Source organism: Coregonus lavaretus (genome assembly GCF_964263955.1).
Source record: "Coregonus lavaretus genome assembly, chromosome: 32".
NCBI classification, from domain to species: Eukaryota; Metazoa; Chordata; class Actinopteri; order Salmoniformes; family Salmonidae; genus Coregonus; species Coregonus lavaretus.
Window position 1 is genome coordinate 3,648,639 of NC_140019.1, and position 121,896 is coordinate 3,770,534.

A 121,896-nucleotide genomic window follows, 5' to 3' on the forward strand; every position below is an offset into this window, starting at 1 on the left:
ATTCTGTGCTTCCAACTTGTGGCAACAGTTTGGGTAAGGCCCTTTCCTTTCCAGAAATGGTTTGTCGAGATCGGTGTGGAAGAACTTGACTGGCCTGCACAGAGCCCTGACCTCAACCCCATCAAACACCTTTTGGATGAATTGGAACGCCGACTGCGAGCCAGGCCTAATTGCCCAACACCAGTGCCCAACCTCAGTAATGCTCTTGTGGCTGAATGAAAACAAGTTCCCGCAGCAATGTTCCAATATCTAGTGGAAAGCCTTCCCAGAAGAGTGGAGGCTGATATACCAGCAAAGGGAGGACCAACTCCATATTAATGCCCATGATTTTGGAATGAGATATTCGACAAGCAGGTGTCCACATACTTTGGTCATGTACTGTATGTTGCCAATTGCCATTGATTTGGGTATGCATAACTCGCTGTCATATTCAGTCTGATAAAGCAGTACTTCAACTTCTATGGAGATGTTGGGTGGATAGAAAGAAAGACAGGACCCAATTGTAGTAAAACAATTGTATCAGCAATGGTTCATGATCAATCAATCAATCTATCCTAACAATATAATACATGCATGATCAGTTTCTAAACAGTCTCTCTACAATAACAATACTAAACAGTTCAGAAGCAACCAGCCAAGATGAATTAAAGGTGGGAGTGATGGAAGGTACACCAACATATGGTAAGGTGACCCTTGCTCATTTCAAGGAACTCCTTGGACCAACAATAGCCCCTTGAGAAATCTGCAGCAACTTGTGTTAGTCATACAAAATGTCTTAACATCGGTAAAAGATAATACAAAATTAAGAGCAAAAAATATCATCAAAATTCTCTTTTATTACAATGCAATGTTCATCGTTGAAAAATATGTATGCAATTAAGATAGTCAATCCAAAATACTCAATGACTATGTCAATCAGAGTTGTATAACTAAATAAATATCAAAAGTACAGTGATGAATTAACCCATCTTTATGCGGGTGTAAAAAAAACAAAAATGCATCGCCAATCTTCACAAACTAAGAAGAAGTCTTTTGTAAGTTACACCATTTGTCAAGGTCCTCTTCAGAAGGTGAGCAGACCTGGCATGTTCCCTTGTAAGACACAAATCCACTACTGTGTAGTAGAGTATACATTAGGTCTGTGTACAAGGTTGCCATACCATACTCCAAGCAATAACAGTGAGACTGTTCAAGCCTGATAAGTGGAAGGTCTAGGGGGAGTTTCTCTAACATTTTGAAAGACCTGAATCTGCACACAAATGATCAACGCTCTAGTATTTACAAGATTGAGTGTATCGTCCCAGATCTGCAATCACAGATTTCACAGGGGGGACAAACACAAGATTACCAATTTCAAGGTATTTCTATTTATTCCCCCCCCCCCCCACACACAGCTACACAGAATTTATGTAAATTGTGCACATCATGAAATGAGTGCCATCATGTAGCAAACACCAAGGTGATCAGCCTGTAATTCTGATTTAAGTAAGTCTGATTTAACTAAGGTAAAAAGGCAAAAGAGAAGCTCCTCTTATCATATTGGAGCAATACCGAGTTATAACGCGCCACACTGCCGGTTGGACTATAGGTTAATTAAAAGTAAAAACATCAACACTTTAAAAACAAAAGTCTGTTAATTAGTCCGGTTTCACAAATCTGCCCAAGATGATTTTGGGCCTATTCTCCATAGTGGGAGGCAGGGTTGGCAGGTCGGTGGGGGGGGGGGGGCTGGAGGCTCCACTGCACTCAGACTGGACAAGGTGGTCATAGTAGAGGAGGTGTATCTATCACATGAGATCCAGTATCTACCCCATCACATGATGTACACCTTCTCAGCCTGGGAGAAGTTGAAGACTTCTTTGGTTCTGGGGCAGATCACCTTGTCGTCTTGGCGAATGGATAGAAGAGACTAGAAAAGGAAGGACAAATTATTAACATCAATAATGAATGAAAACAATGAATATTATTACATTGCCATTGTAAAAAAGAAACGTGTGGGATGTAGAGACTCACATTGTAACCATACACATAGCCGTTGGGCAGCATCATGGGTGGGTTGTTCTCGTTCATCACCTCCCCAGAGATTTTGCACACCAGACGGGAGTTGGCACAGTGTGCCATTGGCAGGGGCTGGGCCAGTTTGTTCAGGGACTTGCTGCACACAGGGCAGTCTGGGTTTATAGAGGTGCTATCTTCCTTATAGCACTGACTAGGAGTAGAAAGGTTAAGGGTTCAAATTTGTTAATTTTACTTTACATTCCATTACCTCACAGCTGGGGGTCTGTGGCAGAACACATTGAGACACATTTTTAAGAGTTATGTACCCTGATGTGCGGTTTTGGATAAGTAATTCACGAGGTCTGCCATCACAACCAAAAGGAGACAGAAAGCGCATCAGCAAAAAAAGCAGACGACAGAGCACTGCATGATGTTACTGCCTGAAATAGCAAAACTACAGAGCTGTGACCAGAAAGGATACGGAGTTTTGATAGCAGACAAGCCAGCCTGGAGTGTGATGGTAAACACAGAGTTGTTGCCCAGCTGATGTAATCTGTAGTTGTCATATCTGAACTGTTGGATCAGCATTTTCCAGCGGGCTTGGTCCAGGAGATCCTGTGAGGGTTGATTGACAAAGAGATAATCAGACCATTGATCATAGGCCTACAGTATTTTGACATACACAAAGACGTAGGGATGTAACGATTCACGATAGACATCGGTCCCGATCCAAATGAAGCATGCATCGGTAAGAAAACCGATTAAAATGTTATGAATCTCAAGTTCACTAAAGTTTACTCTTTTTTTCTGTCTTATTCCGAAAATAACTTGAATCTTTTCTGACTGAATTGATGCACTCTCCTTCAGCCTATCAACATTTTATGCATGTAACGGCATATGACATTGACCTACAAGTCAGATAACAACAGTGCGCACAGTGCGGGAGACGCAGCTGCTCGCGCCAACGAGAGGTAGGCCTACCCTATCCCTGTTCTAATATTCCTAGGCTACATCTGCGCGGCACCTTCAGCATTCAGATGTTTGTAAAATGGTTTTCGCAATAATAAATCATAGGCTTTATTAATTGAAGGAAAACGAATGTAATTTTCTGGGTCATTGTTACCAAATATGCTGTAAAACAACTGTTTTAGGCTACCGGAGTGGCCACAACTCACATCTTGCTGATTGCACATCTAACTGCTGATTGGGGCTTTTCAATTGCCAGGTTCCCCATACAAAATATTTTTGATAGTTATGGTTTAAACAGTCTGTGTATTTGGTGACTTTTACATGAACAGGGTAAAGGTGTCCTAACGACAGCATTTTTGCGAGCCGCACTGGTCGGAACGGGAGAAGAGAGCAGCTCTCCTCTGTAAAGTTCCAAACGGTCAAAACCATTCGCTTTTGAGACATGGGTGAAATCCAAAGCTGTATTGTATTAATTGGCTATGTACAATGCCTTCATAAAGTATTCATACCCCTTGACTTATTCCACAATTTGTTGTGTTACAGCCTGAATTCAGAATTGATTAATGACCTAGTGAAATTTGTGAAAATATTTTGAAAATGAAATACAGAAATAGCTCATTTACATAACTATTCACACCCCTGAGTCAATACATGTTAGAATCAACTTTGGCAGCGATTACAGCGGTGAGTCTTTCTGGGTAAGTCTAAGAGCTTTGCACACCTGGATTGTACAATATTTGCACATTATTATTTCAAGCTCTGTCAAGTTGGCTGTTGATCATTGCTAGACAGCAATCTAAGTCTTGCAATATATTTTCGATTTACACTACCAGTCAAAAGTTTGGACAAACCTACTCATTCAAGGGTTTTTCTTTATTTGCACAATTTTTTACATTGTAGAATAATAGTGAAGACATCAAAACTATGAAATAACACATATGGAATCATGTAGTAACCAAAAAAGTGTTAAACAAATCAAAATATATTTTATATTTGAGATTCTTCAAAGTAGACACCCTTTGCCTTGATGACAGCTTTGTACACTCTTGGCATTCTCTCAAACAGCATCATGAGGTAGTCACTTGGAATGCATTTCAATTAACAGGTGTGCCAGTCGAGGTATACCAAACCTGTTTTGATATTCTCAGAGGACCGTTATTAGCATGTTTTAACCACTCCTATGTAAATGGTAGATTATCAGACACTCAAGAAGAAGGTCTGATTTAATTATTACTGAAACAGGATACAAGTGGAAAATATAAAGATCCAGTCCATTTAAAAAATTGGAGGCCCCTCACACTTCAGGGTTGTGATGCAAATATTCTAGCAAAATGTATAGCACATAGAATTAAAAAGGTATTGTCGGACATTATTCATTCTAATCAGACAGATTTTTTACATGTACGATACATTGGAGATAATACACTGCTCAAAAAAATAAAGGGAACACTTAAACAACACATCCTAGATCTGAATGAATGAAATAATCTTATTAAATACTTTTTTCTTTACATAGTTGAATGTGCTGACAACAAAATTATCAATGGAAATCAAATGTATCAACCCATGGAGGTCTGGATTTGGAGTCACCCTCAAAATTAGTAATGTCCAAATCCATGTAATGTCCTTAAAACAAGTCAAAATGAGGCTCAGTAGTGTGTGTGGCCTCCACGTGCCTGTATGACCTCCCTACAACGCCTGGGCATGCTCCTGATGAGGTGGCAGATGGTCTCCTGAGGGATCTCCTCCCAGACCTGGACTAAAGTATCCGCCAACTCCTGGAGAGTCTGTGGTGCAACGTGGCGTTGGTGGATGGAGCGAGACATGATGTCCCAGATGTGCTCAATTGGATTCAGGTCTGGGGAACGGGCGGGCCAGTCCATAGCGTCAATGCCTTCCTCTTGCAGGAACTGCTGACACACTCCAGCCACATGAGGTCTAGCATTGTCTTGCATTAGGAGGAACCCAGTGCCAACCGCACCAGCATATGGTCTCACAAGGGGTCTGAGGATCTCATCTCGGTACCTAATGGCAGTCAGGCTACGTCTGGCGAGCACATGGAGGGCTGTGCGGCCCCCCAAAGAAATGCCACCCCATACCATGACTGACCCACTGCCAAACCGGTCATGCTGGAGGATGTTGCAGGCAGCAGAACGTTCTCCACGGTGTCTCCAGACACTGTCACGTCTGTCACATGTGCTCAGTGTGAACCTGCTTTCATCTGTGAAGAGCACAGGGCGCCAGTGGCGAATTTGCCAATCTTGGTGTTCTCTGGCAAATGCCAAACGTCCTGCATGGTGTTGGGCTGTAAGCACAACCCCCACCTGTGGACGTCGGGCCCTCATACCACCCTCATGGAGTCTGTTTCTGACCGTTTGAGCAGACACATGCACATTTGTGGCCTGCTGGAGGTCATTTTGCAGGGCTCTGGCAGTGCTCCTCCTGCTCCTCCTTGCACAAAGGCGGAGGTAGCAGTCCTGCTGCTGGGTTGTTGCCCTCCTACAGCCTCCTCCACGTCTCCTGATGTACTGGCCTGTCTCCTGGTAGCGTCTCCATGCTCTGGACACTACGCTGACAGACACAGCAAACCTTCTTGCCACAGCTCCCATTGATGTGCCATCCTGGATGAGCTGCACTACCTGAGCCACTTGTGTGGGTTGTAGACTCCGTCTCATTCTACCACTAGAGTGAAAGCACCGCCAGCATTCAAAAGTGACCAAAACATCAGCCAGGAAGAATAGGAACTGAGAAGTGGTCTGTGGTCTCCACCTGCAGAACCACTTCTTTATTGGGGGTGTCTTGCTAATTGCCTATAATTTCCACCTGTTGTCTATTCCATTTGCACAACAGCATGTGAAATTTATTGTCAATCAGTGTTGCTTCCTAAGTGGACAGTTTGATTTCACAGAAGTGTGATTGACTTGGAGTTACATTGTGTTGTTTAAGTGTTCCCTTAATTTTTTTGAGCAGTGTATAAGGCAAGTACTGGAAACAATAGAACACTATGAAAATCTGGGAAACCAGGCCTGCTATTCATAGCAGACTTTGAAAAGGCATTTGATAAAGTACGACTGGGGTTTATACAGTGAGGGAAAAAAGTATTTGATCCCCTGCTGATTTTGTATGTTTGCCCACTGACAAAGAAATGATCAGTCTATAATTTTAATGGTAGGTTTATTTGAACAGTGAGAAACAGAATAACAACAAAAAAATCCAGAAAAACGCATGTCAAAAATGTTATAAATTGATTTGCATTTTAATGAGGGAAATAAGTATTTTACCCCCTCTCAATCAGAAAGATTTCTGGCTCCCAGGTGTCTTTTATACAGGTAACGAGCTGAGATTAGGAGCACACTCTTAAAGGGAGTGCTCCTAATCTCAGCTTGTTACCTGTATAAAAGACACCAGTCCACAGAAGCAATCAATCAATCAGATTCCAAACTCTCCACCATGGCCAAGACCAAAGAGCTCTCCAAGGATGTCAGGGACAAGATTGTAGACCTACACAAGGCTGGAATGGGCTACAAGACCATCGCCAAGCAGCTTGGTGAGAAGGCAACAACTATTAGAAAATGGAAGAAGTTCAAGATGACGGTCAATCACCCTCGGTCTGGGGCTCCATGCAAGATCTCACCTCGTGGGGCATCAATGATCATGAGGAAGGTGAGGGATCAGCCCAGAACTACACGGCAGGACCTGGTAAAATGACCTGAAGAGAGCTGGGACCACAGTCTCAAAGAAAACCATTAGTAACACACTACGCCGTCATGGATTAAAATCCTGCAGCGCACGCAAGGTCCCCCTGCTCAAGCCAGCGCATGTCCAGGCCCGTCTGAAGTTTGTCAATGACCATCTGGATGATCCAGAGGAGGAATGGGAGAAGGTCATGTGGTCTGATGAGACAAAAATTGAGCTTTTTTGTCTAAACTCCACTCGCCGTGTTTGGAGGAAGAAGAAGGATGAGTACAACCCCAAGAACACCATCCCAACCGTGAAGCATGGAGGTGGAAACATCATTCTTTGGGGATGCTTTTCTGCAAAGGGGACAGGACGACTGCACCGTATTGAGGGGAGGATGGATGGGGCCATGTATCGCGAGATCTTGGCCAACAACCTCCTTCCCTCAGTAAGAGCATTGAAGATGGGTCGTGGCTGGGTCTTCCAGCATGACAACGACCCGAAACACACAGCCAGGGCAACTAAGGAGTGGCTCCGTAAGAAGCATCTCAAGGTCCTGGAGTGGCCTAGCCAGTCTCCAGACCTGAACCCAATAGAAAATCTTTGGAGGGAGCTGAAAGTCCGTATTGCCCAGCAACATCCCCGAAACCTGAATGATCTGGAGAAGGTCTATATGGAGGAGTGGGCCAAAATCCCTGCTGCAGTGTATGCAAACCTGGTAAAGACCTACAGGAAATGTATGATCTCTGTAATTGCAAACAAAGGTTGCTGTACCAAATATTAAGTTCTGCTTTTCTGATGTATCAAATACTTATGTCATGCAATAAAATTCAAATTAATTACTTAAAAATCATACAATGTGATTTTCTGGATTTTTGTTTTAGATTCCATCTCTCACAGTTGAAGTGTAGCTATGATAAAAATGACAGACCTCTACATGCTTTTAAGTAGGAAAACCTGCAAAATCGGCAGTGTATCAAATACTTGTTCTCCCCACTGTATAGGTTATAGGTTGAGAGCTTTTGAGAAAGAGCACAGTTAGAAAGATATGGCATATAGAAGCAAACCAGATGGACATCATGAAAACGATCGGAGAGGTCAAGGGTAGAGGAAGTTCAATGGTAAATACAAACAAAATATAATTATTGTAAAATTGACTGTGTCCATAAAATGTATATAGCATGTATAAGCTGGAAGTAGAGAACTAAGCATTGTGGTTCACTGGTTTACTCCAATCAGGGAAGGGGTGGTGGGGTTGGAAAGTAAATAAAGGGAAATATATATATTTTTAAAGGGTATGTATATATACAGTTGAAGTCGGAAATTTACATACAGTGGGGGAAAAAAGTATTTAGTCAGCCACCAATTGTGCAAGTTCTCCCACTTAAAAAGATGAGAGAGGCCTGTAATTTTCATCATAGGTACACGTCAACTATGACAGACAAATTGAGGAAAAAAACCCAGAAAATCACATTGTAGGATTTTTTATGAATTTATTTGCAAATTATGGTGGAAAATAAGTATTTGGTCACCTACAAACAAGCAAGGTTTCTGGCTCTCACAGACCTGTAACTTCTTCTTTAAGAGGCTCCTCTGTCCTCCACTCGTTACCTGTATTAATGGCACCTGTTTGAACTTGTTATCAGTATAAAAGACACCTGTCCACAACCTCAAACAGTCACACACCAAACTCCACTATGGCCAAGACCAAAGAGCTGTCAAAGGACACCAGAAACAAACTTGTAGACCTGCACCAGGCTGGGAAGACTGAATCTGCAATAGGTAAGCAGCTTGGTTTGAAGAAATCAACTGTGGGAGCAATTATTAGGAAATGGAAGACATACAAGACCACTGATAATCTCCCTCGATCTGGGGCTCCACGCAAGATCTCAACCCGTGGGGTCAAAATGATCACAAGAACGGTGAGCAAAAATCCCAGAACCACACGGGGGGACCTAGTGAATGACCTGCAGAGAGCTGGGACCAAAGTAACAAAGCCTACCATCAGTAACACACTACGCCGCCAGGGACTCAAATCCTGCAGTGCAAGACGTGTCCCCCTGCTTAAGCCAGTACATGTCCAGGCCCATCTGAAGTTTGCTAGAGTGCATTTGGATGATCCAGAAGAGGATTGGGAGAATGTCATATGGTCAGATGAAACCAAAATATAACTTTTTGGTAAAAACTCAACTCGTCGTGTTTGGAGGACAAAGAATGCTGAGTTGCATCCAAAGAACACCATACCTACTGTGAAGCATGGGGGTGGAAACATCATGCTTTGGGGCTGTTTTTCTGCAAAGGGACCAGGACGACTGATCCGTGTAAAGGAAAGAATGAATGGGGCCATGTATCGTGAGATTTTGAGTGAAAACCTCCTACCATCAGCAAGGGCATTGAAGATGAAACGTGGCTGGGTCTTTCAGCATGACAATGATCCCAAACACACCGCCCGGGCAACGAAGGAGTGGCTTCGTAAGAAGCATTTCAAGGTCCTGGAGTGGCCTAGCCAGTCTCCAGATCTCAACCCCATAGAAAATCTTTGGAGGGAGTTGAAAGTCCGTGTTGCCCAGCGACAGCCCCAAAACATCACTGCTCTAGAGGAGATCTGCATGGAGGAATGGGCCAAAATACCAGCAACAGTGTGTGAAAACCTTGTGAAGACTTACAGAAAACGTTTGACCTGTGTCATTGCCAACAAAGGGTATATAACAAAGTATTGAGAAACTTTTGTTATTGACCAAATACTTATTTTCCACCATAATTTGCAAATAAATTCATAAAAAATCCTACAATGTGATTTTCTGGATTTTTCTTTCTCATTTTGTCTGTCATAGTTGACGTGTGCCTATGGTGAAAATTACAGGCCTCTCTCATCTTTTTAAGTGGGAGAACTTGCACAATTGGTGGCTGACTAAATACTTTTTTTCCCCACTGTACACCTTAGCTAAATACATTTAAACTCAGTTTTTCACAATTCCAGACATTTAATCCTAGTAAAGATGTATTTTTTCCTTTTTTTTTTTGTCATTTAGCAGACGCTCTTATCCAGACTTACAGGGGCAATTAGAGTTAAGTGCCTTGCTCAAGGGCACATCGACAGATATTTCACCTAGTCGGCTCGGGGATTAGAACCAGCGACCTTTCGGTTACTGGCACAACGCTCTTAACCACTAAGCTACCTGCCGTCTTAGGTCAGTTAGGACCACCACTTTATTTTAAGAATGTTAAATGTCAGAATAATAGTAGAGAGAGATTTATTTCAGCTTTTATTTCTTTCATCACATTCCCAGTGGGTCAGAAGTTTACATACACTCAATTAGAATTTGGTAGCATTGTCTTTAAATTGTTTAACTTGGGTCAAACGTTTCGGGTAGCCTTCCACAAGCTTCCCACAATAAGTTGGGTGAATTTTGGCCCATTCCTCCTGACAGAGCTGGTGTAACTGAGTCAGGTTTGTAGGCCTCCTTGATCGCACAGGCTTTTTCAGTTCTGCCCACAAATGTTCTATAGGATTGAGGTCAGGGCTTTGTGATAGCCACTCCAATACCTTGACTTTGTTGTCCTTAAGACATTTTGCCACAACTTTGGAAGTATGCTTGGGGTCATTGTCCATTTGGAAGACCCATTTGCGACCAAGCTTTAACTTCCTGACTGATATATTGAGATGTTGCTTCAATACACAGTGCCTTGCAAAAGTATTCATCCCCCTTGGCGTTTTTCCTATTTTGTTGCATTATAACCCGTCATTTAAATTGATTTTTATTTGGATTTCATGTAATGGACCTACACAAAATAGACCAAATTTGTGAAGTGAAATGAAAAAAATAACTTGCTTCATAAAATTCAAAAAAATAAATAACGGAAAAGTGGTGCGTGCATATGTATTCACCCCCTTTGCTATGAAGCCCCTAAATAAGATCTGGTGCAACCAATTACCTTCAGAAGTCACATAATTAGTTTAATAAAGTCCACCTGTGTGCAATCTAAGTGTCATGTGATCTGTCACATGATCTCAGTATATATACTCACCTGTTCTGATAGGCCCCACTAAGCAACACCACTAAGCAAGCGGCACCAACAAGCAAGCGACACCATGAAGACCAAGGAGCTCTCCAAACAGGTCAGCGACAAAGTTGTGGAGAAGCACAGATCAGTGTTGGGTTATAAGAAAATATCAGAAACGTTGAACATCCAACGGAGCACCATTAAAGCCATTATTAAAAAATTGAAAGAATATGGCACCACAACAAACCTGCCAAGAGAGGACCGCCCACCAAAACTCACGGCCCAGGCAAGGAGAGCATTAATCAGAGAGGCAACAAAGAGACCAAACATAACCCTGAAGGAGCTGCAAAGCTCCACAGCGGAGATTTGAGTATCTGTCCATAGGATCACTTTAAACCGTACACTCCACAGAGTTGGGATTTACGGAAGAGTGGCCAGAAAAAAGCCATTGCTTAAAGAAAAAAATAAGCAAACACGTTTGGTGTTCGCCAAAAGGCATGTGGGAGACTCCCCAAACATATGGAAGAAGGTACTCTGGTCAGATGAGACTAAAATTGAGCATTTTGGCCATCAAGGAAAACGCGCAAACCCAATACCTCTCATCACCCCGAGAACACCAAACTGGTCAGAATTGAAGGAATGATGAATGGCGCTAAATACAGGGAAATTCTTGAGGGAAACCTGTTTCAATCTTACAGAGATTTGAGACTGGGACGGAGGTTCACCTTCCAGCAGGACAATGACCCTAAGCATACTGCTAAAGCAACACTTGAGTGGTTTAAGGGGAAACATTTAAATGTATTGGAAGGGCCTAGTCAAAGGCCAGACTTCAATCCAATTGAGAATCGGTGGTATGACTTAAAGATTGCAGTACACCAGCAGAGCCCATCTAACTTGAAGAAGCTGGAGCAGTTTTGCCTTGAAGAATGGGCAAAAATCCCAGTGGCTAGATGTGCCAAGCTTATAGAGACATACCCCAAGAGACTTGCAGCAGTAATTGCTGCAAAAGGTGGCTCTACAAATTATTGACTTTGGGGGGGGGGGGGGGGGGTGAATAGTTATGCACGCTCAAGTTCAGTTTTTTTCTCTTATTTCTAGTATGTTTCGCAATACAAAATATTTTGCATCTTTAAGTGGTAGGCATGTTGTGTAAATCGAATGATACAAACCCTCAAAAAATCAATTTTAATTCCAGGTTGTAAGGCAACAAATTAGGAAAAATGCCAAGGGGGGTGAATACTTTCGCAAGCCACTGTATCCACATAATTTTCTTTCCTCATGATGCCATCTATTTTGTGAAGTGCACCAGTCCCTCCTGCAGCAAAGCACCCCCACAGCATGATGCTGCCACCCCCGTGCTTCAAGGTTGGGATGGTGTTCTTCGGCTTGCAAGCCGTCACCTTTTTCCTCCAAACATAACGATGGTCATTATGGCCAAACAGTTCTATTTTTGTTACATCAGACCAGACATTTCTCCAAAAAGTACGATCTTTGTCCCCATGTGCAGTTGCAAACCGTAGTCTTACTTTTTTATGGCGGTTTTGGAGCAGTGGCTTCTTCCTTGCTGAGCGGTCTTTCAGGTTATGTCGATATAGGACTTGTTGTACTGTGGATATAGATACTTTTCTACCTGTTTCCTCCAGCATCTTCACAAGGTCCTTTGCTGTTGTTCTGGGATTGATTTGCGCTTTTTGCACCAAAGTACATTCATCTCTAGGAGACAGAACGCGTCTTCTTCCTGAGCGGTATGACGGCTGCCTGGTCCCATTGTGTTTATACTTGCATACTATTGTTTGTACAGATGAACGTGGTACCTTCAGGCATTTGGCAATTGCTCCAAAGGATGAACCAGACTTCTGGAGGTTTACAATGTTTTTTTCTGAGGTCTTGGCTGATTTCTTTTGATTTTCCCATTTTTGAAATACATCCACAGGTACACCTCCAATTGACTCAAATGATGTCAATTAGCCTATCAGAAGCTTTTAAAGCTATGACATCATTTTCTGGAATTTTCCAAGCTGTTTAAAGGCACAGTCAACATAGTTTATGTAAACTTCTGACCCACTGGAATTGTGATACAGTGAATTATAAGTGAAATAATCTGTCTGTAAACAATTGTTGGAAAACTTACTTGTGTCATGCACAAAGTAGATGTCCTAACTGACTTGCCAAAACTATAGTTTGTTAACAAGACATTTGTGGAGTGGTTGAAAAACGAGTTTTAATGACTCCAACCTAAGTATATGTAAACTTCCGACTTCAACTGTATGTATGTATATGTATTTATATGTATGTGTATATATATATATATATATATATATATATATATATATATATATATATATATATATGCGAGAAAAGAAACATATGGGGGATTGGAAGTGATGCAGACAATTACATTAATGGAAGTTACAATCTATCTGCAATATTAAAGCTGATCAGCTGGGGGGGGGGTATACAGAAGATAGCCCTATGTAGTAAAAGACCAAGTCCATATTATGGCAAGAACAGCTCAAATAAGCAAAGACAAATGACAGTCCATCATTACCTTAAGACATTTAAGAACTTTGAAAGTTTCTTCAAGTGCAGTCGCAAAAACCATCAAGCGCTATGATGAAACTGGCTCTCATGAGGACCGCCACAGGAATGGAAGACCAAAAGTTACTTCTGCTGTAGAGGATAAGTTCATTAGAGTTACCAGCCTCAGACATTGCAGCCCAAATAAATTATTCATAGAGTTCAAGTAACAGACACATCTCAACATCAACTGTTCAGAGGGGACTGCGTGAATCAGGCCTTCATGGTCGAATTGCTGCAAAAAAAAACACTACTGAAGGACACAAATAAGAAGAAGAGACCTGCTTGGACCAAGAAACACGAGCAATGGACATTAGAACGGTGGAAATCTGTCTTTTAGTCTGGAGTCCCAATTGGAGATTTTTGGTACAAACCGCCTTGTCTTTGTGAGACGGTGTGGGTGAACGGATGATCTCCGCATGTGTAGTTCCCACCGTGAAGCATGGAGGAGGTGGTGTTATGGTGTGGGGGTGCTTTGCTGGTGACACTGTCAGGGATTTATTTAGAATTCAAGACACACTTAACCAGCATGGCTACCACAGCATTCTGCAGTGATACACCATCCCATCTGGTTTGGGCTTAGAGGGACTATCATTTGTTTTTCAACAGGACAATGACCTAACACACCTCCAGGCTGTGTAAGGGCTATTTGACCAATTAGGAGAGTGATGGAGTGCTGCATCAGATGACCTGGCCTCCACATTCCCCCGACCTCAACCCAATTGAGATGGTTTGAGATGAGTCGAACAGCAGAGTGAAGGAAAAGCAGCCAACAAGTGCTCAACATATGTGGGAACTCCTTCAAGACTGTTAGAAAAGCATTCCAGGTGAAGCTGGTTGAGAGAATGCTAAGAGTGTGCAAAGCTGTCATCAAGGCAAAGGGTGGCTATTTGAAGAATCTCAAATATATTTTGACTTGTTTAACACTTTTCTGATTACTACATAATTCCATGTGTTATTTCATAGTTTTGATGTCTACACTATTATTCTACATTGTAAAAAATAGTACAAATTAAGAAAAACCTGTGAAGGAGTAGGTGTGTCCAAACTTTTGACTGGTACTGTAAGTCAAAACTGTAACTAGGCCACTCAGGAACATTCAATGTCATCTTGGTTAGCAACTCCAGTGTATATTTGGCCTTTTTTTTTTAGGTTATTGTCCTGCTGAAAGGTGGATTTCTCTCCCAGTGCCTATTGGAAAGCAATCAACCAGGTTTTCCTCCTCTTTGCCTTTGCTTAGCTCGATTCTGTTTGTTTTTTTTATCCTAAAAAAAGTCCCTAGTCCTTGCCGATGACAAGCATACCCATAACACGATGCAGCCACCACCATGCTTGAAAATATGTAGAATGTTAAGGCAGCCGCATGCTTCCCAACCGAAACAGTTTGTGCATATATAATGACGACATTTTGGGGCGTTTTGGTTTTCAGCTAGGGTTTTTTCGGCTGTTTAGGCACAAAACATTTTCTCAAGGCCAGCCTAAGTTCGGGAGCCAAAGTCTACGCCTCTTCGTCCGTGATTGGTCAACTGTAGGGGTGATGCAAGTTTCTTCTTCTTGTCGATTCAGCCCGAAACTCAGTGTGGATTCAACATGGCGAACAACAACTCGATTGACTGAGGTGGTGGAGAAGTACCTTCACCAATACGATTCTAGCCATGAATGTATTATATAAAGACCAGCATGTAAATGCCAATTAATTTAGGGAGATTGCGGAGACGCTGGGCTCCGACCCAACTACTTGTTCGAAAAAGTGGAGTAGGGTTCGCAACAAGGATCGCAGTGGAGATGCTGGTGGAAAGGCTACTCCAGAAATGTTGCTGCCTGCTTGTTTGGCACGTGAAGACTGAAAGCAACATATAGTCTTCACAAAAGGATGAGCTATGTTGTTGTATTTTCTATTGTAGTCGATAAAAAGAGTAGCCATGTTTTGCTAACAACAGCTAGTGCTAGCTACTTGGCTGGCTAATGGCTAGCTAGCCTAGCAGCAGAGAAAGCAAGCCAACCAACTAAAGATCTTTGCAACTTTTGAACAAACATCATTTTGTCAGAGAAAGAAAATCATAAGCTTTAAGACTGGTAACACCGAAGTCAAAAGTTTTGTAGCAAGGTCCAACTAGTCAAAATGTTGCAAACGTTTGAGCAGATTTGAGTAGCTAGGCCAGGCCTACTCAACTCTGCTCAAACATATAGTCTATTGTAGTTTGATATGTTCATTGATCATTTGGATGTGTACTAAATAGCCATCTAATTTATTTTTCAAGGCACAAACACCAGTGAATGGAGACAGTACCTGGTTGTTCTCTGCACCCCAGCGCTGCCTGTTCACCGGCCCCAAGCACTACCTCTGCTCCCAGTACTGACTGGTTATTGGCCCCCAGCCCATCTCCCTCACTGAGCTGCCGTGCACAATTAGAAACAATCTCCATGCAGATCCTGGGAAGCTCTATCCTGACTATCACCTCCAATACCTACTCCACTGGCTTGCTCCTCACCAATGCCACAGAGCTGCAGCAGTAGTACGAAGGGTGTGAGAAGAAGGGAGAAAAGAGCTGCAGACTCAGCCCTTGACACATCACTCGCTAAGGCATTGAAGTCAGATCTCAAGATCAGGAGATGGTCATGCACCGAGCCACCAGCTTGTACCAGAGTTAAATACATAAAAATAACTTCAGACTCTCCTTTACCGATCCCCTTTCCTCTCTTACTTTTTCCCCCTCTCTTATTCTCTCCACAGGGCCCTGCACCTATAGCTGATTTCATGGATGAACTCCGCCCAAAACTCAGGAAGGAATTCGATCACCAGCTGCATGAGTTGGTCATGACTTCAAGAAGAGGACATGGACCGAACGACTGGGACCACAATGAAATTAACAACTTGTTCTGTTGTTGTTCAGACATCTCAGGAGTCAGACACTAATCACTTTCACTTTATTCCAGACACTTTTGTTGTTTACATGTCTGTTCATAGCAGACACTGTTTTACTATTGTTCCAAAATATTTATTACTTTTGTATTGTGGTTTACTTTCAACGCCCAGAAGCAAGAAAAGGTTTTGTGTGCTGAAAAAGTTACGTTGGCATTTCTTCATCTCAATACAAGTTGTTTCAATGCATTCTATTTGAACATCAAGTGCTGACAACGTACAGAAGAGCTGTGTGCCACAGACTTTACAGGCTTCCATCTACTTGTGGCATAGTTCAATCTAATCTTAATTACTCCACACAGACATCATAATCAGGTTTCATTTTATTAACAAGATTTAAAAAAAACTCTACATTTTAGTACAAAGTACTTTGGTTCACTGAGTCCATCAAGGGGTGTGTGTGTGTGAGCAGTCAAAACAAAGATATATTCTGCATCATTGATGGACTTGGGTTGAGTAGTCCTCTCCTAACCATGTCTTCCTGCCATGGAAGAGCTTCCCACTTGTTTAACCTGCAAGCCGTGTCACCCTGGCGCGAATGTCTCCCTGGTTCATGGGGATTGTTGTCCCCTGTCACAACCCTCTTCCACTCTCCAGGTTGGTAGTTGCCAGAAGGGAGGTGTGTGTCAACAACAGCGGGAGGCACGTATCTTGCGTTTGGCTCATGTGCTTCATCCGTGGAGGACAGGTAGTTGTGGAGGGCCACACATGACCTTAGCCTTTTCATTCCTTTTCATTCCATTCACTCCATTAGGCGACCAAGAATCCTCATCTTTGCAGCCATGACGCTGAATGCATTCTCTGACTCTCCGACAACTAGTGGCGGTAGTTCCAGGTACCCTCAGGTTCATTGAGACGGACACCTGTGAGTGAGAGGTAACAAGAGAAAGTCAGATATAATATACACATATGGTAAACAAAAAAAATACCATACTATTTTCCAGAAACCATATTCCAAGTGCCTTGATAAAATGGCATTCATCATAGAGGTGAATACATGTATGCATTAAAAAGGGAAATTAGAAACAGAAAAAGTGAAATTGTTTCGAACATTCTATTATCAACATACCTGAATAAGGGCGCATGAGGTTCTCATGTAGGGGGAAAGCTATCTCCCAGGAAAACATATGGACTTCGCATTGTGGTAACTGGCAGGATAGCTTGCGGTGGTAAATCAAGGGTCTCCTGCAGCAATTTGGACCCAAAAGAACTCTTGAAACACTCCACCATAGCTCTCTCGGCCATACAGTGGGGGAAAAAAGTATTTAGTCAGCCACCAATTGTGCAAGTTCTCCCACTTAAAAAGACGAGAGAGGCCTGTAATTTTCATCATAGGTACACGTCAACTATGACAGACAAATTGAGAAGAAAAAAAATCCAGAAAATCACATTGTAGGATTTTTAATGAATTTATTTGCAAATTATGGTGGAAAATAAGTATTTGGTCACCTACAAACAAGCAAGATTTCTGGCTCTCACAGACCTGTAACTTCTTCTTTAAGAGGCTCCTCTGTCCTCCACTCGTTACCTGTATTAATGGCACCTGTTTGAACTTGTTATCAGTATAAAAGACACCTGTCCACAACCTCAAACAGTCACACTCCAAACTCCACTATGGCCAAGACCAAAGAGCTGTCAAAGGACACCAGAAACAAAATTGTAGACCTGCACCAGACTGGGAAGACTGAATCTGCAATAGGTAAGCAGCTTGGTTTGAAGAAATCAACTGTGGGAGCAATTATTGGGAAATGGAAGACATACAAGACCACTGATAATCTCCCTCGATCTGGGGCTCCACGCAAGATCTCACCCCGTGGGGTCAAAATGATCACAAGAACGGTGAGCAAAAATCCCAGAACCACACGGGGGGACCTAGTGAATGACCTGCAGAGAGCTGGGACCAAAGTAACAAAGCCTACCATCAGTAACACACTACGCCGCCAGGGACTCAAATCCTGCAGTGCCAGACGTGTCCCCCTGCTTAAGCCAGTACATGTCCAGGCCCGCCTGAAGTTTGCTAGAGTGCATTTGGATGATCCAGAAGAGGATTGGGAGAATGTCATATGGTCAGATGAAACCAAAATAGAACTTTTTGGTAAAAACTCAACTCGTCGTGTTTGGAGGACAAAGAATGCTGAGTTGCATCCAAAGAACACCATACCTACTGTGAAGCATGGGGGTGGAAACATCATGCTTTGGGGCTGTTTTTCTGCAAAGGGACCAGGACGACTGATCCGTGTAAAGGAAAGAATGAATGGGGCCATGTATCGTGAGATTTTGAGTGAAAACCTCCTTCCATCAGCAAGGGCATTGAAGATGAAACGTGGCTAGGTCTTTCAGCATGACAATGATCCCAAACACACCACCCGGGCAACAAAGGAGTGGCATTTCAAGGTCCTGGAGTGGCCTAGCCAGTCTCCAGATCTCAACCCCATAGAAAATCTTTGGAGGGAGTTGAAAGTCTGTGTTGCCCAGCGACAGCCCCAAAACATCACTGCTCTAGAGGAGATCTGCATGGAGGAATGGGCCAAAATACCAGCAACAGTGTGTGAAAACCTTGTGAAGACTTACAGGAAACGTTTGACCTGTGTCATTGCCAACAAAGGGTTATATTATATTTTTATTATTATATTATTATATTATTATATTATTATATTATAAAGGGTATATAACAAAGTATTGAGAAACTTTTGTTATTGACCAAATACTTATTTTCCACCATAATTTGCAAATAAATTCATTACAAATCCTACAATGTGATTTTCTGGATTTTTTTTTCTCATTTTGTCTGTCATAGTTGACGTGTACCTACGATGAAAATTACAGGCCTCTCTCATCTTTTTAAGTGGGAGAACTTGCACAATTGGTGGCTGACTAAATACTTTTTTTCCCCACTATATGCCCCTACATCCACAATTGTGAACCTGTAGCGGCATCTTCTCGGTCTCCGTATGTCGCCTATTATATGTGTTGCTAGGTACATCAAATCTAGTAGATCCCGGGCAATTCACACAACTCCAGTCAAGTGTCTCTGTGTACACTTATTCTCCTGCATGTGTCTTCCTTGTTTGGCCGTAGATGTCTATTACCAGCTCATCACCCTCTACTGTACCGGGGTAATATTAACTTTTTTTTGTGTGCAAGCGAACATCTTTTTAGGGAGCATGCGAGCACCCACCCCCCTCTAATCTGATAGTGGTAGATGCTCAGTCTGCCATATGCCTCAGCTCACACACACACACTACAAAATTCTCACATACACAGCTCAGAGAAGTCAGCTCAGACAGATCCAGCTCAGCTCCTGAGCTCCATGAGGATAAGATATTAATTTAGAATGAAAAATTAATGTGTTCATGCAACAATTGTTAGTGCATCGAATCATGTCGAACTGCATCCAATAGTTTCAAATTAAAAGTATCGTTCCTATATCGGAGTCCATGTATCTAGATGCGTATCGAATCGTGCTTGTAAGGAAAGGGGGATACCTAGTCAGTTGTACAACTGAATGCATTCAAATGAAAATGGGTCTTCCGCATTTAACCCAACCCTACAAAGGCATATGCGTGCGCACACACACCCACACTACAGATCACTACTATGGTATTACCTTATAAGGGGAGATATGGGTGTCTGAGGGGAACGCCAGCATGCCCATCACCTGCCGCACCTCGTCCAGCTGACCCCCCTCTGCTTGGCTGAAGTGCTTCCGTGCATGTCTGTGAAAAACATGGATCATGATTGTTCACATTTCAACTATGAATATGTTGTTTCAACATTAACCTGAATATTTTAATACAGGATGTGCTATGTCAGTATAAACGGTTTCCTACCTGACAGCGTCCATGCGCTTGTTCTGTCGGATGAGCTCAATAAACTCCTGGATTCGCAGACTAAACTCCAAGCAGCTCTGGAAGGAGAAGCATCAATGAGTTTATACATAACATAATGTATGAGACACTGCCATCATCTTCTACTAACAGACATGGCATAATCCCCCAGCTCACCTTCATCTTGCGGAGGCGTGACTTGTTGTCATGGCACCAGGCCAAACAGGTGGCTGTTTCCTGTCGCTCCAGTGACTCCTCCACCTCTTTGGCTGTGAGGAACATCTCAATGTTGACCAGGTCCTGTAGGACAGGGAGAAAGCGGGGTTATGTCAAATAGAGACAGCACATGTAGTTCTCTAAACAATTTAAATACTAGGAGCACTACAAGCAATTGGACACCACAGAAGTCTCTTGCTGTAAGGAATAAGGAACTAGATTGTAGCATCCATGAATATAAGATGACATGTTGACAGATAGAAGTGGGATGCACCTCGATGCCACTTTGCCGTGCCAGTTTGACTGCTGTGTTGTAATAGCCACACCGCAGCAAGTGTTCTACCATCATGCGGTCCATTCGTTTCTTCTTCCAGACGTTGACACCTGCTGGCTGGTCGCTGCTATGTTCCTTCAGGTGTTCAATCCTCCGCTTACACAGCTTAGCACTCTCATCCTCAGCCTGGATGGACTCAGCAGCCTACACAACATCCACCATTTAGATTTTGTATACTTACTGCATGCAGTATCTCTGCTCTGCTGGGTCCTCTCTTTCTATTGTATTTTACTGCTATATTTTTCTACTAACTTTCATGTTGATTAATCATTATTCTGTCTTGGAAATCACTCAATAAACATATACAAGATGTGACATGTGCTTGGATTTGAAAACATGTAAAGTTGGCTTAACTTTCAGCAATTCTCCCTGAAATAGCAGTAGCTAAGCTATTTGGGTTGGAGGAGGAATGCCATAAAAAAAATACCTGCACAGCATTCCAATGCTAATTCTTCTGAGAGCAACTGGGTGAACCTACCTTTCTCTTCAGGGCATTGAGCTTCTCCACCACCCCATCCAGAAGGGACACCACAGAATCCACCACTGGGAAACTGCTGAGGGTCTTCTCCAGCTCCGCCACCACCATGGTTACGTGACTCGTCTCCCGGTCAATGTTCTTCTGTGCAGCTCTGAAGCGCTTGTTCAGAGTTTCATATGGTACCTGTACAAATGAACAATGCAAAACCTAAGTGAGGTGGTTTCGGTAGTACATTCTGACCATCTAATAATCATTCTTTGGCTGAAGTTTCCAATTATTTGACCCATAACTTGTTGAGAACATATCCTCCAATATATAACACTTTCCAACCAATCACTAAGGCATCAACACAGAATAGAAATCTTACATAACCGTCTAATTATGCTAACATAACCACCACTCAAATGGCATTCAACTACTCGTGCAACCCTTATTGAAGTAATTTCTATTCAGATAAAATGGCCACTTACAAAGCAAACATTGGCTGTCTAGCAGCTGCCACAGAACAATAGTGTCGCATTGTGATATGGCTGCAGACTAGATCTTCTCAGCAATATAGAGGTAGTACTTTGAGGACATTGCGCTAGCTAGATAGCATTTTTTCATCGAGCTATCTTGCTATAGCTACTAGTCACTGACCACGTACAGAACATATTTACACAGCTGCAAACGATCAACTAACTAGGATGCATCATGTCGCTTTGGATTTACTAGCTAGCTAGCTACTGTACATCAGAATATTTTTGGGGACGCTGTAATTTACCTCGCAGCTGGTGAGGACCCATTATGTCATGTTGATTTCACTAGCTGTGGTGAATTTGGAAACAAACGTGGATAGTTAACGTTACATGTCTCCTAGCTAGTTATCTAACTAGTTACATTTATTTAAGACAGTAACTTGTTAGCTATGAATAGTTGACTTCACACGTCACAGAAGAATATCGACGGAGAACCCGCTAGTTAGCTAAAGTTTGCTAGTTAGCCTAGCTAGCTGACAGGTATCATCCTATTAAACTGGCTGGCTAGATAGCTAAATAAATGACTACGAAATTCTATTTTTAGCTAACAAAGTTAGTAAATAACCTCCAATCGTCTCGATAATTTACAAACTACTAGGTTGAGATTGGTGTATCTGACCACACCATCAAATCTGTTCGTAATCTTCACCATCTGACATAAGCCGTTGTTTTGAACCAACTTGCCCCCTGCCCTGGCGTCGCTAGTTAACGTTAACTAGTCATTCAAATAATCGGAATTAGTGCCTAGTTTGACAAATCTGAAGCTCATGCCTGCATCATCATCGGTTCGTCTCGATTAAAATTTCAAATAAGCAATTTCAAACCTTCAAAGTGGGATATTCTTGAACCTTCAGAGCCATGGAGAGTTGGGCAGCTGTCTCTTGCACCGCCATCTTCCTTTGTGAATTTCTCCAGACACTTTTTTATGGAGCCAGACAGCTGCCAAAAGGTTGAACGTACGGATCGTAAGAAAATCCATACTTAAATTGTAAAGATTGTAAGAAAAGCCATGCATGAAACCTAAACGTCAAAATTTCATCGGAACATACAAACACCATGTTACAATTATGGACTAACATTTTAGGCTGGAATAAATATTGTGTTGCAATTCTGACCTACAATAATACCTTTCAGAGTTTTGGCAGGTTCATCTCACCAACAAAAAAAAAACGGCCTGTGAGGAGTGCTACCCGAACAAGCATAACACAGTATAAAAAAAGAAACCGGAAAGAGGTATCCTGCACGTTTTCAAGTTAAAAGTCTCAATTCTTTATTACTCGTCAATTGAGTTTACTTCACATTTAGGTAGCTAATGTAATGGATTTGTTTGCCAGCTTAAGTCTAGATAGCCCTAGCTGTATTATGCCTACAGCAGTGAAGTTTCAGTCCTCTAGGTGTATCTCTACAGCATGGGCATATCTCTGGGTGACGTGGACATCCCCATGCATGCACCTTATCAAAATATGACTAATTCAATATTGCACCATCCCATTCTCTGGGCTCTGTCTGCAATCATAACCAGTAGTATTTACTAGGAATAATTAAACAGAATAATAATAGATGTTTGGTGAATCTATGAATTATGTATGACCACTGTAGTCTTTGCCACTCAAAATATTTTAATATAGAATATGTTGAAATGTATTTCATCACTCAAAATCTTGCCAAAGCATATTCTGTAGGAGGGGTTAATTTAAAATAATTTGACATTATTTATATGAATCGGGTCATGAACATATGGACTTTGAAATGAGCAAGGGAGAGGTTCAACGTAGGCTAAGTCTGGCATAAGCGTATTCCCACACTTTACAATTACTCTGTTGCAGTGGTCTTAGGTAGTCTGCGTATAGGCTATTCCCTCCATCGCGACACTGCTGCCCAGTTAAAGAGCTTGTGATCTCCATGCAGCACCACAGCACAATGTGCCTTCGGAAAAGCACCCCTCAGCCCTCAGAAGATGCCCTTCTGGAGGCATGCAGCCATAGAGTCATTATACCTAATGTAGGTTTATTTGCCTACTAGTCAAATAAAGTGCAGAGCATGCATGATGCATGCAACTCATCATTCCAACATATTTGAACATTTAATGAATCCATCATTCAGTTCAGTCAGTCAGTATTTCATCCATTCTGTCATTTGTCTGAGTTGCAATAGGAACTTAATCAAAGAATAGAACAGTCTTATCCATTTGTTTATTGAAATCCATGTGTATATTCAAAATTATCTAAATTCTCGAAAGTTCTTTACCTATCACTTTAATAATTCAATGTTTAATTTAGGCCTATCCAAATAAAAAAAATAGGCCTTCAACTTGTAGGCATTGCAATTTAGGCTATCATTTTGGGTACTGGTGTCTTGCATAATAATTTTAGAACTCTATGTTTTATAACAGTTTTTATTATAGGCCTCCCCTTAAAAAGAGAGCCTAGCTCACAGGCCTCTAAATAAATGTTTCACAAAATAGTTGAAGAAGCACATGCAGTGGCTGATAGTCTTGACCATTTGGGACCTCTTGGTTATTGCATTCAGGAGAGGTTATAGCCAAGACTTAATCAATATTTTGTTTTGTCTCATATATTGACATGGATATAGCCTCTGCGTGATGGGGTTGTGCAACACAAATGGCTATAACAAGCCTACATTCAGAGTGGAATTCGCAAATACAACAGTCAAAATGCCTAAAATAAGGCCTACAGTCCGTGCTCCCAAATACTGGAAAAAGTGTGATTCATTAGGTTACATGATCACCACAGTAGTATTTTGCAGCTCAGGCGGTTATTCTAGACAAGGCTCTTCTGTGTCTTTAGTATCATTATATTTGTTAGTATCATTCTCACACAAGTCATTTGCTGAAGGCCCAAGTCTATACTACGCCATCTACTGCTATAACGTCGTTATCGAATGCCGTTCTAAAACAAGCTCTAGACTTTTATTTTGGAAATGAAACCGGAAGCTGCAAAGCAACTCTAACATCTGGGCTAGAGTTGCTTGATTGACTAGCTCTCTTCGACTCGCTACTTTTGGTTCATGTCCTTGCAGATGCCACATTCCTGACAAATATAAAAAAAGATCTGTAACTGAGTAAAGGGAGACATAAAGTAAGAATTGCAATGCAAATAGTCCGGGTAGCCATGATTAGCTGTTCAGGAGTCTTAAGCTGTTGAGGAGCCTTTTGGACCTAGACTTGGCGCTCCGGTAACGCTTGCCATGCGGTAGCAGAGAGAACAGTATATGACTAGGGTGGCTGGAGTCTTTGACAATTTTGAGGGCCTTCCTCTGACACCGCCTGGTATAGAGATCCTGGATGGCAGGAAGCTTGGCCCCTGTGATGTACTGGGCCGTATGCACTACCCTCTGTAGTGCCTTGCGGTCGGAGGCCGAGCAGTTGCCATACCAGGCGGTGATGCAACCAGTCAGGATGCTCTCGAATGGTGCAGCTGTATAACTTTTTGAGGATCTGTTGACGCATGCAAAATCTTTTCAGTCTCCTGAGGGGGAATAGGCTTTGTCGTGCCCTCTTCACGACTGTCTTGGTCTGTTTGGACCATGATAGTTCGTTGGTGATGTGGACACCAAGGAACTTGAAGCTCTCAACCTGTTACACTTCAGCCCCGTCGATGAGAATGGGGGCGTGCTCAGTCCTCTTTTTTTTCTCCTGTAGTCCACAATCATCTCCTTTGTCTTGATCACGTTGAGTGAGAGGTTGTTATCCTGGCACCACACGGCCAGGTCTCTGATCTCCTCCCTATAGGCGGTCTCATCTTTGTCGGTGATCAGGCCTACCACAGTTAGGCAGGTTATCTTAGTGTCCTTGGGCACAGGGACTATGGTGGTCTGCTTGAAACATGTTGGTATTACAGACTCAGTCAGGGACATGTTGAAAATGTCAGTGAAGACACTTGCCAGTTGGTCAGCACATGCTCGGAGTACACGTCCTGGTAATCCGTCTGGCCCTGCGGCCTTGTGAATGTTGACCTGCTTAAAAGTCTTACTCACATCGGCTACGGAGAGTGTGATCACATAGTCATCCGGAACAGCTGGATGCATGCTTCAGTGTTGCTTGCCTCGAAGCGAGCTTCACATGCTTCACATGCTTCATAAACAACAGGTGTAGACTAACAGTGAAATGCTTACTTAGGGGCCTTCCCAACAGTGTAGAGATAAAGAAAATAGAGAAATAATAGAAAAGTAATAAAAGTAACAGGGCTGCCAACTTTTGAAGAAAGCTTGGAGTGAGATTTGCTATGTACATTTCATGGCCCCCTGGCACAACCCCTAGAGGGGAAACCCATTTCATGAAGTTCTTCCTAAAACATTTCACACCTTCTTTAGCCCCCCAACCCATTCACTTTGTTGACTGATCTTTCCTCTCAAAAGTAGCTCCCAATGTCCCCTCATTGTCCTTAAACAATACGCTAGCCAGTCTCATTTGGTTAATATCTTTACCAACAAAGGCGTGTTGCCCTATGTCCCTTCCACAAAAAGTGTAAAATGCTAAGAGCACAACCATGTCTTTCCAGGAGACGTGCATTACTAGCAAATCTTCTGCAAGAGGACCAAACAGTTGATGGTTAAGAAGCCCTACACCACTTTCGGCAGAGTCTTATCCAGCTGACCATTCACCGCAGACAGGACAAGCCCATCGCCATAAGCACAAAGAGTCTCAGCTTCCCCAGCCCACCATTGCCAGTGTACCGAAGCCGGATAAAGGACTATTGCTGCATTTACACAGGCAGCCCAAAAAATATCAGAATTGGGGTGCCTGTGTAAACACAGCTAATTACTAGAATCAGGTATGCTAGATTAGGGTTGCAGTGAAAAGCTATAGGACGGTAGCTCTCTAGGAACAGGTTTGGCGAGCCTTGATGTAGAACCACCATAAAATAAATATTGATATTTTCTATCAATCTTCGAAATTTGTCTGCCCTTATGGATTCACAGAATAATTTATATAAGCTGTACATGTTTCATCAAACAGATGCTAGACATTCAGATATCCAAAGAATGTTTGTTTATTTGTCAATCTAAAATACAGGAGAGGGTACACTATTTAATGCTGACTCAATAACTTGGTATTCAACAACAATGTTATATCCTAAAAGTATCCACCCCAAAGTGCTCCATGTCATGATGACAGAGACCTGTCTCGATCAATGAGTGAAAATACTTGAAATAGACACTACGGCGGCGCACATATTGTTGGATTACTTTAAGATGAAAAAAAAAATACCCGGAAATTCTCTGTGCTACACCAAACAGTACCTATCTTGTAACTCCCAGTAATGGACACCAAAAGTATTTGGTTAAATCACATTATCTAGTGTAACAATCCGTTGCTAAGAGAACTGGTGATCAGCAGATGATGGGAGAGGTGGTCATGATGAAATGTCCATTCCAAAGAAACATACAGTAAATCCAGGGAGTACTTGTAAAGCTGTGGGAGGAGTGTTGTCATGATCAAACTGCCATTCAGCCCCTCATGAGTCATCTGCTTGAAATCCAGCATAATGTCTAATCCCTCAAGAGGGAGACAGTTCATGGGATACAGTTCTGCTACAATGACACACCCAGGCAAAGGAATTCTGTTTCTGTATCTAGATTCCACTCCAGGAAGAATCCCAGGCACTATATAATCTATAATTACACTCTATTGTACAGTTTGAACAGTTGAACCGTGCCAGCATAACATCAAGAGATTACATTTACAACAATATCTAGCCTAATAGAAAGAAATATGGCATAACCCTCAATCTTTGCACAGTGGCCAGACCGTAGAAATGAGCTAGGTAGGTAGGCAGACATTATCTACCTACAGCCATGTCTATTAGGCATGCTTAGGCAATTCTTTTTTAAATAGTAAAACCAGCTTCAGTTTTAGAGATTTACAACAGTAAATTGATGTATTATTGTTTCTCCTCACTGTTTGGTAGTAAACATAGCTAGCTAGCTTTCTGGATATGCAATACTTCTTATCTGTTTGGAATCCTATCTTGCGTCATGTCTATACTTTTGTGAGATTTAAATGCATCCAAGGTCATAATCATAACCAATGTCAACCCTCGTCAGTTGTGTTACATAGCTAGCTAGTACAATTATTTACAGTTACTGATGTTACACATGTTTGTTAACAAGTTACAAATGCGAGGCGTGGCGCATAGTAAGTAAGCAGGCGCCAAGCTAACTAGCTAGCAAACTCCAGTCATGTGCTAACATTTGCTGGTAAACCTAGCTTTAGGTGTCTGGTTGTAACACTGTAGCTTGCTGTTTAGCAGCTAACCATATCTACGACTAAAAAGAGAAAATGTTTTACAATTGACATACAAAACATCTCAGATTGTAAAATGTCTTCTATTTTTTGTCATAGATATGGCTACCGGTAGTTGTTTAGCTAGCTAGCTAACTTAGCTAGTTATCTAGCTACCTAGCTAGCTACATACAGTGAGGGGAACAATTATTTGATCCCCTGCTGATTTTGTACGTTTGCCCACTGACAAAGAAATGATCAGTCTATAATTTTAATGGTAGGTTTATTTGAACAGTGAGAGACAGAATAACAACAAAAATATCCAGAAAAACGCAAGTCAAAAATGTTATAAATAGATTTGCATTTTAATGAGGGAAATAAGTATTTGACCCCTCTGCAAAACATGACTTAGTACTTGGTGGCAAAAACCATTGTTGGCAAACACAGAGGTCAGACGTTTCTTGTAGTTGGCCACAAGGTTTGCACACATCTCAGGAGGGATTTTGTCCCACTCCTCTTTGCAGATCTTCTCCAAGTCATTAAGGTTTCGAGGCTGACGTTTGGCAACTCGAACCTTCAGCTCCCTCAACAGATTTTCTATGGCTTTAAGGTCTGGAGACTGGCTAGGCCACTCCAGGACCTTAATGTGCGTCTTCTTGAGCCACTCCTTTGTTGCCTTGGCCGTGTGTTTTGGGTCATTGTCATGCTGTAATACCCACCCACGACCCATTTTCAATGCCCTGGCTGAGGGAAGGAGGTTCTCACCCAAGATTTGACGGTACATGGCCCCGTCCATCAACCCTTTGATGCGGTGAAGTTGTCCTGTCCCCTTAGCAGAAAAACACCCCCAAAGCATAATGTTTCCACCTCCATGTTTGACGGTGGGGATGGTGTTCTTGGGGTCATAGGCAGCATTCACCCTCCTCCAAACACGGCGAGTTGAGTTGATGCCAAAGAGCTCGATTTTGGTCAAATCTGACCACAACACTTTCACTCAGTTCTCCTCTGAATCATTCAGATGTTCATTGGCAAACTTCAGACGGCCCTGTATATGTGCTTTCTTGAGCAGGGGGACCTTGCGGGCGCTGCAGGATTTCAGTCCTTCATGGTATACTGTGTTACCAATAGTTTTCTTGGTGGCTATGGTCCCAGCTGCGTTGAGATCATTGACAAGATCCTCCCATGTAGTTCTGGGCTGATTCCTCACCGTTCTCATGATCATTGCAACTCCATGAGGTGAGATCTTGCATGGAGCCCCAGGCCGAGGGAGATTGACAGTTCTTTTGTGTTTCTTCCATTTGCGAATAATCGCACCAACTGTTGTCACCTTCTCACCAAGCTGCTTGGCGATGGTCTTGTAGCCCATTCCAGCCTTGTGTAGGTCTACAATCTTGTCCCTGACATCCTTGGAGAGCTCTTTGGTCTTGGCCATGGTGGAGAGTTTGGAATCTGATTGATTGATTGCTTCTGTGGACAGGTGTCTTTTATACAGGTAACAAGCTGAGATTAGGAGCACTCCCTTTAAGAGTGTGCTCCTAATCTCAGCTTGTTACCTGTATAAAAGACACCTGGGAGCCAGAAATCTTTCTGATTGAGAGTGGGTGAAATACTTATTTCCCTCATTAAAATGCAAATCAATTTATAACAATTTTGACATGCGTTTTTCTGGATTTTATTGTTGTTATTCTGTCTCTCACTGTTCAAATAAACCTACCATTAAAATTATAGACTGATCATTTCTTTGTCAGTGTGCAAACGTACAAAATCAGCAGGGGATCAAATACTTTTTCCCTCAGTGTAGTTGAACATGCAAAAAAAAACTCAATGTATAATCCAATAGCTAGCTAGTTATTTAGCTATCATTTCACCGTGGCTAGCTAGCTAGCCAATTTAGCATGTTAATCGATTCGCATTCGCACCACAGCGGTTATTTTCGGTAGCTAGTTATTTAAACATGACAAACTGGCAAACATAAAAAAATAATATTAAAAAAATGTATGAACTCACTACTGTAAGTCGCTCTGGATAAGAGCATCTGCTAAATGACTAAAATTTAAATAGGTCCAGCTTTCTGTAACGGGTGACGAATGTGGAATAAGTGAAAGGGGTATGAATACTTTCTGAAGGCACTGTTTAGTGTAGATGATGTCTGTTGTTCACGGCGTGATCGAGGCTGGCCAGACGTTGTCTAAATACTATTCCGCCTGGGTCATTGTCCACAAAAACTGAGATATCCAGAGTGGACACTAAATGGCAGGCAGAGTGGAGCAAACATTGGTTTAACCATAGGGAAATGGATGGAAATCACAATCAATTGTTAATGCATTGCACTTTTCAAACCCAAATTCCATTTTTTCTCTATTCCTGTAGGTGTGCATATACACTACTAGTGAAAAGTTTTAGAACACCTACTCATTCAAGGGTTTTTCTTTATTTTTACTATTTTCTACATTGTAGAATAATAGTGAAGCCATCAAAACTATGAAATAACACATATGGAATCATGTAGTAACCAAAAAAGTGTTAAATCAAAATATATTACATTTACATTTTAGTCATTTAGCAGACGCTCTTATCCAGAGCGACTTACAGTTAGTGAATACATATTTTTTTATACTGGCCCCCCGTGGGAATTGAACCCACAACCCTGGCGTTGCAAATGCCATGCTCTATCAACTGAGCTACATCCCTGCCGGCCATTCCCTCCCCTAGACGACGCTGGTCCAATTGTGCGCCGCCCATGAGTCTCCCGGTCGCGGCCGGCTGCGACAGAGCCTGGATTCGAACCAGGATCTCTAGTGGCACAGTTAGCACTGCGATGCAGTGCCTTAGACCACTGCGCCACTCAGGAGGACTAATTAGAGATTTGAGATTCTTCAAATAGCCACCCTTTGCCTTGATGACAGCTTTGCACACTCTTGGCATTCGCTCAACCAGCTTCAACCTGGAATGCTTTTCCAACAGTCTTGAAGGAGTTCCCACATATACTGAGCACTTGTTGGCTACTTTTCCTTCACTTTGCTGTCCGACTCATCCCAAACCATCTCAATTGGGTTGAGGTTGGGGTATTGTGGAGGCCAGGTTATCTGATGCAGCACTCCATCACTCTCATTCTTGGTCAAATAGCCCTTACACAGCCTGGAGATGTGTTGGGTCATTGTCCTGTTGAAAAACAAATGATAGTCCCACTAAGCCCAAGCCAAATGGGATGGCGTATCACTGCAGAATGCTGTGGTAACCATGCTTGTTAAGTGTGCCTTGAATTCTAAATAAATCACAGACAGTGTCACCAGCAAAGCACCCCCACACCATAACACCTCCTCCTCCATGCTTTATGGTGGGAAACACACATGCGGAGATCATCCGTTCACCCACACCGCGTCTCACAAAGACACGGCGGTTGGAACCAAAAATCTCAAATTTGGACTCCAGACCAAAGGACACATTTCCACCAGTCTACTGTCCATTGCTCATGTTTCTTGGCCCAAGCAAGTCTCTTCTTATTATTGGTGTCCTTTAGTAGTGGTTTCTTTGCAGCAATTCGACCATGAAGGCCTGATTCACACAGTCTCGTCTGAACAGTTGATGTTGAGATGTATCTGTTACTTGAACTCTGTGAAGCATTTATTTGGGCTGTAATTTATGAGGCTGGTAACTCTAATGAACTTATCCTCTGCAGCAGAGGTAATTCTGGGTCTTCCATTCCTGTGGCTTTCCTCATGAGAGCCAGTTTCATCATAGTGCTTGATGGTTTTTGCGACTGCACTTGAAGAAACTTTAAAAGTTATTTTAAATATTCCGTATTGACTGACCTTCATGTCTTAAAGTAATGATGGACTGTCATTTCTCTTTGCTTATTTCAGCTTGCCATAATAGGGCTATCTTCTGTATACTTTTTTGGTAGTGTATATCCTGCAGTAGTAGAATGTCCTGCTGGATATCCCACAGGATTTCCGGGGCCACTTTCCTGTAGGCCAATTCCTGCAGGATCTTGTAGGAATCATGCAGGTAGTCGTTCAGGAAAACAATCCTGCAGGAATCCTGCAGATGGTCCTCAAATAAATCCTGCAGAATTGTTTCCTGAAGGACTACCTGCAGGTATTGTCCTACACCAAAATGCCCCCAAAATCCTGTGGGATATCCTGTAGGTAAGAGACCTGCAGGTAATTCCACAAGATTTCCAGGGCCGTTTTCCTGTAGGACAAACTGCTGGATTCCTTCCTCATCCTTCATAGAATTTCATGTAGGCCAATCTACATTCTTTCAAAATAACATACAGATTGGACAAGATATAAGATTGCATGGCAATTTTATTATCCAATGAAGCAACAGCTGATGTGTTTGATTGTCCATTTCACCAGCACTGGATAAAATACACTGCTCAAAAAATTAAGGGAACACTAAAATAACACATCCTAGATCTGAACGAATGAAATAATCTTATTAAATACTTTTTTCTTTACATAGTTGAATGTGCTGACAACAAAATCACACAAAAATTATCAATGGAAATCAAATTTATCAACCCATGGAGGTCTGGATTTGGAGTCACCCTCAAAATTAAAGTGGAAAACCACACTACAGGCTGATCCAACTTTGATGTAATGTCCTTAAAACAAGTCAAAATGAGGCTCAGTAGTGTGTGTGGCCTCCATGTGCCTGTATGACCTCCCTACAATGCCTGGGCATGCTCCTGATGAGATGGCAGATGGTCTCCTGAGGGATCTCCTCCCAGACCTGGACTAAAGCATCCGCCAACTCCTGGACAGTCTGTGGTGCAACGTGGCGTTGGTGGATGGAGCGAGAAATGATGTCCCAGATGTGCTCAATTGGATTCAGGTCTGGGGAACGGGCAGGCCAGTCCATAGCATCAATGCCTTCCTCTTGCAGGAACTGCTGACACACTCCAGCCACATGAGGTCTAGCATTGTCTTGCATTAGGAGGAACCCTGGGCCAACCGCACCAGTATATGGTCTCACAAGGGGTCTGAGGATCTCATCTTGGTACCTAATGGCAGTCAGGCTACCTCTGGCGAGCACATGGAGGGCTGTGCGGCCCCCCAAAGAAATGCCACCCCACACCATGACTGACCCACCGCCAAACCGGTCATGCTGGAGGATGTTGCAGGCAGCAGAACGTTCTCCACGGCGTCTCCAGACTCTGTCACGTCTGTCACATGTGCTCAGTGTGAACCTGCTTTCATCTGTGAAGAGCACAGGGCGCCAGTGGCGAATTTGCCAATCTTGGTGTTCTCTGGCAAATGCCAAACGTCCTGCACGGTGTTGGGCTGTAAGCACAACCCCCACCTGTGGACGTCGGGCCCTCATACCACCCTCATGGAGTCTGTTTCTGACCGTTTGAGCAGACACATGCACATTTGTGGCCTGCTGCAGGGCTCTGGCAGTGCTCCGCCTGCTCCTCCTTGCACAAAGGCGGAGGTAGTGTGACAGGTTAAAGGACATATTCATAGCCTGTTATACACTAAAAAGTATTAGTAAGTTCATGGTATGTAAGGATCTTAAAATATCTAAGGTTAAAAAGATCATGCATTCAGTACTAGTTCATAGAGATTGATAAAATTCATAATTGTGTTAAAATCCGTCTAGTGTACAAAGGGTAAATATTGTAAGAGGAATGTGTAAACGTTATATTGACTACTTTATTTTGTGGTGCCTAATTTAAGGGTAAAAGTGTTAATCTGTGATCTACTAAATGCTCTTAATCTATGAGCCTGAGATCGATTGCTCTGGTCTCCACCCAACTTTCTGGGGAAATCGCGGTCTTTTTCCTCATTATACTAAAGTTTTCAGTGAGGAAACATAACTGCATCACTCTCGTGATTATTTCTCCCCTTTTTCAGGTACGTTATTGATATAAAACGAGTTAATTTGAATGTAATAACTTGCTAACATGTCAAGAGAGTTTAAGGTATGTGTTAGTAACATCTTGAGTAAGTTAGAGTTAAGTTGAAGAGAGTAATAGGTGCGTGTGTGTCACACCCTGGCTCTGGGGACTCTTATATGTTGAGCCAGGGTGTGGATGTTCTATGTGTTATTTTCTATGTTTTGTTTCTAGTTCGTGTATTTCTATGTTTGCCAGGGTGGTTCCCAATCAGAGGCAGCTGTAGCTTGTTGTCTCTGATTGGGGACCATACTTAGGCAGCCTGTTGGCACATGTTTATTGTGGGATCTTGTTCCGTTAAGGTTTGTTTTGGTGTATAACCTAGGACTTCACGTATCGTTTGTTTTGTTGTTTTGGTTCGTGTGTACTGCAATAAAAGTATGTACGCCTATCACGCTGCGCCTTGGTCCGCTTCCTGTAACGATCGTGACAGAGTGTGAGTGAAACCTGCTCGGTTGCAGCGAAGAATAGCTTCGTCCTGAGAGTAGCTGCCATTTTATGTTAATTGTGAATGAACATGTGCGCTGTTAATAATATATTTTGGGGTTATTTGTATAATGTGTTTCGAATACTTTGTTGACATGGTTGATAAATGTAGTTATGGGTTACTGAGCTAAAGCTACTTTGTGTTTGACAGTTATATTGAAACATTTGTATATGTTTTAGTGAATTACAGTTTATGCTGTTGTGACTTGAATAAGCTTTGTACCCTACAAAACTATCTAGTTCCTGTAGATCTGTTGTTCTGTAAAATGTGGTATTTTTGTAAAAGGATTATACTAAAGTTTTCATTGAGGAAACATAACTGCATCACTCTCGTGATTATTTCTCCCCTTTTTCAGGGGCGTAACAGTAGCAGTCCTGCTGCTGGGTTGTTGCCCTCCTACGGCCTCCTCCACGTCTCCTGATGTACTGGCCTGTCTCCTGGTAGCGCCTCCATGCTCTGGACACTACGCTGACAGACACAGCAAACCTTCTTGCCACAGCTCGCATTGATGTGCCATCCTGGATGAGCTGCACTACCTGAGCCACTTTGGTGGGTTGTAGACTCCGTCTCATGCTACCACTAGAGTGAAAGCACCGCCAGCATTCAAAAGTGACCAAAACATCAGCCAGGAAGCATAGGAACTGAGAAGTGGTCTTGTCACACCCTGGCTCTGGGACTCTATATGTTGAGCCAGGGTGTGTATATTCTATGTGTTGTATTTCTGTGTTGGCCAGAGTGGTTCCCAATCAGAGGCAACGAGTGTCAGCTGTTGCTGGTTGTCTCTGATTGGGAGCCATACTTATAGAGGCTGTTTTCCCACATTAGTTGTGGGATCTTGTTCCTTTCGGTGTGTTCCTTTTGGTTTACATAGGACGTCACGGTATCGTTTATTGTTTTGTTGTTCGTGCATTCATTAAATAAAGAAGTATGTTTGTTCATCACGCTGCGCCTTGGTCCACTCACTCTGACGATCGTGACAGAAGATCCCACCACTCCAGGACCAAGCAGCGTGTCCAGGAGCAGGCGGCCTGGACATGGGAGGAAGCACCGGGAAAGGAGCTGGAGAGGTTGGCGATGGCCCAGGTGGGCAAATCGTGGTCCTGGGAGGACATGCTCGGGGGCAAAGGGCCATGGGCGAAGATTAAGGCCCTGGCGAGAGAGGAGCAACGGCGTCAACAGTGTCGTCGTCGGACGGACGAGAGGCAACCCCAGAAATTTTTTAGGGGGGGGCACACGGCATGGGCGACGGGGCAGCAGGAGGCTGCCACAGGGCGTTTTGGGAGATTAGGAGAGGAGGCCACCAGGTTTGGGGGGCCAGAAGGCAGGTTGGCGGAGCCTGGATGGAGAGCAAAGCCAACTCCCCGTACTCAGGCATGGCAGCATGAGGCTGGGCAGGTTCCGGGGTAGGCGGAGCTGCGCATGTGCCACGAGTGGTCCGGCATAGTCCGGTACGTCCTGTGCGAGCACCTCGCACGTGTCGTGCGAAGGTGGGCATGCAGCCAGGACGGAGTGTGCCGGCTCAGCGCTCGTGGCCTCCAGTGCCTCTCCTCGGTCCCGGATATCCTGCGCCAGTGTCACGTGCTGTTATGCCAGTACGGGTACACAGCCCTGCACGTCCTGTGCTGATGCCTCACACAGAGTGTGTGAAAGTAGACATTCAGCCAGGACGGGTTGTGGCAGCTCTTCACTCCAGGTCTCCTATCCGTCTCCACAGCCCGGCCCGGCCTGTTCCTGCTCCTCGCACCAAGCCTACGGTGCGCGTCGCCAGCCCGGCCCGGCCTGTGCCTGCTCCTCGCACCAAGCCTACGGTGTGCGTCGCCAGCCCGGCCCGGCCTGTTCCTGCTCCTCGCACCAAGCCTACGGTGCGCGTCGCCAGCCCGGCCCGGCCTGTGCCTGCTCCTCGCACCAAGCCTACGGTGTGCGTCGCCAGGCCGGTCCGGCCTGTTCCTGCTCCTCGCACCAAGCCTACGGTGTGCGTCGCCAGCCCGGCCCGGCCTGTTCCTGCTCCTCGCACCAAGCCTACAGTGTGCATCGCCAGGCCGGTCCGGCCTGTTCCTGCTCCTCGCACCAAGCCTACGGTGTGCGTCGCCAGCCCGGTCCGGCCTGTTCCTGCCACTCACACCAAGCCTACGGTGTGCGTCACCAGCCCGGTCCGGCCCGTTCCTGCTCCACGCACCAAGCCAGGGGTGCGCATCGTCAGCCCGGTCCGGCCCATTCCTGCTCCACGCACCAGGCCAGGGGTGCACATCGTCAGCCCGGTCCGGTCCGTTCTTGCTCCACGCACCAAGCCAGGGGTGCGCATCGTCAGCCCCGTCCGGCCCGTGGCTGCTCCACGCACCAAGCCAGGGGTGCGCATCGTCAGCCCGGTCCGGCCCGCTCCTGCTCCACGCACCAAGCCAGGGGTGCGCGTCGTCAGTCCGGCACAACCCGTGCCTGGGTCACCGGTGCCTGGTCAGGTACCGGTCAGCTGCTCCACACTGGAGCTTAAGCAATCCGCTCCTACGATGTCCAGTCCAGCTCCAGCCAGCGGGACCGGACCAGGGGCGCTACGGGGGGATTATTGGAGGGTGGTGGGCAAGCCCGGAGCCGGAACCGCCACCGAGGAGGAATGCCCACCCAGCCCTCCCCTGGTTTGTTTATGTTTAGGCGCGGTCGCAGTCCACGCCTTTAGGGGGGGGTACTGTCACACCCTGGCTCTGGGACTCTATATGTTGAGCCAGGGTGTGTATATTCTATGTGTTGTATTTCTGTGTTGGCCAGAGTGGTTCCCAATCAGAGGCAACGAGTGTCAGCTGTTGCTGGTTGTCTCTGATTGGGAGCCATACTTATAGAGGCTGTTTTCCCACATTAGTTGTGGGATCTTGTTCCTTTTGGTGTGTTCCTTTTGGTTTACATAGGACGTCACGGTATCGTTTATTGTTTTCTTGTTCGTGCATTCATTAAATAAAGAAGTATGTTCGTTCATCACGCTGCGCCTTGGTCCACTCACTCTGACGATCGTGACAGGTCTGTGGTCACCACCTGCAAAACCAGTCCTTTATTGGGGGTGTCTTGCTAATTGCCTATAATTTCCACCTGTTGTCTATTCCATTTGCACAACAGCATGTGAAATGTATTGTTAATCAGTGTTGCTTCGTAAGTGGACAGTTTGATTTCACAGAAGTGTGATTGACTTGGAGTTACATTGTGTTGTTTAAGTGTTCCCTTTATTTTTTTGAGCAGTGTATTATTCCTAGGAGAAAGAAATTATGAGATTATGACTAAATATGGTAAAATGATATTTTGTAACAAGAGTGAAAGTAATGGTGACATCAAATGAACAGCTTATGTGTTGATGTGAACGGAAACGGATATCTGCAATGGTAAGCTTGGTGATAGTTAGTTTTAATATGGCTGGTACACCAACAACATCTGTGAGTAGTCATGTGTGTTAGGCTACATTTTAAAGGGAGAAATGAGAGGCTGAAACTGTGTGTGCTGTTACCTTCGCCTGCATGGCTGTCCAGTGCTGCCTTCTGTGGTAGTCAGTCTCACTGTTGTTTACAGGCTCTGTCTTAACTTGGGAGGACAGGAGAGAGATGAGAGGGGCATAGTTCAGAATATAACTGCAGAACATCTGTGTGTTACATGAAAAACAGCGACAAAATAGTACAAATTATATATTGTAGTAGTAAAGCACAATCTACTCACCTTTACACGGGGGCCCCTCAGTGGTGAGTGCTCAGTCCCCTCCTGTACTCCCTGTTCACTCATGACTGCATGGCCAGGCACGACTCCAACACCATCATTACGTTTGCCGATGACACAACAGTGGTAGGCCTGATCACCGACAACAACCTATAGGGAGGAGGTCAGAGACCTGGCCGTGTGGTGCAAGGATAACAACCTCTCCCTCAACATGATCAAGACAAAGGAGATGATTGTGGACTACAGGAAAAAGAAGAGGACCGAGCACGCCCCCATTCTCATCGACGGGGCTGTAGTGGAGCAGGTTGAGAGCTTCAAGTTCCTTGGTGTCCACATCACCAACAAACTAATATGGTCCAAGGACACCAAGACAGTCGTGAAGAGGGCAGGACAAAACCTATTCCCCCTCAGGAGACTGAAAAGATTTGACATGGGGTCCTCAGATCCTCAAAAGGTTCTACAGCTGCACCATCGAGAGCATCCTGACTGGTTGCATCACTGCCTGGTATGGCAACTGCTCGGCCTCCGACTGCAAGGCTCTACAGAGGGTAGTGCGTACGGCCCAGTACATCACTGGGGCCAAGCCTCCTGCCATCCAGGACCTCTATACCAGGCGGTGTCAGAGGAAGGCCCTTAAAATTGTCAAAGAATCCAGCCACCCTAGTCTTAGACTGTTCTCTCTGCTACCGCACGGCAAGCGGTACCGGAGCGCCAAGTCTAGGTCCAAAAGGCTTCTAAACAGCTTCTACCCCCAAGCCATAAGACTCCTGAACATCTAATCAAAATGGCTACCCAGACTATTTGCACCCCTCTTTTACGCTGCTGCTACTCTCTGCTTATTATCTACAGTGAGGGAAAAAAGTATTTGATCCCCTGCTGATTTTGTACGTTTGCCCACTGACAAAGACCTGATCAGTCTATAATTGTAATGGTAGGTTTATTTGAACAGTGAGAGAAAGAATAACAACAACAAAATCCAGAAAAACGCATGTCAAAAATGTTATAAATTGATTTGCATTTTAATGAGGGAAATAAGTATTTGACCCCTCTGCAAAACATGACTTAGTCCTTGGTGGAAAAACCCTTGTTGGCAATCACAGAGGTCAGACGTTTCTTGTAGTTGGCCACCAGGTTTGCACACATTTCAGGAGGGATTTTGTTCTACTCCTCTTTGCAGATCTTCTCCAAGTCATTAAGGTTTTGAGGCTGATGTTTGGCAACTCGAACCTTCAGCTCCCTCCACAGATTTTCTATGGGGATTAAGGTCTGGAGACTGGCTAGGCCACTCCAGGACCTTAATGTGCCTCTTCTTGAGCCACTCCTTTGTTGCCTTGGCCGTGTGTTTTGGGTCATTGTCATGCTGGAATACCCATCCACGACCCATTTTCAATGCCCTGGCTGAGGGAAGGAGGTTCTCACCCAAGATTTGACGGTACTTGGCCCCGTCCATCGTCCCTTTGATGCGGTGAAGTTGTCCTGTCCCCTTAGCAGAAAAACACCCCCAAAGCATAATGTTTTCACCTCCATGTTTGACGGTGGGGATGGTGTTCTTGGGGTCATAGGCAGCATTCATCCTTCTCCAAACACGGCGAGTTGAGTTGATGCCAAAGAGCTCGATTTTGGTCTCATCTGACCACAACACTTTCACCCAGTTCTCCTCTGAATCATTCAGATGTTCATTGGCAAACTTCAGACGGCCCTGTATATGTGCTTTCTTGAGCAGGGGGACCTTGCGGGCGCTGCAGGATTTCAGTCCTCTACGGCGTACTGTGTTACCAATTGTTTTCTTGGTGACTATGGTCCCAGCTGCCTTGAGATCATTGACAAGATCCTCCCGTGTAGTTCTGGCCTGATTCCTCACCGTTCTAATGATCATTGCAACTCCACAAGGTGAGATCTTGCATGGAGCCCCAGGCCAAGGGAGATTAACAGGTCTTTTGTGTTTCTTCCATTTGCGAATAATCACACCAACTGTTGTCACCTTCTCACCAAGCTGCTTGGTGATGGTCTTGTAGCCCATCCCAGCCTTGTGTAGGTCTACAATCTTGTCCCTGACATCCTTGGAGAGCTCTTTGGTCTTGGCCATGGTGGAGAGTTTGGAATCTGATTGATTGATTGCTTCTGTGGACAGGTGTTTTTTATACAGGTAACAAACTGAGATTAGGAACACACTCTTAAAGGGAGTGCTCCTAATCTCAGCTCGTTCCTGTATAAAAGACACCTGGGAGCCAGAAATCTTTCTGATTGAGAGGGGGTCAAATACTTATTTCCCTCATTAAAATGCAAATCAATTTAAAAACATTTTTTACATGCGTTTTTTCTGGATTTTTTTGTTGTTATTCTGTCTCTCACTGTTCAAGTAAACCTACCATTAAAATTATAGACTGATCATTTCTTTGTCAGTGGGCAAACGTACAAAATCAGCAGGGGATCAAATACTTTTTTCCCTCACTGTATGCATAGTCACTTTAATAACTCTACCTACATGTACATATTACCCCAATTACCTCGACTAACCGGTGACCTCGCACATTGACTCGGTACCGGTACCCCCTGTATATAGCCTCGCTATTGTTATTTTTTACTTTTGCTCTTTAATTATTTGTTACTTTTATTTCGTATTATTTTGTATTGTATTTTTTTGTAATTTTTTTCTTAACTGCATTGTTGGTTAAGGGCTTGTAAATAAGCATTTCACTGTCAGGTCTACACCTGTTGTATTCGGCGAATGTGACAAATACAATTTGATTTGATTTGATTTTTAACTAGTAGACTACTGGACTAATGGAGCTCCAAATGAGACAAATAATCATAAACAGATGAATTAGCAAATATATATTGTTTTTTCATGAATTTACCAACTCTAATGTGGTGTGGTGGCCTTCTGCTAAACTGTTAGAAATACAAGGTAAAGAATTACAGTGAAATACTAGGTGTGTGTGTGTGTTTTCTGTGCTCCCTGTAGTCTTAGCTGTAAGGGAAAAGAAGAGAACTCACATGGTGGTGGTGGTGAAACTGTCCAAGCAAGCTAAAAGTAAAACAGAGAGAAAGTCATGTTAAAATTATACATTTCTATTTAAATCAAACTATTTGTATATTCAAATTGAGACATGTATATTTCAGTGTAAATAATGTGATATTTCATAGATAAATGTTGGATGTGTTCCAAATTGCATACTTGTGTTCTATGTAGAGAGGAGGTCCCCACGTAAAATTATTTGGGTCGGTGTCAGCTTAATTCACTAACAGGTACTGAGAAAATCGATTCTGTTACTTGTTTACTTTTTAATCGTGTTAAATATTTTCATTCTGCAACAGTTGTTCACTGAATTCCTAGCACTAGTTGCTCACACTGCTATATAGGCTACAATGTAAACAGACGTAGCTAGCTAGCATAAAAGCTAGCTTTGTTGACGCTGTTTGCGTGATGATGCAGTTTCCTATTTAGGTTAGACGTCACGTCAAAGTAGTTTTCAAATGTAGTGGTTTTAAGCGCTCTGCGATTTTCTATATTAGACGGTCTGCTCTCTCAGGTGTTCTTGCAAGATAACCTTTGAAAGAACGGGAGAACGCAAGTATTGTGACGAGTACTGAGGATACGAAGAGGCAGGACGCAGACGCAGGAATCAAGGTAAAGGTTTACTTAATAATGAGAAAGAGAATAACATGGAGCGAGTAAACGACATGACGCTAACAATTACACACAACAGTGACTGAACAGTCCAGGGCTATATAGTGGTAGTGATGAGATGAGGAGGTGCAGGTGCGCTGGAGGTGATTAGGGTGCGTTGGGTTTCCATTCCTGTGTTGCCGAGGTGGTGTACTCAGACCGGTGGCTCAGTAGATCGGCGAGTCAGAGCGCCGGAGGGGAGCAACGGGAGGAGACGTGACAGTAACCCCCCCCCCCCCGGATGCGCGGCTCCCACCGCAGGACATTGACGTACATGAGGACGACCCCGAAGATGAGGAGTGGGCTGGTCAGAGCGCCGTCGGTGGAAGTCCCGAATTTGGTTGGGTCCAGAACGTCCCCAGCTGGAACCCAGCTCCTTTCCTCAGGGCCATACCCCTCCCAGTCCACCAGGTAACGGAGCCATCCCCCACGGAACCTGGAGTCCAGCAGGTCCCTCACAGCATACACCGGACTCCCGTCAACATCTAGGGGTGGAGGGAGCGTACCCCGGGGGACGGCATCCGCCAGAGGACCAGGAACCACCGGCCTGAAGAGAGACACATGAAAAGTAGATGAGACACGGTAGTGAGGGGGAAGGAGCAGCCGGTACGAAACCTCATTAATCTGCCGGAGGACCTTAAACGGCCCCACAAGTCGGGGGCTCAATTTCTTGCAGGGCAGGCGGAGAGGGAGGTTTCGAGTGGACAGCCAGACACGATCACCAGGCTAGAATACGGGAGCCTCACTGCGGTGGTGGTCAGCTTGGTCCTTCTGCTGACGAATGACCCTCTGGAGACGGACATAGATGGCATCCCAGACCTGTCCGGCCCTGCAGAACCACTCGTCGACAGCGGGCGCATCGGTCTGGCTGGGTGCCCAAGGGGCCAGGGCCGGCTGGTACCCCAGGACGCATTGGAAGTGAGTGAGCCCCGTGTAGGAGTGAACAAGTGAGTTCTGGGCATATTCTGCCCAGGGAAGAAACCTCGCCCACTCACCCTGCTGGTCCTGACAGTGGCAATGAAGAAACTTCCCCAGCTCCTGGTTCATGCGCTCCACCTGCCCATTTGACTGAGGCCTATACCCAGAAGTGAGGCTGGCCATGACCCCGATCTTCTCCAGGAAAGCCTTCCACACTCAGGAGGTGAATTGGGGGCCACGGTCCGAGACGATGTCCTCCGGAAGTCCATAGTGCCGGAAGACCTGTTGGAACAGGACCTCAGCGACCTGGAGAGCAGAAGGAAGACCAGTTAATGGCAAAAAACGGCATGATTTTGAGAACCGATCTACGACCACCATGACTGTGGTGAAGCCGTCAGAAAAGTGGGAGGTCGGTGACAAAGTCTATGGACAGGTGTGACCAAGGTCGCTGAGGCACTGGTAGAGGAACTAGTTTGCCTGCCGGGGTGTTCCGAGGTGTCTTCGTTTGGGCACATACAGAACAGGAGTTGACATAGCGAGAGACATCAGTAGCCAAGGTGGGCCACCAGTATTTTTGTAATAGAGAATGCAGGTTGTGTGTAATACCGGAGTGCCCTGCCGTAAGGGTGGTGTGCGCCCAGATCAGCAGGCGGTCACGGACACTGGTGGGTACATACACGCGCCCCGGAGGGGCATTGGCAGGCGCTGGATCCTCCTGAGTCGCCAGACAGATGTCTTCTTCTACATTCCAAATGACAGGTGCAACGATGAGAGACGGGGGCAGGATAGGACCCCTCAGATCCTTCCTTTCTCCGGTATGGTGCATCCTGGAGAGTGCGTCGGAGGGACTTCAGACTGGTCCATCATTAACATAAAATAAAAGTGTCTGGTCACGGGTGACAAAGAAGGTAAGAATACCTGACTCTACTGATGGGTACGTTATTGAGGAAAAATGTACTTTCTATGCCTGTGATATGTGTTTGTCCCACCTAGCTATCTTAAGATGAATGCACTAACTGTAAGGCCCACTGGATAAGAGTGTCTTCTAAATGACTAAAAATGTAAAATGTAGATCACTGTTTCATATTTCAGGCTGATCCAAAACCCGTGGCAGGTTTGAACTTCAACAAGCCTTCTGTTGGGATGCCCCTGCCACCCACAAGAAGTGGCATATGACCTCCGCATGCCAATTCTAAAACCCAATGGTTCTCCATGAAAGCTTTTTAAAGCCCTGAAGGTAAGATTTAGGTCATAATTGTTGTAGATTTGGTATTACACCTGGTAGGTCTATACCACCTTGCGGCATGAATGAGAACTGCAATTATCACCAAGATATTACAGTAGAGCTCACCAGCTTGTAGTCCTAAAAACCTGAAATGATTTACCTGGTTCGTTCAGCCATTCCTATGGGCAAAATGAATGGGGAAAGAATGGGATTTTGGTATAAACGCCGAAAATAAGGTTTGAGGTTAACACAGGCTTATGAGATCTTGTAAGTTTTGTTTAATTATATAATATAAATCAGTTAACATGACCTTTAGGAATTATGAAACCTTTATGTGTGTTATGTTTTTTTATAAAGAATCCTCTGCGCCCATCTGAGTAGACCATGTACCTTCCGTTCTTCACTCTTCTGCCCTGTGTTATAACACTTAATCATACTCTTGTAATCAGAATCAAACATCATCGTAAAAAACACATTCAATCAGCAATGTAGTGTACCCAAAGGGGCCCAGAGGTTAGTACATGCAAGTACAGATGGGCATGTATTGTCTGGGGCTGCAGTCAGCCAAACGTGTTATTTTGGCCCAATCAGAGCACATTGAACTTGCAGTTCCATTTGACAATGTCTTTGTCAACATCCACATCAGGAGGCTCAGAAGCTTCTACTTCCAACACATGCTGCCAAAGTTGCTAGATTACTTTATGGATGAAAGGCTGCAGGTATGCAATGAATACCTGGACATTGTTCACAGGCATTGGAAAGAACTGCAACGAATAGAAGCTGAGATGATTCCTTATTGTAGATGTCAGAGATGTATGTGTGGTCTATGTTATGTTATATTTCCATGATCTGCAAGGTTTTCTCCAACACACACAGTACTCATAAAATCTTCTCTCAATTAACTTATCAAGATCTAGATCCATTCAAAGATTCAAACAATGTTTTTCAAATGTATTTCTAACTTCTAAAAACGTTCTTTACAGTAATTGAAGTTCTGACTGATACATATTTACAGTTATTGTAGTGTTTGACTCATTCACATTGTCATTTCTAATATATCTTTAACAATAAAACATGTATTATGTAAAGTAATTGAAGTTCTGACTGATTAATATTTACAGTTATTGTGGGGGAGGTATTGTCACACAAGACATTTCATTTTCTCACAGTTGTGGTCAGATTTATTTTGTAACTATATGTTTTCCCAAGTTGGTGAGGGCTGCACAGACAATTATTGTTCTGTTCACTGTGCAGAGATGTTCATCCTTGTTCCTCTTCACCATGCTCACAGGCAAGATGTCTGGAATCTGGAACACCTTCAGTCTCCCTATTGCCCTTTCCACGTGAATCCTGATGCTTGACATCCTCCTTGAACCTGACACCTCTGACCCACAGAGTTGACTTCTTCCCCTTGTGGATGATGGGACCAGGAGGCGCACACATTTGGCTGAAAAGTACTTTGTGAAGTTGAAGCCCCGATCAGCCATCACAGAGTCCCCTTGTTCCAGAAGGTCAATCAAGCCAGACGTCTTTGTTATGACCTTGTCACTAGCACGTCCACCCCAGACTCTAGACAGAAAGGTAATGGCTCATGTGGGGCTGATGACAAAAATAAACTTGATGGTGTTGCGTGACCTATTGTGGGAATATGATACAGCTCGTGTGTAGACTTGTGGGCCTCTCTATGAAAACTTCACTGCAGTCTATGATGCACCTGACATGTCTAAACGCAGATGTCTTGAAGAGGGGAGGTAGATTTCTTCTGAGCTCTTTCCTGGACGACCAGTGGATAAGACACCGAAGTTCTCTCACCATGACTTCCGACCATTCATGAAAGATGCGTGTCACTGTCACATCACTAGCATTGAAGTGAAATGCCCAGTCTTTGTGGGTAAGACCAATATGCAGCTTAATCACCACAAGAAGGAGTTGTTCAGAAGGAGTGAGTTTTGCGCATGAGGCAGCCCATGCTGTGTTAAGGCACAGTATGTCAGAATGGTAAAATACACTCTGGCAGAGGGAAGACAGGTGTAGAATTTGGTGGTGTCTTCATTGTTCAAAACACATTCAGGTGGACTGGTTGACATCTTTTCCTAAAGTTGACTTTGAAGGTTTTTAAATTTCTCTTCCAGAAAATACACTTTTATCCTCAAATCCTTGTTGTCTTCATGAAGCAGTTCCATGTCCAGCATGGACAGATCTGTGCCCACAGACACAGAGTGTGGCTCTTGGTCTGTAGCCACTGGTGGTGTTTCAACCTCAGGTGTTTCATCCACCAGATCCCTGTTTTGCTTCCTCATGTAGCTTTCCAGCTTTTAAGCACCATCAGTGGTCTGTCTGTTTGGAATTAAAGAGGGTGTGTAGTCTAGATGGACTGGGTCTGTCAATGGCTCAACTAAAACAGAATAATAAAATATATTGTATATATCCTTATTATCTAGCATGTGAAAACTGATAGTGTAAATTCCTAAATACATTTCATACAGAAGGCTTCATTGAATATACAGATAGCTACTGTCCATTTTTGTTAACAAATATATATTTTTTAATGTAAAAAAAACAAACAATGAACACAAAAACATTTCAAATCAAATTTGATTGGTCGCATACACGTTTAGCAGATGTTATTGCGGGTGTAGCGATATGCTTGTGTTCCAAGCTCCAACAGTGCAGTAATATCTAACAATTGACATTTACGTCATTTAGCAGACGCTCTTATCCAGAGCGACTTACAAATTGGTGCATTCACCTTATGATAGCCAGTGGGACAACCACTTTACAATTATATATTTTTTGTATAATTTTTTTTAATTTTTAGAGTATATTTTTAATTTTCATTTGTTTTATATATATATATATATATATATTTTTTTTTTTGTGGGGGTGGGGTAGGTGGGGGGGTAGAAGGATTAATTTTATACTATCCCAGGTATTCCTTAAAGAGGTAGGGTTTCAAGTGTCTCCGGAAGGTGGTCAGTGACTCCGCTGTCCTGGCGTCGTGAGGGAGCTTGTTCCACCATTGGGGTGCCAGAGCAGCGAACAGTTTTGACTGGGTTGAGCGGGAACTGTGCTTCCGCAGAGGTAGGGGGACCAGCAGGCCAGAGGTGGAAGAACGCAATGCCCTCGTTTGGGTGTAGGGATTGATCAGAGCCTGAAGGTAAGGAGGTGCCGTTCCCCTCACAGCTCCGTAGGCAAGCACCATGGTCTTGTAGCAGATGCGAGCATCAACTGGAAGCCAGTGGAGTGCGCGGAGGAGCGGGGTGACGTGAGAGAACTTGGGAAGGTTGAACACCAGACGGGATGCAGCATTCTGGATGAGTTGTAGGGGTTTAATGGCACAGGCAGGGAGCCCAGCCAAAAGCGAGTTTCAGTAATCCAGACGGGAGATGACAAGTGCCTGGATTAGGACCTTTGCCGCTTCCTGTGTAAGGTAGGGTCGTACTTTGCGAATGTTGTAGAGCATGAACCTACAGGATCCGGTCACCACTTTGATGTTAGCGGAGAAAGACAGGGTGTTGTCTAGGGTCACGCCAAGGTTCTTTGCACTCCTTCCCCGGGAGGAAGAGCAGCTCCATCTTGCCGAGGTTCAGCTTGAGGTGTTGATCCGACATCCACACTGATATGTCTGCCAGACAACAATACACACAAATCTAAATGTAAAATAATGGAATTAAGAAATATAAATATTAGGATGAGTAGAATACAGTATAGACATATGAAATTAGTAAAACAGTTTGTAAACATTATAAAAGTGACTAGTGTTCCATTATTAAAGTGACCAGTGATTCCATGTCTATGTAAATATGGCAGCAGCCTCTAAGGTGCAGGGTTGAGTAACCAGCTGGTAGCACGCTAGTGATGGCTATTTAACAGTCTGATGGCCTTGAGATAGAAGCTGTTTTTCAGTCTCTCGGTCCCAGCTTTGATGTACCTGTACTGACCTCGCCTTCTGGATGATAGCGGGGTGAACAGGCCATGGATCGGGTGGTTGATGTCTTTGACTATCTTTTTGGCCTTCCTGTGACATCGGATGTTATAGGTGTCCTAGAGGGCAGGCAGTGTGCCCCTGTGATGTGTTGGGCATACCACACTACCCTCTGGAGAGCCGTGCGATTGCGGGCGGTGCAGTTGCCGTACAAGGCGGTGATACAGCCCGACAGGATGCTCTCAATTGTGCATCTGTAAAAGTTTGTGAGGGTCTTAGGGGCCAAGACGAATTTCAGTTGCGCCTTCTTCACCACACTGAGGGGAGAGGTTATTTTCCTGGCACCCCTCCACCGGGGCCCTTACCTCCTCCCTGTAGGCTGTCTCGTCATTGTTGGTAATCAGGCCTACCACTGTTGTGTTGTCTGCAAACTTGATGATTGATTTGGATGCATGCGTGGCCACGCAGTCATGGGTGAACAGGGAGTACAGGAGAGGGCTGAGCACAAACCCTTGTGGGGCCCCTGTGTTGAGGATCAGCGTAGTGGAGGTGTTGTTGCCTACGTTCACCACCTGGGGTCAGCCCTTCAGGAAGTCCAGGACCCAGTTGCACAGGGCGGGGTTTAGACCCAGGGCTCCGAGCTTAATGATGAGCTTGGAGGGTACTATGGTGTTGAAGGCTGAGCTGTAGTTAATTAAAAGCATTTTTATTACATAGGTCTTCCTCTTGTCCAGATGGGATAGGGCAGTGTGCAGTGTGATGGCGATTGCATCATCCGTGGATCTATAGGGGCAGTATGCTAATTGCAGTTGGTCTAGGGTGTCGGGTAGGGTGGAGGTGATATGCTCCTTGACTAGCCTCTCAAAGCACTTCATGATAACAGAAGTGAGTGCTACGGGGCGATTGTCATTTAGTTCAGTTACCTTTGCTTTCTTGGGTACAGCAACAATGGTGACATCTCGAAGCAAGTGGGGACAGCAGACTGGGATAGGGAGAGATTGAATATGTCTGTAAACACTCCAGCCAGCTGGTCTGCACATGCTACAGGACGCGGCTAGGGATGCCGTCTGGGCCTTGTGAGGGTTAACATGCTTAAATGTCTTATTCACGTCGCCCACGGAGAATGAGAGCTCTCTGTTCTTTATTGAACTCATATTATTATCTGTCCTGATGCCTAGTCACTTTACCCTGCCTTCATGCACATATCTATATCTATCTCAAATACCTCTTACCCCTGGACTTTGATCTGGTACTGGTACTCCCCTAAATGTTTGTGTATTTTATTCCTCTTGTCTTACTATTTTTCTCTTTATTATATACTGAACATAAATATAAACGCAACATGCAACAATTTCAAAGATTTTACTGAGTTATGGTTCATACTGTATGAGGAAATCAGTCAATTGAAATAGATTAATTAGGCCCTAACCAATGGATTTCAGATACCTTAAAAAAAGTGGGCCTCACAATGGGCCTCAGGATCTCATCACGGTATCTCTGTACATTCAAATTGCCATTGATAAAATGCAATTTTGTTCGTTGTCCATAGCTTATACGTGTCCATAACATAACCCCAGCGCCACCATGGGGCACTCTGTTCACAACGTTGACATCAGCAAACCACTCGCCCACATGACGCCATTCACGTGGTCTGCGGTTGTGAGGCTGTTTGGACGTACTGCCAAATTCTTTAAAACAACATTGTCATTGTCATTAAGATGAAATTCTCTGGCAACCGCTCTGGTGGACATTCTTGCAGTCAGCATGCTAATTGCATGCTCCCTCAAAACTTGAGACATCTGTGGCATAGTGTTGTGTGACAAAATTTCACATTTTATAGTGGCCTTTTATTGTCCCCAGCACAAGGTGCACCTGTTTAATGATCATGCTGTTTATTCAGCTTCTTGATATGCTACACCTGACAGGTGGATTATCTGGGCAAAGGAGAAATGCTCACTCAGGGACGTAATCAAATGTGTGCACTAAATTTGAGATAAATTAAAGAGCTTTTTGTGTGGATGAAACATTTTGGGGATGTTTTATTTCAGCTCATGAAACATGGGACCAACGCTTTATATGTTGTGTTTATATAGTAATTTGCATCGTTGGGAAGTGTTACAGGAGGGGGTCGCAGTTCCGGAGTGACCCACTAGGTGTCATCCTCCGACAACCTTAGGCACCTCCTCACTCACAGTCTGGACTAATCATTATCTTATTGGTGTCACCTGTGTCTACCTGTTCACCTGTGTTTCTCTGCTAGTTCTCGATGCCAAACAGTACTAATCAGTGTCTGATCGCGAGACGTATGTACAGGTACTTGAGAAGTGTTCTCCCTGTTTCATTGTTGTTTTCATTCATAGTTAGTATTTCGCATGTTTGCTGTCATCCTGTTTTTGGAAACCAATTTGCTCCTCCTTAATTTGTTCGTGACAAGTCCGTTATTTTGTATCCTGGTTTTGGGACCAGCAGTAAAGATCCTTGTTTCACCATTTCTGCCTACTGCCTACTGTCTATCCTGCACCACACCTGGGTCACACCTCACAACTACCCTTACAGGGAAGGGCTCGTAAGCAAGAATTTCATTGTAAAGTCTACACCCATTGTATTCGGCGCATTGATGAATAAAATGTGATTTGACACACGCACACACAATTTAGAATGGAAAATGTATGTGTTTATGCAACAAATGTAATTGCATTGAATCGTATTGAACCAAATCACATTGATTTGTTCAATAATCAAACCGATATCGAACCGAATCGTTTCAAACTAAAACGTATCGTTCCTGTATCTAGATACACGTAGAATCGTCTTGAAAGGGAAAGATGCACATCCCTAGTTTCTATCCATCAAAGTGCATATCTGATTGTCAATACTGATAAGTTTTAGGCCTGCATAGGTGAGAGAATTAAAAAGATTGGACATTTCTAGAATAGTTATGTGCACTGTGGCACAATAAAACATATGTGAGGAATCAGGATGACAGGATCTGTGTCCCTTGATAGAATTGAGGGGAGAGACCTGTGCATTTGTCTAATGAAAACCAAAATTAAATACTGAAATATCACATTTACATAAGTATTCAGACCCTTTACAGCCTCGAGTCTTCTTGGGTATGACACTACAAGCTTGGCACACCTGTATTTGGGGAGTTTCTCCCATTCTTCTCTGCAGATTATCTCAAGCTCTGTCAGGTTGGATGGGGAGAGTCTCTGCACAGCTATTTTCAGGTCTCTCCAGAGATGTTTGATTTGGTTCAAGTCCGGCCTCTGGCTGGGCCACTCAAGGACATTCAGAGACTTGTCCCGAAGCCAGTCCTGTGTTGTCTTGGCCGCATGCTTAGGGTCGTTGTCCTGTTGGATAACATACAGCTGGCGGGATATACGCTACATCGGCAGGATAGACCGGTAATACAAGGGGTGGCGGTCTGTGTATATTTGTAAACAATAGCTGGTGCATAAAATCTAATACTAAGGAAGTCTCAAGGTTTTGCCCGCCTGAGGTAGAGTATCTCATGATAAGCTGAAGACCACACTATTTACCAAGATAGTTTTCATCTATATATTTCATAGCTGTCTATTTACCACCACAAACCGATGCTGGCACTAAGATTGCACTCAATGAGCTGTATAATGCCATAAGTAAACAGGAAAACGCTCAACCAGAGGCAGCGCTCCTAGTGGCCGGGGACTTTAATGCAGGGAAACTTAAATCCGTTCAATCTAATTTCTACCAGCATGTTAAATGTGCAACCAGAGGAAAATAAACTCTAGACCACCTTTACTCCACACACAGAGATGCAAAAACTAAAGCAGGAAGCACCAGTGACTCAGTTAATAAGGAAGTGGTCAGATGACGCAGATGCTAAGCTACAGGACTGTTTTGCTAGCACAGACTAGAATATGTTCCGGGATTTTTCCGTTAGCATTGAAGAGTACACCACAACAGTCACTGGCTTCAGCAATAAGTGCATCGATGATGTCGTCCCCACTGTGACCGTACGTACATACCCCAACCAGAAGCACTGTGCTAAAGGGTAGAGCTGCTGTTTTCAAAGAGCGGGACTCTAACCCGGACGCTTATAAGAAATCCCGCTATGCCCTCCGACGAACCATCAAACAGGCAGAGAGTCAATACAGGACTAAGATTGAATCGTACTACACCGGCTTAGATGCTCGTCGGATGTGGCAGGGCTTGAAAACTATTACAGACTACAAAGGGAAGCACAACCGCGAGCTGCCCAGTGACACAAGCCTACCAGTCGAGCTAAATCACTTCTATGCTCGCTTCGAGGCAAGCAATACTGAAACATGCATGAGAGCATCAGCTGTTCCAGATGACTAAGTGATCACGCTCTCCGTAGCCGATGTGAGTAAGACTTTTAAGAAGGTCAACATTCACAAGGCTGCAGGGCCAGACGGATTACCAGGACGTGTATTCCGAGCATGCGCTGACCAACAGGTCCCTGACTGAGTCTGTAATACCAACATGTTTCAAGCAGACCACCATAGTCCATGTGCCCAAGAACACTAACATAACCTGCCGACGACACAACAGTGGTAGGCCTGATCACCGACAACGATGAGACAGCCTATAGGGAGGAGGTCAGAGACCTGGCCGTGTGGTGCCAGGAAAACAACCTCTCCCTCAACGTGATCAAGACAAAAGGAGATTATTGTGGACTACAAGGAAAAAAGAGGATTGAGCACGCCCCCATTCTCATCGACGGGGCTGTAGTGAAACATGTTGAGAGCTTCAAGTTCCTTGGTGTCCACATCACCAACAAACTATCATGGTCCAAACACACCAAGACAGTCGTGAAGAGGGCATGACAAAGCCTATTCCCCCTCGGGAGACTGAAAAGATTTGGCATGGGTCCTCAGATCCTCAAAAAGTTCTACAGCTGCACCATCGAGAGCATCCTGACTGGTTGCATCACTGCCTGGTTTGGCAAATGCTCGGCCTCCGACCGCAAAGCACTACAGAGGGTAGTGCGTAAGGCCCAGTACATCACTGCGGCCAAGCTTCCTGCCATCCAGGACCTCTATACCAGGCAGTGACAGAGGAAGGCCCTAAAAATTGTCAAAGACTCCAGCCACCCTAGTCATAGACTGTTCTCTCTGCTACCGCACGGCAAGCAGTACCGGAGCGCCAAGTGTAGGTCCAAAAGGCTTCTTAACAGCTTCTACCCCCAAGCCATAAGACTCCTGAACAGCTAATCATGGCTACCCAGACTATTTGAATTACCCCCCCACCCCACACCACCCCAACCACCTCTTTTACGCTGCTGCTACTCTGTTTATTATTTATGCATAGTCACTTTAACTCCACCCACATGTACATATTACCTCAATTACCTCGGCTAACCGGTGCCCCCGCACATTGACTCTGTACCGGTACCCCCTGTATATAGCCTGCCTACTGTTATTTTATTTATTGCTGCTCTTTAATTATTTTCTATTTTCTATTTTTTACTTATCTATTATTTATTTCTTAAAAACTGCATTGTTGGTTAAGGGCTTGTAAGTAAGTATTTCATTGTAAAGTCTACACCTGTTGTATTCGGCACGTGGCAAATACAATTTTATATGATTTGATTTGACTTGACTTTCGCTCCAGTCTGAGGTCCTGAGCCCTCTGGAGCAGGTTTTCATCAAGGATCTCTCTGTACTTTGCTCCGTTCATCTTTCCCTTGATCCTGACTAGTCTCCCAGTCCCTGCCGCTGAAAAACATCCCCACAGCATGATGCTGGCACCACCATTCTTTGCCATAGGGATGGTGCCAGGTTTCCTCCAGATGTGACGCTTGGCATTCAGGCCAAAGAGTTCAATCTTGGTTTCATCAGACAAAATAATCTTGTTTCTCATGGTCTAAGAGACCTTTACGTGCCTTTTGGCAAACTCCAAGCGGGCTGTCATGTGCCTTTTACTGAGGATTGGCATTCGTCTGGCCACTCTACCATAAAGGCCTGATTGGTGGAGTGCTGCAGAGATGGTTGTCCTTCTGGAAGGTTCTCCCATCTCCACAGATAAACTTTGGAGCTCTGTCAGAATGACCATTGGGTTCTTGGTCACCTCCCTGACGAAGGCCCTTCTTAGTTTGGCCGGGTATAAGTGTATAGTCTCTGCCCCCTTGTCCTTGTGGGTGATTGTTAATTGTGAGAGAATGTAGCTCGGTGGAGCACTCATAACTTTGTGTTGCCAGGGTAGATTTCCCCCCTGTGCCTATGTATTATTGGATTCCGTTACAGTGTATAGCCAGGGATGTTTGTTTCCCCTGTGCCTGTTTCGTTGATCGCTATTGGAGCGCATGTGTGTGTCAACGAAGGAATAAACTCTGTATTCGGTAATTACCCTCCTGCGCCTGACTCCTTTCACCACAGAATCACCCACCAGGACAAGGGGGTAAAAAAATAGCTATTTTCATGTTGCTGATCGCTCCGTTTTAACACAGAAAAGGAATTAACCACACATACATGGGCCGTTATTGCATAACACTTTTCATTTTGTATTCTTCAGGTAACCTAACCTAGCATGCGTAAAAAACGTCTGAGTGGAGTCTCCTCATCTGTTTTTCAGGGGAAACGGAAGTTAGGTCGAAAGAACTGTATCCCTGAAAACCGAAGACATCCGCTTTTTACCGACCCTGTGGAGAGTGTCTTTCAGGAAAGAAAATATACATTTTGTTTGGCCATAGCTCCACCCCATTCCTCTTATTTTCTTTCAGCCACCTCACACTTGCGCCCTTCTCTCTCTCTCTCTCTCTCTCTCTCTCTCTCTCTCTCTCTCTCTCTCTCTCTCTCTCTCTCTCTCTCTCTCTCTCTCTCTCTCTCTCTCTCTCTCTCTCTCTCTCTCTCTCTCTCTCTCTCTCTCTCTCTCTCTCTCTCTCTCTCTCTCTCTCTCTCTCTCTCTCTCTCTCTCTCTCTCTCTCCACTCCCATAAATGCAGTGACACTTGCATTCTGTGTGTGCATGCTTGTGTGACAGAGAGAGATAGTCGAAATAGAAAGTGAGAGCGGGAGGGAGAGTGAAGGAGCAAAAGGGAATGCTTGTCACTGAGGGGCAGTGAAAAAGGAATAAGGAAATTGAAGTAGCCGCCATATGCTGTGGATTTTTATGAATGTCTTCCTGAAGTGAATATTCTTTTTTGGGAAAAAAGATGGGAAGCTCGCATTTTCTGAACAAAGGCTTGCCTTTAGGTAAACATTTACCTTTCCTTTGGTGCATTGGACCACATGTTAACTGTGATTGCGCTGTGTGGTGTGTACACAGATTTGTGTGTTCAGTGTACGGTACAGTATTCTTCCTTCCCTTCCCCCTCTTCCTTTTCTCTCTCTCTCTCTCTCTCTCTCTCTCTCTCTCTCTCTCTCTCTCTCTCTCTCTCTCTCTCTCTCTCTCTCTCTCGCTCTCTCTCTCTCTCTGTGTCTCTCTCTCCATGATCTTTCATCTCTACCATTCAGCAACTTTCAATGCTGTAATAGCATGCTTTTCACTCTGAATATGTTTCTGTTGATGCATGGAATGATTAGCCTATAGCCTCCTGTAAGTGTGAAGGACAGAAATACTTTTTCCCTCAAAAAATGTGAGGGCTGGCAAGGAGACACACACACAGCAGATATTTCCTAAACGGCCTTCCCGTTCATTGTGCAGTTGAGACTTGCTTCCTAATTTTCCTTTCAGGGAAGAAGGAAATATTGATTCTAGAACAGTCTATTATGGGAATACTTCAGATTCAGGAAGGACAGAAAACAGCTTTGTAGGTCCTTCTTACTCATGCTTATATTGTGAATACTTCCATGTCTTTATACTGGTGTCTGTTACTTGGATTTATATATATTGTATTCACAATAGCAGCATATTTTCTACAATGGAGGTCTTGTTTGTTGTTTGATATTTTTCTATGATTATTCATGTCTGGGCTTGTAGGGTTCTTCAGTTCTGTGATCAATGGATCGTGTCTTATCTTGTTATTAAAAGCAGGCTAATTGACACAGATACCAATTCACCCCTGGGGTGCTCAAATTGGCAGAATTACCCCCATACAAATATCACATATCAGTATTGCCATGGAATGCCATGGATATTGGTGATAAAACATTCATTGTTTGTTAATTTCTTTGTATTTTTATAATCTTTGAACACATGTAAATATGCATGTTGGCTTAGCTAATAGTCTTTGTATTTTCATTGATCTAAAACACAAATGGCTGATAAAACTCTCCACTAATCGAGCTAGGCATATACCTTCATCCTCATTTTCATGTTTGTAGTGAATAACACCCTGTGGCTGATCAGTCCAGTTGTGATCTAAACGCAGACAAACCAGACGTGGCTTAGTGATCTTTGTGATTCTGTTTGCCTGTGTGATTTTGTGTTTGTGTGTTTGTGTGTGTGCGTTTGTGTGTGTGTGACAGTGGGCGTGTGTGTGGGCGTAACTGAGTGTATGTATCGGTGTATGTGTCTCTCGGTGAGCATGCATGTGTCTGCCTGCATGTGTGTGTGCTGGTGGCGGGATGAGGTAGGGAGAGAATGAGGGAGGGAGCTGAAGGAGAAGAGAGGGGTGTGTCTATACTCCCCTGGCTCGTCTAGGAGGGAGATCTCCTGTGGGAACAGAACAGTGGGTAGAGACAGTCACGCCATGTTTGTTCATGCCAGATTGGCTATGATCATAAATCACATAGCCAGAAACGGTGCTCACAGGTGCACCGTTTCTTTTCCTTCCTTATGGTGGTTACAGTTACAATGCTACCTTTCATATTAATGCAAATATGGGTTTATTGTGCTGTATTGAAAAAGAATGTATATGAGGGCATCTTAAAAAACTGGGGAAATAAAGTAAATAGACCTATGTTTGAAGCATTCCATATTTGCATAGTAGAGGACAGATCTGATCAAATCAAATGTCAATGTCAATGTAAATAGTCCAGGTGGCCATTTTATTAATTGTTCAGCAGTCTTATGGTTTGGGGGTAGAAGCTGTTAAGGAGCCTTTTGGTCCTAGACTTGGCGCTCCGGTAACGCTTGCCGTGTGGTAGCAGAGAGAACAGTTCATGACTTGGGTGACTGGAGTCTTTGACAATTTTAAGGGCCTTCCTCTGACACCGCCTAGTATATAGGTCCTGGATGGCGGGAAGCTTGGCCCCAGTGATATACTAGGCCTACACACTACCCTCTGTAGTGCCTTACAGTCGGATGCCAAGCAGTTGCCATACCAGGTGGTGATGCAACATGTCAGGATGCTCTCGATGGTGCAGCTGTATAACTTTTTGAGGATCTTGGGATCCATGCCAAATCTTTTCAGTCTCCTGAGGGGGAGAAGGCGTTGTCATGCCCTCTTCACGACGGTCTTGGTGTGTTTGGACCATGATCGTTTGTTGGTGATGTGGACACCAAGGAACTTGAAACTCTCGACCGCTCCACTACAGCCCCGTCGATGTGAATGGGGTCGTGTTCGGCCCTCCTTTTCCTGTAGTCCACGATCAGCTCCTTTGTCTTGCTCACGTTGAGGCCTAGCACTGTTGTGTCGTCAGCAAACTCAATAATGGTGTTGGAGTAGTGCTTGGCCACGCAGTTGTGGGTGAACAGGGAGTACAGGAGGGGACTAAGCAAGCACCCTTGAGGGGCCCCCGTGTTCGGGATCAGCGTGGCAGATGTTTTGTTGCCTACCCTTACCACCTGGGGGCGGCCTGTCAGGAAGTCCAGGATCCAGTTGCAGAGGGAGGTGTTTAGTCCCAGGGTCCTTAGCTTAGTGATGAGCTTTATGGGCACTATGGTGTTGAACGCTGAGCTGTAGTCAATGAACAGCATTCTCACATAGGTGTTCCTTTTGTCCAGGTGGGAAAGGGCAGTTTGGAGTGCAATTGAGATTGCGTCATCTGTGAATCTGTTGGGGCGGTATGCAAAGTGTGTCTAGGGTTTCCGGGATGATGGTGTTGATGTGAGCCATGACCAGCCTTTCAAAGCACTTCATGGCTACCGACATGAGTGATACGGGGCGGTAGTCATTCACTTTCTTGGGCACAGGGACTATGGTAGTTTGCTTGAAACATGTAGGTATTACAGACTCAGTCAGGGACATTTTGAAAATGTCAGTGAAGACACTTGCCAGTTGGTCTGCGCATGCTCTGAGTACATGTCCTGGTAATCCATCTGGCCCCGCGGCCTTGTGAATGTTGAGCTGTTTAAAGGTCTTGCTCACATCGGCTATGGAGAGCGTGATAATACAGTCGTCCTTGTATCCTTGTAGAACACAATTCCGGCTTTCTGCGGTGCTGACCTCATTTTCAGGAAGTACTGTAGTTTTGACTGTATGAACGTAGATGAGGGTTCACAGGAGCAGGCTGAGGAGGGGCAACCATCAGGCCACAAGAGAGACACTTTTTAGAATACTGGACCTAAGGGTCATTTTTACTGGTTCTCACAAGGTCAGATCCTCCACTGGAATGACAGATATTTCCTTCCGGTAAGAACTGGGTCTTAATGTATCAGTAAAATGTGGTAGACGTGATAAGACAACTGATAGGGATCTTTTCCATTCTCACTAATTCTCCCATTTGATGTGCTCACAATAATTCCAGGCATAAGCAACAAAAGCGGTCACTTAGGGCCCCCCAAAAAAACATTCATTATAAAATATGTAGAATTGCGGTAAATTAGCTTGAGACTTATTTTTTATTTTTTTATTGTAACGCGTTGCATGCATCTACTGTATACTGAACAAAAATATAAATGCAACAGGGAAAGTGTTGGTCCCATGTTTCATGAGCTGAAAAATAATATCCCAGAAATGTTCCATATGCGCAAAAAACGTATTTCTCTTAAATGTTGTACATCCCTGTTAGTGAGCACTTCTCCTTTGCCAAGATAATCCATCCACCTGACAGGTGTGGCATACAGTGGGGAAAAAAATGTATTTAGTCAGCCACCAATTGTGCAAGCTCTCCCACTTAAAAAGATGAGAGAGGGTGTTTCTATGGTGACCAATGATCTAAGATAAGGCGGGGATTTGCCTAGAAGTTATTTATAAATGACCTGGAGCCAGTGGGTTTGTCGACGAATATGTAGTGAGGGCCAGCCAACGAGAGCATACAGGTCACAATGGTGGGTAGTACAGTGGGGGAAAAAAAGTATTTAGTCAGCCACCAATTGTGCAAGTTCTCCCACTTAAAAAGATGAGAGAGGCCTGTAATTTTCATCATAGGTACACGTCAACTATGACAGACAAATTGAGAAAAAAAATCCAGAAAATCACATTGTAGGATTTTTTAAGAATTTATTTGCAAATTATGGTGGAAAATAAATATTTGGTCACCTAGAAACAAGCAAGATTTCTGGCTCTCACAGACCTGTAACTTCTTCTTTAAGAGGCTCCTCTGTCCTCCACTCGTTACCTGTATTAATGGCACCTGTTTGAACTTGTTATCAGTATAAAAGACACCTGTCCACAACCTCAAACAGTCACACTCCAAACTCCACTATGGCCAAGACCAAAGAGCAGTCAAAGGACACCAGAAACAAAATTGTAGACCTGCACCAGGCTGGGAAGACTGAATCTGCAATAGGTAAGCAGCTTGGTTTGAAGAAATCAACTGTGGGAGCAATTATTAGGAAATGGAAGACATACAAGACCACTGATAATCTCCCTCGATCTGGAGCTCCACTCAAGATCTCACCCCGTGGGGTCAAAATGATCACAAGAACGGTGAGCAATAATCCCAGAAACACACGGGGGGACCTAGTGAATGACCTGCAGAGAGCTGTGACCAAATTAACAAAGCCTACCATCAGTAACACACTACGCCGCCAGGGACTCAAATCCTGCAGTGCAAGACGTGTCCCCCTGCTTAAGCCAGCACATGTCCAGGCCCGTCTGAAGTTTGCTAGAATGCATTTGTATGATCCAGAAGAGGATTGGGAGAATGTCATATGGTCAGATGAAACCAAAATATAACTTTTTGGTAAAAACTCAACTCGTCGTATTTGGAGGACAAAGAATGCTGAGTTGCATCCAAAGAACACCATACCTACTGTGAAGCATGGGGTGGAAACATCATGCTTTGGGGCTGTTTTTCTGCAAAGGGACCAGGACGACTGATCCGTGTAAAGGAAAGAATGAATGGGGGCATGTATCGTGAGATTTTGAGTGAAAACCTCCTTCCATCAGCAAGGGCATTGAAGATGAAACGTGGCTGGGTCTTTCAGCATGACAATGATCCCAAACACAAGCATTTCAAGGTCCTGGAGTGGCCTAGCCAGTCTCCAGATCTCAACCCCATAGAAAATCTTTGGAGGGAGTTGAAAGTCCGTGTTGCCCAGCGACAGCCCCAAAACATCACTGCTCTAGAGGAGATCTGCATGGAGGAATGGGCCAAAATACCAGCAACAGTTTGTGAAAACCTTGTGAAGACTTACAGAAAACGTTTGACCTGTGTCATTGCCAACAAAGGGTATATAACAAAGTATTGAGAAACTTTTGTTATTGACCAAATACTTATTTTCCACCATAATTTGCAAATAAATTCATAAAAAATCCTACAATGTGATTTTCTGGATTTTTCTTCCTCATTTTGTCTGTCATAGTTGACGTGTACCTATGATGAAAATTACAGGCCTCTCTCATCTTTTTAAGTGGGAGAACTTGCACAATTGGTGGCTGACTAAATACTTTTTTCCCCCACTGTATTTGATAAAGACTTCCATATGCCATTGAAACTCCCGTTCAATTGGTTTTCAACTTTCTTTCATTGTCTAGTAGCCAAAAGCACAATCCCAGTCATATTAGCAACCCATAGTTGTTGCATCTTTAGATTTCCCCTCTTTCTAAAATTCAAATGGATATTTTCATCTCTGTCACTTTGACAACAGTGTTTTCCGCTAATTGTATTATAAAACTAACATTTGCGCATAGCCTACGGCCTTGTGCGCATTGCTGTGCTTATAATGTGAAGAACTCATAGTTGATCAACATTTTAAGTTAAACATTCTGATCTATTGCATCAGACTCATTGCTTTTTACCTTTTTTTTATAAAGCCTAGGCCTAGCCTACTGGTTGTATGAATTTGGGATCTATTGTGCCACAACTGTCCCAGAGTTTCTTTGGAATAGGTTATTTCTTTCTCGACAAGCTGACCAATAGAATGGGTCAACTTTTTTATTATGGGGGATAGTAGATTGACATAGGCTAGTGATTTTGCTGTTCATTACTCGTCTTGTTGGCTGAGGAAAACCAAATGAGGACAGTTATTCTAATATCTTCAGTGCGCATCGGAATTTGGTAAGAAGCCTTTCGTTGCATCCTCGACTTGCATGTTCTGTTAAGATGAATTACCATAATATAAATGTGATTTCTGTCATTCTGAGCACCGTGGGTGGACGCCCTAATCAGGTTACGCTCCCAATGCATATGGATCCAGTAAATTTCTCAACAAGCCCTCGTAAAACTGACTATCCTACCGATCCTTGACTTCGGCGATGTCATTTACAAAATAGCTTCCAACACTCTACTCAGCAAATTGGATGTAGTCAATCACAGTGCCATCCGTTTTGTCACCAAAGCCCCATATACTACCCACCATTGTGACCTGTACGCTCTCGTTGGCTGGCCCTCACTACATATTCGTCTACAAACCCACTGGCTCCAGGTCATCTATAAATAACTTCTAGGCAAATCCCCGCCTTATCTTAGATCATTGGTCACCATAGCAACACCCACCCATAGTATGCGTTCCAGCAGTTATATATCACTGGTCATCCCCAAAGCCAACACCTCCTTTGGTCGCCATTCCTTCCAGTTCTCTCCTGCAATTGACTGGAACGAACTGCAAAAATCTCTGAAGCTGGAGACACTTATCTCCCACACTAACTTTAAGCATCAGTTGTCAGAGCAGCTTACCGATCACTGCACCTGTACACAGCCCATCTGTAATTAGCCCACCCATCCCCATATTGTTATTTACATTGTTATTTATTTTGCTCATTTGCACCCCAGTATCTCTATTTGCACATCGTCTTCTGCACATCTATCACTCCAGTGTTAATACTAAATTGTAATTATTTTGCACTATGGCCTATTTATTGCCTTACCTCCATAACTTACTACATTTGCACACACTGTATATAGATGTTATTTTGTGTTATTGACTGTACGTTTTGTTTATTCCATATGTTTTTTTTTATTTATTTTTTATTTCACCTTTATTTATTTATTTATTTATTTTATTTCACCTTTATTTAACCAGGTAAGCCAGTTGAGAACAGGTTCTCATTTACAACTGCGACCTGGCCAAGATAAAGCAAAGTAGTGCAATAAAAAACAACACAGAGTTACATATGGGGTAAAAAACATAAAGTCAAAAATACAACAGAAAATATATACATACAGTGTGTGCAAATGTAGCAAGATATGGAGGTAAGGCAATAAATAGGCTATAGTGCAAAATAATTACAATTAGTATTAACACTGGAATGATAGATGTGCAAGAGATGATGTGCAAATAGAGATACCGGGGTGCAAATGAGCAAAATAAATAAAAATATAGGGATGAGGTAGTTGGGCGGGCTAATTTCAGATGGGCTGTGTACAGGTGCAGTGATCGGTAAGGTTCTCTGACAACTGATGCTTAAAGTTAGTGAGGGAGATAAGTGTCTCCAGCTTCAGAGATTTTTGCAATTTGTTCCAGTCATTGGCAGCAGAGAACTGGAAGGAATGGCGGCCAAAGGAGGTGTTGGCTTTGGGGATGACCAGTGAGATATACCTGCTGGAGCGCATACTACGGGTGGGTGTTGCTATGGTGACCAATGAGCTAAGATAAGGCAGGGATTTGCCTAGCAGTGATTTATAGATGGCCTGGAGCCAGTGGGTTTGGCGACTAATATGTAGTGAGGACCAGCCAACAAGAGCGTACAGGTCACAGTGGTGGGTAGTATATGGGGCTTAGGAGACAAAACGGATGGCACTGTGATAGACTACATCCAATTTGCTGAGTAGAGTGTTGGAGGCTATTTTGTAAATGACATCGCCGAAGTCAAGGATCGGTAGGATAGTCAGTTTTACGAGGGCATGTTTGGCAGCATGAGTGAAGGTGGCTTAGTTGCGAAATAGGAAACCGATTCTAGATTTAACTTTGGATTGGAGATTCTTAATGTGAGTCTGGAAGGAGAGTTTACAGTCTAACCAGACACCTAGGTATTTGTAGTTGTCCACATACTCTAGGTCAGACCCGTCGAGAGTAGTGATTCTAGTCGGGTGGGCGGGTGCCAGCAGCGTTCGATTGAAGAGCATGCATTTAGTTTTACTAGTGTTTAAGAGCAGTTGGAGGCTACTGAATGAGTGTTGAATGACATTGAAGCTCGTTTGGAGGTTTGTTAACACAATGTCCAATGAAGGGCCAGATGTATACAAAATGGTGTCGTCTGCGTAGAGGTGGATCTGAGAGTCACCAGCAGCAAGAGCGACATCATTGATATACACGGAGAAAAGAGTCGGCCCAAGAATTGAACCCTGTGGCACCCCCATAGAGACTGCCATAGGTCCAGACAACAGGCCCTCTGATTTGACACATTGAACTCTATCTGAGAAGTAGTTGGTGAACCAGGCGAGGCAGTCATTTGAGAAACCAAGGCTATTTAGTCTGCCAATAAGAATGCGGTGGTTGACAGAGTCCAAAGCCTTGGCCAGGTCGATGAAGACGGCTGCACAGTACTGTCTATTATCGATCGCGGTTATCATATCGTTTAGGACCTTGAGCGTGGCTGAAGTGCACCCATGACCAGCTCAGAAACCGGATTGCATAGCGGAGAAGGTACGGTGGGATTCGAAATGGTCGGTGATCTGTTTGTTAACTTGGCTTTCAAAAATTTTCGAAAGGCAGGGCAGGATGGATATAGGTCTGTAACAGTTTGGATCTTGAGTGTCACCCCCTTTGAAGAGGGGGATGACCGCGGCAGCTTTCCAATCTCTGGGGATCTCAGACGTTACGAAAGAGAGGTTGAACAGGCTAGTAATAGGGGTTACGACAATTTCGGCGGCTAGTTTTAGAAAGAAAGGGTCCAGATTGTCTAGCCCAGATGATTTGTAGGGGTCCAGATTTTGCAGCTCTTTCAGAACATCAGCTGTCTGGATTTGTGTGAAGGAGATGCAGGGGGGGCATGGGCAAGTTCCAGCTGAGGGTGCAGAGCTGGTGGCCGGGGTAGTGGTAGCCAGGTGGAAAGCATGGCCAGCCGTAGCAAAATGCTTGTTGAAATTCTCGATTATTGTAGATTTATCGGTGGTGATAGTGTTTCCTAGCCTCAGTGCAGTGGGCAGCTGGGAGGAAGTGCTCTTATTCTCCATGGACTTTACAGTGTCCCAAAACTTTTTGGAGTTAGTGCTACAGGATGCAAATTTCTGTTTGAAAATGTTAGCCTTTGCTTTCCTAACTGCTTGTGTATATTGGTTCCTAACTTCCCTGAAAAGTTGCATATCGCGGGGGCTATTTGATGCTAATGCAGTACGCCACAGGATGTTTTTGTGCTGGTCAAGGCAGTCAAGTCTGAGGAGAACCAGGGGCTATATCTGTTCTTAGTTCTGTATTTTTTTAATGGGGCATGTTTATTTAAGATTGAGAGGAAATTACTTTTAAAGAACAACCAGGCATCCTCTACTGATGAAATGAGATCTATATCCATCCAGGATACCTGGGCCATGACAATTAGGAAGGCCTGCTCGCTGAAGTGTTTTAGGGAACGTTTGACAGTGATGAGGGGTGGTCGTTTGACCGCGGACCCGTTACGGACGCAGGCAATAAGGCAGTGATCGCTGAGATCCTGGTTGAAGACAGCGGAGGTGTATTTAGAGGGTAAGTTAGTCAGGATGATATCTATGAGGGTACCCATGTTAATGGATTTAGGGTTGTACCTGGTAGGTTTCTTGATAATTTGTGTGAGATTGAGGGCATCTAGTTCGGATTGTAGGATGGCCGGGGTGTTAAGCATATCCCAATTTAGGTCACCAAGCAGTACGAACTCTGAGGATAAATGGGGGGCAATCAATTCACATATGGTGTCCAGGGCACAGCTGGGGGCTGAGGGGGGTCTGTAGCAAGCGGCAACAGTGAGAGACTTATTTCTGGAAAGGTGGATTTTTAGAAGTAGAAGCTCAAACTGTTTGGGCACAGACCTGGATAGTATGATAGAGCTCTGCAGGCTATCTCTACAGTAGATTGCAACTCCACCCACTTTGGCAGTTCTATCTAGACGGAAAATGTTATTGTTGGGGATGGAAATTTCAGAATTTTTGGTGGCCTTCCTAAGCCAGGATTCAGACACTGCTAGAACATCAGGGTTGGCGGAGTGTGCTAACGCAGTGAATAACTCAAACTTAGAAAGGAGGCTTCTGATATTTACGTGCAGAAAACCAAGGCTTTTACGGTTACAGAAGTCAACAAATGATAGCTCCTGGGGAGTAGGAGTGATACTGGGGGCTGCAGGGCCTGGGTTAGCCTCTACATCACCAGAGGAACAGAGGAGGAGTAGAATAAGGATATGACTAAAGGCTATAAGAACTGGTCTTCTAGTGCGTTGGGTACAGAGAATAAAGGGGCAGATTTCCGGGTGTTGTAGAAAAGATTCAGGGCATTATGTACAGAAAAGGATATGGAAGGATATGAGTACAGTTGAGGTAAACCTAAGCGTTGGGTAACAATGAAAGAGATAGCATCACTGGAGGCACCGATTGAGCCGGTCTCGGCGTGTATGGGGGGTGGAACAAAGGAACTATTTGAGGCAGTTTGAGAGGTACTTGGTGTTCTACAGTGAAATTGTATAATAAGAACTAACCCAAACAGCAATAGGCAAGGTATATTGACATGGGAGAGAGGCATAAAGCAATCACAGGTGTTATTAGAGAGAGCTAAGACAACAACTGGTAATAGCGATAAAGTTTGGGCTGAGGCTAAACAGAACAAACAGGACAGGGTACCGTGTAAAGGAACAGTCCAGCAGGCATCAGCTGTGCAGCTGAGTGATCATAAGGTCCAGTGAACAGCAATATGTGAGTCCGAGAGCAGTTCAAATTGGTGCTTCAGCACAGCTAGCAGGAAGCACAGTTGTAGTTTGCGTGTGCTAGTGGGCCGGGGCTAGCAGATGGATCTTCGTGGTCGTCGCAACGGGAAGCCTGTTGAAACCACATCAGATGATTTTGGCGGCAAACCAGTCGTGTTGGATCGGCGGGGCTCAGTGTCAACACTAGGAGGTCCCGTCCGGTAGATAGCCGGGAGATGGGCCTGAGGCTAGCTCAAGGCTAACTGGTGCTTGCTATGAGGCAATGGTAATTAGCCAACAACAGGTTGCAGCTAGCTGGTTGCGATGATCCGGCACTAGGGTCCAGTGATTCCGGCAGAAAGTCCGATATGCTCTGGGTCAATAGCACGCTGTGCAGACTGGCCGACAAATTGTCCAGGCTAGAGCTAGAGCTGGCTGGTGGATAGTGTAGGCCACGGACAATGGTGAAGACGCTAACGGTGGCTAATAGCAAGTAGCCATTCAGTTACAGCTAGACTAGTTTCAGCTTAAGGTTCTTGATGAAAGTTATAAAGAAATAACAGAATCCTTTCCACGTTGGGTGAGGCGGGTTGCAGGAAAGTATATTTAGTTAAAGAATGAAAAGTAAAATTGAGAAATATATACAAAATAGACAAAAAAATAAGAAACTGGCTATTTACACTAGGACACAGAAAAAAAACACGACCGCACTGCTACACCATCTTGGATCTTATGTAACTCTGTGTTGCTGTTGTTTTTATCGCACTGCTATGCTTTATCTTGGCCAGGTCGCAGTTGTAAATGAGAACTTGTTCTCAACTGCCTTACCAGGTTAAATAAAATAAAATAAAAATGTCCGGCACCACATTTTCATAACGGAAACCCTGGTCCGGCACCATATGCAGTGCATTCGGAAAATATTCACACTCCTTGACTTTTTCCACACTTTGTTACATTACAGCCTTATTCTAAAATGGATTAAATAGTTTTTTTCTCCCCTTATCAATCTACACACAATACCCCATAATGACAAAGCAAAAAAAAATTCTTTTAAATTTTTGCAAATGTATAAAAAATGGAAAAATAACATATACATAAGTATTCAGACCCTTTACTCAGTACTTTGTAAAAGCACTTTTGGCAGTGATTACAGCCTTGAGTCTTCTTGGGTATGACACTACAAGCTTGGCACACCTGTATTTGCGGAGTTTCTCCCATTCTTCTCTGCAGATCCTCTCAAGCTCTGTCAGATTGGATGGGGAGCGTTGCTACACAGCTATTTTCAGGTCTCTCCAAAGATGTTCGATCGGGTTCAAGTCCACTCTCTGGCTGGGCCACTCAATGACATTCAGAGAATGTTCCGAAGCCACTCTTGCGTTGTCTTGGCTGTGTGCTTAGGGTTGTTGTCCTTTTGGAAGGTGAACCTTCACCTTGGTCTGAGGTCCTGAGCCTCTGAAGCATCAAGGATCACTTTGTACTTTGCTCTGTTCATCTTTCCCTTGATCCTGACTAGTCTCCCAGTCCCTGCCGCTGAAAAACATCCCCACAGCATGATGCTGCCACCACCATGCTTCACCGTAGGGATGGTCCCAGGTTTCCTCCAGACGTGACGCTTGGCATTCAGGCCAAAGAGTTCAATCTTGGTTTCATCAGACCCGAGAATCTTGTTTCTCATGGTCTGAGAGTCCTTTAGGTGACTTTTGGCAAACTCCAAGCGGGCTGTCATGTCCCTTTTACTGAGGAGTGGCTTCCATCTGGCCACCCTACCATAAAGGCCTGATTGGTGGAGTGCTGCAGAGATGGTTGTCCTTCTGGAAGGTTCTCCCATCTCCACAGAAGGACTCTGGCGCTCTGTCAAAGTGACCATTGGTTCTTTGCCACCTCCCTGACCAAGGCCCTTCTCCCCCGATCGCTCAGTTTGGCCGGGCGGCCAGCTCTAGGAAGAGTCTTGGTGGTTCCAAACTTCTTCCATTTAAGAATGATGGAGGCCACTGTGTTCTTGGGGACCTTCAATGCTGCAAAAATGTTTTGGTACCCTTCCCCAGATCTGTGCCTCGACACAATCCTGTCTCGGTGCTCTACGGACAATTCCTTCGGCCTCATGGCTTGGTTTCTGTTCTGACATGCACTGTCAACTGTAGGACCTTATATAGACAGGTGTGTGCCTTTCCAAATCATGTCTATTCAAATGAATTTACCAAAGGTGGACTCCAATCAAGTTGTAGAAACATCTCAAGGATGATCAATGGAAACAGGATGCACCTGAGCTCAATTTCGAGTCTCATAGCAAAGGGTCTGAATACTTATGTAAATAAGTTATTTCTGTTTTGAATTTTTTATAAATTTGCAAACATTTCTAAAAAACAGTTTGGGTTTAGGCATTATGGGGTATTGAGTGTAGGTTGATGAGGGAAAAATATACTTGTATCAATTTTAGAATAAGGCTGTAACGTAACAAAATGTAGAAAAAGTGAATGGGTCTGAATACTTTCCGAAGGCACTATATATAGCACCAGACCAGGGTTTATATATATATATATGGCACCGGACCAGGGTTTCCGTTATGAAAATGTGGCGCCAGACATTTAACCGGCAGCATTTTAATTTAATTCATATATACTGTATACAGTATATACAGTATACAGAGCCTGTGTTTCAGACATAAGGAAGTGGATGGCTGAAAACTTTTTACTTTTAAACTCGGACAAAACAGAGATGCTTGTTCTAGGTCCCAAGAAACAAAGAGATCTTCTGTTAAATCTGACAATTCATCTTGATGGTTGTAAAGTCGTCTCAAATAAAACTGTGAAGGACCTAGGCGTTACTCTTGACCCTGATCTCTCTTTTGACGAACATGTCAAGACTGTTTCAAGGACAGCTTTTTTCCATCTACGTAACATTGCAAAAATCAGAAATTTTCTGTCCAAAAATTATGCAGAAAAATTAATCCATGCATTTGTTACTTCTAGGTTAGACTACTGCAATGCTCTATTTTCCGGCTACCCGGATAAAGCACTAAATAAACTTCAGTTAGTGCTAAATACGGCTGCTAGAATCCTGACTAGAACCAAGAAATTTGATCATATTACTCCAGTGCTAGCTTCCCTACACTGGCTTCCTGTTAAGGCAAGGGCTGATTTCAAGGTTTTACTGTTAACCTATAAAGCGTTACATGGGCTTGCTCCTACCTATCTTTCCGAGTTGGTCCTGCCGTACATACCAATACGTACGCTACGGTCACAAGACGCAGGCCTCCTAATTGTCCCTAGAATTTCTAAGCAAACAGCGGGAGGCAGGGCTTTCTCCTATAGATCTCCATTTTTATGGAACAGTCTGCCTACCCATGTGAGAGACGCAGACTCGGTCTCAACCTTTAAGTCTTTACTGAAGACTTATCTCTTCAGTAGGTCATATGATTGAGTGTAGTCTGGCCCAGGAGTGTGAAGGTGAACGGAAAGGCTGGAGCAACGAACAGCCCTTGCTGTCTCTGCCAGGCCGGTTCCCCTCTCCACTGGGGTTCTCTGCCTCTAACCCTGTTGCAGGGGCTGAGTCACTGGCTTGCTGGTGCTCTTTCATGCCGTCCCTGGGAGGGGTGCGTCACTTGAGTGGGTTGAGTTACTGACGTGATCTTCCTGTCTGGGTTGGCGCCCCCCTCTTGGTTTGTGCTGTGGTGGAGACCTCTGTGGGCTATACTCGGCCTTGTCTCAGGATTGTAAGTTGGTGGTTGGGGATATCCCTCTAGTGGTGCGGGGGCTGTGCTTTGGCGGAGTGGGTGGGGTTATATCCTTCCTGTTTGGCCCTGTCCGGGGGTTTCTTCGGATGGGGCCACAGTGTCTCCGGACCGCTCCTGTCTCAGCCTCCAGTATTTATGCTGCAGTAGTTTATGTGTCGGGGGGCTGGGGTTAGTTGGTTATACCTGGAGTACTTCTCCTGTCTTATCCAGTGTCCTGTGTGAATTTAAGTATGCTCTCTCTAATTCTCTCGTTCTCTCTTTCTCTCTGAGAACCTGAGCCCTAGGACCATACGTCAGGACTACCGGGCATGATGACACCTTGCTGTCCCCAGTCCGCCTGGCCTTGCTGCTATTCCAGTTTCAACTGTTCTGCCTGCGGCTACGAAACCCCTACCTGTCCCAGACCTGCTGTTTTCAACTCTTAATGATCGGCTATGAAAAGCCAACTGAGAGACCTGAGCCCTAGGACCATACGTCGGGACTACCGGCCGTGGTGACTCCTTGCTGTCCCCAGTCCGCCTGGCCTTGCTGCTATTCCAGTTTAAACTGTTCTGCCTGCGGTTATGGAACCCCTACCTGTCCCAGACCTGCTGTTTTAAACTCTTAATGATCGGCTATGAAAAGCCAACTGAGATTTATTCCTGATTATTATTTGACCATGCTTGTCACTTATGAACATTTTTGAACATCTTGGCATGGTTCTGTTATAATCGCCACCCGGCACAGCCAGAAGAGGACTGGCCACCCCTCATAGCCTGGTTCCTCTCTAGGTTTCTTCCTAGGTTTTGCCTTTCTAGGGAGTTTTTCCTAGCCACCGTGCTTCTACACCTGCATTACTAGCTGTTTGGGGTTTTAGGCTGGGTTTCTGTACAGCACTTCGAGATATTAGCTGATGTAAGAAGGGCTATATAAAATAAAATTGATTGATTGAAATTGATATACAGTGAGCTCCAAAAGTATTGTGAGAGTGACACATTTTGTGTGGTTTTGGCTCTATACTCCAGCACTTTGGATTTGAAACGATACAACGACTATGAGGTTAAAGTGCAGAATGTCAGCTTTAATTTCAGGGTATTTTCATCCATATTGGATGAACCGTTTAGAAATTATACAACTATTTGCCCCCCCATTTTAGGGTACCAAAAGTATTGTGTACAAATTCACTAATGTGTATTAAAGTAGTCAAAAGTTTTAGTATTTGGTCCCATATTCCTAGCACGCAATGATTACATCCAACCTTTGACTACAAACTTGTTGGATGCATTTGTTGGTTTGTTTGTGTTTCAGATTATTTTGTGCTCAATAGAAGTGAATGGTAAATTATCTGTTGTGTCATTTTAGAGTCACTTTTATTGTAAATTAAGCTAGAATACACTATATATACAAAAGTATGTAGACACCCTTTCAGCTACACCCGTTGCTGACAGGTGTATAACATTTGAGCACACAGCCATGCAATTTCCATAGACAAACATTGGCAGTAGGATGACCTCACTGAAGAGCTCAGTGACTTTCAACGTGGCACCATCGTAGGATGCCACCTTTTCAACAGGTCAGTTGGTCAAATTTCTGTGGTAGGCCACAAAAGCTCAAAGAACGGCACCGGCGAGTGCTGAAGCGCGTAGTGTGTAAAAATCACCTGTCCTTTGTTGCAACACACACTACTGAGTTGCAAACTGCCTTTGGAAGCAACGTCAGCACAAGAACTGTTTGTCGGGAGCTTCATGAAATGGGTTTCCATGGCTGAGCAGCTATACACAAGCCTAAGATCACCATGCGCAATTCCAAGTGTCGGTTGGAGTGGTGTAAAGCTCGCCACCATTTTTCATGGTTCGGGCTTGGCCCCTTAGTTCCAGTGAAGGGAAATCTTAATAATACAATGACATTCTAGACAATTCTGTGCTTCCAACTTTGTGGCAACAGTTTGGGGAAGGCCCTTTCCTGTTTCAGCATGACAATGCCCCCGTGCACAAAGCGAGGTCCATACAGAAATGGTTTGTCAAGATCGGTGTGGAAGAACTTGACTGGCCTGCACAACCCAATCGAACACCTTTGGGATGAATTGGAATGCCGACTACGAGCCAGGCCTAATCGCCCAACATCTGTGCCCAACCTCACTAATGCTATTGTGGCTGAATGGAAGCAAGTCCCTGCAGCAATGTTCCAACATCTAGTGGAAAACCTTCCCAGAAGAGTGGAGGCTGTTGGGCCTCCGAGTGGCGCAGCGGTCAAAGGCACTGCATCACTACAGACCCGGGTTCGAACCCGGGCTTTGTCACAGCCGGCCGCGACCAGGAGACCCATGAGACGGCGCACAATTGGCCCAGCGTCGTGAGGGTTTGGCCGGCTGTGATGTCCTTGTCCAATCACGCTCTAGCGACTCCTGTGGCGGGCCGGGCGCATGCACTCTGACACGGTCACCAGTTGTACTGTGTTTCTTACAACACATTGGTGCGGCTGGCTTCCGGGTTAAGCGAGCAGTGTGTCAAGAAGCAGTGCAGCTTGGCAGGGTCGTGTTTCGGAGGACGCATGGCTCTCGATCATCGCCTCTCCCGATCCATACGGGAGTTGCAGCGATGGGACAGGACTGTAACTACCAATTGGGGAGAAAAAGGGGTAAAATATCCTAATAATAATAAGAGTGGAGGCTGTTATAGCAGCAAAGTGGGGACAAACTTCATATTAATGCCCATTATTTTGGAATTAGATGTTCGACGAGCAGGTGTCCACATACTTTTGGTCATGTAGTGTATGTTTCTAAAGACTTCTACATTAAGGTGGATACTACCATGATTACGGATAGTCCTGAATTAATCATTAATATTGATGAGTGAGAAAGTTACAGATGCACAAATAACATACCCCCAAGACATGCTAACCTCTCACCATTATAATAACAGGGGAGGTTAGCAAATTCACAGCCGCAACCAACCATATAATTATAATCCATAGATGGCAGTTCCCATTCAAGTCAGGACTGGCATGGTGATGTCACCATGAAAGGCCAAAACTCCATCCCACCAAAACAGGCTGAAATTTCAGGAGGTCTTTTCAAACAGCTCTTTCACTAAAAGGGCATTATCATCATGTTCACAATTTCACAGTATTATTCCAACCTCATAGTGTGAAAATATACAGTACCAGTCAAAAGTTTGGACACACCTACTCATTCCAGGGTTTTTCTTTATTTTTACTATTTTCTACATTGTAGAATAATAGTGAAGACATCAAAACTATGAAATAACACATATGGAATCATGTAGTAACCAAAAAAGTGTTAAACAAATCCAAATATACTTTACACTTGGTCAAATAGCCCTTACACAGCCTGGAGGTGTGTTGAGTCATTGTCCTATTGAAAAACAAATGATAGTCCCATTAAGCGCAAACCGGATGGGATGGAGTATCGCTGCAGAATGCTGTGGTAGCCATGCTGGTTAAGTGTTCCTTGAATTCTAAATAAATCACAGACAGTGTCACCAACAAAGCAACTTATTTCATAGTTTTGATGTCTTCACTATTATTCTACAATGTAGAAAATAGTAAAAATAAAGAAAAACCCTTGAATGAGTAGGTGTGTCCAAACTTTTGACTGGTGTTGTATATAAAACACAGGAACATCACATTTTTGACTGCACTGGGCCTTTAAAACTGCAACATTTTCTCTACGCCCCATGTCATTTATAGCTTAGTTGTCACTTTCACTGAAATTTGAATGGCTAATTTGATTAATGCACCATCAGGGTATATTTCTCATTTAGTGACACATTTTGAAAGGTTTGAAGTCACAGTATGAAAGGGTCTGCTTCTGGCGGCTTGTAAAAATCGTGCATAAAGATAGCCTTTGACATTTTTAATTGCTTTCCAGAGTCATGGATGCAAAATTGACTTATTAAAAACTGGAAATAATTAAAAAACCCAAGTATGAGACCCCATTATTGATTTATTTTACTAGCATGGGATTCATTAACATACCAGCTAACAACTGGATTTGTGGTGGATTGTAGGTGGAAAGTAGTAAATGTAATTGTGTATGTACACTGAGTATACCAAACATTAGGCACACATACACAATCCATGTCTCAATTGTCTCAAGGCTTAAAAATCCTTCTTTAACCCGTCTCCTCCCCTTTATCTACACTTTATAAACACAACTGCAATTTTCCCACACTACAATGTCAAATTCACAACCCATACCAGTAGAATATGATGTCAAATACAGTTTTACCCATCCTCTCTCTCTGTCTGCAGGCATTCGGCCGCCCATCATGAATGGGCCCATGAACCCTCGGCCCCTGGTGGCCCTGCTGGACGGGCGTGACTGCACCATAGAGATGCCCATCCTGAAAGACGTGGCCACTGTGGCCTTCTGTGATGCCCAGTCCACCCAGGAGATCCATGAGAAGGTGCTGCCCTCTCCATGCCACATTATTATCTGTCTGTTCAGCTTCATTTACATGCTACCTCTTTCAAGCTAACTCAACTTCAAAAAGACTCCCTGGCTTAAAACCAGTATTTGTTGACCATATTATAAGCAAGACCCTGTGCTGCTAAACAAGCTTGTTAAAATAGCGTAACTAACGATATCCTAAAAACAATGGCCAGGCTGTTACGACCTTCTCTCTCTCTCTCTCTCTCTCTCTCTCTCTCTCTCTCTCCTTGGCTATGAAAAGCCAACTAACATTTACTCCTGAGATGCTGACCTGTTGCCCCCTCTATACAGTAACCACTGTGATTATTATCTGACCATGCTGGTCATCTATGAACGTTTGAACATCTTGAAGAACAATCTGGCCTGAATAGTTCATGTCCATGTACAGTGGGGGAAAAAGTATTTAGTCAGCCACCAATTGTGCAAGTTCTCACACTTAAAAAGATGAGAGAGGCCTGTAATTTTCATCATAGGTACACGTCAACTATGACAGACAAAATGAGGAAAAAAAATCCAGAAAATCACATTGTAGGATTTTTAATGAATTTATTTGCAAATTATGGTGGAAAATAAGTATTTGGTCAATAACAAAAGTTTCTCAATACTTTGTTATATACCCTTTGTTGGTAATGACACAGGTCAAACGTTTTCTGTAAGTCTTCACAAGGTTTTCACACACTGTTGCTGGTATTTTGGCCCATTCCTCCATGCAGATCTCCTCTAGAGCAGTGATGTTTTGGGGCTGTCGCTGGGCAACACGGACTTTCAACTCCCTCCAAAGATTTTCTATGGGGTTGAGATCTGGAGACTGGCTAGGCCACTCCAGGACCTTGAAATGCTTCTTACGAAGCCAATCCTTCGTTGCCCTGGCGGTGTGTTTGGGATCATTGTCATGCTGAAAGACCCAGCCACGTTTCATCTTCAATGCCCTTGCTGATGGAAGGAGGTTTTCACTCAAAATCTCACGATACATGGCCCCATTCATTCTTTCCTCTACACGGATCAGTCGTCCTGGTCCCTTTGCAGAAAAACAGCCCCAAAGCATGATGTTTCCACCCCCATGTTTCACAGTAGGTATGGTGTTCTTTGGATGCAACTCAGAATTCTTTGTCCTCCAAACACGACGAGTTGAGTTTTTACCAAAAAGTTATATTTTGGTTTCATCTGACCATATGACATTCTCCCAATCCTCTTCTGGATCATCCAAATGCACTCTAGCAAACTTCAGATGGGCCTGGACATGTACTGGCTTAAGCAGGGGGACACGTCTTCCACTGCAGGATTTGAGTCCCTGGCGGCGTAGTGTTTTACTGACGGTAGGCTTTGTTACTTTGGTCCCAGCTCTCTGCAGGTCATTCACTAGGTCCCCCCGTGTGGTTCTGGGAATTTTGCTCACCGTTCTTGTGATCATTTTGACCCCACGGGGTGAGATCTTGCGTGGAGCCCCAGATCGAGGGAGATTATCAATGGTCTTGTATGTCTTCCATTTCCTAATAATTGCTCCCACAATTGATTTCTTCAAACCAAGCTGCTTACCTATTGCAGATTCAGTCTTCCCAGCCTGGTGCAGGTCTACAATTTTGTTTCTGGTGTCCTTTGATAGCTCTTTGGTCTTGGCCATCGTGGAGTTTGGAGTGTGACTGTTTGAGGTTGTGGACAGGTGTCTTTTATACTGATAACAAGTTCAAACAGGTGCCATTAATACAGCTAACGAGTGGAGGACAGAGGAGCCTCTTAAAGAAGAAGTTACAGGTCTGTGAGAGCCAGAAATCTTGCTTGTTTGTAGGTGACCAAATACTTATTTTTTCCACCATAATTTGCAAATAAATTCATAAAAAATCCTACAATGTGATTTTCTGGAAAAAAAAATCTCAATTTCTCTGTCATAGTTGACGTGTACCTATGATGAAAATTACAGGCCTCTCTCATCTTTTTAAGTGGGAGAACTTGCACAATTGGTGGCTGACTAAATACTTTTTTTCCCCACTGTACATGTCTGTAAAACTGGCACAGAAGAGCCAGAAGAGGACTGGCCACCGCTCAGCGCCTGGTTCCTCTCTAGGTTTCTTCCTAAATTCCTGCCTTTCTAGGGAGTTTTTCCTAGACACTACATCTGCATTGCTTGCTCTTTGGCGTTTTAGGCTGGGTTTCTGTATAAGCACTTTGTGACATCTGCTGATGTAAAAAGGGCTTTATAAATACTTTGATTGATTGATTGAAATTTGATTGAAAAACAACTAATTTACAAAGACAGAAATAAACCTGACACCTATACATATTTCAGTTAATTTAAATAGTTGAATCTCCCTAATTAACAGAACAATAAATACTTAATTATATCCTGTGTGTTTTCCGCACCCAGTGCAACAAAACACAATTAAATATCAGACTAAGATTGCCCATCCATATTTCCTGTTGTGCTTTTTCCCCTGCTGCTGATTCCCAGTGTTTGTTTCTGGTGTGTTTTGTCCTGCTCTGGATCTGGGTGTACAGTATGCCAGGCTAAATATCTCTGAAAGCTCTTCCAGGCCCTGCAGAAACAGATGTCACCTCATTCACTTTCACCGGTCCATAACCACCCAGCTCCTTGCCTAATTAAAAGTTCCCCTTTCAGTTTAATTGAGCTACATGGTGGCTTTACAAAACGAATAAAGGGAGAAGTGCAGAGCTTATGGGAGTAGCTCTAGTTGGGCTGATCATGAAAAGAAACGTACCATTATGATTATAACTACTGTTCCCTGAAGGAGGGAAACAAGGTACTCTTGGTACAACGCTATGGGATGTAGCACCCCGCCTAAACGCCGGCCTCAATGGATAACAAATTAAACGGCCCATGACAGACCACCCAGACCTCCAACAAGCAAGATGCGGTAGTCTGGGTATTGCGCACCTGCGCGCTGCCTAATGACCCTGTCCTATCCCAGCTGCCAGCACACTATGGGCCACGCTGGGAGCAGTGACATCCAAGCAATAAAACCTCACAAAAGTGTGTGGTGATGCCCAACTCACCACTGCACAAATATCCCATATTGAAAACCCTTTAAACAATGCCCAGGATGCCGCTGTTGTAATCGCTGCCAAAGGTGCTTTGTCATTAAATCAAATCAAATCAAATTTTATTGGTCAAATACACGTGTTTAGCAGATGTTATTGCGGGTGTAGCGAAATGCTTGTGTTTCTAGCTCCGACAGTGCAGTACATCTAACAAGTAATATCTAACAATTTCACAACATATACCCAATACACACAAATCTAAGTAAAACAATGGAATTAAGAATATATAAATAAATATATGGACGAGCAATGTCAGAGCGGCATAGACGAAGATACAGTAGAATAGTATTAAATACAGTATATACATATGAGATGAGTAATGCAAGATATGTAAACATTATTAAATTGACTAGTGTTTCATTTCTTAAAGTGGCCAGTGATTTCCAATCTATGTGTACAGGCAGCAGCCTCTAATGTGCTAGTGAAGGCTATTTAACAGTCTGATGGCCTTGAGATAGAAGCAGTTTTTCAGTCTCTCGGTCCCAGCTTTGATGCACCTGTACTGACCTCGCCTTCTGGATGATAGCGGGGTGAACAGGCAGTGGCTCGGGTGGTTGTTGTCCTTGATGATCTTTTTGGCCTTCCTGTGACATCGGGTGCTGTATGTGTCCTGGAGGGCTGGTAGTTTGCCCCCGGTGATGCGTCGAGCAGACCGCACCACCCTCTGGAGAGCCCTGTGGTTGCGGACGGTGCAGTTGCCGTACCAGGCGGTGATACAGCCCGACAGGATGCTCTCAATTGTGCATCTGTAAAAGTTTGTGAGGGTTTTAGGTGCCAAGCCAAATTTTTTCAGCCTCCTGAGGTTGAAGAGGCGCAGTTGTCTGTGTGGGTGGACCATTTCAGTTTGTCAGTGATGTCTACTCACAGGAACTTGAAGCTTTCCACCTTCTCCACTGCAGTCCCGTCGATGTGGATACGGGGGTGCTCACTCTGCTGTTTCCTGAAGTCCACGATCATCTCCTTTGTTTTGTTGACGTTGAGTGAGAGCTTATTTTCCTGTCACCCCACTCCCAGAGCCCTCCCCTCCTCCCTGTAGGCTGTCTGATCTTTGTTGGTAATCAAGCCTACTACTGTTGTGTCGTCTGCAAACTTGATGATTGAGTTGGAGGCGTGCTTGGCCACGCAGTAATGGGTGAACAGGGAGTACAGGAAGGGGTTGAGCCCACACCCTTGTGGGGCCCCAGTGTTGAGGATCAGCGAAGTGGACGTGTTGTTTCCTACCTTCACCACCTGGGGGTGGCCCGTCAGGAAGTCCAGGACCCAGTTGCACAGGGTGGGGTTCAGACCCAGGGCCTCGAGCTTAATGATGAGCTTCGAGGGTACTATGGTGTTGAATGCTGAGCTATAGTCAATGAACAGCATTCTTACATAGGTATTCCTCTTGTCCAGATGGGATAGAGCAGTGTGCAGTGTGATGGCGCTTGCATCGTCTGTGGATCTATTGGGGAGGTGCAAGGGTTGGGGTGAGGAGTGACCCAGGTGCGGTTCAGGATATACAGTAGGCAGTAGGCAGAGATGGTGAAACAAGGATATTTACTGGTGATCCTGAAGCCGCTCCGTAACTGCGACCCCCTCTTGTAACAGGGCGGTAAGCAAATTGAAGTGGGTCTAGGGTGGCAGAAGTGACTGCTACGGGGCGATAGTCATTTAGTTCAGCTACTTTTGCTTTCTTGGGTACAGGGACAATTGTGGCCATCTTGAAGCATGTGGGGACAGCAGACTGGGATAGGGAGAGATTGAATATGTCCGTAAACACACCAGCCAGCTGGTCAGCGCATGCTCTGAGGACGCGGCTAGGGATGCCATCTGGGCCGGCAGCCTTGCGAGGGTTAACACGCTTAAATGTCTTACTCACGTCGGCCACGGAGAAGGACAGCCCACAGTCCTTGGGAGCGAGTCGCGACGCTGGCACTGTATTATCCTCAAAGCGGGCGAAGAAGGTGTTTAGCTTGTCCGGAAGCAAGACGTTGATATCCGCGATGTGGCTGGTTTTCCTTTTGTAGTCCGTGATTGTCTGTAGACCCTGCCACATAAGTCTCGTGTCTGAGCCGTTGGATTGTCACTCCACTTTGGCCCTATACTGACATTTTGCCTGTTTGATTGCCTTGCGGAGGGAATAACTACACTGTTTGTATTCTGCCATATTCCCAGTCACCTTGCCATGGTTAAAGGCGATGGTTCACGCTTTCAGTTTTGCGCGAATGCTGCCATCTATCCACGGTTTCTGGTTAGGGTAGGTTGTAATAGTCAGAGTGGGTACAACATCTCCTACACACTTCCTGATAAACTCAGTCACCGTATATACGTCGATATTATTCTCTGAAGCTACCCGGAACATATCCCAGTCCGTATGATCAAAACAATCTTGAAGCGTGGATTCCGATTGGTCAGATCAGCGTTGAATAGTCCTTAGCACAGGGACTTCCTGTTTGAGTTTCTGCCTATAGGAAAGGTGTGTAGATTGATGAGGGGAAAAAATGATTTAATCCAATTTAGAATAAGGCTGTAACGTAACAAAATGTGGAAAAAGTCAAGGGGTCTGAATCATTTCCAAATGCACTGTACAATCCACTCGGGGAGGGCTCCTTCACTGACTGAATAGTGGCAATAACATTCAGAGGTAAACCTCTAGCCATCAGATTGGATCTCTCAGGGGCCAGGACCATTGGAGAAACATCTCCGGCCTCGGGAGCCAAACCGTCCAACACGCATGGGACAATAGGTCCCTGTGCAGCGGGAGTCGCCACGGGACACTGCCCAACAGACAAATGATCTTCGCAAACCAAGGGTACCTGGGCCACGAGAATCAATGACAAGCCCTCCTGGCGCACCTTCTCTAACATGGACTGAATCACCTCAGGGGAATATGTAAAGGAGGGTCCGAGTCCACTGGTGTGCCAGAGCATCCATTCCCAACAGAGCGCTCAGGTCCCTCATGGAGAAACACAGACGACACTGCACGTTTTTCCGCGATGTGTAAAGATCTACGTCTATTTCCCATATTTGGGTGACCACCCAGGGGTGTAGCCTCCACCCCCCTGGATAGCAGATCTGAGCGCCAAGTACACTGTCAGAAGCTCCAGGTAATTGATAAGCCGGGCACTCTGTGCCATAACCTCCAAATAGAGTAGCCATCACAAAGCGTGCCCCACCCCTGGGGGGAAGTGTCTGTCGAGACCACCTTGCGTAGTAACACCTGGCCCATGAGGACCCCTTGCGACAGTACCCGTGGGTCTCCCCACTGGGCCAGAGCCTGTAGGCACGCCAGGACACCCGAATCACCCGGTTTAGGTGGTGAGATGCGTCCAAGCGAGTGGCTAGCACCCAGCGCTGGAAAGGCCTCATTATCAACAGCCCCAGGGTAATGGCTACTATTATAGTAGCCATTATTCCCAGCAGGCATAGGCACTGGTAAAAACGCACCATGCACCCCATTTGAAATTGGGCTAAGCAGAGCCGGAACCCGGACACCTTCTGCAGGGATAGGAAAGGACCAAAAACGTGTACGCTATCGCCTCGTAATGGTGCCTAAGGAATTTTCTGTGACCGGGGTTTATGGACACCTGAAAGGACGCATCCTTCAGATCGACGGTGGTGAACCAGACATAACAGTTTGTAAGCATTTGGAATGCGCAGACTCTGAGGAGCTTGTTTATGGCATGCAGGTCTAAATGGGACATAAGGCCGCGCCACTTTTCGGAACCAGGAAATACCAACTGTACCAGCCATCCTGGACTTCCACGCGTATTGCCTGCTTCTGGAGTCGAAGTGACGATGTAGTAGGGCAGTCATTTTTTATATGTGTATATTATAAATACATCACATGCGACTCGTAATAAGACTAAGCAATTAGCCTATTAAAATATTTATCTGACTCCATAAAGATTATTTAGCAATATGCAAGAACACCATAGTTGAGTTACAGTAATGAAGAAATGTCTGAGAATGGAATTCTTAATTCAAGTGTATTTAATGACTTTGTAAAATGAAAGGATTCACATACAAAGCATGAAGCTTAAGTTACAAAGAATTACAAAGCATACTTCTAGGCATATAGATCCTAAGGTCATTTTATTTGATTATTCCAAAATTCATTACAGTTTACAATGTTCAAATGTTAAAATTAAATTAATCATTCATTTAAAATTCCAAATAATAAACAATTCAAACAATAAGTAATCAATTCAAATTACACAAAAAGAAATGGTCATCCAATCAAACAAAAATATAAACAAAAGCAAACAATTAATCAAAAAAGAATCAGAACAATCTATCAGTCCAGTCAGTAAGTTAGTCCACAATGCATCTGTGTCTTGTGTTGGGGGAGGGGAATGGGTGGGGTCTGGGCTGGGCTGGCAGTTGCTGAAAGGAATTGGCAGTTGTGGTTGGTCGGTGCTGTGTCCAGGGTTGGTGCAGGTGTTGTGGCTTGGACCGGGAAAAGCTGGGCTGGTACTGGTGTTGGGGCCAGGACTGGAAGTCGTGCTGGGACCGGAACTGGAGGCCAAGGGTTGGTGCTGGGTCTGGTGCTGGGGACGGGAAAAAAAACAGGAACCGGAACTCGGGCTGCTGCAGGTGCTGGGTTGGGATCTGGGTCTGTAGAGGGGAGGAAGGACAACCTGAGGAGCAAGCAGACACACAGGGGAGTCTTAGACCCAGAGGTCAATGGTGGTACTTCCCTGTCACCTGCTTGCTCCGGGTGAAGGTCTGGTTTTTGGTCCCTCTTCCGCACCTCTTCCGGTGTTCTAGTGCTGTGACTGGGTCTGGATCTGGTGCTGGAACTGGGTCTGGTGCTGCAATCGGGACTGGTGTTGGATCTGCAAAGGGGAGGAAGGACAACCTGAGGAGCGAGCAGACACACCTGGAAGCACAAGACCAGGAGGTCAGTGATGTTACTCCCCTGTGGCCTGCTCACTCCGGGTGTAGGTCTAGAGATTTGATCCTTCCGCCGCACCTCTTCTGGTGTGTTGATGAATGGTTCCTGGTTCTGTGAGAGGGATAAGTGTAGAGGGAGGAAGGGGGGAATGGATGGAGAGGGAGCAGGGGGGTGGGAGGTTATGTTCATCGGCCTGGGCTGGTGTTGGAAGAGGAGCGATGCGCCGGCAAGGCTGGACGCTGGAAGACAGAGGGAGCAAACAGGGCCCAGACCCACCTGGCCACGGAGCACTCACAAAGAGTTGGTAGGTGTGTTCAGTGCGAGTGCCTCCGTGGGGACAGCTCTCTGTGCATACCTTGTGCAGTCTATAGATGGATTCCCTAGTGGGGAGGCAACCATGAACAGCCGTCTGTTTGGAGTGTGTTGTCAGGGTTATAATGATGGGTTATTGGGGGGGGGGGGGTCCAGGTCTGGTGTTGGCCATGTCATTGCAGATTTGGATGAGGACCTCTAGCGGTTTGTTTGTGTTGGGTGGTTCTTGGCTGTTCACTGGTCTTGACATTCCTCCCCACTGACTGCCTGGTGAAACCCTGTACTGTCTTGGTGATGGAATGGTGGATGCTGGGAGGGGTGAAGGCAGTTCGGAGGGTCTGAGGGGTCTGGACTGAGGCTGGTTGGTTTGCTGCTGTGTGGGATCAGGGGCAGGGAGGGCTAAGGGTTGTGGATCTGGGTCACTTAGGAGCAGGTGGGAGGAGTCAGGGGCAGTAGGGGGTATGGTAGGGGTGTCAGGGGCTGTTGGTGGTAGGAGTGGGGAATCAGGGACAGAAAGGGGTTGGGAGGAGCGATCAGAGGAGGTAATGGACTGGGGGGGTGTTCGTTTTTGCTGGAGTCGGGGTTTGGGTTCTGGGGTGTTCTTCTGGTCTCTTTTTGTCCATTTTGGGTCGTTGTCGTCATCTAACAACTGGAGTTGTGTGGTGAGGGGGTCTTCCTGTTGTATGACCTCTCTCGAAACCAGCTCCCCTTTGACCAGGGGTTTCAAGGGGGTGGAGGTGGCAAGGAAGGGATTTGTTGGGGGTGCAACAGTGGAGGGCCGACAAGGGTGGGGGCTGTTTCTGGGACATCTTGGGTGGTGACAGGGGTGGGGGCCGTTTCTGAAACATCTTGGGTGGTTGGTTGGGCGGTGCCTGTGGAAAGGTCTGTGTCTTCAATGTTGTTGTCTGATGGGGGTTTGGTGGGTTTGGGATTTGGGTTGGTGGCGTTGGCCCTCGCCCTCCCGGCATAGGAACTGAGGCAGGTTCTGAAGAAATGGCCCCCTTTCCTGTACAGGTTGCAGGGGCGTGTGGAGGTACAGTCTGAGGTGGGGTGGTTGTCTTTACAGATCTTGCCGATGATGGATGTGCAGGCTGTGGCCAGATGGCCCAGTTGGCAGCAGTTCCTGCACAGTTTGGGCATGCTGTAGTCTGTTGTTTCAGCCATTTTCGTTCCCCAGTCCAGACGTTGTCTTTGTCTAGGACCCTCCTAGCCACTGACTTGAGGGTGGTGAACCTGCTTAACCAAACTTGTATGTCATAGTCCTGGGTGCATTCATTGTGAAACTGTACTGTAGAGGGGGTATGCTCAGAGTTTGTTAAAACGGGGCTGAATCTTTGCACTTTCTGTAATTTGACCAAAACTGTTCTAGTAACATGTGGGTCTTGAAACTGGCTTCAAATGATTCATGTGGCCCTGGGGGTTTCACCAGGGAGTTCAGGTCAGACGACACAAAGCCCCTACCTCTCTGGAGAACTGCTCAGCTGAATTCCAGGTGGGTCATGGTTTCTGGTCTGGTGTTTATTGTTGCTGCTCCTGCTGCTCCCTGGCAATTGGCAACTCCGTCCTCAGCAACCTCCTCATTGGGGATTAACGTCAGCCTCCCTGCATTGTAGCGGCGCATCTCTCCTGGGTTCATCCCGGTCATCTCGTTCAGGTAGGTGGTGGTGGTGGTTTTTGGGTCTGCTTTGGTCCTGCAGAAGAAGGAAGGACAAACCTCAGAGAGGGCAGACACCCCTGGAAGCCCGTGACCCGTAGGTCAATGGAGGGACTCCCCTGTGGTCTGCTCACTCCAGGCGTAGGTTCGTGTCTTTGGTCCTTCCTCCTCGCCTCTGGTTCTGGTGGTGATGCTGCCTGGTCTGCTCCAGGTGGTTGGTGGTCTGCTGGTTCTGGTCTGGTCGGTGGTGGCCTGAGGAGGGCAGATGGAAAGAAAAGAAAGGCAGGGGAGGAGGGATGCAGGCCAAGGGTAGAGGCATTAAGGCTTGCCTCGGCAGCACTCAACTCGCCTCAAGGCCTGCAGTCCATCGTCTACTCCTCAGGCAGCTGCTCTTTTGCTGGTTCTGGATGCTCGCGGGCGGGGGGGGGGGGGGGGGGGGGGGTCCTGGGTGGAACGTGGACTGGGGAGTCGGGTGGCGCCACGGTCAAGCCACTGTTACCCTCATCTTCCCCAGTCCTTCAGCCGTTTCCTGCATTTTCCACTGGACCAGAAAGGCAGCGCCAGCCACGGTCAAGCCACTGTTACTGTTGCTGCCTCCTGGTCTGTCCAAAGAAAATGATAGAATAAGTACACTGCTCGAAAAAATAAAGGGAACACTAAAATAACACATCCTAGATCTGAATGAATGAAATAATCTTATTACATACTTTTTTCTTTACATAGTTGAATGTGCTGACAACAAAATCACACAAAAGTGATCAATGGAAATCAAATGTATCAACCCATGGAGGTCTGGATTTGGAGTCACCCTCAAAATTAAAGTGGAAGACCACACTACAGGCTGATCCAACGTTGATGTAATGTCCTTAAAACAAGTCAAAATGAGGCTCAGTAGTGTGTGTGGCCTCCACGTGCCTGTATGACCTCCCTACAACGCCTGGGCATGCTCCTGATGAGGTGGCGGATGGTCTCCTGAGGGATTTCCTCTCAGACCTGGACTAAAGCATCCGCCAACTCCTGGACAGTCTGTGGTGCAACGTGGCGTTGGTGGATGGAGCGAGACATGATGTCCCAGATGTGCTCAATTGGATTCAGGTCTGGGGAACGGGCAGGCCAGTCCATAGCATCAATGCCTTCCTCTTGCAGGAACTGCTGACACACTCCAGCCACATGAGGTCTAGCATTGTCTTGCATTAGGAGGAACCCAGGGCCAACCGCACCAGCATATGGTCTCACAAGGGGTCTGAGGATCTCATCTCGGTACCTAATGGCAGTCAGGCTACCTCTGGCGAGCATATGGAGGGCTGTGCGGCCCCCCAAAGGAATGCCACCCCACACTATGACTGACCCACCGCCAAACCGGTCATCCTGGAGGATGTTGCAGGCAGCAGAACGTTCTCCACGGCGTCTCCAGACTCTGTCACGTCTGTCACATGTGCTCAGTGTGAACCTGCTTTCATCTGTGAAGAGCACAAGGCGCCAGTGGCAAATTTGCCAATCTTGGTGTTCTCTGGCAAATGCCAAACGTCCTGCACGGTGTTGGGCTGTAAGCACAACCCCCACCTGTGGACGTCGGGCCCTCATACCACCCTCATGGAGTCTGTTTCTTACCGTTTGAGCAGACACATGCACATTTGTGGCCTGCTGGAGGTCATTTTGCAGGGCTCTGGCAGTGCTCCTTCTGCTCCTCCTTGCACAAAGGTGGAGGTAGCAGTCCTGCTGCTGGGTTGTTGCCCTCCTACGGCCTCCTCCACGTCTCCTGATGTACTGGCCTGTCTCCTGGTAGCGCCTCCATGCTCTGGACACTACGCTGACAGACACAGCAAACCTTCTTGCCACAGCTCGCATTGATGTGCCATCCTGGATGAGCTGCACTACCTGAGCCACTTGTGTGGGTTGTAGACTTCGTCTCATGCTACCACTAGAGTGAAAGCACCGCCAGCATTCAAAAGTGACCAAAACATCAGCCAGGAAGCATAGGAACTGAGAAGTGGTCTGTGGTCACCACCTGCAAAACCAGTCCTTTATTGGGGGTGTCTTGCTAATTGCCTATAATTTCCACCTGTTGTCTATTCCATTTGCACAACAGCATGTGAAATGTATTGTCAATCAGTGTTGCTTCCTAAGTGGACAGTTTGATTTCACAGAAGTGTGATTGACTTGGAGTTACATTGTGTTGTTTAAGTTTTCTCTTTATTTTTTTGAGCAGTGTATAAATTCCAGTCGTCCTTTATTTTTGAGCTAGCTTAAACAAGCTTTAGGCTATAGGTTAAGAACTTTGAATGAGCACAGTTTGAAAGATATGGCATATAGAAGCAAACTGGATGGACATCATGAAAATGATCGGAGAGGTTGAGGGTAGAGAAAGTTCAGGAGTAAAAACAAAGAAAATATAACTATTGTAAAATTGGCAGTGTCCATAAAATGTATATAGTATGTACAGTGGGGAAAAAGTATTTAGTCAGCCACCAATTGTGCAAGTTCTCCCACTTAAAAAGATGAGAGAGGCCTGTAATTTTCATCATAGGTACACGTCAACTATGACAGACAAAATGAGGAAAAAAAAAACAGAAAATCACATTGTAGGATTTTTTATGAATTTATTTGCAAATTATGGTGGAAAATAAGTATTTGGTCACCTACACACAAGCAAGATTTCTGGCTCTCACAGACCTGTAACTTCTTCTTTAAGAGGCTCCTCTGTCCTCCACTCGTTACCTGTATTAATGGCACCTGTTTGAACTTGTTATCAGTATAAAAAGACACCTGTCCACAACCTCAAACAGTCACACTCCAAACTCCACTATGGCCAAGCCCAAAGAGCTGTCAAATGACACCAGAAACAAAATTGTAGACCTGCACCAGGCTGGGAAGACTGAATCTGCAATAGGTAAGCAGCTTGGTTTGAAGAAATCAACTGTGGGAGCAATTATTAGGAAATGGAAGACATACAAGTCCACTGATAATCTCCCTCGATCTGGGGCTCCACGCAAGATCTCACCCTGTGGGGTCAAAATGATCACAAGAACGGTGAGCAAAAATCCCAGAACCACACGGGGGGGACCTAGTGAATGACCTGCAGAGAGCTGGGACCAAAGTAACAAAGCCTACCATCAGTAACACACTACGCCGCCAGGGACTCAAATCCTGCTGTGCCAGACGTATCCCCCTGCTTAAGCCAGTACATGTCCAGGCCCGTCTGAAGTTTGCTAGAGTGCATTTGGATGATCCAGAAGAGGATTGGGAGAATGTCATATGGTCAGATGAAACCAAAATATAACTTTTTGGTAAAAACTCAACTCGTCGTGTTTGGAGGACAAAGAATGCTGAGTTGCATCCAAAGAACACCATACCTACTGTGAAGCATGGGGGTGGAAACATCATGCTTTGGGGCTGTTTTTCTGCAAAGGGACCAGGACGACTGATCCGTGTAAAGGAAAGAATGAATGGGGCCATGTATCGTGAGATTTTGAGTGAAAACCTCCTTCCATCAGCAAGGGCATTGAAGATGAAACGTGGCTGGGTCTTTCAGCATGACAATGATCCCAAACACACCGCCCGGGCAATGAAGGAGTGGCTTCGTAAGAAGCATTTCAAGGTCCTGGAGTGGCCTAGCCAGTCTCCAGATCTCAACCCCATAAATCTCAGACTGGCCAATAAAAATAAAAGATTAAGATTGGCAAAAGAACACAGACACTGGACAGAGGAAGATTGGAAAAAAGTGTTATGGACAGACACATCGAAGTTTGAGGTGTTTGGATCACAAAGAAGAACATTTGTGAGACGCAGACCAAATGAAAAGATGCTGGAGGAGTGCTTGATGCCATCTGTCAAGCATGGTTGAGGCAATGTGATGGTCTGGGGGTGCTTTGGTGGTGGTAAAGTGGGAGATTTGTACAGGGTAAAAGGGATCTTGAAGAAGGAAGACTATCCCTCTATTTTGCAAAGCCATGCCATAGCCTGTGGATGGCGCTTGATTGGAGCCAATTTCCTCCTACAACAGGACAAAGACCCAAAGCACAGCTCCAAACTATGCAACAACTATTTAGGGAAGAAGCAGTCAGCTTGTATTCTGTCTATAATGGAGTGGCCAGCACAGGCACCAGATCTCAACCCTATTGAGCTGTTGTGGGAGCAGCTTGACCATATGGTACGTAAGAAGTGCCCATCAAGCCAATCCAACTTGTGTGAGGTGCTTCAGGAAACATGGGGTGAAATCGCTTCAGATTACCTCAACAGATTGACAACTAGAATGCCGAAGGTACAGTATGCAAGGCTGTAATAGCTGCAAATGGAGGATTCTTTGACAAAATAAAAGTTTGAAGGACGCAATTATTAATTCTATTAAAAATCATTATTTCTAACCTTGTCAATGACTACATTTCCTATGCATTTTGCTATATTTCCTATTCAAACTCATTTCATGTATGTTTCCATGGAAAACAATACTATTTCTAAGTGACCCCAAACTTTTGAAAAGTAGTGTATGTATGTGTATGTTTATATATATATATATTTATATATATATATATATATATATATATATATATATATATATATATATATATATATATATATATATATATACACACACACACACACACACACACACACACATCTATATATATATATATATATATACAGTTGAAGTAGGATGGTTACATACACCTTAGCCAAATACATTTCAACTCAGTTTTTCATAATTTCTGACATTTAATCATAGTAAAAATTCCCTGTCTTAGGTCAGTTAGGATCACCACTTTATTTTAAGAATGTGAAATGTCAGAATAATAGTAGAGAGAATGATGTATTTCATCACATTCCCAGTGGGTCAGAAGTTTACATACACTCAATTAGTATTTGGTAGCATTGTCTTTAAATTGTTTAACTTGGGTCAAACGTTTCGGGTGGCCTTCCACAAGCTTCCCACAATAAGTTGGGTGAATTTTGGCCCATTCCTCCTGACAGACCTGGTGTAATTGAGTCAGGTTTGCAGGCCTCCTTGCTCGCACACGCTTTTTCAGTTCTGCCCACAACTTTTCTATAGGATTGAGGTCAGGGCTTTGTGATGGCCACTCCAATACCTTGATTTTGTTGTCCTTCAGCCATTTTGCCACAACTTTGGAAGTTTGCTTGGGGTCATTATCCATTTGGAAGACCCTTTTATGACCAAGCTTTAACTTCCTGACTGATGTCTTGAGATGTTGCTTCAATATATCCACATAATTTTCCTTCCTCATGATGCCATCTATTTTGTGAAGTGCACCAGTCCCTCCTGCAGCAAAGCACCCCCACAGCATGATGCTGCCACCCACGTGCTTCACGGTTGGGATGGTGTTCTTCGGCTTGCAAGCTCCCTCTTTTTCCTCCAAACATAACGATGGTCATTATGGCCAAACAGTTCTATTTTTGTTTCATCAGACCAGAGGACATTCCTCCAAAAAGTACGATCTTTGTCCCCATGTGCAGTTGCAAACCGTAGTCAGGCTTTTTTATGGCGGTTTTGGAGCAGTGGCTTCTTCCTTGCTGAGCGGCCTTTCAGGTTATGTCGATATAGGACTCGTTTTACTTTGGATATAGATACTTTTGTACCTGTTTCCTCCAGCATCTTCACAAGGTCCTTTGCTGTTGTTCTGGGATTGATTTGCACTTTTTGCACCAAAGTACGTTCATCTCTAGGAGACAGAACGCGTCTCCTTCCTGAGCTGTATGACGGCTGCGTGGTCCCATGGTGTTTATACTTGCGTACTATTGTTTGTACAGATGAACATGGTACCTACAGGCATTTGGAAATTGCTCCCAAGGATGATCCAGACTTGTGGAGGTCTCAAGTTTTTTTTCTGATGTCTTGGTTGATTTCTTTAGATTTTCCCATGATGTCAAGCAAAGAGGCACTGAGTTTGAAGGTTGGCCTTGAAATACATCCACAGGTACACCTCCAATTGACTCAAATGATGTAAATAGCCTATCAGAAGCTTCTAAAGCCATGACATAATTTTCTGGAATTTTCCAAGCTGTTTAAAGGCACAGTCAATACACTGAATTATAAGTTAAATAATCTGTCTGTAAACAATTGTTGGAAATATTACGTGTGTCATTGTCACGAGTGTCAGTGTAATGCGGTGGATCGAAGTCAGGCGCAGGACACAGAACTCTCAGAAATGTACTTTACTGAATCAAGTAAAGAATACAACACATAATACCTCCACACAGGGAGGAACTAACCCGCTCACCAACGACACACGAAACGAAAACAACCACGCACAAAACACATTGGGAGCCACTGGGTTAAATAGGGAAGGCGTGATACAATAATGGGCAACAGGTGTGTGACAATAGACAACAGGTGCAACATAGAAAATAGATTGGCAGCAGCTAGTATTCTGGTGACGACGAACGCCGAAGCCTGCCCGAGCAAGGAGGAGGGGCAGCCTCGGCCGAATCCGTGACAGTCATGCACAAAGTAGATGTCCTAACTGACTTGCCAAAACTATAGTTTGTTAACAAGAAATTTGTGGAGTGGTTGAAAAACAAGTTTTAATGACTCAAACCTAAGTGTATGTAAACTTCCGACTTCAACTATATATATATATATATATATATATATATATATATATATATATATACAGTTGAAGTGTGTATAAAAAATATATGGGGGATTGGAAGTGATGCAGACAATTACATTGATGGAAGTTACAATGTCTGCAATATCAAAGCTGATCTACCCCCTAAAATTGTTTTTATAAGAAAAGGATAGAGTAGAGAAAGGGACACAACCCCAGAATATCTCCACCACTCAGGGTTGTGCATAATGAAGAGAAACCAGAGTCGTATCGTATAGATCCTAAGGTTAACTTAGAAAAAAAAGCATGAACAAAGAGATGCTTACTAGGACAGAGGCCTAGAAGCCTATGAAATGAGAATTGATCACACAACCTTCTTCCATGGACTGGATACAGGATAAGAGAGAGAACAAAAGCATGTTGCAACATCTGTATGTTTAACCTTTCAACCCAAAACCAACCACCATTGACCAATCAAACGATACCAAATGTACAGTGTAACCTGACCACCAACGCCCAATCTCCACAGGGTGTCACAGCATTTAAATGCTTGTGTGGGGGATGAGACCAATGTAAATGAGACAGAATTCCTGAGAGGACAATAGACCCTCCTTGAGAGTAATTTAGAGTTCACCCTGTACAGATAAAAGTTACCACAGATGTCATGCATTAATATAGATAGCATCAGAGTTATCCTCAGTGAATAAGTTTCAGATAGATACCAGACATGGATAGTATAGTATTATTACATCACTCAGTCAATAGTCAGTCCTCTGGAGACTGTAAAAGATAAACATTTTTGGGCGACACTGCACATGCGCGAAATTGGTCGGAGCAGGTAGCAAATCTCATGGTGCCCTCTCGTGGACTGGGAGAGATTGGTTATTTTTCCTCTTTTTGTATTTCCAACACTTTTGACAACGATGTGTCTGAATGTTGTGGAGGGACATTCTTTATTGAACTCATGTGTGATACACAACACTCTGGATACCCTTGAACATTGGAGTTAAAACAATGTTTTTAAGCTTTTTCCTGAAACCCGGTCCACTCTGGGGGATTCGGCCATCAGTGACGTACCCCGATTGGCTGTGCCACTTGGGGCTACTGTTGTTAAGTGTTTAACGAGGCGGGCAAAGGGTCCCGGCCCGTGCCACCTAGACCCAACTCCGAGCTAGGTGTGCAGGGGCTGTCTCCTTCCCCAAGTCGCAGCGGGACCAGCCCTCACCTCACCACACTTGGATGTGAAGCAGCGCCTGTGCCAGGCAGACTGGTGTTGCTCCTGGGAGGCAGAGCGACCCGGCATGGCACCAGGCCCGACCCACGGCACAGCCATAATCGCCGGCGGAGCTCCACCTGCAGGCCCATGGGAGGGTATTCCAACGGCAGCCCCAAAGACCTCCGCGGAAGGAAAGCACACAGCTCCGCCTCCTGCTTCATCTTAGGCTCAAAGCGGGCCTGCATGGCCTCCAGTGCCAAGCCGAACAACCCTGTAGGAGAAATCTGCTCATCCAGGTACATCTGTCGGTCCCTCTCTGGCACCTGTGAGAGCATCAACCAAAGGTGGCGCTGTGCCACCACAGTAGCTCCCATGCTTCTTGCGAGTGCCAGGATGGTGCACCGGGACATGCGCAAAATGAAATCGTCTGTAGCCTGAATCTCATCCAAGAGCTCTGTGTGGTTCTTCCCTGCACCCAAAAGCGCGGCCATCTCCGCCAGCAGCTCGGTCTGGTCGACTACTGTAGCACGTTTGTAGACCTACACAAGGCTGGAATGGGCTACAAGACCATCACCAAGCAGCTTGGTGAGAAGGTGACAACAGTTGGTGCGTTTATTCGCAAATGGAAGAAACACAAAATAACTGTCAATCTCCCTCGGCCTGGGGCTCCATGCAAGATCTCACCTCGTAGACCAGACAGTGTGAGAGTGAAAAACCTGTCTGGCAGCTTTCTTTCCAAATATCCATCAATCAATCAAGACAGTAAAATTCTCTCACGGCCCCTCTGCCCCAGGCAACCACCTAAGTACTCCAGATCAATTCATAAATATTTATCAATGCATTTTAAACTATGATGCAATTTGAATACACATGAGAGCCTCAGCAAACAAAATACAATCAAAAATGTCCACATTCAGGCTGGTCGACCCATCGGACCCTCCTGTGGATTGTCTCTATCCCTGCCTAGACCCAATATCCCTAAGCATCCACAAAATAAACAAAAACATCTGAGATCCCCACATGTACCCAATAACATCAAATATCATTCTACAAAAATTAATACAGAAAGAATATGACACAAATTATGTATTACACATGCAAATATGAAGTCCACTACACTTCATCTCCTCAGCAGTGTCGACTTCCAATGCAACGTCGATGATGGAATCTGAACATTTCCACACCTTCCTTGTTCCACTTCCTCCAGTCCATTCATATTGTCCCTTCATATTGTCCATGTTTGAGTATTTGAATCCCCTCTACACATTCCCCCATATGCTTCTGGAAGAAAAGAAAAGACCAAACAGTATCTTTTGCAAAACAACACATTCAAATTAAAACATCAATATCAACTAAAAATGATATATACAATTATATATAAAATGAATCTCATTCCATATCCCCCCTTGGATTCATCACGAAATACTAAAATCACACTAATATTTGAAAACATTTGAAAAATTATCGGATATTCAAAATGGATATCTTTCCATCAATACTCCATTCAGTCCCACTTGTTCATCTTCATCTAGATCAGTAACAGTTAACAACGGCATCTGAGTGTTTTCTCCAGGCATCACAACTCCAACCCATCTCAATATCATAGCCTTCGCAAAAGTCAATAACAAAGTACAAAAGCAAACACAGCACAATCAGAGCTGCTACTAAAATCTGAACTATCACTGCTCCCACTGGGCCTAACTGATCTTGCAACCAAGCCTTCGCTGACCATCCAGCTCCTTCAGATCTACCAAACGCATCCCTTATATTCTTCAATGCATCTATAACACTAGTGATATTATCGGAACTATCTGGGATCAAAGTATAACAATCATCCCCCGTCAAATTCATAGCCAAACATAAGCCACCTTGTTTTGCTAAAATATAGTCAAGAGCCATGTCATGTTTCAACAGCGTTAGTCTGTGACTTATTGAGTACTCGACAGAAGGTTAAACCCTCTTATCGTTTCATTTGCAAAACCCTGCAAAGTATAGCTAATATTATCAATGTGATGAGCCAAAAATGTTACACCATACCATGGAAAAAGTCCCAGTCCCCACTTCTCTCCTAGACTTATCCTCCAATGGTAGGCTTCCAGACTATGAAATCCCGCCATGTCCCTTTTCACCCTATTTCCAAACCTAGACTCAGATGTATCTGTGTCCGGTGCTTCCCCTCTTTTAATGATAAAAACCTCATATGGAAGCTTCAACGTCGACATGTAACAACATCCTGTCCATCCATAGGGTAAGAATATATATGCTTTATCACCACAAATCCACCAAATATCTCTAAAATTCCCAATAGTCACATTACCAGGCAAAAGCTGATCTTTCACCATCAAAATCCTGCTCTTCTTACTAACTGGAACATAAAAAGTTACATTATATTTCTCATTACTAACCTTATGTTCATGCTTACCCAAAGTCATCATATAATCATCACAATCTGATATTCCCATAAACATACCCTTTCCATCATATGTTTTATTAGAACAAAAACTGCTTTTAGCCCTCACTGGTTTCACCTCCAATGCTTCAGGAATCGCTGTTAACTGATTTTCCTTCCCATCTAACAAATTCATTTAGGTTAATTAATTTAACCAAGAACACTTAAACCTAGGCCTAAACAAATGTTTCGACAACGACATTATTGTATCTGTTAATGATTGTTGCTGATACAACAGCCATGATAAAGCATAAGATTGACACGTACTTCATAGAGGTTTAGCCACCGTCTCTAAGATAGAACCCCATGTGCCTGGTGCTGGAATTCTCAACAGACATGGACCCTCAAGATTCCTCACTGATCTTACAGAATGAGTTAACTGCTGGAACCAAAGATTCCTACCTGCCCATCCATCTTTAATTTGCAAAACAGAAGAATCAAATCCATATGCCTTCCATTTAGTTTCTCTCTTTCCTAACGAGCGGTATTGATCAGATATATCTTCTTGTCTTCCATCAAAATCAAAGAAGTCATCCTGTTTCAGATGAATCTACATCATTCTCTACTACCATCTGCTCTCCTATTTCAACACTATCCTTACTACCATTGACAGCACTCTCCATCCGTATCATAAACTCCTGAGTCACTCTTGCTACATCCTTTAGTTTCAGAAAAGTTGTTGTTGGTGTCTGTGTCATATTTCCTACATTTGTTATTGCCGTCATACCATTAATCTCTTTCAAAATTACTATTAAAATAGTTGCTTTAGTTGATGTATTAACACTCTTAACTATTTCCAGTGGGAAAGTTACAGATATCCTCTGTGTATTATTTACTGTTGGAGTGGCTACTGTAATATACTTCTCCTGAACTCCTTTGGTGACTGTGGAAGCTTCAACAGACTTCAAATCTTCCATCATAAGCGTCACCTTACGAGTTACATAGCCTTTTAATCAATAATTCTTAACCATAACAAACTTTAATGCTTGCACTAAATAAGTACACATATATTCTCCCTGGTCTTTCCATGTAACATTACGCAAAATAAGTGAGCAATCACTCATAACCCTCTTCCACTTCATATCGTTGTACAAAATATACTTCCTTTGACTAGGGGTCACAGCTTCTACTTCTGGTCCTGATAACAACACTTCTTCTCCATAATTATCTCTCCATGTGGGAGGAACGTCACCACCCCCACTCCATCTCTCACATCTACAAGGAAGATGAGCTGTACCACCCATCCTAACCCTAATGACAGTCTTTTCCTCTAAAATTGGTGCTGGAGCGATTGGCTCCCTTGTAATCAAATGTGATATATTTATAGCTTTAATAAACTTTCAATGTTGAAAGAGTTGAATTGCTTCTCACTGTTGTTATAATAGGCTGAAGTGTTGATGTCATTGTTGTTGATTCATCCGTTCTCCCTATAGCTTTTAACTCTTTACTTGTATTTCCATCTACCACCACTAGTGTCACTACATTAACTCTCAGTCCCAACTCTAATCCCTCACTTTCAAACTGTTGATTATAAAAAATACATTTATAATCACCTTGATCCCCCTGCTGGGAATTGTAAATATAGATACTGCAATCACCCTCAATCTGCATTCTTCTCTTATCATTCAGCAACGCATACTTTCTCAATGCAACTGCTCCTAACAGATCTAAACTCCTGCCATATCTATCTTCCCACTGAACTCTGAATTTCCCTTCACCACTGTTCTCCTCCGTGCACTTACATGGGAGCTGAGCTGACTGTCCAAGAGTTCCTTCAACCCTAGTTTTCATAACTTTTTTATCTGACTTTTCTCCTAACTTTTCAAAAAACATTTCACTGATTTATCCACAAATTCCTTTCCCACTAATTTCAGGATATGTGATCGGGAAGTCCACACCTGCTTATGACTTCTTTACACAAGAACTTGGCAACCGATTGAGCATCTTTTCGCTTGGTTGGACATCTTATTCCCCTCTTGGTGTAGGAATGTAACCAAGAATAACAGTCACCCCCTTTTAAACATTATTTTTCAGACATATTGTCCTCCTGCCTATGACATAGTCAATCTATTCAAGCAAATATGATTCCCAAAAAACCCTACTCCTTTATAATCTTTCTCCTAATCTCCCCCCTTGCAACATTAGCTAACCCCTAGCTTCCTGAATCATCAGACCTAATAGGTCTAGAGGCGCTACTATCAACCCCTCATGGTTTCTCCCAAAACAACAATTGATTGCTACTCTAAGGATTTTTTCTATTTTCTTCAAAACACCTGCTTTTGAAAGTCCTTCAATTTCTTGTTCAATCCCTTGGATTACTTCATCTTTCAATGGATACTGATTCTTCCAAGGAGGTCTGCCTCCTCGTCGAAGTTCAACTTTCACCTCAATTGTTGGATCTTTTTCCGGTCCTGATGCTACCAGCTGACACCCTCCTTTCGGATCTTCTGGGCACCCCTAGAATCCTTGCTCCGGGCCCCTATAGGGGTTCACTTGTCCTCCAGATGATCTTGACTTGCTCCCGTATCTTCCTCTGAAATTCCCTCTGATGTTTCCTCCTGGCCCATTGCACTCACAGCAAAGTCACCAACCTGTCCACAATTATAACACACTTCTGAAGATTGCTGGAAGTATGGCTTAAATCTTCCTCCTCTTCCTCTTTCTAAGCCTTCTCGTCCTCTTCCTCTCCAATTCTGTGTCTGTCCAGAAACTGGCTGTGGATATGAAACAACTGGTACCGCTATTGGTGGCTGGTACAATTGCGGTTGGAACTGGTCCGGTTGAAGCTGTGGCAGTGATTGTTAATTTGGTGCACACTGATTCTGCATAACCAAAGCTTGTTTCTTCTCCTTCTTATTCTCCACCAGTTGTATTTCATCAAGTTTTCTGAGAGTTTCTTGGTCCTGTTCTTTCTAGTTGTGTTCCTTTTTCCTGTACAGATCCACTTGATGGGCTATATGATCTGTATAGACGCCTTTTGTCATGCTTCCAAGTCCAACCACCTCTGCCAGTTTGCTCCTTACTGGTGAGGGCAGTCCCATCTGCAGTTTAGCTCTCAAAATTGACTGCTCAATTTGACTCACATCTGGATCATTTCCGGTAATATTTCTCCACACTTGATGAACTCTTGACACATAGGCTCTCGGATTTTCTTGTTGTCGTAGTGGGTCAATCAGAATGTTGTCAGAATACACATTTGTTGGAAACATATCTTTCAGTGCTCTCCACAGCCTATTTCTACTTGCAGCCAACAATTCAGGGTCATTCACTTCAGTCCCCACATATCTATTAAGTCCCGCTCTCTGAAATATTTCTTCCATATCTGGAATCCCAAGGAGATTAGCCAAAAGTCTCTTAATGTCTCCTATGGCTGACTGTGTTCCCACCGTAATTTCTTCCAATTTTGAAATCCAAGGATATGCTCCATCTTGAAGAGTAGGCAGCTTCTCAAGTATATCTGACATATCGGTATTCTTCAAAGGCTTATATTCTAGGTTTTGTCCTCGAATGATCACTGGCATCATTTTCTTACTGGTGCCCTCTTTCCTTGGCCTCAATGTATACTTTTTCTCAAATTCTTGGGATCCTTTTCTCAGCAGTTTTTTCTCCTGTATCTTCAGCTTCTTGAGTTGTTGTTCCAGTTCTCTTACTTCTTCTAAATTATTTGCTTTATCCAGGCATGATACGCATCAGTCTATATCTCTTTCTATTTCTTCTGTGCTAGTCATTGTAGGATAAAATCCTCTTGAATATGAAGCACCTTTAATATCCAAATCTTTATCGCTGTCTTCATCTTCGCTTTCATCAGAACTAGAATATCTTGTATTCTTCTTCTTCAAATCAAATCAAATCAAATCAAATTGTATTGGTCACATGCGCCGAATACAACAGGTGCAGACATTACAGTGAAATGCTTACTTACAGCCCTTAACCAACAGTGCATTTATTTTAAACAAAAAAAGTAAGAATAAAACAACAACAAAAAAGTGTTGAGAAAAAAAGAGCAGAAGTAAAATAAAGTGACAGTAGGGAGGCTATATATACAGTAAAATAAAGTGACAGTAGGGAGGCTATATATACAGGGGGGTACCGTTGCATAGTCAATGTGCGGGGGCACCGGCTAGTTGAGGTAGTTGAGGTAATATGTACATGTGGGTAGAGTTAAAGTGACTATGCATAAATACTTAACAGAGTAGCAGCAGCGTAAAAAGGATGGGGTGGGGGGGCAGTGCAAATATTCCGGGTAGCCATGATTAGCTGTTCAGGAGTCTTATGGCTTGGGGGTAGAAGCTGTTGAGAAGTCTTTTGGACCTAGACTTGGCACTCCGGTACCGCTTGCCGTGCGGTAGCAGAGAGAACAGTCTATGACTAGGGTGGCTGGAGTCTTTGACAATTTTGAGGGCCTTCCTCTGACACCGCCTGGTATAGAGGTCCTGGATGGCAGGGAGCTTTGCCCCAGTGATGTACTGGACCGTACGCACTACCCTCTGTAGTGCCTTGCGGTCAGAGGCCAAGCAGTTGCCATACCAGGCGGTGATGCAACCAGTCAGGATGCTCTCGATGGTGCAGCTGTAGAATTTTTTGAGGATCTGAGGACCCATGCCAAATCTTTTTAGTCTCCTGAGGGGGAATAGGCTTTGTCGTGCCCTCTTCACGACTGTCTTGGTGTGTTTGGACCATAATAGTTCGTTGGTGATGTGGACACCAAGGAACTTGAAGCTCTCAACCTGTTCCACTACAGCCCCGTCGATGAGAATGGGGGCGTGCTCAGTCCTCTTTTTTTTCCTGTAGTCCACAATCATCTCCTTTGTCTTGGTCACGTTGAGGGAGAGGTTGTTGTCCTGGCACCACACGGCCAGATCTCTGACCTCCTCCCTATAGGCTGTCTCATCGTTGTCGGTGATCAGGCCTACCACTGTTGTGTCGTCGGCAAACTTAATGATGGTGTTGGAGTCGTGCCTGGCCATGCAGTCATGGGTGAACAGAGAGTACAGGAGGGGACTGAGCACGCACCCCTGAGGGGCCCCCGTGTTGAGGATCAGTGTGGCAGATGTGTTGTTACCTACCCTTACCACCTGGGGGCGGCCCGTCAGGAAGTCCAGGATCCAGTTGCAGAGGGAGGTGTTTAGTCCCAGGATCCTTAGCTTAGTGATGAGCTTAGAGGGCACTATGGTGTTGAATGCTGAGCTGTAGTCAATGAATAGCATTCTCACGTAGGTGTTCCTCTTGTCCAGGTGGGAAAGGGCAGTGTGGAGTGCGATAGAGATTGCATCATCTGTGGATCTGTTGGGGCGGTATGCAAATTGGAGTGGGTCTAGGGTTTCTGGGATTATGCTGTTGATGTGAGCCATGACCAGTCTTTCAAAGCACTTCATGGCTACAGACGTCAGTGCTACGGGTCGGTAGTCATTTAGGCAGGTTATCTTAGAGTTCTTGGGCACGGGGACTATGGTGGTCTGCTTGAAACATGTTGGTATTACAGACTCAGTCAAGGACATGTTGAAAATACCCCTTCTTTCCGCTCTGGCCAACCTCCGTCTGATCACAGAGTCATATCCACCCCATGATCTCTTCTGAATCACTCTGATCATCATCATCATCATCATCATCATCATCATCATCATCTTCAAGTTCCATCCTCCTGAACCTCACTCCACCCTTAGTTTCCAGACATCTCGTTTTCTTCTTACTTTTGGAGTTTGGATTCATATTTTATGGTCGTTTCTGCTTGTCCTCTCTCTGTTATTCGTTCATCTTCATCATGTTGATGACGTCAGGGTTAAGAATCCCTTCCACTACCGATGGTTGTTCAATGTCACGCCAACGTTTATTCCATTTTCCAGATAACCTTGCAATACCATTAACTAGAGGATTACTTTTTGTACTACATCAACAGGAGTAATTACTTTCATAGTTTTGATGTCCTTTTTTCCCCATTGTAACAACTCTTTTATATTCCTTTATTGTGAATTATTTTATCATTTTAGACTATACAGCTTATGGTTCCCTCCCTTTTTAATTATAATAATTATTTTTTCATTTTATTTTTTTTTAAATTTATTTTATTTTACCAATTTATTAATTAGTGGCAATCTTACCACATCCGATCAGGAAAAGTAAAGGAAAGTAGTCAACTTCAGAGCAATCCAAAAAAGAAAGACCTATAATCCAGCAACACTACAGCACTCACAAACCAATTGCTTAATAAGCACCCAATGACCTTAATTTTACAGAATAATGTCAGTACTCGATTCCCAACACAACTCTAATCAAACCAACTTATGCACAAAAACTCCAATATGCAATTACATCAATTGATCAGTCTGTTGCCAAGTCCCTGTCAAATTGTCACAACATCAAATATGCTAGGCACACAAAATATCCTCTATGGGAAGGTACGTTTTGTAAACAGAACAGTACTAGCCTTGATTTGACTTGATCCGTTGCAGCACACTCTGTTGCATGATGCACTCGTCAGCACTTCCTCTCTCTCTCTGTCTCCTCCTTCTCATCGTCTCTCATATCACAGAAGAACAAAGAACAGACAATAATTTAGTAGTTTATGCACTCACTGAGTTATTTCAACCATTCAATATTCCTCTAGCCACATTCGCTCTAAGAAATAAGCAAACAACTTAACTCAGGAATAGTATAAATAACTCAATAACATTTCATTTTATTTATTTATTTAATTATTTTTATTTTTAATCCGTCAACATATCTCTCTCATTTATCTATTCAATAGATCTCAATCAGATAGTTTCATCGTTAAGCAACAGCCTATTTAACAAACAGAACACTTTATTAGTGTTTAAATCTCCTCCACCCTCTCTGTCCGCTCTGAGTCTGCGTCTCCCAGCAGCTCAGTGCAGGCAGGGGAGTGGCATATTTGCCCTACGTAACTCTAAACTCATAAAATCCCACGCATGCGTAGTTCATTCACCAATACGATTTCAGAGTGGATGAAGCTCTCTCCCAGCTAAACAACAGAAAGTAGACAAACCAACTTTACCTCCGTTCTTCATGAGGCAAACAGTAACACTTAACAGAGCTCACAAACCAACATAAAACATGGAACACAAATCCTACTTTGAAGTTTCTTAACGTCACTTTATCCTAATCTGCAGATTTATAGTTATTTTCTTATCCATTACAAAACATCTCTATACACTATTAAAAACTCCTCCCTGTAGGCTCATGATATTCTAATAGTTAGTAAACGTTCTCTTTTTATAGAGAGTCATAACATTTTTTAACCTTAACGTCCTTCCAGGGGGCTCACATATAGTTAACAACCACCAACGTTCTCACCCACGGAGACTCACAAGATCTCCAACACAAATCCCATCCCAACATGAGTCGAGACACAGCTCAGACACAACAGAGACGTCTCCACTCCACCATTTTTCTCTCTCCCACACACACACACACATACACAGTTTAAGAGGCTTTTTCCGTTCCTACGGACCCCTAAGGCAGCATTCTACCTCCATTGCGCCGTTTTTTCATTGTTCCTAAATTTATGCTACCACGAGTTCGCGGACATTCAATGAGCGGTTATATCAAACATATAGTTCGTCAACCATAAGTTGAGCGGTAACTTGCAATCGAATGTATATACCACAACCCCAAGTCCCCGGGACATACCTAAATTCACCTAATGCGCTTTTAGGATTTTCGGTCCATCCTAATGATCGCCTCGTTTGAGGGCTTCCATAGATCCGCAATGTCCTAATTTGTATAAATTTTCCTTGGCCTTATTGCTTCATTCTATTCTTCAATAGTTATAGACACTCCCCCCTGTTTGCGTTGTTACCAGCACAAACAAATTTAGAATTTTAGAAAGGACTCCTATCCCACAGCAAATAACAGCAAAATTTGCACACATAAGTCTTTTAAACGGTACATTTCTCCAGCGCACACACCCATAAGCAAGCGAACCGACCAGCGCACAAAAATTGTGAGAAATCTCACCTTATGAGCAGGCGTCTTGAGCGGGAGTCACTTCGCAGCTCATGAATGGAACACTGGAGAGATGCATCACGCCCCAAACGTTCCTCGTCGCCATTCTGTGGTATCTAAAAATATGATGCTAATTATGCTGTGAGACCAAGGAGTCCGCTTACACTGTACTTTGATTATAAAGGTTTGTTTACATCACAAGATTTCAGCGTAAATTGACAGACATCTGCAGGCATCTGGAGAACAACGGACTCAAAATAATATTTTGTTCTGTCCTCCTTTGTCCCCACCAAGTATTTATAATCTTTCCCATGATATGGGTGGTTTCCCCTAGAGACCAATCCCATGACTCCACACAACAGACTTCCTCTGTTCTAGATTGCCCCTATGAAACTGCTCCCCAGATGCTTCCCTAAGCTGAATCAACATCCTCCAAGATACCATTTTCAAACGTTAGCAAAGTCATACATTCCTTAGAGACCACACCCTCACTGTACTTGGTGTTACCTTATGTTGTAAACTGTCATGGTCAAAACATATAGATTCAATGGTTGTAAAGATTGGGAAAGGTCTGTCCGTAATAAAGAGATGATCTTGGTTTTTACCACCACACTCCACAAAGCAAGTCCTGCAGGCTCTAGCTTTATCTTATCTTGATTATTGTCCAGTCATATGGTCAAGTGCTGCAAAGAAAGACCTATTTAAGCTGCAGCTGGCCCAAAACAGAGCCGCACGTCTTGCTTTTCATTGTAATCAGAGGGCGAATATTAATACTATGCATGCCAGTCTCTCTTGGCTAAGAGTTGAGGAAAGACTGACTGCATCACTTCTTGTTTTTATAAGAAACTTGTTTGTGTTGGAAATTCAAAATTGTTTGCATAGTCAACTTACACACACAAATACCCCACCAGACATGCCACCAGGAGTCTTTTCACAGTCCCCAGGTCCAGAACAAATTCAAGGAAACGTACAGTATTATACAGAGCCATGAGTGCATGGAACTCCCTTCCATCTTATATAGCGCAAGTGAACAGCAAACCTGTTCGGGGCCCCGTGTAGCTCAGTTGTTAGAGCATGGCGCTTGCAATGCCAGGGTTGGTTAAATACAGTAAACATGTATCAGTTGAATGTGAATTTCAAAAAACCGAACTTCAAATCATACATTAGACCATTATTTGATATGTACAGTACATTTTAATTTGCTCATAGATAATCTTAAAATCAAGTCTCAGGTTAAAACAACTGTTCGCTCTTATGTAAACACAGACTCCCCCACCGTTAGGGTTGCATTATTTTCTCAAAACCTTGTAATTCTCAATTTCAATTTCAGAATCATTAACAGAACAGTCCAGCCATGTCTCCGTAAAGCACACAATCCCTGCATTGCTACTGCCTATAGGCATACGAATCTCGTTGATTTTGGGAACAAGGCTACGGACATTCAGATGCATCAAATTCAAACCTTTAGCTGAGCAGAAGCCCATGGTCCGATCCGCTTCCAGCAGACCAGATGATCTGCAGTGTTTTTCCTGGGAACATGGCCATGTTGTTACTTGCTCTCGATGGTAGAACTCCTTGTATCTGTACCCGCAGATGGTCCTCTGTTAGCGCCGCTGTCTCCCTTTCTCCTACGGTGTTCCAAATTGCCTCTGCTGCACTCTTCCCTCTAATTCGCGTCCGGTCCTGCTCTGTCAGATGTGCCGCCTCTGCCCTTTCTTCTCCCGTAGTCGTAATCGCCTCGGCTGGAGTCTCTCCACGCCGGGTCATTGTAGCCCTGCTGGGGAGATAGCTCCATCTGCTCAGACCACAACCCCATGTCCCTCCCCGCATTCCACACCTCGGCCGAGGCACTGGCATCCAGGAGAGGGAAATCTTCAACAGCGACCCCAAGCTTTCTTAAGAATGCTACACATCTATCCAAGGAGTTTGCGCGCAGTCGTTGGCAATGCGTTCACGGACTGGTCTCATCTTTAGCCAGCTTATTCAAAGCTAGATCAGTTTTGGAAACTTTAGCGAACAAATACCAACTCTCAGTGCACAACGCCTGTAGGAGGTGCACAGACTACCCAAGTGGAGAGTTTAGCTGGCGCAAAGTCAGAGCCTCTTGTGTTCCAGAAATGTTTGTTTCTCTTGCTCAGTATGAAGTGAAGAGTAGAGAATTAAAGGAATTAATCAGAGCCTTGGGGTATCACCTGTGGAAGGTGGGGCTTCCGGTGAGGTGCGGTTTTCATTGGCCTTGTCAGGCGTGGTTGTATATCCTTCAAGTAGAGATCGCTCGAGCGTGACATCCCATGGTGTTGTACCAAGAATACCGACTGACAGGGTTGGGGAGTAACTGATTACATGTAATTTGATTACCAAAAAAAATACTTTAATCAGTGTGGTGGATATTTTAATCAATAATGAGGAGAGACAAGGTCAATCACCAATCAGAATATTAACTTTATTTAAAACGTATCGATAAGGGAGCTGGTCACAATGCCCACACCAAAGTGAATAGAGTGATAGCCCACTGAGTGGAGTGAGCCTCTGGGTTATATACTATCTCAGGATAGGTCAGGATAGGTGCAACCTCAGAGATAACATATAATGGTTCCAGACACTAACCCCACACATCCTGTGCCAGACCTTAGGCCCAAATACAAAGAACTCATTGTTTTGTTCAGTAATAAGAATGTAGAAGGACATTTGTTGTTACTTAGTTTCCACCTTGCTAGAAAGGGAACCAGGGGAGAGAACAATCTCCCAAGGCCAAAGGAGGGGGCGACTGACACACAGACATTGTGGAGACAAGTGATTGGTTCCCATTACTCATGCCATCCCTTCACATGGTTTGCAATAGGTAAAGACACATATTCACATATGGAAACAATGTTTCCTTCTGACCTCCTTTGCCCTATTCTCTTTCTGATATTATGCATAGCAACAGGGACATGTGATAGACAAGCCTGACCTCTCCCCTCTCTAGGCCCCAGGTGACTGAGGCCCACATGAGGGAGGAAGTGCAGTCTCCGAAAGGAGACATTCTAATATCAACAGTTCAACAGTTCAATCATATAAGCATATTCTGCAGATAAGACATCATAATAATCTATATTACTTAGCTAATTCTGATTTCTCCACCACATCAGTTACGTTACCAGCAAAAATGTTGGAATCAGATTACAGATACTTAAAAAAAAACTAGATGATTACTTCCAGGATTACTTTTAAATTCACAAAGGATGTTTGCGAGAAAAAAATCCATAATGACACCTTTCTGTTTTCTCAATCACATTCAATTCAGCATTGAAAATGGTGCAAGTTTAAGTTTGTTCCACCTGAGCGAGTCTGACCACAAGTCAGAGACCACTATGATGACATACCAAATGCGTTTTATGGATCCTTTTTGTCTTTTTCTAATGCCTCTTAAGGGGAAAGTAATCGAAAAGTAACTGAAAGTAATCCGATTACGTTACTGAGTTTGGGTAATACAAAAGTTACGTTACTGTTTACAGTTTTAGACAGTTAACTAGTAACTGTAATGAATTACATTTAGAAAGTAACCTACCCAACCCTGCTGACTGAAGGCGAGGTCAGTACAGGTGCATCAAAGCTGGGACCGAGAGACTGAAAAACAGCTTCTATCTCAAGGCCATCAGACTGTTAAATAGCCATCACTAGCCGGCTAGCACCCGGTTACTCAACCCTGCACCTTAGAGGCTGCTGCCCTATACATAGACATGGTGTCACGCCCTGACATAGAGTTCTCTAGTTGGTTTGGTCAGGGTGTGAATATCTATGTGTAGATCTATGTTATCTATTTCTATGTTGGCCGGGTGTGGTTCCCAATCAGAGGCAGCTGTCGATCGTTGTCTCTGATTGGGAATCATACTTAGGTAGCCATTTTGCCTACCTATGTTGTGGGATCTTGTTTCAGTTTGGCTTGTTGGATGTTTAGCCTTTTGAACGTCATGTTCTGTTTGATTTTGTTTAATATAATAAACACTATGTACGCATACCACGCAGCACCTTGGTCCAATCCTTTACACGACGGACGTGACACATGGAATCACTGGCCACTTTAATAATGGAACACTAGTCACTTTAATAATGTTTACATACTGCTTTACTCATCTCACCCTTTGCCTTGATGACAGCTTTGCACAGTCTTGGCATTCTCTCAACCAGCTTCATGAGGTAGTCACCTGGAATGCATTTCAATTAACAGGTGTGCTTTCTTAAAAGTTCATTTGTGGAATGTATTTCCTTCTTAATGCGTGTGAGCCAATCAGTTGTGTTGTGACAAGGTAAGGGGTGTATACAGAAGATAGCCCTATTTGGTAAAAGACCAAGTCCATATTATGGCAAGAACAGCTCAAATAAGCAAAGAGAAACGACAAGCGCTATGATGAAACTGGCTCTCATGAGGACCGCCACAGGAATGGAAGACCCAGAGTTACCTCTGCTGCAGAGGACAAGTTCATTAGAGTTACCAGCCTCAGAAAAAGCAGTCCAATGAAATGCTTCACAGAGTTCAAGTAACAGACACATCTCAACATCAACTGTTCAGAGGGGACTGTGTGAATCAGGCCTTCATGGTCGAATTGCTGCAAAGAAACCACTACTAAAGGACACCAATAATAAGAAGAGACCTGCTTGGGCCAAGAAACACGAGCAATGGACATTAGACCGGTGGAAATGTGCCCTTTGGTCTGGAGTCCAAATGTGTGATTTTTGGTTCCAACCGCCGTGTCTTTGTGAGACGCGGTGTGGGTCAACGTAAAGCATGGAGGAGGAGGTTTTATGGTGTGGGGGTGCTTTGCTGGTGACATTGTCTGTGATTTATTTAAAATTCAAGGCACACTTAACCAGCATGGCTACCACCCGCAATCTGCAGCGATACGCCATCCCATCTGGTTTGGGCTTAGTGGGACTATTATTTGTTTTTCAACAGGACAATGACCCAACACACCTCCAGGCTGTGTAAGGGCTATTTTACCAAGAAGGAGGGGGATGGAGTGCTGCATCAGATGACCTGGCCTCCACAATCCCCCGACCTCAACCCAATTGAGATGATTTGGGATGAGTCGGACGGCAGAGTGAAGGAAAAGCAGCTAACAAGTGCTCAGCATGTGTGGGAACTCCTTCAAGACTGTTGGAAAAGCATTCCAGGTGAAGCTGGTTGAGAGAATACCAAGAGTGTGCAAAGCTGTCATCAAGGCAAAGGGTGGCTTTTTGAATAATTTGTTTAACACTTTTTTGGTTACTACATGATTCCATATGTGTTATTTCATAGTTTTGATGTCTTCACCATTATTACACAATGTAGAAAATAGTAAAGAAATAACAAATAAATAAACTTGATTAGTAGGTGTGTCCAAACTTTTGACTGGTACTGTATATACTGTATTCTATTCTACTGTATTTTAGTCAATGCCACTCCGACATTGCTCGTCCTAATATTGATATATTTCTTAATTCCATTATTTAACTTTTAGATTTGTGTATTGTATTGTGAATTGTTAGATACTACCAGTGGTGGAAAAAGTGCTCTATTGTCATTCTTGAGTAAAAGTAAAGATACGTTAATAGAAAATGACTCAAGTAAAAGTCACCCAGTAAAATACTACTTGAGTAAAAGTCTACAAGTATTTTGTTTTAAATATACTTAAGGATAAAAATAAATGGCATTGCTAAAATGTACTTAAGTGTCAAAAGTAAAAGTATAAATCATTTCAACTTCCTTATATTAAGCAAACCAGACGGCACAATTGTCTTGTTTTTTAAATGTATGGAGTAGAAGGTACATTATTTTCTTTAGGAATGTAGGGAAGTAAAAGTTGCCTAAAATATAAATAGTAAAGTAAAGTACAGATACCCCAAAAAACTACTTAAGCAGTACTTTAAAGGTAAGTACTTTACACCACTGGATACTACTGCACTGTTGGAGCTAGGAACACAAGCATTTCGCTACACCCGCATCTGCTAAATGTGTATGTTACCAATAAAATTTGATGTGATTTGAAAGATTAGCTACTACTACAAGAGCCCATCGGAGAGCCCATGTCAGGGCCTTTGGAGTAAACAACACAGCCACAGTTAATGCATTCTGATGACACATTAGTTCAAAGTGGTCTATTTCTCTTATTGAAGGGTGCTATATAACTGTCCTCTGTGTACTAAACCTGAGAGCTTTCTGTTGGCAGGTACTGAACGAGGCTGTAGGAGCTCTGATGTACCACACCATCACGCTAATGAGGGAGGACCTGGAGAAATTCAAGGCACTTCGGATCATCGTCCGCATAGGCAGCGGCTTCGACAATATCGACATCAAGTCGGCTGGAGATTTAGGTGAGGCCCTGCACGTCTCTTTCTCGACTTAATACAGATGTCCACCCAAAGACTTGCAGGCTCAGAAAGACTTGCAGGCTCACTAGGTCAAATATTGTATAATTTTCTGCATGTTATGGTATTCCATTTAAAACAAAGTGCAACTGCTCAGAACTCCATAATAAAAATAACTTTTTGATATAGTAAACGTCTATACTTACCTTACATTACCCCGCCTTACATTAGTAGTAGAGGTTTACAATAGTCCCCTCTACCAATAGGGATAGCAGTGTGTAACATGCCAGCAGCGTCGGTGGAGGAGACAGCGGACTCCACACTGTGTCACATCCTGAACTTGTACAGACGAACCACGTGGCTCCACCAGGCACTGCGCGAGGGCACTAGTGTACAGAGCGTGGAGCAGATCAGAGAGGTGGCGTCCGGGGCGGCGCGTATCCGCGGGGAGACACTTGGCATCATCGGCCTCGGTTAGTCGGAGATCTTTCAGTACAATGTTGTATTACACTACCCAACTAGCTATTAGCTGAAGAAAAGATTGTGGGTATAATGAATAGGAAATCGGTTGTTTAGATATGGGCTTGTTCAGTAGTGTTTTCGATAGCTTTTCTGTATGCCATTGTTTGCTGTGAATTGTTACAAAACAGGCATGGTATATGCTGTAAGGATTTCACCTTTATTGCATCCCTTTGGTGTAACTACAGTATTTACTTGTCTGTGAATTACTCAAATGTCCATGTTGTGTTGTTGTGTATCCTCAGGTCGTGTTGGCCAGGGTGTAGCACTGAGAGCCAAAGCCTTTGGGTTCAACGTGATCTTCTACGACCCATACCTGTCTGACGGGGTGGAGCGAGCCCTGGGCCTGCAGCGCGTCAACACCCTCCAGGACCTGCTTTTCCACAGCGACTGTGTCACCCTCCACTGCAGCCTCAATGAGCACAACCACCACCTCATCAATGACTTCACCATCAAACAGGTCAGGAACATGACACATGCACACACACAATCTAATTTAGGCCTACGAAAAAGGGGGACACATATTGTACAATTCAGGGGCACAATTTTGGATTAAGAAGTGGGGGGGGGGGGTACTTTTTAAATGTAATCTAAATGATATCTGTATCTCTTGTAGGCCACATCACTGCTGTCATCCTTACCCCCAAGTTGGATGTATAATACATGATTTGGATGCCGACAGCAGTCTCACCATTGGAAAAGATAGCTTGCACTGTAGCCTACAAAAGCCTAATTCTGCTATTTTCCTGTGATCCATTAAACACATTTGTTGTGTCATCATAGTGGTCTCTGACTTGTGGTCAGACTCACTCAGGTGCAACAAACTTAAATGTGCACCTTTTTTCAATGCTGATTTGAATGTCATTGAAAAAACTGGAAGGTGTCAAAATGTATTTTGAAATGAATTTTAAAGTAACCCTAGAAGTAATCATATATATATATTTTCAAGTATTTCTAATCTGATTACAATATTTTTGCTGGTAAAGTAACGGAGTATAGCTACAGTTTTTTTGTAATCAGTTGCATATTTTAGATGCTTCTCACTGACAGCCGCAACTCGACAATCAGCTATTTCATATTTGCCAAATTGCGGCCTTCCTGACTCACTCGGCTATGCGCTTGTGATTTACCATATGATTGCGATATAACCAATTTGATCCCAGGAAATCCTACTGCATTTTCAACAGTTCTAATAAGTCAGGAGACAATACAACCAACAAATGAAGTTCATTTATATATATATATATATATATATATATATATATATATATATATATATTTTAAGCCAGCCTGATTGGGTGGGTCAGTGTTCAATCTGGCAGGGCCTCTGCCCAGCCAGGCCCTGCTGTGGCTTCGCCTCTGATTTACAGGCAGCTCAGTGGCAAGTACATCTCTTTGAAATAACTTCTAAGCCTATTCACAATGATATTGGGCTGGATGCTGATAGGCGAAACTTGCTGAATGATCAGAGAAATGATATGATTATTTTTTTTTTGGCTATTTACAGAAAAATAAGTCCTGGATGCTTTGATAGCAATAGACAACAAGAAATCTACAGGGGCCGACCAATTGGATCCCGGTCTGCTTAAGTGTGCAGCACCCATCAATGTTGACTCAATAACCCACATTTAAGGAAGTATTCCAAAAGTATGGAAATAAGCTCTTGTGCTGCCACTCCATAAGGGCAGGAATAGTAGAGATCTTACTAATTATCGCCCCATTTCAAGGCTTCCTTGTCTAGCTAAAATTCTTGAATCCTTGGTAAATGTACAACTTTGTTCTTTTTTAACTGAGAAATGTATTTTGAATGTAAACCAATCAGGGTTTAGGCCTGGGCATAGCACTATTACAGCAACCACTTTAGTTTTTTATGATCTTGTCAAAGCTTTAGACACTAAAATGAAATGTGCTGCTTTGTTTGTGGACCTGTCAAAAGTAATTTTTCCAACAATTGTTTACAGGCAGATTATTTCACTTATATTTCACTGTATCACAATTCCAGTGGGTCAGAAGTTTACATAAACTAAGTTGACTGTGCCTTTAAAAAGCTTGGAAAATTCCAGAAAAGGATGTCATGGCTTTAGAAGCTTCTGATAGGCTAATTGACATCATTTTAGTCAATTGGAGGTGTACCTGTGGATGTATTTCAGGGCCTACCTTCAAACTCAGTATCTCTTTGCTTGACATCATGGGGAAAAAAAAGAAATCAGCCAAGACCTCAGAAAACATTTTGTAGACCTCCACAAGTCTGGTTCATCCTTGGGAGCAATTTCCAAACGCATGAAGGTAGCAAGTTCATCTGTACAAACAATAGTACGCAAGTTTAAACAGCCTGGGACCACGCAGCCGTCATACCGCTCAGGAAGGAGATGCGTTCTGTCTCCTGGAGATGAACATACGTTGATGCGAAAAGTGCTAATCAATCCCAGAACAACAGCAAAGGACCTTGTGGACCTCGACTGGCGCCGACGAAGATGGCGGCCTCGCGACTAGCTCTTAGGAAACTTTGCAGTATTTTGTTTTTTTATGTATTATTTTTTACATTATTAGCTCAGAAAGTGTTTTGCATCATTACATACAGCTGGGAAAAACTATTTCATATCAGAGCGGCGGTAACTCACCAGCATTACGACCAGGAATACGACTTTCCCGAAGCAGATCCTTTGTTTGCTCTCCCCAGGGCAACTGAACTGATTCCAGCGGCCGACCCAAAACATCACCGGCGGAGGAGAGACACTCGGAGCGGCCTGTTGGTCCGACTTAGGAGGCGCGCACACCACCCACCGGTTCCAAGTATTCTACTCGCTGATGTTCAATCTTTGGTTAACAAAGTCGACAAACTACGGGCAAGGATTTCTTTCCAGAGAGACATCAAGGCCTGTAATATACTCTGTTTCACGGAAACATTGCTCTCTTGGGATATTCTGTCAGAATCGGTCCAGCCAGATGGGTTCTCAGTTCATCACACAGAAAGGAATAAATATCTCTCCAGGAAGCAGAAGGGCGGCGGTGTGTGTTTCATGATTAACAACTTGTGGTGTAATTGTAGTAACATAGAAGAACTCGAGTCCCTCTGTTCACCCGACCTAGAATATCTCACAATCAAATGCCGACCGTATTATCTCCCAAGATAATTTTCTTCGGTTATAGTCACGGCCGTGTATATCCCCCATCAAGCCGATAGACTGTAAACTCAACTTCCAGACTCACATAAAGAATCTCCAATCCAAAGTTAAATCTAGAATCGGCTTCCTATTTCGCAACAAAGCCTCCTTCACTCATGCTGCCAAACATGCCCTCGTAAAACTGACTATCCTACCGATCCTTGACTTCGGCGATGTCATTTACAAAATAGCCTCCAACACTCTACTCAGCAAATTGGATGTAGTCTATCACAGTGCCATCCGTTTTGTTTCCAAAGCCCCATACACTACCCACCACTGTGACCTGTACGCTCTTGTTGGCTGGTCCTCACTACATGTTCGTCGTCAAACCCACTGGCTCCAGGCCATCTATAAATCACTGCTAGGCAAATCCCCGCCTTATCTTAGCTCATTGGTCACCATAGCAGCACCCACCCGTAGTCTGCGCTCCAGCAGGTATATCTCACTGGTCATTCCCAAAGCCAACACCTCCTTTGGCCGCCATTCCTTCCAGTTCTCTGCTGCCAATGACTGGAACGAATTGCAAAAATCTCTGAAGCTGGAGACTCTTATCTCCCTCAATAACTTTAAGCATCAGTTGTCAGAGCACCTTACCGATCACTGCACCTGTACACAGCCCATCTGAAATTAGCCCACCCAACTACCTCATCCCTATATTGTTATTTATTTTGCTCTTTTGCACCCCAGTATCTCTATTTGCACATAATCTCTTGCACATCTAGCATTCCAGTGTTAATACTATTGTAATTATTCTGCACTATAGCCTATTTATTGCCTTACCTCCATAACTTGCTACATTTGCACACACTGTATATATATTTTCTGTTGTATTTTTGACTTTATGTTTTTTTACCCCATATGTAACTCTGTGTTTATTGCACTGCTTTGCTTTATCTTGGCCAGGTCACAGTTGTAAATGAGAACCTGTTCTCAACTGGTTTACCTGGTTAAATAAAGGTGGGGAAAAAAAATAAAAATAAAAATACCACGAGGACCCTCAAAGAACTTCACTGAACCTTATGCAAACTGAAAACCACATATCCTGAGGCTGCATTTATTGTAGCCGCAGATTTTAACAAAGCAAATTTGAGGACTAGGCTGCCGAAGTTCTATCAACATATCGACTGTTGTATTCGCACTGCTAAAATCCTCGACCATTGCTATTCAAACTTCCGGGATGGTTATAAGGCTCTCCTCTGCCCTCCTTTCGGCAAATCTGACCACGACTCCATTTTGCTTCTCCCTTCCTATAGGCAGAAACTCAAACAGGAAGTACCTGTGCCAAGGACTATTCAACGCTGGTCTGACCAATCAGAATCCACGCTTCAAGATTGTCTTGATCATGCGGACCCATGATATGTTCCGGGTAGCTTCCGAAAATAATTTAGACATATACACTGAAACAGTGACTGAGTTTATCAGGAAGTGTATAGGTGATGTTGTGTCCACTGTGACTATTAAAACCTACCCTAACCAGAAACCGTGGATAGATGGCAGCATTCGCGCAAATCTGAAAGCGCGAACCACCGCATTCAACCATGGCAAGGTGACTGGGAATATGGCAGAATACAAACAGTGCAGCTACTCAATCCGCAAGGCAATTAAACTGGCAAAACATCAGTATAGAGACAAAGTGGAGTTGCAATTCAACGGCTCAGACACGAGATGTATGTGGCAGGTTCTACAGACAATCACGGACTACAAAAAGAAAACCAGCCACATCGCCGACATCAACGTCTCGCTTCCAGACAAGCTAAACACCTTCTTCACCCGCTTTGAGGATAACACAGTGCCACTGACGAGGCCCACTACCAAGGACTGTGACCTCTCCTTCTCCATGGCCAAAGTGATTAAGACATTTAAGCATGTTAACCCCCGCAAGGCTGCCAGCCCAGACGGCATCCCTAGCCGCGTCCTCAGAGCATGTACAGACCAGCTGGATGGTGTGTTCATGGACATATTCAATCTCTCCCTTTCCCAGTCTGCTGTTCCCACATGCTTCAAGAGGGCCACCATTGTTCCTGTAACCAAGAAAGCAAAGGTAACTGAACTAAATGACTATCGCCCTGTAGCACTCACCTCTGTCATCATGAAGTGCTTTGAGAGACTAGTCAAGGATCATATCACCTCTACCTTACCTGTCACCCTAGACCCACTTCAATTTGCTTACCGCCCCAATAGATCCACAGACGATGCAAGCGCCATCACACTGCACACTGCCCTATCCCATCTGGACAAGAGGAATACCTATGTAAGAATGCTGTTCATTGACTATAGCTCAGCATTCAACACCATAGTACCCTCCAAGGTCATCAATAAGCTTGAGGCCCTGGGTCTGAACCCCGCCCTGTGCAACTGGGTCCTGGACTTCCTGATGGGCCACCCCCAGGTGGTGAAGGTAGGAAACAACATCTCCACTTCGCTGATCCTCAACACTGGGGCCCCACAAGGGTGCGTGCTCAGCCCCCTCCTGTACTCCCTGTTCACCCATGACTGCGTGGCCAAGCACGCCTCCAACTCAATCATCAAGTTTGCAGACGACACAACAGTAGTAGGCTTGATTACCAACAATGACAAGACCGCCTACAGGGAGGAGGTGAGGGATCTAGGAGTGTGGTGCCAGGAAAATAACCTCTCACTCAACATCAACAAAACAAAGGAGATGATCGCGGACTTCAGGAAACAGCAGAGGGTGCACCCCCCTATCCACATCGACGAGGACCGCAGTGGAGAAGGTGGAAAGCTTCAAGTTCCTTGGCGTACACATCACCGACAAACTGAAATGGTCCACCCACGCAGACAGTGTGGTGAAGAAGGCGCAAACGAGGCTGAAGAAATTTGGCTTATCACCTAAAACCCTCACAGACTTTTACAGATGCACAATTGAGAGCATCCTGTCCTGTCGGGCTGTATCACTGCCCGGTACGGCAACCGCACCACCCACAACCGCAGGGCTCTCCAGAGGGTGGTGCGGTCTGCCGAAAGCATTTCCGGGGGCAAACTACCCGCCCTCCAAGACACATACAGCACCCGATGTCACAGGAAGGCCAAAAAGATCATCAAGGACATCAACCACCCGAGCCACTGCCTTTTCACCCAGCTATCATCCAGAAGGTGATGTCAGTACAGGTGCATCAAAGCTGGGACCGAGAGAATGAAAAACAGCTTCTATCTCAAGGCCATCAGACTGTTAAATAGCCATCACTAGCACATTTGAGGCTTCTGCTGCCTATTGAAATCGCTGGCCACTTTAAGAAATGGAACACTAGACACTATAAAAATGTTTACATATCTTGCACTACTCATCTCATATGTATATACTGCATTCTATTCTATAATATTCTTCTGTATCTTAGTCCATGCCGCTCTGTCATAGCTTGTCTATATACAGTGGGGAGAACAAGTATTTGATACACTGCCGATTTTGCAGGTTTTCATACTTACAAAGCATGTAGAGGTCTGTAATTTTTATCATAGGTACACTTCAACTGTGAGAGACGGAATCTAAAACTAAAATCCAGAAAATCACATTGTATGATTTTAAAGTAATTAATTTGCATTTTATTGCATGACATAAGTATTTGATACATCAGATAAGCATAACTTAATATTTGGTACAGAAACCTTTGTTTGCAATTACAGAGATCATACGTTTCCTGTAGGTCTTGACCAGGTTTGCACACACTGCAGCAGGGATTTTGGCCCACTCCTCCATACAGACCTTCTCCAGATCCTTCAGGTTTCGGGGCTGTCGCTGGGCAATACGGACTTTCAGCTCCCTCCAAAGATTTTCTTGTGGGTTCAGGTCTGGAGACTGGCTAGGCCACTCCAGGACCTTGAGATGCTTCTTACCGAGCCACTCCTTAGTTGCCCTGGCTGTGTGTTTCGGGACGTTGTCATGCTGGAAGACCCAGCCACGACCCATCTTCAATGCTCTTACTGAGGGAAGGAGGTTGTTGGCCAAGATCTCGCGATACATGGCCCCATCCATCCTCCCCTCAATACGGTGCAGTCGTCCTGTCCCCTTTGCAGAAAAGCATCCCCAAAGAATGATGTTTCCACCTCCATGCTTCACGGTTGGGATGGTGTTGTTGGGTTTGTACTCATCCTTCTTCTTCCTCCAAACACGGCAAGTGGAGTTTAGACCAAAAAGCTATATTTTTGTCTCATCAGACCACATGATCTTCTCCCATTCCTCCTCTGGATCATACAGATGGTCATTGGCAAACATCAGACGGGCCTGGACATGCACTGGCTTGAGCAGGGGGACCTTGCGTGCGCTGCAGGATTTTAATCCATGACGGCGTAGTGTGTTACTAATGGTTTTCTTTGAGACTGTGGTCCCAGCTCTCTTCAGGTCGTTGACCAGGTCCTGCCGTGTAGTTCTGGGCTGATCCCTCACCTTCCTCATGATCATTGATGCCCCACAAGGTGAGATCTTGCATGGAGGCCCAGACCGAGGGTGATTGACCGTCATCTTGAACTTCTTCCATTTTCTAATAATTGCACCAACAGTTGTTGCCTTCTCAACCAAGCTGCTTGCCTATTGTCCTGTAGCCCATCCCAGCCTTGTGCAGGTCTACAATTTTATCCCTGATGTCCTTACACAGCTCTCTGGTCTTGGCCATTGTGGAGAGGTAGGAGCCTGTTTGATTGAGTGTGTGGACAGGTGTCTTTTATACAGGTAACGAGTTCAAACAGGTGCAGTTAATACAGTTAATGAGTTGAGAACAGGAGGGCTTCTTAAAGAAAAACTAACAGGTCTGTAAGAGCCGGAATTCTTACTGGTTGGTAGGTGATCAAATACTTATGTCATGCAATAAAATGTAAATTAATTACTTAAAAATCATACAAGTTGAAGTGTACCTATGATAAAAATTACAGACCTCTACATGCTTTGTAAGTAGGAAAACCTGCAAAATCGGCAGTGTATCAAATATTACACTCAAACAGTGTCTCCTCTCATATGCTGAACTGGTCGCAACTGTATGTATATATTCTTAAATCTCATTCCTGTGAAATTGTTAAATATTACTGCATTGTCGGAGCTAGAATCACAAGCATTTTGCTACACCCGCTATAACATCTGCTAAACACGTGTATGTGAAAAATACAATTTGATTTGACTTGATTTGAAGATGCTTGAGAAAACAGGTACAAAAGTATCTATGTCCACAGTAAAACGAGTCCTATATCGACATAACCTGAAAGGCCGCTCATCAAGGAAGAAGCCACTGCTCCAAAACCGCAATAAAAAAGCCAGACTACGGTTTGCAACTGCACATGGGGACAAAGATCGTACTTTTTGGAGAAATGTCCTCTGGTCTGATGAAACAAAAATATAACTGTTTGGCCATAATGACCATCGTTATGTTTGGAGGAATAAGGGGGTTGCTTGCAAGCCGAAGAACACCATCCCAACCATGAAGCATGGGGGTGGCAGCATCATGCTGTGGGGGTGCTTTGCTGCAGGAGGGACTGGTGCACTTCACAAAATAGATGGCATTATGAGGAAGGAAAATTATGTGGACATATTGAAGCAAAAGGTATTGGAGTGGCCATCACAAAGCCCTGACCTCAATCCTATAGGAAATTTGTGGGCAGAACTGAAAAAGCGTGTGAGAGCAAGGAGGCCTATAAACCTGACTCAGTTACACCAACTCTGTCAGGTGGAATGAGCCAAAATTCACCCAAATTATTGTGGTAAGCTTGTGGAAGGCTATCCAAAACGTTTGACCCAAGTTAAACTATTTAAAGGCAATGCTACCAAATACTAATTGTGTGTATGTAAACTTCTGACCCACTGGGAATGTGATGAAAGAAATAAAAGCTGAAATAAATCATTCTCTTTACTTTTATTCTGACATTTCACATTCTTAAAATAAACTGACCTAAAACAGGGAATTTTTACTAGGATAAGATGTCAGGAATTGTGAAAAACTGAGTTTAAATATATTTGGCGAAGGTGTATGTAAACTTCAGACTTCAACTGTAACACTGCGATAACCTTCACCCTCCCCAATGCCGCACCTCACATAGTCAATTCTCTATCAAATACTCTGGAATTCTTATCCTCACATTGCCAAAACCTCATCTTCCCACAATAACTTCAAGCGAAGACATGGGGTCAGCCTGATGAACCAAACTACTCAGTAATCTTCTCCATATAGCCCAATTCTCACACACTCACATCCACACATGCGCACACACTTTAAAAAATGTTTTTGTGATTGTTGATCCGTTCATTTGTACATTTATGATTAGTGGGTTTTGTTATCTGTTTTTACTTATGTATTGAATATTGTTTTTTGTGGTGTGTTTTTTATATAAGCCCTTAGCCTTTCAACCACACCTGCACACCGTTTTTTTTTTTTTTTTTTTAATCTTTATTGTTGTTTATCACTTATTTTATTTGGAGCAAATAAATCAAACCTAAACCTACTAGACATTTCATTTACGGTTGTGTACTGCATTGTTTACATATTTTAAATGGTGTGTTGTAGATGCGCCAGGGTGCGTTCCTGGTTAACACGACCAGAGGGGGGCTGGTTGATGAGAAGGCTCTGGCACAGGCCCTGAAAGAGGGGAGGATACGAGGGGCGGCCCTGGACGTCCACGAGACAGAGCCCTTCGGGTTAGCACTCTTTACATTCTTCTATCTTATACTGTCTTCATTTTGCTAATATTTATTTCCCACTGTGTTGAGGTGAGTCTAATTATTAGAAACCATGTTTCCTTTTTCTCAGCTTCAGCCAGGGACCTCTGAAAGATGCTCCTAACCTGATATGTACTCCCCATGCTGCCTGGTACAGTGAACAGGCTTCTATTGAGATGAGAGAGGAGGCAGCCCGGGAGATCCGACGAGCCATTTCAGGTAACATACCTGTTACACTAATAATGGGTATTCTTGGGTTGATTATTGTTTTCCCCAATGGGCAATGTATCAGGCTCCCAGGCTCCCCTCTCACTAATAAACAACAGCAAAGCCACAATAACAAACTCCCTAATAACCGCGTTGTGCTTCATGAATGACTGTTTCCTGCTTCCAGGTCATATTCCAGACAGCCTAAAGAACTGTGTGAATAAAGAGTTCCTGTCCCAGACTACTCACTGGGTCAATATGGACCCTGCTGTCATTCATCCTGAGCTCAATGGGGCCTATAGGTAATTACATATTTACATTTTAGTAATTTAGCAGACGCTCTGATCCAGAGCGACTTACAGTTAGTAAGTGCATACATTTTCATACTGGCCGCCCGTGGGAATCGAACCCACAACCCTGGTAATGCACCCACTGTTGATACATAATAACAAGTAGATACCGGTACTGTATATGCATTTACAAGTGCTATAGCATTTTCTGACTCATCCTCTCCTTGTCCCAGGTACCCTCCTGGTGTTGTGAGTTTGGCCTCTGGGGGGCTCCCTCCGCCTATAGAGGAAATTGTTCCTAATGCCGTGCCCATAACACACAGCCTGCCCAGCGTCGCCCACCCCCCTCACGCCCCTTCACCGGGCCAGCCAGGCAAAGCAGAGTCAGACAGAGAGCAGCACCCCAACGACCAGTTGTAGCCCCGCCCCACAGAGCTCTCTGTCGAACCATAGAACCTGGTCTTCATTCGTCCAAAGAGGAATGGAGTTGAAGCCTCATAGGTTCCAAACAGCTGCCATGAAACAGACAGACTCACAGAGGTCTATTACAGTTCATCTGGTCCAACCATAGTGGTCATCTTTTTCAAACAGTTTTTTTGTGCAGAAAAAAATATATAATAAAAATGTGGATTTGGAAAGAGAAAATACAAATATCCTTTAAAGCAAATCCTGCTGTTTAGACTAGTTTGTCCAAGTAAAGTGGGCGAATATCTGTTGCCATGTCCTATGGGTTCATTGTTAAAGCAGAAGTAGTTGATTATAACATGAATAACCTGTTGGTGTACAGTTTTTAGAACTATGAAAACAATATTTATATTGAAGTCGAAACGAAAAACAAGGGTGAAAACTAACCAACTGATTTTAGAAAGACAATAGAATATTTGTTTTTATATGTTCCCCAACCAGCCCCAAAAGAGGCAGCTTTTGCACAACTTCTCAGGAAATGGAGTTTCCCTAGTTATTTTCCTTTTACGCCAGATAGTGCTTTCTTTTTCTACCTGCCTGCACGTTTTGTTTATATTAGCAAACATACTAACCCATTAGAGTCTAAGCCCTGTCTACGCCGGGGGAGGGGGTGGGGTTCTACTAAGCTATATGGAATTGTTTTAAGAAGGTCATACCAAGGATAATTTAGCTATTGGATTTCGAATTTTAAGACCACTTGAAGTATACATTTTTTTTTAGCTGTTATTCAATGTGTTTGTATGGGCTAGTGGCAGTAAGGCTAAATACAATTTTTCATCAAATAATAGTTTATATTTTCTTTTGATACTTCAAGGTATCAAAATAATATATTGAATAACAGATTCACTACATGGAACAACAGATAGTCCCCCCCAAAAAAATCAAAAGGAAGTTTGTTCTGAAGTGTCTGTCCTATCTATGAGAGATACAGTTGAAGTCGGAAGTATACATACACCTTAGCCAAATACATTTAAACTGAGTTTTTCACAATTCCTGACATTTAATCCTAGTAAAAATTCCCTGTCTTAGGTCATTTAGGATCACCACATTATTTTAAGAATGTGAAATGTCAGAATAATAGTAGAGAGAATGATTTATTTCAGTTTTATTTTTTTCATCACATTCCCAGTGGGTCAGAAGTTTACATACACTAAATTAGTATTTGGTAGGATTGCCTTTAAATTGTTTAACTTGGGTCAAACGTTTTGGGTAGCCTTCCACAAGCTTCCCACAATAAGTTGGGTGAATTTTGGCCCATTCCTTCTGACAGAGCTGGTGTAACTGAGTCAGGTTTGTAGGCCTCCTTACACACACACGCTTTTTCAGTTCTGCCCACACATTTTCTATAGGACTAAAAAAAGGGCTTTGTGATGGCCACTCCAATACCTTGACTTTGTTGTCCTTAAGCCATTTTGCCACAACTTTTGAAGTATGCTTGGGGTCATTGTCCATTTGGAAGACCCATTTGCGACCAAGCTTTAACTTCCTGAATGATGTCTTGAGATGTTGCTTCAATATATCCACATTGTTTTCCTTCCTCATAATGCCATCTATTTTGTGAAGTGCACCAGTCCCTCCTGCAGAAAAGCACCACCACAGCATAATCCTGCCACCCCCGTGCTTCACGGTTGGGATGGTGCTCTTCGGCTTGCAAGCCACCCCCTTTTTCCTCCAAACACAACGATGGTCATTATGGCCAAACAGTTCTATTTTTGTTTCATCAGACCAGAGGACATTTCTCCAAGAAGTATGATCTTTGTTCCCATGTGCGGTTTTGGAGCAGTGGCTTCTTCCTTGCGGAGCGTCCTTTCAGGTTATGTCGACATAGGACTCGTTTTACTGTGGATATAGATACTATTGTACATGTTTCTTCCAGCATCTTCACAAGGTCCTTTGCTGTAGTTCTGGGATTGATTTGCACTTTTCGCACCAAAGTACGTTCATCTCTAGGAGACAGAACGCGTCTCCTTCCTGAGCGGTATGACGGCTGCGTGGTCCCATGGTGTTTATACTTGCATACTATTGTTTGTACAGATGAACGTGGTACCTTCAGGCATTTGGAAATAGCTCCCAAGGATGAACCAGACTACCATTTTTTTTCTGAGGTGTTGGCTGATTTCTTTTGATTTTCCCATGATGTCAAGCAAAGAGGCGGTGAGTTTGAAGGTAGGCCTTGAAATCCATCCACAGGTACACCTCCAATTGACTCAAATGATGTCAATTGGCCTATTAGAAGCTTCTAAAGCCATGACATCATTTTCTGGAATTTTCCAAGCTGTTCAAAGGCACAGTCAAACTTCCGACTCACTTTAATTGTGATACAGTGAATTCTAAGTGAAAGAATCTGTATGTAAACTTCCGACTTCAACTATACAAGAAAGATCAGGAAACATTTGTATTTAACCCCTTATTTTTAGCACTA

At 44.1% G+C, this 121,896-nt stretch overlaps 2 protein-coding genes across 3 annotated transcripts; one reads left to right on the forward strand and one right to left on the reverse strand.

Moving 5' to 3' along the window:
• Positions 1-818: 818 nt before the first annotated feature.
• Positions 819-22,718, reverse strand: LOC311107947 (E3 ubiquitin-protein transferase MAEA-like). 2 transcript variants are annotated; one of them, XM_084150571.1, is made up of 10 exons: positions 22,651-22,718; positions 22,348-22,462; positions 21,006-21,188; positions 20,537-20,671; positions 20,155-20,277; positions 19,981-20,057; positions 19,758-19,866; positions 2,480-2,613; positions 2,014-2,209; positions 819-1,909 (listed from the first exon to the last, which is right to left on the reverse strand). In XM_084150571.1, the coding sequence occupies exons 2-10, from the start codon at positions 22,414-22,416 to the stop codon at positions 1,814-1,816; spliced, it is 1,122 nt and encodes a 373-aa protein (XP_084006697.1). In that variant the 5' UTR covers positions 22,417-22,462; positions 22,651-22,718; the 3' UTR covers positions 819-1,813. The 2 variants fall into 2 exon arrangements, with proteins under 2 accessions (XP_084006697.1, XP_084006696.1); XM_084150570.1 differs by having other exon boundaries at positions 20,468-20,671.
• A 31,866-nt stretch (positions 22,719-54,584) lies between these two features.
• On the forward strand, positions 54,585-120,348 carry LOC311107946 (C-terminal-binding protein 1-like). Its single transcript, XM_084150569.1, has 9 exons — positions 54,585-54,779; positions 73,584-73,738; positions 108,036-108,180; positions 108,441-108,647; positions 108,939-109,153; positions 118,361-118,491; positions 118,604-118,731; positions 118,907-119,021; positions 119,243-120,348. Exons 1-9 carry the CDS (start codon positions 54,740-54,742, stop codon positions 119,427-119,429), a joined length of 1,323 nt encoding a protein of 440 aa, XP_084006695.1. The 5' UTR covers positions 54,585-54,739; the 3' UTR covers positions 119,430-120,348.
• The last annotated feature ends 1,548 nt before the right edge of the window (positions 120,349-121,896 follow it).

What these genes read in the sequence shown, in the direction of transcription:
- LOC311107947 (XM_084150570.1), bottom strand. Translation starts at nt 22,416, where the DNA reads ATGGCGGTGCAAGAGACAGCTGCCCAACTCTCCATGGCTCTGAAGGTT. An exon ending in CCCATATCTCCCCTTATAAG is followed by an intron (nt 2,614 to 19,757) that starts GTAATACCATAG and finishes CAACCCTCACAG; the next exon opens with GATCTCCTGGACCAAGCCCG. An exon ending in TTGTCTGCTATCAAAACTCC is followed by an intron (nt 2,210 to 2,479) that starts GTATCCTTTCTG and finishes TTCTACTCCTAG; the next exon opens with TCAGTGCTATAAGGAAGATA.
- LOC311107946 (XM_084150569.1), top strand. Translation starts at nt 54,740, where the DNA reads ATGGGAAGCTCGCATTTTCTGAACAAAGGCTTGCCTTTAG. An exon ending in CAAGTCGGCTGGAGATTTAG is followed by an intron (nt 108,181 to 108,440) that starts GTGAGGCCCTGC and finishes CTCTACCAATAG; the next exon opens with GGATAGCAGTGTGTAACATG. An exon ending in GAGCTCAATGGGGCCTATAG is followed by an intron (nt 119,022 to 119,242) that starts GTAATTACATAT and finishes TCCTTGTCCCAG; the next exon opens with GTACCCTCCTGGTGTTGTGA.